At 33.9% G+C, this 124,884-nt stretch overlaps 8 protein-coding genes and 2 long non-coding RNA genes across 15 annotated transcripts; 5 read left to right on the forward strand and 5 right to left on the reverse strand.

Moving 5' to 3' along the window:
* The first annotated feature begins 31,733 nt into the window (after window positions 1-31,733).
* LOC107917433 (dof zinc finger protein DOF5.4) lies at window positions 31,734-32,591 on the forward strand. Its single transcript, XM_041096426.1, has one exon. The coding sequence runs from the start codon at window positions 31,734-31,736 to the stop codon at window positions 32,589-32,591; it is 858 nt and encodes a 285-aa protein (XP_040952360.1).
* A 1,634-nt stretch (window positions 32,592-34,225) lies between these two features.
* LOC107917432 (transcription factor E2FB-like) lies at window positions 34,226-35,333 on the reverse strand. Its single transcript, XM_041095145.1, has 4 exons — window positions 35,203-35,333; window positions 35,005-35,070; window positions 34,845-34,921; window positions 34,226-34,712 (listed from the first exon to the last, which is right to left on the reverse strand). Exons 1-4 carry the CDS (start codon window positions 35,266-35,268, stop codon window positions 34,418-34,420), a joined length of 504 nt encoding a protein of 167 aa, XP_040951079.1. The 5' UTR covers window positions 35,269-35,333; the 3' UTR covers window positions 34,226-34,417.
* Window positions 35,334-35,356: 23 nt separating this feature from the next.
* On the reverse strand, window positions 35,357-35,959 carry LOC121203287 (uncharacterized). The gene is made up of 3 exons (XR_005914432.1): window positions 35,909-35,959; window positions 35,767-35,821; window positions 35,357-35,506 (listed from the first exon to the last, which is right to left on the reverse strand). It is a non-coding gene; the product is annotated as an uncharacterized lncRNA (long non-coding RNA).
* A 14,570-nt stretch (window positions 35,960-50,529) lies between these two features.
* On the reverse strand, window positions 50,530-53,679 carry LOC107918194 (probable eukaryotic translation initiation factor 5-1). The gene is made up of 2 exons (XM_016847726.2): window positions 53,508-53,679; window positions 50,530-52,412 (listed from the first exon to the last, which is right to left on the reverse strand). The coding sequence occupies exon 2, from the start codon at window positions 52,090-52,092 to the stop codon at window positions 50,755-50,757; it is 1,338 nt and encodes a 445-aa protein (XP_016703215.2). The 5' UTR covers window positions 52,093-52,412; window positions 53,508-53,679; the 3' UTR covers window positions 50,530-50,754.
* An 8,533-nt stretch (window positions 53,680-62,212) lies between these two features.
* LOC107918193 (beta-1,3-galactosyltransferase 7) lies at window positions 62,213-66,019 on the forward strand. Of its 2 annotated transcripts, none has more exons than XM_016847724.2 (11): window positions 62,213-62,535; window positions 62,732-62,828; window positions 62,927-62,985; window positions 63,084-63,304; window positions 63,392-63,455; window positions 64,006-64,078; window positions 64,167-64,287; window positions 64,401-64,488; window positions 64,601-64,726; window positions 65,094-65,203; window positions 65,383-66,019. In XM_016847724.2, exons 1-11 carry the CDS (start codon window positions 62,441-62,443, stop codon window positions 65,529-65,531), a joined length of 1,203 nt encoding a protein of 400 aa, XP_016703213.1. In that variant the 5' UTR covers window positions 62,213-62,440; the 3' UTR covers window positions 65,532-66,019. The 2 variants fall into 2 exon arrangements, with proteins under 2 accessions (XP_016703213.1, XP_016703214.1); XM_016847725.2 differs by having other exon boundaries at window positions 63,093-63,304.
* Window positions 66,020-69,649: 3,630 nt separating this feature from the next.
* On the forward strand, window positions 69,650-74,183 carry LOC107918191 (vacuolar protein sorting-associated protein 9A). The gene is made up of 5 exons (XM_016847723.2): window positions 69,650-69,956; window positions 70,259-70,406; window positions 70,531-70,701; window positions 72,589-72,768; window positions 72,868-74,183. Exons 1-5 carry the CDS (start codon window positions 69,865-69,867, stop codon window positions 73,675-73,677), a joined length of 1,401 nt encoding a protein of 466 aa, XP_016703212.1. The 5' UTR covers window positions 69,650-69,864; the 3' UTR covers window positions 73,678-74,183.
* An 8,209-nt stretch (window positions 74,184-82,392) lies between these two features.
* LOC107917431 (uncharacterized) lies at window positions 82,393-83,007 on the forward strand. Its single transcript, XM_016846784.1, has one exon. It carries the CDS (start codon window positions 82,393-82,395, stop codon window positions 83,005-83,007), a length of 615 nt encoding a protein of 204 aa, XP_016702273.1.
* A 2,281-nt stretch (window positions 83,008-85,288) lies between these two features.
* LOC107918190 (putative MYST-like histone acetyltransferase 1) lies at window positions 85,289-90,022 on the reverse strand. Its single transcript, XM_016847722.2, has 9 exons — window positions 89,665-90,022; window positions 89,419-89,507; window positions 89,256-89,318; window positions 88,924-89,133; window positions 88,353-88,421; window positions 87,432-87,593; window positions 86,989-87,082; window positions 86,397-86,539; window positions 85,289-85,775 (listed from the first exon to the last, which is right to left on the reverse strand). The coding sequence occupies exons 1-9, from the start codon at window positions 89,960-89,962 to the stop codon at window positions 85,572-85,574; spliced, it is 1,332 nt and encodes a 443-aa protein (XP_016703211.2). The 5' UTR covers window positions 89,963-90,022; the 3' UTR covers window positions 85,289-85,571.
* A 1,982-nt stretch (window positions 90,023-92,004) lies between these two features.
* LOC121218251 (uncharacterized) lies at window positions 92,005-94,135 on the forward strand. 4 transcript variants are annotated; one of them, XR_005914435.1, is made up of 5 exons: window positions 92,005-92,590; window positions 92,880-92,972; window positions 93,057-93,213; window positions 93,328-93,514; window positions 93,624-94,135. It is a non-coding gene; the product is annotated as an uncharacterized lncRNA (long non-coding RNA). The 4 variants fall into 4 exon arrangements; XR_005914436.1 differs by having other exon boundaries at window positions 93,333-93,514; XR_005914434.1 differs by having other exon boundaries at window positions 93,453-93,514.
* Window positions 94,136-95,455: 1,320 nt separating this feature from the next.
* LOC107918189 (uncharacterized) lies at window positions 95,456-107,597 on the reverse strand. 2 transcript variants are annotated; one of them, XM_016847721.2, is made up of 19 exons: window positions 105,918-107,597; window positions 103,332-103,417; window positions 102,818-103,207; window positions 102,639-102,722; window positions 102,125-102,508; window positions 100,790-100,850; window positions 99,343-99,472; window positions 99,063-99,196; window positions 98,723-98,965; window positions 98,375-98,619; window positions 98,071-98,289; window positions 97,759-97,980; window positions 97,618-97,671; window positions 97,465-97,530; window positions 97,199-97,339; window positions 97,064-97,117; window positions 96,904-96,963; window positions 96,394-96,789; window positions 95,456-96,278 (listed from the first exon to the last, which is right to left on the reverse strand). In XM_016847721.2, exons 1-19 carry the CDS (start codon window positions 107,173-107,175, stop codon window positions 96,111-96,113), a joined length of 4,395 nt encoding a protein of 1,464 aa, XP_016703210.2. In that variant the 5' UTR covers window positions 107,176-107,597; the 3' UTR covers window positions 95,456-96,110. The 2 variants fall into 2 exon arrangements, with proteins under 2 accessions (XP_016703210.2, XP_040951080.1); XM_041095146.1 differs by having other exon boundaries at window positions 102,818-103,228.
* Between the last annotated feature and the right edge of the window lie 17,287 nt (window positions 107,598-124,884).

Below are 124,884 nucleotides of genomic sequence, written 5' to 3' on the forward strand. Positions count from 1 at the left end.
TAATGTTGCTAGCCATTTATAGGCCAGCACCTAAATTTTTTTTCGTGTATTAGTTTCTGAAAAAATTTCGTGTATTGGTACCGGCCATCCACAGGCCAGCAAAAAAAAAAGTTTTTTCCGTGTACTGGTGCTGACTTTAGAATATGTAATGTTAAATAAAATTTAGGGACTGTTGATGAACTTTACCTTAAATTAGTAATTTCAATTAAATCAGATTTTCTATTTTTAGTTCATATAGGTATGACAGTGAACAAAAAACACAGATAATGAGAGACACCCTTGCTCCAGGAAAGTTAGGATTATCTGAAACTGAAACTGAAACTGAAACTTCGATAACTTTGAGCTATGCTTTTGAGTGTTACAGGTTCTATATCTTTTGTTTACTAAGTTGGGAAAATATGATCATCCTTGTCTTTTTAGTCTTTCGAAACTCAAAACACTCCCAGTACCTACTCTTTCTTTGGCTCTTATATTTTCTTCTTTTTTCTACTCCTTAAAGCCTAAGAGTCTTACAAAAATGGCTTAAAACTGTAATAATAATAACCCGCCACCACCCAAAATTTTTTTTTCTTGTACTGGTGCTGGCCATTTACAAGCCAGCACCTAAACTTTTTTTTTCGTGTACTGGTTTCTGCAATTGATAGGTCAGCACTCAAAAAAAAATCATGTACTAGTGCAGGCCATCCACAGGCCAGCACAAAATAAAAGTTTTTTCCGTGTACTGGTGCTGGCTTTAGAATATATAATGTTAAATAAAATTTAGGGACTGTTGATGAACTTTACCTTAAATTAGTATTTCCAATTAAATTAGATTTTCTATTTTTAGTTCATACAGGTATTACAGTGAACAAAAAATAGAGACAATGACAGACACCCTTGCTCCGGGAAAGATTGGATTATCTGAAATTGAAACTTTGATACCCTTGAGCTTTGCTTTTGAGTGTTACGGGTTCTATATCTTTTGTTCACAAAGTTGGAAAAATATGATCATTCTTGCCTTTTTAATCTTTTGAAACTCAAAACACTCCTACTACCTACTCTTTCTTTGGCTTTTATATTTTGTTCTTTTTTTTTGCACCTTAAAGCCTAAGAGTATTACAAAAATGACTCAAAACTATAATAATAATAATAATAATGACATGCCAGCGCCAAATTTTTTTTTTCATGTACTAGTGCCGCCCATTGACAGGCTAGCACCTAAAATTTTTTTTTCGTGTACTGGTTTCTGCTATTGACAAGCCAGCCCTCAAAAAAAATTCTTTTTGTTTATTGGTGCCGGTTATTGACAGGCCAGCACCAACAAAAAAAATTTCGTGTACTGGTGCTGGCTTTAAAATATGTAATGTTAAAGAAAATTTAGGGACTGTAGATGAACTTTACCTTAAATTAGTAATTTCAATTAAATTAGATTTTCTATTTTTCGTTCATACAGGTATGACAGTGAACAAAAAACAGAGACAATGACAAACACCCTTGCTCCGGGAAAGTTAGGATTATCTGAAACTGAAACTGAAACTTTGATACCTTTGAGCTTTGCTTTTGAATGTTACGGGTTCTATATCTTTTGTTCACAAAGTTGGAAAAATATGATCATCCTTGCATTTTTAGTTTTTCAAAACTCAAAACCCTCCCACTACTTACTCTTTCTTTGGCTTTTATATTTTCTTCTTTTTTCTGCACCTTAAAGCCTAAAAGTCTTACAAAAATGACTCGAAACTGTAATAATAATGACACGCCAGCACCTAAATTTTTTTTTCATGTACTGGTTTCTACTATTGACAAGCCAGCACTCAAAAAAAAATTCTTTTCGTTTACTGGTGCCGGCCATTGAAATGCCATCTCCAAAAAAATATTTTTTTTTTCCGTGTACTGGTGCTGGCTTTAGAATATGTAATGTGAAATAAAATTTTGGGACTGTTGATGAGTTTTACCTTAAATTAGTAATTTCAATTAAATCAAATTTTCTATTTTTAGTTCATACAGGTATGACAGTGAACAAAAAACAGAGACAATGACAGACACCCTTGCTCCGGGAAAGTTAGGATTATCTGAAACTGAAACTTTGATACCTTTGAGCTTTGGTTTTTTGTGTTACGGGTTCTATATCTTTTGTTCACAAAGTTGGAAAAATATGATCATCCTTACCTTTTTAGTATTTCGAAACTCAAAACACTCCCACTACCTACTCTTTCTTTGGCTTTTATATTTTGTTCTTTTTTTGCACCTTAAAGCCTTAGAGTCTTACAAAAATGACTCAAAACTATAATAATAATGACATGCCAGCAACAATTTTTTGTTTCAAGTACTGGTGCCGCCCATTGATAGGCTAGCACCTAAAATTTTTTTTTCGTGTACTGGTTTCTGCAATTGATAGGCCAGCACTCAAAAAAAAATTCATGTACTAGTGCCGGCCATCCACAGGCCAACACAAAAAAAAAAAGTTTTTTCCGTGTACTGATGCTGGCTTTAGAATATGTAATATGAAATAAAATTTAGGAACTGTTGATGAACTTTACCTTAAATTAATAATTTCAATTAAATTAGATTTTCTATTTTTAGTTCATACAGGTTTGACAGTGAACAAAAAACAGAGACAATGATAGACACCTTTACTCGGGGAAAGTTAGGATTATCTGAAACTGAAACTTTGATACCTTTGAGCTTTGCTTTTGATTGTTATGGGTTCTATATCTTTTGTTCACAAAGTTGGAAAAATATGATCATCCTTGCCTTTTTAGTATTTCGAAACTCAAAACACTCCCACTACCTACTCTTTCTTTGGCTTTTATATTTTCTTCCTTTTTCTGCACCTTAAAGCCTAAGAGTCTTACAAAAATAACTCAAAACTGTAATAATAATAATGACACGCCAGCACCCAAAATTTTTTTTCATGTACTGGTGTCGCCCATTGACAGGCCAGTACCTAAAATTTTTTTTCTTCGTGTACTTGTTTCTGCTATTGACAAGGCAGCACTCAAAAAAAAATTTCGTTTACTGGTGCCGGCCATTAAAAGGCAAGCACCAAATTTTTTTTTCCGTGTATTGGTGCTAGCTTTAGAATATGTAATGTTAAATAAAATTTTGGGACTGTTGATGAACTTTACCTTAAATTAGTAATTTCAATTAAATCAGATTTTCTATTTTTAGTTCATACAGGTATGACAGTAAACAAAAAACAGAGGCAATGACAGACACCCTTGCTCCGGGAAAGTTAGGATTATCTGAAACTGAAACTTTGATACCCTTGAGCTTTACTTTTGAGTGTTACGGGTTCTATATCTTTTGTTCACAAAGTTGGAAAAATATGATAATCATTACCTTTTTAGTCTTTCGAATCTCAAAATACTCCCACTACCTACTCTTTCTTTGGCTTTTATATTTTTTTTCTTTTTTCTACACCTTAAAGCCTAAATGTCTTACAAAAATGACTCAAAACTGTAATAATAATGACACTCCACCCAAATTTTTTTTTCATGTACTGGTGCCGACCATTGACAGGCCAGCACCTAAATTTTTTTTTCGTGTACTGGTTTCTGCTATTGACAAACCAACACTCAAAAAAATTTTATTTTCGTTTACTGGTGCCGGCCATTGACAGGCCATCACCAAAAATTTTTTTTCCATGTACTGGTGCTAGCTTTAGAATATGTATTGTTAAATAAAATTTTGGGATTGTTGATGAACTTTACCTCAAATTAGTAATTTCAATTAAATCAGATTTTTTATTTTTAGTTCATACAAGTATGACAGTGAACAAAAAACAGAGACAATGACAGACACCTTTGCTCCGGGAAAGTTAGGATTATTCTGAAACTGAAACTTTAATACCTTTGAGTTTTGCTTTTGAGTGTTACGGGTTCTATATATTTTGTTTACAAAGTAAAGAAACTATCTTTCTAGCATTTATAGCATTTAGAATCAACTATATTTCTAGAAGGCTAATCAAGTAAAGAGAGAAAAAAAATTCCATAAAATGGAGAATCTTTCAGCACATTTTACTCAACCCGAACTCGTTGATCAACCTTCAGCACCAGTTGTTGCTTCTTCCAATGTGCCACCTTTAGCTTGTCGTTTACCTCATTCACTTCCTTCCACTAAGTACTAGATTTCAATTTTCTTTTTGTCAGTAGAAAGTGAATTTTTCCTTAATACGTACAATTATTTTTTAGGTGTGCTTTAGATGTAATTGCTTTCTCTTATATGCGTTTGAAAGGAATTTTTGATTGAATTTGATTTATGGTATTTTAGTGTTCTTATATGGTTTTGGGGGCCTCGAATTTTCTAGGGTTTTAGACTTAATGAGCTGTAAAGAAATGATAAAAATACGGAAAATGAAAAAAGAAAAAGAGGAAATTATTTTGAAATGTGTGTTTTACATTTCAAAGTCGCGTATTATTTAACTTAAGATAACACATTTTTTGCACCCTACGCCTGAGGCAATATAAGGTTTCTAGCTCCCAGAGTGTGCCTTGCACCCTTGACAACATTTATGTATGGTTGCCTAATGCCATGGAGGAACCTACTCATATAGTGCTTCTTACACTTGCCGCCACTGTAGTAGCGGCAGGAACTTTTCTTGTAGCCTGCCGTCTTCCTCGTTCCATAATCATACCTTCAATAATTTATCCAATATGTTTGAAATGTATAATGGCAGTATTATTAAGGGCTATTATAGCTCTAATGATATACGATAGTTCTAGTGTAGTCGGCAATGTCCTTTTGGAATATGATATTATGGCATTTCTCACATGGGATTATGGTTTTATTTCTATTATGATTGTTATTAAATGTATGCTTAAGAGCTTGACTATCATGTGAACTTTTGTCATGCACCTTTAATGTTTCTTGTGTGTTCATAATTTTTCTCTATGATCTTTCTATGGTTGAGATCATGTTACACAGATCAATTTTTTTTCTTTGGCTCGCTTGTAAGCTATATTTTTATCGTCTTTTTCTTTTTCTTTTTTTTCTTTATTTGAAAGTCGGCCTCCCTTACTAGTTCATGCTTGATTTTGTTTAAGACCTCCTGAATCCCTTATGCGTAAGAATAGGTTACAAGAGTTTGCTCAACGATCATCCATACAGCTTCCACTGTATCAAACTGTTAATGAAGGATCAGTGCATGCGCCCCAGTTTCGGTCAAGTGTGTTAGTTGATGGTGTAACCTATACTTCTAAGACCACCTTTTCTAATATAAAAGCAACCGAACAGGATGTTGCCAAACATGCACTGGAGTGTATATTGTAATCACTGAATTTTGCCCGGGTAGGGTTTCCGGCCGGGCTGGTCTCATATGGGCCCGATGATTGGGCCCATTAGGATTAAATTTTGGGTTTGTTTTAGCTCAATTTTAATTTTTTTTAAATAATTAATAAAATAGTAATAATAAAATTTTGAAAAAATGTAAAAATAAAAATTACATTTTAACCCTGTACTTTTTAAAATTTACATTTTGACCTTAAACTTTTCTAAAATTACATTTCAACCCCTAAACTTTCTAAAAATTGCACTTTGACCCCTAAACTTTCTAAAAATTACATTTGGCCCATATTTTCCTAAAATTGCATTTTTGCCCCAGAAACTTTGCACCTGTTACATTTTGGTCCTTCTGGGCATGACAAGATCGCCCCCAATCTGCGTTCTTGCGTGCACCGCCTTCCACGCCTGACACCCCCAATCACCCTTGCTCCCCTCCTCTGCTGCCAACTGAAAACAAGAAGGAAGAGGACAAAAATTGAGGCATTAAAAAGTAAAATTGAAGAGGAAAAATGGGGGGGGCAGCTAAAGAAAAAATAAAATCAACAGAAAAATTTCAAGAAAAAAACACTCAAATTCGGCCGATCCCACGCTCACTGCCACCGCGCCTACGGCCACCGCAATTGCTGCACCACCACCTATAAGCCCCAATCAACCAAAAAAGAAAAAAAATATAAAAAAAGAGGCAAACAAGACAGTAGCAAAATAAGGAAATAGGAAGAAATTTCTGCCCTTTACCATAGCCACCTAAGGCGGAGGAAGATTGAGCGACGAACAGCGGATTGGAAGGGGCGATGTCACCTCTAGCTTTTGAGCTTTCGAAAGAGAAAGAAAAGAAAAGGAAAGGGGAGAAGACAAGAAAAGATAGAAAGCGAAAGGGAGAAGAGAAAAATAGGAAGAGAAAGGAGGAGGGGAGAACGCCAGGACCACTGCGCCACCAAACAGAGGAGTTGACGGTGACAGTGGGCGAAAGGGGAGAAACGAGCCTCGGCTAAAGTTTTGAAGAAGAAGAAAAGCAGAAAAGAGAAAGAAAAAAGAAAGAAAAAAATAAAAATAAAAGGAAAAAAGCATGCCATTATAGCAAAAAAAAAGGAGAAGCAGGCCACAGCAGCCCAAGCAGCAGGCCCAAACCGCCAGACCCAGCAGCCCCAGTGCAGCAGGCCAGCCAACGGGCCCATTCTTGGTTGAACAGGTTGATTTGATGTTTCTCCTGGGCATTCAGGTTTTACATCATTAGTAGCTATGTTTTCGGTTTTATTACCAAAACCCCTAAATTTTTCATTATCAAATTCAAAGTCTTTATTAGAAAATCTAAGATAATCATCTGTTTGACTATCTGACTCTACTTTTCTTTTTCTATATGGATTTGGTGATTCAGTATCCATAGGTTCTGGAATATCTATATTTTCATCTTCAGACGAAGTGGTTTCTTCATCAGAATTATAAGTTGAGACTTTTATGTCTTAATCCTGATCTGTTGAAGTTTTTTCTTCATCAAATTGTTTCTTTAATAATTATGTTTGTTTAGAATTACTTGAACTACTACTATCATCATATTTTAACATATAATGATAATTAAACATACTGAAAAGATCTTTATGTTTTTCATAAAGTTCTTCTATTAATTTTGAATATTCAACTCTTTCTAGTTCATCATTACTTTTAGTAAATTTTTCTTTCCAATGTTCTATAAGGGTTTTAGAACAAATCGAGTGTCAGTTTAAAGATAAAACTTGTGATTATATTACGCATATAGACTCTAGAAATGAAAACAACATTTCATCTCTAAGTAAGGGTATTAATAGTCTTGTTGATATGACTTCTTTTTATTTCAGTAAATTATATATAGTAAAGTCAGTTCTGTAGAAGAAAAAGTAAATAACTTAGGTAATATAAAAGAATTAGACTTAAACCATGAGTCTAAAGAAATATTAACTAATGTTAATAAAAAATTAGATCAGGTTTTTAGTAATAATAATATCGAGTCCGAGGTAGATTTAGGTCCTTTATATTATGGTAATGGTAAAGATCATATTTTAGTTTTATCTGAAGAAGAAAACACTTCTTCTGATGAGTCAGCTATTATGTTAAAAAATTATAAAAAATATAAAAACGCAAAAAAGATGATAAACAAAAACAATATGATTTCCAGTCCTATAAAACCCTTAATAAAAAGTATATAATAAACAAGTCAAAAAGAAACTAGAAAATAAAAAATTTTCTGGATATATTATAAATCAGTTTTCTAGAAGAAAAACTTCTAAAGAACTTAAAGATATTTTAGATAATAAGATAGGATATATTGTCAAAAACTTTTCTAATAAAAGAAAAGAAATTGAAAAAAGAATTAAAAGTCTTGAAAAACAAGACTTACAGATAAGCTATAAAAAAGAAACAAATCCTTGTAAAATTAAATCTAATAAAAATGAAAAAATATTTTTATTAGAAAATTCTAAAATAAAGGTACAGACTATTATTCAACAAATGAAAATTGGAAAAAATGATATTATTACTTTTTCAAAATTTCAACCTAAAAAATATTATACTTATATTGAAATTAATTTTCAGTTTCGAGAATATAAAAAATATTCTTTACATGCTTTATTAGACACTGGAGCTACAACCAATAGTTGCAGAAAAAAATGCTATTCCTATAGAAAAATGGGAAGTTATGAATAATCCTATAAGAGCAATAGGAATAGATGGTAACGAAACCTTAATTCAATATAAGGCTAGAAATAAACAAATCTACATAAACAATGTTAGATTTGTTATTCCCAAGATTTTATGTTTTCCTGAAATGCATGGAGATATATTACTTGGTAATAATTTTATATATCAACACTTACCTTTTTTTATTGATAGAAATTTTGTCATTCTATCTGTAGAAAATTTCTCAGTGGAAATACCACTTGTAGAAAATCATAAGTTTGTGTGTGATCAGAATTTTATTCCAACAAGGAAAGAACAAATTAAACAACTAGAAACAAATCATTGGTTGTTTAAAATTCTTGAAAATAATTTTAGTGAAGAACCATTAAAATTATGGAAAAACAGTCAAAGATACTGTGAAATAAAATTAATTAATCCTAATAAAATCATTAGGGTTAAACCTATAATCTATACTAAACAAGATATAGATAAATTTGATGTTCAAATAAATGAACTTCTAGAAAAAGGATTAATAGAAAAAACTAATAGTCCTCATTCCAGTCCAGCTTTTATAGTAAGAAACCATGCTGAAATTAAAAGATTTATGGTAAATTTTTCTTTCCAATGTTCTATAAAGGTTTTATAGGACTGGAAATCATATTGTTTTTGTTTATCATCTTTTTTGCGTTTTTTATGTTTTTTATAATTTTTTAACATAGAAGCTGACTCATCAGAAGAAGTGTTTTCTTCTTCAGATAAAACTAAAATATGATCTTTACCATTACCATAATATAAAGGACCTAAATCTACCTCGGACTCGATATTATTATTACTAAAAACCTGATCTAATTTTTTATTAACATTAGTTAATATTTCTTTAGACTCATGGTTTAAGTCTAATTCTTTTATATTACCTAAGTTATTTACTTTTTCTTCTACAGAACTGACTTTACTATATATAATTTACTGAAATAAAAAGAAGTCATATCAACAAGACTATTAATACCCTTATTCAGAGATAAAATGTTGTTTTCATTTCTAGAGTCTATATGCGTAATATGATCATAAGTTTTATCTTTAAACTGACACTCGATTTGTTCCATAATGTTTGTCTCGGGTACCTAAGACTGGCCTGTTATCCTAACGTCTTCGACTGCAGCCCAGCAGTGCAGCAGGCCAGTCAGCAGAATCGACCCGCCTTACCTGACCCAGATCCAGCCCAGCAGCAGTAATCCAGGCCCAATTCGCAGCAGCCCTAAAAAAAAGAAAGGCCTAAATTTCAAGCCCATAAATTTGGGCTATTGGTAAATTCTTAATTTTTTTAAATTTAGCCCAATCATTTGAATATTATCCCATTTTAATTCAATTAGTATTTTTATGGCATTCATATTATTCTGTTCATTTTGTAATTTTAAATTTAAATAATTTCATTTTTAGAATAGAAAAATTATTTTAATGCATAAGGCAATGAACCGATTTAATATTAAGTCATCGAATTCATCGCTATGTTAGGTGAATATCGATGGCTCGTGTTAAATACGGGACGCCTTTTTAAAAAAATGAAAATATTCAAAAATTCTCATGTTTTTTTAAAAATAATAATAAATAAATTTTAATAAAAATTCTCGTGTTTTATTAGAATCCGATTAAATATTAAATTGGATTGATTTAACACTAATTCGATGGTTTCATCGCCATTTAGGGGTGAATATCATTGATTTGTGTCAAATACGGTACTTTTTTAAAAAAAATAATCGTGTTTCAAAAATTTTCATGTTCTCAAAATTTCTCGTGTTTCAAAAAGTAATAATAAAATTTCCTGTGTTTTATATTCAGTTTTTTTAAAAAAACTTCGTGCTTCAAAAATTTCCGTGTTTTTAAAAAAAATTTCTGTGTTTCAAAAAATCCTTTGTTTTCAAAAATTTTCGTGTTTTAGGAATTTTCGTGTTTTTTAAAAAAAACTTCGTGTTTCAAAAATTTCTGTGTTTTCAAAAAATTTCCGTGTTTCAAAAAAATCCTGTGTTTTAAAAAATTTTAGTGTCTTAGAAATTTTCGTGTTTTTAAAAAAAAATTCCTCATATTTCAAAATTTTGTGACTTTTAGCGTTTTCAAAATTTTACGTGTTTTAAAAAAATCCTCGTGTTTCACAAATTTTCGTATTATAAAAAAATTTCGTGTTTCAAGAATTTTCGTGTAAATTTTTCGTGTTTTAAAAAAATAAAAATTCTCGTGTTTCACAAATTTTCATATTTTCAAAAAAAATTCATGTTTCAAGAATTTCTGTGCTTCAAAATTCTCGTGTTTTAAAAAAATTCTCATGATTCAATGAGATCACGATTAAATGTTAATTTGAACTCGTATTTTTGAAAATTAAGACAACACACGTTTAATGAGATACCAATTTTGGGCGTCGCGAGGGTGGTAATACATTGCTCGCGCGTAACCGACTCCCGAACCCTAATTTTCTCTGGATTTTGACGTGGACCTAAAGTCGACTCTTTTTTTAAATTTGAAAAATAATTTTTCTTTAAAAAAAGAGAGAATTTATTAGGTGTCCGATCACACCTAGAAAAAAAGATCGGTGGCGACTCCCTTTTTAAATAAAATCGAAACTTCGTTTTCAAATTTGTAATAATTACTTCGACTAGCGCCCTTGCCCAAATTTTAGGTCGCTACAGCTGGCAACTCCACTGGGGACCTGTTTTTGAGAGTCGAGTCTGATATTAAACGCGTGTTGTCAAAATTTTCAAATTTTCTTGTTCAAATTAATTTTTAATCGTGATCCTTGAGTTCTATTTTTTTTAAAAAAAGTCATGCATCTGCATCAGGTTTTCAAATTAATATTTTTCTAACTCATTTTATTTTTCTGTTTTTTTCAGCTTTAAGTTTTATGGTTTTTTTAGTTTGTTTTTTTAGTAAGATTAAAAAATAAAAAGGTTTGTGAGTTTCTCCCCACACACCGTGCACTTGCATTCTAGCATAACATGAGCTCTCTACCCGGGCTCCGTCCGTTTAAGTGAAAGTAAATGCTACGCCTTCGTGAGTTAACTTGTCCCTCCGCATAGGCATAAGTAAATGTAATCCCTCGAATTAAGCTCGCAGGCCCATGACGGGCAATAACCGAGGCTCCGTGCTAACCTTAGTAGGTGACAGTATGGACAATTCGAGTACCTTTCTAGAACCAAAACCACATATAGTGAACCGTACGAGCCATACAATTAGAGCCATGTCGAACCTTTGTCCGTTGAATAGTCACCAAAATAAGTACATGGGAGAAACGTTTCTTACCTTGTATTTCTTTTACATTTAGATTTGTATTGAGTAAATTAATGAGCACGTGGGGTAAGTTTATTTTGTAAAGCATGATGGGGTAAACAAAAAAAAAGTAGGTCAGTTTGTTGGACTTTCCATAGTTTTTATTTTCTTTTTTCCTCTGTTTATATCTGTTGTGATAACTAACCAAGGTTATTTTTTGTTCATTCTATTTTTCATCATGCATCATAGACATCTCATTAGGAAGGTGTTGATTAGAGATTGGTTGCCAAAAACGGGTTTCTGATGGAGGAGTCAATTACACAAGTTACCGAGAAAAATGCTGTAGTCCGAGATTGGTCATTGAGGAATCAAAAAGCGAAAGGGGACAGTTTAAAGGAAGGATACACCTCTGATCTTCCCGAGCGTGTGATTTCGAATGCTCGTCAGAACGATCTCGACGACTTGACTGGGATTTGGAAGCAGTGGGACTCAAATACTAGAGGCATCTTCACTGAAAAGTACAGGGATATAGCTCACTTAATAGCAATCAATGTGAATGAGCAGTTGATCCAAGCCATGGTTCGATTCTGGGACCCAGCCTATCAGTGTTTCACTTTCAATCAGGAAGATATGACTCCGACCATAGTAGAGTATGCTGCCTTGCTTCGCATCGACAATGTGCAACTCAACAAGATATATGTGAAGGAGCCTAAACCAATGACCTTCAAAAAGAAGTTAATGAAGTTAACGGGGATGACTGATACATGGGCTGAAAAACAGATAAAGAAGAAGAATGAAGTCAGTTATGTTCCGTGGTTTTCTCTTCGGGAGTTAGTTCAGAATCATCCAGATGTTTTGAAAAGTGTAGATTTGTTTGCCTTGGCCGTTTACGGGCAGGTCGTCTTCCCGTTGAAGTTGTGGTTGTGGATTTCTTTGAAAAGTTGAGGCAAAGAATCAACCCGGTCCCAACCATCTTGGCTGTGACTTTTAGATCTCTAAATGCTTGTAGGAGAAAAGGGGAATGACGTTTTATCGGATGCGCTCAGTTACTGAATGTTTGGATCTTTAGCCACTTTTGGAAGGTGGAGCGCACGCCATTCCACATGTTTTCAAAGACATTCGCTCCGTTGGAAGCACACCTTGAAAAAGATTGGCCAAAGGATGTCACTAAACAACACTGGGACTCAGTTTTTTAGAACCTCCGTACCAAAGATATAACTTGGAGAGCATCTTGGATTCGTCCCTCTGTCTTGTTATACAAGTGTGGAAACCAAGACTAGGTGCCTTTACTAGGATTATAGGGAGGAGTTGGATATGCTCCATTGATGGTTCAAAGACAGTTTGCTTCACGACAGTTTGTACCAGTTATTGATGGATTGGCACAATCGGAGTTTGCCTTTACGGGTGAGGGTTGCATGAAAAGGGTGCGAGATACTGCGAATTCTTAGAGGAAAATCTACCTAATGGAGCTAGTTCTATATGCTGATACTATCACTATAGATTATGACATATGGAGGCAACGACGAGAGAAGAGCCAACTAACCCTGCCGATTGACGTTGCTTGCCAGAATCCGTTCTCAGAGGAAATACCGTCTGAACTAGAATTGGCAAGACATGAATTTGAACGTGAAAAAGTCAAACTGTTACGAGATATTAGTTCTCTTCAGGAGGAAAACTACCAGCTGAAGATTGAGGTTCAAATTGAAAAATCCAGAACCGAGAAAGTCCAAAAAGAAGTTGAGGTCACGAGAAATGATTTAAGGGACCTTCATTTGGAAAACAAGAAATTAAGAGGCACTATAAGGAATAGTGGTTTGGGCAAATCATCGGCAGAATGGAAAGAGGAACTAAGTAATATTAAAGGTGGGATGGAGTTCTGGAAAGCCAAAACGAATAAGGAGAAGGAAAGAGCCGCACGTGCTATGATAGAGTTGAGGAAGAAGAATGTTGAATACGAAACTGTGTCTGCAGAATTAACGGCTAGTCAGTCTGAGCATCAGGAGCTAAAAGGAAAAATTCGAAGTCTAGAAAGTACACTGCAAGCTCATCAGCAACATTTGGATGACCTTTTGATAGCTCTAAAGGAAAAGAATGGTCAACATGACAGAGACATTCGCGCATACGAGAGAGCCCTCCAAGAAAAAGACATGCATCTCGATAGTTTGATCAATGAAATTCGCAAGGCGGCTGCGCAAATAGTGCAATTATCTGATGAAGCTGAAGTTCTCAATTGCCAATACCCACCAAACCAAAGGTCAAGCATATCGGAGTTCCTAGAACGTATAAAGAAGCAAGGCGACGTGGCTAGGAAATTTGTGTAATTGCTGAACAAGGATGGCAAAACTTTTTGTAATAAACTCTTTTGATTAATGAAACGCCCAAATATAGGGCTATCTTCAAATCAACACCCCTTTTTTGCATATATATATTTTGTATAATTAACATTCATCCTTCATTATTCATTCATTCATTCATTGCATGTACATATCATCCTAATTGCTCGCTAAGGCTAAAACCGTCTATTTCACAGTTGTTACACTACGAGTCTGAAATCACGTCACTCTTATAGGACGTGCCTAAGAGCTAGAGCTATGGACGCTGAACTCAATGAAAGAATGGAAAGGATGGAAAGAACCCAGAAAGAGTTGCAGGAGCAACTGGCCAAGTCGCAGCAAGAGGCAAGAGATTTGATGGTAAGGTCTCGAGAGGAATCGCCTGAGCAAAGGGATCTAATGAATAAAATGATGGAAATGATGATGGCATTGGTCAAAGGAAATAGACCTATGCAGAGCCCTGATATCATAGAGCCGCCTCAGTCAAGAGCTAATCAAGATCCACTTTATGCTCCGGGATTCACTCCACCTCATGTACACGCAATACAAAGAGGATATCCCCAAAGGGAACCTACAGTCCTGGAGCCACATCCTGTTCCATCTGCTCATCTAGGGCAAGGAATGTTTGTATCGAACCCTGGGGCTAATCCCTCAGATCCAATCGTTCCAGACTTAGATGATCCTGCAGAAATAGCAAGGCTGAAAATTGATGACAATAATACCCAGGATAAATATAGGATCCTAGAAGAGAGGATCAAGGCGGTAGATGGTGTCGAAGTTTTCTCTGTTTTGAGTGCCAAAGAACTCAGTTTGGTACCCGATTTGGTTTTACCCCCAAAATTTAAGGCACCTGATTTTGAGAAGTATGATGGAACAAGATGTCCAAAGGCGCATCTGATTATGTTTTGTCGAAAGATGACTGGTTATGTGAACGATGATAAATTGTTGGTACACTACTTTCAAGATAGTTTGGTTGGTTCGACTCTTCAATGGTATAATCAACTCAGTAGAGAGAGAATCTGATCATGGAAGGATTTGGCGTCAGTATTCTGTGAGCTATATAGGCATGTATCGGATATGGTGCCTGATCGATTAACTTTACAAATGATGAAAAAGAAGCCGACAGAAACTTTTAGACAATATGCACAAAGATGGAGGGACATCTCGGCTCAGGTGGAACCCTCGTTAACCAAGACGGAGATAACGGTACTCTTCATCAACACTCTAAAAGTGCCATTTTACGATAAGTTGGTAGGAAGTGCCACAAAGGACTTTGCAGATATTGTAATATCTTGGGAGCTTATTGAAAACGCCGTCAAAAGTGGGAGAATGGAGGGCCCCGAGGGTACGAAGAGGGTAGTACCCGTAAAGAAAAAGGACGTCAAGGCATATATGGTTGGAGTCGAGAGTCAATGTACCCTCAATTCGTACCCTGCCCAATCACGACCTCATTATCGCGCACCTTCAAACTTCTACTTTCCTCCTCAAGATCCTTACTATCAAGCACCTCCGTCTTACCCCGTTTATGCTATGAATAACCAAAGACCATTCACCGTGTTCCCACCAGACACCGTGCCTACACAAAGGCAACCCAAAAATGAACAAAGACCAGCAAGACCCAATCCTGAAAGACCTCAGTTTACTCTAATTCCTATATCATATGGAGAATTATACCCGAAACTGTTGGAAAAACAATTAATATCCCCACATTACATGGCACCCCTGAAGCCTCCATACCCGAAGTGGTATGATCCTAACTCTAATTGCATGTATCACGCTGGAAATCAGGGGCATTCTACAGAAAATCGTCTTGCCTTTAAAAGGAGGGTTCAACGTCTCATCGATGCTGATATTCTGTGATTCGATGGTGTTAGCAATGTGACGGGAAATCCTCTTCCTAACCATACTAGCGGGAATGTAAATGCGGTGGCAAATGAAGACAATTGGTGAGCCAAATGTTATGTTGTCAAAGTAAGGACACCTTTGCGGAAGGTATGGGAGATGATGATTGAAAATGGCTTGCTCTGCCTGCCTAGTAGGTTCTCAAAGAAGAAAGTAAAAAAGACCAGAATTTCTGTGATTTTCATGGCATCAAAGGGCATGACATCCAATCTTGCAGAGAATTTAGAAAATTACTTCAGGACATGATGGATAACAAGGAGGTCAAAGTCTTTGATAGTGTGGAAGGGGCCGAGAAAGGAGAAATATGTGTCTTTGATAATCAATCGATGGCTTCCCCTTATAGCGTCGATAGACCTTTGGTGATTTATTACGAGGCAAAGAAGGAAGAAGTTAGTCGAGAAGTTAAACCAAGTTTGATAATCAAAGTACCTGCTCCTTTCTCTTACAAGGACAACAAGGCAGTGTCGTAGAAGTATGATGTCAATATCGTTGTGCCTGAAGGTGAAAAGTCAAAAGTTATGAATGGAGATGTAAGTGGAGTAGGACATTTCACTCGCAGCGGAAGGTGTTATTCTCCCGAGACGGTTGAACCAAAGAAGAAAGTTGTTGGCCCGAGTCAAAAAGGAAAAGCACCAATGTATGAGGTTGAGGATGATGTTGAAACACAGCTTGAGCAAGAAGTTAAAAAGGCTGTGAATGAGGAGGAAGCACATAAGTTCTTAAAGTTTATTAAGCACAGTGAATATAGCGTTGTAGAATAATTAAACAAGCAGTTGGCCCGAATCTCGATACTGTCTTTATTGTTGAGCTCGGAGCCACATCAAAATGCCTTGCTAAAAGTGTTAAATCAAGCTTATGTGGTGAACAATGTATCTGTGGAAAAGCTTGATAGGTGGGCAAATAATCTGAATACAGATAATTTCATCTCTTTTAGTGATGACGAAATACTGCCAAATGGTAGGGGCTCTATAAAAGTATTGCATATCATAACCAATTGCAAGGGCTACATAGTACCAAATGTGCTCATCGACAATGGATCTGCACTCAATGTTATGCCTTTGGCCACGCTTTCTAGGATGCCGGTTGATATGTCATATCTGAGGCCTTGTTATTCTGTAGTAAGGGCATTTGATGGGACGCGACGAGAGGTCATGGGAAAGATCGAAATTCCTCTAAAAGTGGGGCCATGTGCATATAATATCGAGTTCTAGGTCATGGATATCACGCCTTCATACAATTGCCTCTTAGGAAGACTTTGGATCCATTCTGCTGGGGCAATTCCTTCATCTCTCCATCAGAAAGTAAAGTTCATTATGGATAGCCGCTTGATCACTGTCGCTGGTGAGGAAGGCATCGTCGCATCTATCTCTGCTGATACACCCTACATCGAAATAAGTGAAGATGCTGTAAAATGTTCTTTTCGCTCCTTGAAATTTATTAATGCTGCATTTGTTGCTGAAGGGAATAAGATCCCCATTCCCAAACTATCGAGGAATACCAAGATGGGAATTAAGCTGACTGTGGGAAAAGGAGCTCGAGCGAGGAAAGGCTTGGGAAAATATCAACAAGGGATGGTTAGAGCTTTGAAACCAACGCACCACAAAGGTCGATACGGTTTGGGGTTCAAGCTAGATATACATCAAAGAAGAAAACAATTGCAAAAGGATCGAGAAAGAAGAATCGCTAGAGCTTCAGGCTGGGAATTAGAATGGGAGTCGTTGGTGTATCCTCATTTGTCAAGAACATCTACATCAGTAGGAGTGATGTACCCAGGGCAGGACAATCCGCAAGTCACATTATTGATTGAAAAGAGTCTTCAGAATATCAGCCTAAATGCTATTGACAATGAGAATAATGAAATTATGAATGCTTCAATGATACGCCCTTGTCCTCCTGGATTTGCTTTGAACAACTGGACTGCTGTGGACCTCCTTGTAGTTTTTAAGTCTCCTTCAGAGTAATGCCCAATGTTAACCCTTCATTTTGTGTGTCCTTAAACAGTAGGGTTCCTTTTGTAAGAGCTTATGTTTGCTCTTTATCATTTCAATGAACATTAATGAAGATGCATTTTGTTTTATATTGTTATGTTCTTTTCATTTCCATTAACTTCGCGACTACTCCTTCTATTCATATCCTTTTCCGGCATATGTCTCATATCATCTCATATCATTGTGTGTTGATTCCAATACCTCAATGCTCTTCTATAGCCTTTTTCCATTCACCTTTCAGGTGCTCAGATATCAATGGCATGAATAATCCCGTTATGAATCCTGAAATCAATTTTGAGAAAGCTGTTTGTTTAGGAGAATTCGAAGCTGACGAAAATGTTGAAGATTGTGTCTCGTCTCCTGACTTACTGAGAATAGTAGAACAAGAAGAGAAACAAATCCTACCCCATCAAGAACCCGTTGAGGTAGTGAACTTGAGGAATGAAGAAAAGAAACAAGAAGTGAAGATTGGGACTTCCATTTCAGAAAACACTAGGCGGGACTTGATCGCCTTGCTCCATGAGTACAAGGATGTGTTTGCCTGGTCTTACCAAGATATGCCAGGGTTGAAAATAGATATTGTGGTTCATAATCTCCCACTGTGACCAGAATGAAAGCCCGTTCAGCAGAAATTAAGAAGGATGAGACTCAAAATGCTGTTAAAGATAAAAGAAGAAGTCAAGAAACAATTTGACGCTGGCTTCCTACAAGTCTCCAAGTACCCATAATGGGTAGCTAATATAGTCCCAGTGCCGAAGAAAGATGGCAAGGTGCGAATGTGCGTGGATTATTGTGATTTGAATCAAGCAAGCCCTAAGGATAACTTTCCTTTACCACACATCGACATTTTGGTAGATAATACGACAAAGCATTCTCTGTTTTCTTTCATGGATGGCTTCTCAGGTTATAACCAGATAAAGATGGCTCTCGAGAACATGGAGAAAACTACATTCATAATAATGTGGGGAACCTTTTGCTATAAGGTAATGCCGTTCGGATTAAAGAATGCTGGGGCAACATATCAAAGAGTCATAGTGACGTTGTTCCATGATATGATGCACAAAGAAATAGAAGTTTATGTCGATGATATGATTTCAAAATCTCGAGAAGAAAAAGAGCATGTTGGGAATCTCCATAAGCTGTTAAAAAGGTTAAGAAAGTTTCAGTTGAAGCTTAATCCGGCCAAGTGTATGTTTAGGGCTACCTCGGGAAAACTGCTAGGTTTCATTGTCAGTGAGAGAGGTATTGAGGTTGATCCAGACAAGATAAAAGCTATACAAGAACTGCCTCCCCCGCGCACACAGAAAGAAGTCTGAGGATTTTTAGGAAGGTTGAATTACATTGCTCGATTTATTGCTCAACTTACCAATCAGTGCAACCCAATTTTTTGACTTCTTCAGAAACATAACCCGGGAGAATGGAACGAGGAGTGCCAAGTGGCCTTTGATAAGATAAAACAGTATCTATCTAATCCTCTGGTACTAGTACCGTCGACCCTTGGAAAACCATTAATATTGTACTTGACCGTGTTTGAAAACTCAATGGGTTGTGTACTGGGACAACATGATGAATCGGGGAAAAGAGAAAAGGTAATTTACTACCTTAGCAAAAAATTCACAGAATATGAAGCAAAGTACTCTTCAATTGAAAATTATTGTTGTGCGTTGATTTGGATGGTTCGAAGGCTCAGACAATACATGTTGTATCATACGACATGGTTAATTTCGAAATTGGACCCAATAAAGTACATGATGGAGTCACCTGCACTCTCAGGGAGAATGGCACGATGGCAGATCCTATTGACTGAGTATGACATTGTATATGTGAGCCAAAAGTCGATAAAGGGAAGCGCAATAGCTGACTTCTTGGCAAGTCGAACAACGGAGGAATACGAGCCTTTGAGATTTGATTTCCCAGATGAAGATTTGATGTGTATTTCAGAAAAAGAGGATGAGTCATCAAAAGAGAAGTCATGGAAGATGAGCTTTGATGGTGCATCAAATGCATTGGGGCATGAAATCGGAGCAGTCTTAGTGTCGCCTGAAGGGGACCATTACCCGCTTACTGCCAGATTGAATTTCTTCTGTACCAATAATATAACGGAGTATGAAGCTTGCATCATGGGACTCTGTGGATCTATTAGGAGGAAAATTGAAATTTTAGAGGTACACGGGGACTCAGCATTAGTCATTTATCAAATTCGTGGAGATTGGGAAGTGAGAGATCCAAAATTAGTCAGGTATCACGATCTCGTTGCGAAATTGGTCAAAGAATTCAAAGAAGTGACTTTTAACTACTTTCCACGAGAAGAGAATCAATTGTGTGATGCCCTGGCCACCTTGGCTTCGATGTTCAAAGCAAACAGAGAAACTGAGATAATGCCCATCCAAATGAGTATATATGAGACCCCCGCACACTGTTTTAGTATTGAGGATGAGTCAGATGAACGACCATGGTTCCATGATATCTTGGAGTATATCAAGAATCAAATGTACCCCGAGCAGGCAAATGAGAATGACAAAAGAACAATCAGAAGAATGGCTATTGGATTTGTTCTTGACGGGGATATTCTCTACAAAAGGGGAAAAGATCAAGTGCTCCTGAGATGCGTGGACACTGTTGAAGCTAGAAAGAAACTTGAGGAGGTTCATGAAGGAATTTGTGGAACGCATGCTAGTGGTTTCACCATGGCCAGACAGATTATGAGACTTGATTATTACTGGCTGACGATGGAAGCAGATTGCATTCGCTACGCACGAAAGTGCCACAAATGTCAAATTTATGGCGATAAAATTCATGCAGCTCTATCGCCCCTTCATGTCATGACTTCTCCGTGGCCTTTTTCTATGTGGGGTATGGATGTTATAAGGCCAATTTCCCCGAAAGCTTCCAATGGACATCGATTCATCTTTGTGGTTATAGACTACTTCACAAAATGGGTAGAAGCCACTTCGTTTGCTAATGTGATGAAGGTTGCAGTCTGTAGGTTCTTAAAAAAGGAGATCATATGTCGATACGGTCTACCTGAAAGAATCATTTCAAATAATGCTTTAAATTTGAACAACAAGATGATGAAAGAAGTATGCGAGCAATTTCAAATAAAGCATCATAATTCTTCACCCTATCACCTGAAGATGAATGGAGCAATAGAAGCGGCTAATAAGAACATTAAGAGGATTATCGGGAAGATGACTGAGACATATAAATACTGGCACGAGAAGCTACCATTTGCTTTGTACGCATACCGCACTTCTGTGCGAACATCTACGGGGGCAACTCCTTTTTCTTTAGTTTACGGAATGGAAGCTGTTCTGCCCATCGAAGTGGAGATTTCATCCCTACGTGTCTTGATGGAGTCAAAACTAGAAGAATCAGAGTGGGTTCGAGCTCGATACGATCAGCTAAACCTTATTGAAGGGAAACGCTTGAAGGCAATTTGTCACGGACAGATGTACCAGAAAAGAATGATCACGGCCCATGATAAAAAGGTGCGGCCAAGAGAATTCCGCAAAGGAGAACTGGTACTAAGAAAAATCCTCCCGATACAAAAAGACTTTCGAGGAAAATGGCCACCAAATTGGGAAGGGCCATATATTGTAAAAACGGCATTCTCAGGGGGGGCTCTAATTCTCACTGAGATGGATGGGAAAGAATTACCTAATCCAGTGAACTCAGATGCTGTGAAAAAATATTATGCCTAAAAAAACAAAAAAAACAAAAAAATAAAAAATAAAAAAGAAAGAAAAATAAAGATGAAAACCCGAAAAGGGCGTGTTGATAAACAAAAAGGATTAGGATGAAAACCCAAAAGGGCGTCCTAATGAAGTGGGCTCGGGCTTGAAGGAGCAAAGTGACTTGAAAAGGGAGTTGAATGATGAGGTTGCAATATTTGAAGCATTCTCAGAAGCTCGAAATCTTTTACACGAGAAGCTGTGCTCGGAAAAGATCCAGGACGAAGAAACGTGGAGAAGTTCATGCGTTGGATATCTAAAGCATTTGTAGCCATTGGATTCACTTTCTTTTCTTTGTGATGCTTTCTTTATTGAACTATTCCTTGTCAATTTTCTTTGTTGCTTTTGAAATAATTTGAATATGAGGTATTTATTTCATGTCTACTTTGCCATTTTTCATGCATCTCGTGTTTGATTCATTTAACTGATAAATGGTAAGATGACATACTCTAAACAAAAAGAATGTTGAGCATTACCTGGATGAGAATTTAATAAGTATGAGGGCCTCAAAGCAAGAAAAAGTTCAACAGGGGGCAAAAGAGTGATATACGAAGAAATGTGGATTACTCGCAAAACTTGAAGATGAGTACAAAACCTGAGAGAAAAGTCAAAGATTGAGGCAATGAATGCAGTCCCTCACGAAAATGGGGCATGTAACAAACGGCCCAGGGTACACAACATGATCATGTAGGCATAAAAGAATTTAGAACAAACACATGCATATCATGATAACATCATACATGACATATACAGGTATCCCAGCAGAGCCAGGAATTTTGGGAGAAAGTTGCACAGAATCAATGAAAAAGAAGGCTTTTAGTTTCACCCGATGTTTTTTGAAACCCTGTTTTTTTCAAGATTTATTTTTCAATTTCTATTTTTGCAAAAAAAATCAACTCATATTGCGAGAGGTGAGTTGAGCCTTGGGTCACATCCTGAGGTATTTTTCAATTTCTGGTTTTCAAAAAATCAACTCATAATGCGAGAGGTGAGTTGAGCCTTGGGTCACATCCTGAGGTATTTTTCAATTTCTGTTTTTCAAAAAAATCAACTTATATTGCGAGAGGTGAGTTGAGCCTCGAGTCACATCTTGAGGTATTTTTCAATTTCTGTTTTTCAAAAATCAACTCATAATGCGAGAGGTGAGTTGAGCATCGGGTCACATCCTGAGGTATTTTTCAATTTCTGTTTTTCAAAAAAATCAACTCATAATACGAGAGGTGAGTTGAGCCCCGGGTCACATCCTGAGGTATTTTTCAATTTCTATTTTTTAAAAAAAACCAACTCATAATGCGGGAGGTGAGTTGAGCCTCGGGTCATCCTGAGATAACTTTCAATTTTTATTTTTCAAAAAATCAACTCATAATGCGAGAGGTGAGTTGAGCCTCGGGTCATCCCGAGGTATTTTTCAATTTCTATTTTTCAAAAAAAAAAACTCAACTCATATTGCGAGAGGTGAGTTGAGCCTCCGGTCATCCCGAGGTATTTTTCAATTTTTACTTTTCAAAAAAAATCAACTCATATTGCGAGAGGTGAGTTGAGCCTCGGGTCACATGCCGAGATATATTTAATTCATGTTTTTTCAAACATCAACTCATAATGCGAGAGGTGAGTTGAGCCTCGGGTCACATGCTGAGGTATTTCTTTTAAATTTCTGTTTTTCAAAAAAAAAATAACTCATATTGCAAGAGGTGAGTTGAGCTTCGGGTCACATGCCGAGGTATTTATTTTAAATTTCTGTTTTTAAAAAAAAATCAACTCATAATGCGAGAGGCGAGTTGAGCCTCGAGTCATGCTGAGGTATTTTCAATATCTATTTTTCAAAGATCAACTCATAATCTGAGAAGTGAGTTGAACTTCGGATCGCACATCAAGCTATTTTCAATTTCAGGCTTTCAAAAAATATAGACAAAAAAAATTTTGGACAATCGAGCAAAATTCAGTGCTTTTAAATCTTTGCTCTATCCCTGTTTCACAGAGATGAGCAAAGAGGGGCAGCTGTAATAACTGAATTTTTCCCGGGTAGGGTTTCGGGTCGGGCTGGTCTCATATGGACCCGATGATTGGGCCCATTAGGATTAAATTTTGGGTTTGTTTTAGCTCAATTTTAATTTTTGTTTTAAATATTAATGAAATAGTAATAATAAAATTTTGAAAAAATGTAAAAATAAAAATTACATTTTAACCCTATACTTTTTGAAATTTACATTTTGACTCTAAACTTTTCTAAAATTACATTTCAACCCCTAAACTTTCTCAAAATTGCACTTTGACCCCTAAACTTTCTAAAAATTACATTTGGCCCCATATTTTCCTAAAATTGCATTTTTGCCTCAAAAACTTTGCACCCGTTACATTTTGGTCCTTCTGGGCATGACAAGACCGCCCCCAATCTGCGTTCTTGCGTGCACCGCCTTCCACGCCTGACACCCCCAATCGGCCTTACTCCCCCTCCTCTGCTGCCACCTGAAAACAAGAAGGAAGAGGACAAAAATTGAGGCATTAAAAAGTAAAATTGAAGAGGAAAAAAGGGGGGCAGCCAAAGAAAAAAAATAAAAACAGCAGGAAAATTTTAAGAAAAAAACACTCAAATTCGGCCGATCCCACGCTCACCGCCACTGCGCCTACGGCCACCGCAATTGCCGCACCACCACCTATAAGCCCCAATCAACCAAAAAAGAAAAGAAAATATAAAAAAGAGGCAAACAAGACAGTAGCAAAATAAGGAAATAGGAAGAAATTTCGGCCCTTTACCACGGCCACCTAAGGCGGAGGAAGATTGAGCGACGAGCGGCGGATTGGAAGGGGCGGTGTCGCCTCTAGCTTTCGAGCTTTCGAAAGAGAAAGAAAAGAAAAGGAAAGGGGAGAAGAGAAGAAAAGAGAGAAAGCGAAAGGGAGAAGAGAAAAATAGGAAGAGAAAGGAGGAGGGGAGAACGTCGGGACCACCGCGCCACCAAACAAAGGAGTCGACGGTGGCAGTGGGCGAAAGGGGAGAAATGAGCGGCGGCTAGGGTTTTGAATAAGAAGAAAAGTAGAAAAGAGAAAGAAAAAAGAAAGAAAAAAATAAAAATAAAAGGAAAAAAGTAGGCCATTATAACAAAAAAAAAGAAGCAGGCCACAGCAGCCCAAGCAGCAGGCCAGCCCGCTAGCTAGCAAGCCCAAACCGCCAGACCCAGTAGCCCGAGTGCAGCAGGCCAGCCAGCAGGCCCAGTCCGCCCAGCAGCCCGGCAGTACAGCAGGCCAGTCAGTAGAATCGACCCGCCTGACCCGACACGGATTTGGCCCAACAGCAGTAATCCAGGCCCAATTCGCAGCAGGCCTAAAAAAAGAAAGGCTCAAATTTCAAGCCCATAAATTTGGGCTATTGGTAAATTCTTAATTTTTTTAAATTTAGCCCAATAATTTGAATATTATCCCATTTTAATTCAATTAGTATTTTTATGGCATTCATATTATTCTGCTTATTTCATATTGTAATTTTAACTTTAAATAATTTCATTTTTAGAATAGAAAAATTATTTTAATGCATAAGGCAACGAATCGATTTAATATTAAGTCATCGAATTCATCGCTATGTTGGGTGAATATCGATGGCTCGTGTTAAATACGGGACGCCCTTTTTAAAAAAATGAAAATATTCAAAAATTCTCATTTTTTTAAAAAATAATAATAATAAATAAATTTTAATAAAAATTCTCGTGTTTTATTAGAATCCCGATTAAATATTAAATTGAATTGATTTAACACTAATTCGATGGTTTCATCGCCATGTAGGAGTGAATATCATTGATTCGTGTCAAATACGGTACTTTTAAAAAAAATAATAATCGTGTTTCAAAAATTTTCATGTTCTCAAAATTTCTCGTGTTTTATATTCGGTTTAAAAAAAACTTCGTGTTTCAAAAATTTCCGTGTTTTTAAAAAATAATTTGTGTTTCAAAAAATCCTGTGTTTTCAAAAATTTTCATGTTTTAGGAATTTTCGTGTTTTTTTAAAAAAAACTTTGTGTTTCAAAAATTTCCGTGTTTTCGAAAAATTTCTGTGTTTCAAAAAAATCCCGTGTTTTAAAAAATTTTAGTGTGTTAGAAATTTTCGTGTTTTTTTAAAAAAATTCCTCGTATTTCAAAAATTTTTGACTTTTCGCGTTTTCAAAATTTTTCGTGTTTTAAAAAAATAAAAAAATCTCATGTTTCACAAATTTTCGTATTTTCAAAAAAATTTCGTGTTTCAAGAATTTTCGTGCTTCAAAATTCTCGTGTTTAAAAAAATTCTCATGTTTCAATTAGATCACGATTAAATGTTAATTTGAACTCATATTTTTGAAAATTAAGACAACACACGTTTAACGAGATTCCAATTTTGGGCATCGCGAGGGTGGTAATACCTTCCTCGCGCGTAACCGACTCCCGAACCCTAATTTTCTCTGGATTTTGACGTGGACCTAAAGTCCACTCTTTTTTAAAATTTGAAAAATAATTTTTCTTTTAAAAAAAAAAGAGAGAGAATTTATTAGGTGTCCGATCACACCTAGAAAAAAAGATCGGTGGCGACTCCCTTTTTAAATAAAATCGAAACTTCGTTTTCAAATTTGCAATAATTACTTCGACTAGCGCCCGTGCCCAAATTTTAGGTCGCTACATATATCAAAAAAGTTAAAGGATGAAGGTTGTCCTCTCATTCGTGAGGTTGTTGCATTCTTACATCTTCATTTAAATGTTTTACGTTTATTCATAACTGTTTGCTTGTCTTGAAACTTACTAGTCAAATTAGTAGGTATTTGTTTTCCTTATATTATATATCTTAGCGAGGACACAGTTTAAATAGGTTTATTTATTTTGATATTATGCAATTTTTACCCTAATTATGCAAATTTTTTGGCCATGTAGTATTCTTTTGCTATTTAGTAGAAAATATATTGGAAATTTGTTTTTGAGTATACAAACTTGAAGATGACACTATGAAGAGTGCAAATAAGTAAAGATGTGCCCTATTGAAAGCCAAATAGAAGGAATGGAGAACAGAAAAAGCATCGTTTAGTTTTTAAAAATGTTTTCCATTTTTATCTCAATTATCAATTTAAAATTAGAAATCTTTGCTTTGCAATTTTCAATTGTATTGAACCACTACTAGAAATGACATAAACTTCTAACTAGTTTTTGGATTTTTAAATATATTTATCTCCCTTGATCTTTCTATTTTTTCTACATTTAGAAAAAAGTATTATTTTTTCAACATTTTTTGGTGCATGAGTTAGCAATAAATTAACTTTTCTCGGTAATCTTTAGCCACACTCATGACTTGTTTTGAGCGAAAGGAAGGAAATTCTTTTACTTATTTTGAAGTGATCTTTTTTTACAAGAGTTTTACTCACCCTTCTTATTTCTAGTATAAACTTATACTAATTATTCTTAATTTTTTGACTAACTATTTTAATACTTACGTGGTAATTAAGCGATTCGTTATGTTAAATACATTAGATAACCAAATGAGGCATTAAAGTGTAAATGAGAATAGGAAATGAAAAATGTTTTCTATAACTAAGGATTCTTAAATAGGTATATCAGACTTGCATATCAAATAGAAGTATGATAATTGCTTTGGGGTTTGCTAAACTTTTGGTTGCTCGTGCTCTAGGATACAGTATTTTGCAAGTCTGTCTTAAATGAATTTGTGGTGAAGATGAATCTAGAAATGCCAACATACAATACCATTCAGTCAGGAGGAGTGCTCCCCCTTTTTGTGTCTACTTTAGTTTTCAATGGTGCGACTTATAGAGGGGAAACTGGTAGAAACAAGAAGGAAGCTGAACAATTAGCTGCACGTGTCGTCATACAATCACTTCTTGGTATATTTCTTTTTCTATTTAAAAAATTCAAACATATATATGTGTATGCACGCGTGTAAACATACCCTGATTTCAAGCCACTTATTAGCTGGATAAATTCTCATCTCTTTGTTGGATCACTAATGCAGCTGATGATAGGTACAGGACTGTTGTTTTAGAGATCATAAAATCCAAAGCTAAACTTTATGATGCCTTGAATAAAGCCAAGGATTCCAATTTTGACACTACACTTGCTGGGGCAAACAGACTGAATCATAACAATACAGAGGTTGAAACTAATGCAGTCACTAACCATGTTCCAAATACTACCCACCCAAGCTCTGGAGCTAAAAATCCACGCCATGATTTCAAGATTCGCGTTGATCTTCCAATTTCTTTTGTGCTTGGCTCAGATGTTGGTGAAAGTTCTTCAAAAATAAAACGCAAGATGAAGAAAAGGGCTAAAGGGAATACTAATACTCAGTAAGCTTAGGTTTGTCATCTTCAATGTGGTGTCTGACCTTGTTTTGTGTCGTTCTTCTGAAAGAGTTTTCTGCGTGTCTAATGATGAGCTTTGGTGTCTTTTCATACACTAAGACAATTTATGAGACTGTTTTTGGTGCACTAGTAATGAATCTTTTTACTCCACAAGCAGTGTTAATTTGCAGATGTTTTAACATTTTCTTATCAATTTTTTTAGATTATTTCTTTTAATATACTCTAAATTATATATTTTAATATAAAAAATTGAGTTGCTCCTGTCAGATAGGCACGAATAAAGAAAACATATCATTTCCGTAAATAATCCAGCTGACAACCTATTTCAATATATAATTCTTTTTTTAATTTGTTTATGTAAAAAACCAGCTAATGTGCCACACACTCACAAACACACCGTCAGTTTACTTGTTCACTCAAGCAATAAATGCAAGATCAATTTCATCAGAGTTTCCACTTATTTCTGCAATGTCAATGTGTTCATACTGTATCGTAATTTATGTGATGACCTAAAATTCACGGGCACCGAAAAAGTGAGTTATAGGGCCTCCGTCTTAGTAAACGGAGTCATAAATAATTATTAGAAGTAATTATGAGCTTAGTTGAGTGCTTAATTAGGTTTTAATTAGGTGAATTTAGTCTAGTTAAGAATAATTAGGAAAAAGGACTAAATAGAATAAGGTGTAAAAGTTGAATTATAGATTAAAAGAAATCATAAAGGATCAAATGGGAAATTAAGCCATATTTGGAATATGAGGCGGCAAATATTAAAACAAAAATCTAAGATATAAATATATTATTTTAGTTATAAATTATATTAAATTAATTTAAAATAACTATATTATAAGATAAATAAGTTATGATTTTGACAAATTGATGGTGATAAAATAATACATGTGTAATTAAAATATGTATACAATTGTAGTTTATAGATTTAATTTTCTTATTAATTAAGTATAAGATATTTATTATCTATTATCTATTATTACTAAATTAAAAGATATTTAATAATTAAATAATTAGTATAAGATTTTTAGTTGATAATTAATTATGATTTTTCCAAGTGTATTAATTTAAGTATGTACATTTGTAATATTTTTATTTAATTAGTAAATAGATATTTATTATTATTAAATTAAATTAAAAAAATATTTATGAGATAAATAATTAAATTGTGAGATTTTTTGTATAATAAACAAATTAAGTAGTGACAATTGTAATAATGAGAATATATACATTTGTATTATATTTATTTATTTACTTGAAAATTAAGTAAAAGATAATTATTAATTAAATAATTATATTATGAGATTTTTATTTGATAAATAAGTTAAGTATATGACAATTGTATGGTATTGATGGTGTACAAATGTGAATATATAATTAAATATTTAATAGATATTAAATATATGTTAATATATGTTAAGCTAACAAATAAAATAAAGTAAATAAATTATAAAAGAAATAAAGAACAAACAGAGAAGCATTCGAACGGGGGAAAAGAAAAAGGGAAAGAAAAGAAGAAAGAGAAAATTAGGGATTTGAAGCTTGGAGTTTAATTTGGTAAGTCAATTAGGTCCCTTTTACTTAATTTTGATGTTTTAAAAGCTTTAGAACAAGGTTTTATTGAAATTAAGTTGATATTTTAAGAGTTCATAGGTTTTCAAGTATATTTATGTTGAACAAAAAGATGAATTAGGGATTTAATTGAATGAATTTCAAGTTAGAATTGATAAAAGGATTAAATTGTGAAGTAAGCTATAAGTTTTATGTTTTTGGGACTAAATTGAGGAAAATTCGAAATTAGGCAAATATGCTGAAATTTTAATAGTTAAATTTGAGTTTGGATGAAATTTGAATAGAAATAGAGTGTGAATTGAATTAGAAAAGTAAGTAAACTTAGTTAGAATTAAATTGGGAATAAGGTAGGAATTGATTAGAAATTCAATTATTTATTATAATTTGTGCTGTAATTAATAGTATAATTATTTTAATTTCCGTAGCTAGCAAAAAACCCGAGGCATCGGCACCGAAAGGAAAGGAAAAAGTTATCGAGGAGTAATCGAACAAATCCGGGTTTGTATTACTATAATTCAAGCTATTTATTATTAAATACTAATTTTAAATTTATTTATTTTATGGTAAGAAAATATTGAGGTAAGTAGCTTTATTGAATTGAATTTAGAAAATTGAATTGAATGAGAAATATGTGTTAGTATTGAATTGTATTTTGATTAGTGAATGGAAGAGTGAATTTGATATTGAAAGTGAATTTTGAATTGAGAATTGGAAACCCTATTAACTAGTCGGGCTGAGTTGGATATAGTTGGCATGCCATAGGATTGGAAGAGTTCAGGGATACTTCGACCTCGAGTCAATGAGACACTGGGTGTCGCTACATTTCTTCGGATAGTTTCGATGAGGTACTCGGTACCAACTTTCTTCGGCTTTGCCGATGAGACACTGGGTGTCAACTTTGCTTCTAACTATCCGATGAGGCACTGAGTGCCAATTTGGTGTATTTGGTTGGATCTGTGTATCCGCCAAAGTCCGAGTCTGTTAATAAGGGTAATTAAATGAAAAGTTGAATCGAACGAAATGAATCAGTTGAACCATTGGAAAAAAAAACGTGATAGTGGAATGTGAATTGAATATGAAAATGCGAATGGAAAGCATGAACTAAATATTCACGAGATAAATAATGGTTCAATGAGAAAGTATATGATGTTAACTAATGAAAAGCTAAATTGAATTGTAAATATTGAAAAATGGAAAGTTATATAAATGAATTAGTTTGGTAAATTTTAAAGTTATATGATTTAATTTACTTGGTTATTATATTATAATTTGAATTATGGTAATACCACTGAGTATATGTATACTCAGTGTACGGCTGTTTCCGTGCGCAGGTTAGTAGAAATTAAGGTTCCGGTTCAACATCCTGAGCGATCCCGACTCCAGCACAAAATTTAGTGATGTAATCTTTCTTTTGGTAAAGTGACATGTACTTAGGTGTTATATTGGTCACTTGAAAATGTCTTATGCTTTTGGTTGAAATTGATACTAAAATGATATTTTGATACTTGGTTTAATGAAATGGAAATAGAATTATCATAACATATTTGGTATATTTGGTAACAAGTTGAAATAGAATGAATGAAGTTTATTAATTTAAACAATATATGCGAATGTTTATTTAGTAAATTACTAAGTTGATGTTTAGGACATGTTTAGGTGTATTTGAATATGAAATTGTATGGATTGTGATATTGATTTTGAATTGGTTGCAATTTGAAATTGTAGGCAAGGTTAAATATTTATAAATGGGTCATATTGAATTTTTTTTAAAAAATGAATGAAGTCAATTAGCAAAAATTTATATGAATTTATGATTATATTATAATATGTTTGTTATTTATTTAAGAATTATTTGTAAATTATCCGTTGCCTCGTAACCCTATTTCGACGACGGTTTAACGTTAAGGGGTGTTACAATTTAATTGATTTGTGTGTGTGTGTTTAAAACTTTGACGTCTGAATACATTAAAGTGAGAAAATAATGCATGGTTAGGAAATGAGCCATTTATGAGCAGGCAATTTGGAAGTTGAAAAATGTCAACAAAGTAATTTTCCCATTCTTTAATGTGTCATTGACACAAAATACTTAACGTGAAAGCTGATACAGTGACTCGTTGCGATTGTTTTAATAAGTTAAATTATATATTTTTAAATAGTTTTTAATTTTTTTAAATGATGGATTCAACTAATTTCATGTTTGAATCAATATATTGGTTGATTTTTAAATTCAATTCAATTCAAATAGCTAATTAAATTTTGGATTTCACGCCCTAAAATATATATGCTAAGTAGCTGTTTTGATTTTTTATAAAGTACTTAAAATTACTCATAATTTTTCTTAATCTTCAAATAATATTAATACTAATCGAATTAAAATTCAATCAACATATTTTAATTATTAAATGAATTAATTTAATTTTACATTATTATAATGAATCAAATAATTTTTATTTAAAATATTTATAAAAAGAGTTTATTTAAAATATGATTTCACATGATTTATTTAGCTTGAATTTATGTAGTTAAAAATTAAGCCACGACCCTAAGCACGTATATGTAATTTCGTTTACGAAAGAGGGTTAATTTGGTAATTGTATACCGTTTTATTTCTAGAAGATATATGCAAAACAATATTTGCAAAGACAATAGCTCAAATTCTTCTGTGCTTTATTCAACAAATTGAGTTTTCATTTTTTTGGAGCGAAAGTTGTGAGCAATGCAAGACACCCACTCGATTGGAGGTGGCCATATATTCAGCGGCGGCGGAGGACTCTGTTACGGTAGGTTGCGGCCGCAGAACCACCAAGCACTCGAGTGTCCCCGCTGCGACTCTCTCAATACAAAATTCTGTTACTACAACAGCTACAACCTCTCTCGGCCACGTTATTTCTGTAAGAGCTGCCGTCGTTACTGGACGAAAGGTGGCGTACTTCGAAACGTCCCCGTCGTCGGCGGTTGTCGTAAAGCCAGGCACTCGAAAATCAAACCATCCGCAACCATCACAGTCGCCGCCACCGCTGTACAGCCACAGCTCCTCCAGCAGCAACACTGTAATCAACTTAAAGAGAATACTCATTCCAGCAGCGAGAGTTCCAGTTTTACCGCAACCAATTTTAACGTACCAGCGACGAATAATAATAATGACTCCGGCAGCAGCACCGCCGAAGCGGCTCCGGCGGTAACGTCTCATTCGAGCTTGATAAACGTAAGCGATTCGAAATTTTACGAAAGTCCTAATGATTTAGGGTTTACTGAGATGGAGAGTTTTACGAGCTTGATGACTTGGTCGAACAATAAAACGGTGCCGTTTGGTTTCGGTAATTTATTCAGTGAGCAAGGACAATGGCAGCAACTGCAACAGCAGCCAAAAATGGTGAGCACGGGAGTGGAGGAACTCACAATGGGATTGCTTGATCCAACGGTAGAGATTGAGTTAGCAAATTTGGATAATAGATCTAAGGGTGGAGATTGTGGAGGATTTGGACCGTTGGATTGGGAAGGGAGTGGAGATCAAGGGACGACGTTGCTTGATCTTTCTAATGGTGATCAGACGTATTGGGATCAAAATCAGTAGGCTGATCAAGATCCTCCTACATTCTATCTCCCGTAAATTATATCTTTTAATTAATAATTCTTTGACATAGTAAGGGTAGAATATTAAAATATATCTAAATAATAACAAAAGATAACATTAAAAGTAAAGGCATAATACGAATATACAAAACATATACCAAATTAGATAAAAGTACTATCAAGGTCCATGTTTTAGAAGTTGAATTGCATTTTGTTCCTTCTGCTCAAAAAATGGGCAAATTAGTTCCTCTATATTAAATAAAAGACAAACTGGTCCTTTTGTTAAAATTTTCATGAGCATTTCTACAGTTAAAAACTAATTCTTAGACATCCACATGAGGTATACACGGCATGTTATGTGTCAGTATCTGGTTATTCTATCAACCAAGTCAGTTTTTAAAAATACAAATGCATAAAATTTTTAACAGAAAAAACTAACTTATTCTTGATCTAATGTACATAGACTAATTTATCCATTTTTTGAGTAGATGGAACAAAATGAGTAACATTCTAATATTTTGCAAATTACTTAATTCTTTTCTTTAAATAGGTACTATAAGATTTTTTTTTTAACTTTGAAATGCATAAAATTCATTTTGAATAAAAAATTGTCGATTATCAAATTAAATAAATAAATATGATCAAAACTTTAAGTCTCGTTTCTTAAATGAACCAAACGTGATTTGTTCGATTATTATATATTAATAAAATTAAGGTAAACTACATTAATAGTCGTCCAACCATTAATAAATTTCATTTTTTACCATCCAGTTATGCAAAGTTTCAAAATAATCACTCAACTATCTAATTTTATTTTTTTATCACCTAATTATCTTGGATTTTTGAGTTCTGAATGTTTAGATTTTTATGTTAACCAATTTGTGACCAAAAAAGACAATTGAATAGTTAGATGACAAGAAAAAATACTTATAATTGGGTTTGTAATTTACCCATAAAATTATTATTTGTGTGCTTATTTTATTTGTAATATAATTATTAATATTTATATCTAAAATAATAAGATATATGTTTGTTTATTGTTCGTGTATGTTTATGAATATATTCGCGAACATTTCGTTTAACTTAAACAAATGAACATGAACATATACAAAATTTTGAAATTTTTAACGAACACGAACAAACATAAAAATAAACAAACATGAACAGATGTCCATTCATTCAAGCACGATTCACTTACGATCCTATCCAAAATCACCTCTAAAACTCGAATTTCAATATTTGCAAAACAAAAAGAAAAAAACTTTATAGCACAATACAGTAAAAACAAGGTACCATCAGATCATTTGTTTGACATCACATGATGTCTTTATGCCAGTGAAAATATTATGACCTTACCTATGTTAGATCATTTGTATTAACTGTACAATGATTGTGCTACCTACTTCCTATTCGAAGTATTCAAAGTATAAGGAACGATCTCAACGGGAAATATAAAGCCAAGGACTCTTTACCTGCCGGTTGAATTACCTGGAGGCGGTACTTCAGCCGCATTTAATGGAGGCGTTTGGGGCTGTGTCGTGCTACCAGCAGCCATGCCAGTGTATTGAAGTGTATCAAAATTGTTCAATTCGATGCCAGCTATATAGTCGAAAGAGTCGGGAATATGCAAAATAATGAGCTAAAGAAAATAGTTTAATGTATCTGAGTGTGTCTCCATAGAGAGGATATATACATTCGGTTCGCCATATGTCGGTGATGCTAACACTAGGATCCGATAAAAGGCAATAATCAGCATCATTCTGCGTAAAGAAATCAGGAATGAGTACTCGTTACCGATTTATTGGAAGAGTGTATGGATTAAAAACGTCATCGTATGAGTATTTTGAGACGATCAAAGGAATATGATATCTGAAAGGCAACGTGTTTGTTTTCTGATCTTACATCAAGATCTGAGGGAACAATCTTCATGATCCCGCTTACAAAGTCCTGTGAGACATGATGATCTGAGCACATTCCATTAATATATTGGCCCTGTGTTTCGACCTCTCTACTCTCTTCCGTTACCATACTTGCTGCTGGGTTCTCATCCAAGCCTGAAGTAGACGGTAAGTTTGATGGCAGACCAACACCTTGTATCTCTTCAAATTTCTCCTCAATTTCACTAGAATAGCACAGAGAGATAAGAGGAATTATCAGGAAAGTTTACCGCTTTAGTGCTAGGACGAACATTTATCATGCCATACGACAAGATTTATTTCATACCAAACTTTAATCGACAAGAAGCCGTGGTTACCTGACAAGGTAATCATCTATAGGACCCATTGAGCTTCTAAGGACAATCCGGTATCTCCTTTGGAGAGAATCATCATCCTGCTATAAAAAGAAGGGTTTGCAATTATGATCGAGCATGGACATGTAAACTGTACATTAATTCTTCAAGCCTTTGAGAATACTTCGTCAGGATCAGGGACTTCCAAAGTGGTTCCGTGCGGAGCTTTAATGGCAATCAACATTTCGTTCTAAACAAGGCAACAAAAACAAATAGTTAACAACCGAAAGTAGAAAGCATCCCTAGCAACGGCATTAGCAATGCCAGGCGACCTTATACCAACTCGAAAACATTAATGAAACATTCAAGCAATAAAAAAAACCTGGAAACAAGGTAAGCTCTTGATATCTTCCTTGGTAACAAAAAGGCAATACTCTTCTGAAATCATGCAAAAAATGTAAAAATAATATCTCGAGGGTAAGTAAAGATTTACTTGTTATTAATTTTTGTCTTCACTTAGGTCCCTCAATCTTTTTTGCATCTCTCTGTACGGTATAGAAAAATCGGTAATACTTTAGCAAACGAAATCGATTTAACTGAGGTAAGAATAACAGAAGCCGTAATCGCTTTAACCTTATTTGTCCATCTAATCTGTGTTCCTGATTATGAAGGTTTTCAACCTCTGCCTGCAAGGAATGTTACCATTATGAAGTCCCACTACAAACTTAACTGATACAAAACACAAGATGTTTAATCCGCCATGTTCATGTATTGTATTATTAGTCACGTAAATTAATATGACTCGACAAAGCTGTATTCCGATAAGCAAAATAGCACAAGGCTGCAAGGTGAAAACAGCACACAGATCAAACCATAACAGCTGAAGCACAATCATTAAAGGATCTGAATTTCATTAACAATTTGTTCCCAGTTTCACAAATCATACCTGCAAAGTAGCAACATTCTCATCAACCTCCCCTGGCCTCGAGACATCAAGCCCCCTGACATTAACTAAAAGATTTGAGTGTTTTCTTAAGTAGGAAACCGTTCAATGCCAATGAGTAGATTAGCAAGGATGCAGATCACACTTCCACTGAATTCTGTTCTTGAGTTTCTTTTCTATAAGACCAATTCCTTCAAGAACATTGGAAAGTTTGTCTCAAAGCTCCATAAGAATAAAAGAAAATTTCACACCAACAAACTTGTAATAGTTAAAAAGGTTTTAATAAAACTAATGGATGTGAAATAAATGTTCAATTATCACTAATTATTATAGCTGATTTAATTCTTGCTATCCCCCAATCATTGTTAAATGTCTTAATGTAGGATAGCATGACAGCAACAACTGCATTAACCATTGAAGTGTCACTCAGCACCTAGTAATGAGCATACATATTTTGAGCATTGTATTTGTTAGCACATAAAATATCTTTTCCTGGAGCACATATATTGAGCTGCGAAAATAGAAACCAAAATATCAATTGTATGAACACAATAAATTATGTATTCCACCAAGAGACAAAAAAAAATATATAATTAACTTTAGTACATACGGATCATATGGATTTGAGCCTTTTCCAGATATGAGGCCAACTTTACAAAGGTCTCCATCTTGCTCCTCATTAATAGTCTGGTAAATTTTTACTTTTTTTTTCTCTTGAAAAATAATATGATAAAAAAATATTAATATTTAATAGACATACATATAAATTATCCAAAATAATGAAACAATCTTAAAAAGTATACCTTCTGTTACTATTGTCTATATACTTCTGAATTTTAATGCCATCTTTTTCCGTCACGTAAACAACAGGTCTATGAAGCTCATATGATTGATAATCATGTATCTGAGATGAGCACAATATTCCAGCAACATTTGCATTGAAAAGCTCTTTTATTCTCCCTTTTATTTTCCTATCACCATAAATAATTTTCCCCTTCACATATTTTCGAATCTCCATTCTTTTCTTTTGTAGCTGAGATGTTTCAGCTTTGGATTCAACTTCTTTTCCTTTGCTTGTTCCTACAGCTTTAACAGCGCTTTTAACATATAAACAAATATTTTGTTAGCGTAATTGTTATATATCAATATTAAAATTACAATATAATCTAAATAGAAATTTATAGAGCACATACTCGGACCAATGAATTAGTTCACAATAATCCACATCTTTATCCATAAATGAACCGAACCCCTAAATTAAAAATATATAATAAGTTAGTACCTTATCATTAAGCTAGTAATTTAATTAGATAATGATGATGTACCTTGATTTGTGTTCCACCTCCTAGCTCAACTTGTGTTATAAATCTTCCACCAGAATTACATAATCCGACCTCAATAACCCAAGGAGCTAACCCTCCCGATAGAGTGTACTAATCGTGACCATGATTACACGAAGATGTACAAACAACTACATTTTCTTTCATTTCCAAATATCCTCCCATATTAACTAGATCACATAGATACGAAGAAATATTTGACAAATCATCAGTGTTCAAAGATACCATTATTACATCCACCTTATCCAAAGTAACTTTCTTCATAGCATCAAGCAAAGAATTTTTTAAAACTTCAACACTTTTATCAACTGTCACTTTATCACCAAAAACTTGGTAGTATGCTATTTTGGCAAATGTCCTTGTATTTTAGAATTGAAAATTCCAGAAATATCTTTGAGCCATTTTAGTTCTATTAAAGCTCCAGCAGCAATGGAAGCACATGCAGTGCCATGACCATTGAGGTCTTCCGGAAAATTGAAATCAACAAATCCTGACGCTTTAGTTATCTTTCTTTTGGTGTAATTTTCAATAGCCACAATCTTTTTGCATTAAATATCAATTTAATCATCATTTTTATTATAAAAATTAAATTAGTAATAACTGAATCAAAATACATACATTTTAAATGGAATATTCAAGTGGTTGGATTCCAAAATAGGAATATGTACTTATCTTCAAAACATTCATGATTCACATTTATACCCAAATCAATAATCGTAATTATTGATTTCGACTTTTCTTCCTCTGAAATTTTTTCTTTGTCTTCAAAGCAATTTTTTCTTCTTCATCCATGATAAATTTTTGGAATTTGAACATGCATGGTGTAACTGATATCATCTGCATTAATAGAATGGTTAGTGATCCTAACAAGTAATATAAACATAATTATTCAAATTTAATTCAATATTTAACACAATATTTTGAATTTTAATTCTAAAACTTGAAAAAACTATATTCAATATACTTTTCATTCCTATATTACTTTTCTTTCCTTTTTTGGTGAATTACAAAAGCAGACAGAGGCGAATTCAGGGATTGGCAGGGGCTCGGTCCCCTTTAAAATGAAAAATTCTCTATTTAAGCTTTTTAAAAATTTTAAATTAGTAAAAGTAAAATTACTCTTTGACCCCCTAAAAATGATAAAATTTTAATTTAATTTCAATCCCCTTACAACAAAATTTCAACTCCGCCCCTGGAAATAGGCCAAAGCTCAAACAAAGATATAATGTTATTTTTAAAAAATAACTACAATATTTACCTCATTTCCATAAATGTTTGTTGAGCTGCAACATGTTAAATTTTAGTTCCCTTTCTTATTGTCAATGGCTTTAGCCATGTTTGAGCTTGAACCAGCAACACCCACTTTGCACGTGTCAAACCTTGGGTTCCATGGCAACCTTGTATTTGATGTCTGGTTCGATAGGTGAAGATCATTTCTGGTTTTTTGGATTAACTCGAACCTGTTATAAGGCGGCCTGGTTCCAAGGTATTCATGCCATAGCTGAGTTTTTTGAATATCAGCTTCCATTATGGCCTATATACGATATAAATGTTACAATGATTATTATCGAGTAAATAATTTTTGAAGAAGATTTAAGATGTTTATATTACCTTTTCAGGATATTCGACACCCTCTAGAGGGCGTGGGATATGTAGTTTTTCGATAGGGATCTTGAACGGCAACGACCTGTGATGTAAAAAAAACGATATGAAATCCAACCTTTCCATGATTTCTGCATGCATAGTTTCGAACCGGCTTACATGATAGGTAACGATGATACATATCCTCTAACAACACCACTACATTAGGTATTATGAACGATCAGATAAATAATATAGCTAAAACATGAAATGAAACAATGTGATGGACCAACCTGATCAGTTCGGCTTCTTTATGCAGCTTTTGATTATCAGGCAAAAGTGTTAAAATCTTTGATCCTAAAGTGCTTGGTACAAAGAGTTGATCACTTTTCACTGCATTTCTTTCAGTTTCTTCCTGCTGAAGATATTGTAAAATGCCATCTCATTGAATGCATATAATATATATAAGTTCACGAACCGAGTTCTATAGATGAAATAAAGTCTCACCGTCAATTCCTTCTCAAGTCTTAGTGTCTCCGATAAAAGCCGTTCCTCATCAACAAAGGGAAACTTGCATATGCCCTTAACAAGAAGAGTTCATGCAAAAAATTCATGCATTAATAACTGATTCTATAATAATGGGAACCATATTGGCAAGGACATATGTTTTGAGCAACCAACCTGCTATGTATGGCACTTTCCATCCGTGTCGATTTCGAGATCTAAGAAAAATGTAGGGTAAGAAAAGAGAAAACATGTTGTGAATCTGTAATAGGAACATTTATACCATCACCACACGATCCATAACCCAGAAAACAAGACTAACCTGTAGGATAGAAGTCAATAATTTGGGAATCAGCATCGGTGATAAGTTTTGCATACAGTTTCGGAAGTGCATGAGCACTTGTTGGTGCTGTAACTGAAACTAACAGATTCAGTGCAGACTTGTTAAGCAAGTCTCAAGACTTGTTGAGCAAACAAAAGAATTCGAGCAAGAGAAAGGAAGAAAAGCTAAGAAAAATGAAGGGAGAAATTGATGAACAAACTAAAACTTCATTCATAGGTTGAACAATGGCATAATGCCAATACATAAACCAAGCAATTTGCTTGTCAAAATCTGCATAATGATACCTAATCATCACCTACTACCACTAATACATTGAAACTTGAAAAACTAAGCTTGCACACTTAAACAAAGCTGACTTAACAGCTCAATTGTCATCAAAATTACATCAATCATAAACCTAACATAGTTCTAAATGAACTAAAGTACATTACATTAACTTAAGATTACAAGATGAACAAAATAGAAATAGTTCAGCTCGTTCCAGCAGCTCCTGCATGACTTGGTCTTCATGGCCTGCATGCTGTCGAGTTTGCTGCATGCTGAACCAACTTCATCACTCCTCCTTGGTTTGCATGGAGCAAACACCTAGCTTCTTTCTTAGACATTCGAACCTTGTGACACTAAGGGCTTTGGTTAAAATGTCTGCAAGTTGATCCTCTGAATTACAGTGGATCAGCTTTACTTCCTGAGCTTGCTCCATTTCTCGAACAACATGCAACTTGATGCTGAAATGTTTTGTTCTTCCATGGAACACTGGATTTTTAGCAATTGCTACTGCAGATTGGTTGTCACAGAAGATCTCAGTAGCTTCCTCTTGATGCACATTCAAGTCAGCCAATATTTTCCTTAGCATATGGCTTGGTTGACAGCACTTGCTGTTGCTACATACTCTGCTTTTTTGAGCTCCAGCAAAACATGGCTGAACCAAGGTTAAAAGCATACCCTGAGATGCTTTTCATGTCATCTATCGAGCCAGCTCAGTCACTATCAGTGTAGCCAACCAGCTTCAGATTTCCTTCTTTGCTGTACTTCAAACCATAGTTTAAAGTGCCTTTAACATATCTCAGGACTCTCTTTGCAGCTTGAAAATGCCTCTCATTGCAGCAATGCAAGAACCTTGAGAGTAATCCTACAGCATACATGATGTCTGGTCTAGTGGCAGTCAAGTATAGCAAGCAACCAACTAGACTCCTGTAGGTTGTTTCACAAACTTTCTTAAAATTACCTTGGCTCGATAGTTTTTCTCCAACAGCAACAGGTGTTTTAGTTGCCTTGCTGTTTTGCATGGAGAACCTGGTCAGAATCTTTGTGGCAAAGCTTCTCTGGCTTAAAAATATCTCATTTTGTACTTGAGACACCTCCATTCCAAGAAAATATGACATCTCCCCAAGATCAGACATTTCAAACACTTCTTGCATCTTGGTCTTGAAATCAGCCAGCACTACTCGATCTCCTCCTGTCACTAGAAGATCATCAACATACAGGGACACAATGAGTTGTATTTGTGTCCCTTGTTTCTTGACATACAGTGTTGGCTCACTCTTGCTTCGATCGAATCCCAGATCAGTCAAGTAGCCATCGATTCTGCTATACCAAGCCCTTGGAGCCTGTTTTAATCCATATAGGGCCTTCTTCAGTTTGTAGACCATATGCTCTCTGCCAGCTATTTCAAACCCTTGTGGTTGTTCAACATAGATGTCTTCATCTAAGAAACCATTCAGAAAGGCTGATTTCACATCAAGTTGATGGATCTTTCATTCGAGCTGTGCTGCTAAGGCAATCAGCAGTCTGATGGTGTCGAGCCTGGCCACTGGTGCAAAGGTCTCCAGGTAGTCCAAGCCATATCTCTGACTGAACCCCTTGACAACTAGCCTTGCTTTCAGCTTGTTCAAGGTACCATCAGCATTCTGCTTGGCTTTGTACACCCATTTCACCCCAATCACCTTCCTTTTGACTGGCCTTTCAACCAATTCCCAGGTCTGGTTCTTCTCAATCATGCTGATCTCCTCAGCCATTGCCTGCTTCCACCCTTGCTGAGCCTCAGCCTCTTCAAAGTTGTTTGGTTCAACTATGGCTACATGAGCCCTTTCATAAATTTCAGCCAATGGCCTTGTTCCTCTGACTGGTTCATCATCAATATCCATTTCAGGGACATTTTGGTCTGGCTCAGCTTGGTCTATTGCAAGTTCTTCAGAAACTTCTTCAGGTTCATGTCTTTCCCAGTTCCAACATGACCTCTCATCAAATACCACATCCCTGCTTACTGACACTTTGTTTGTTGAAGGATCTAAAATCCTATAGCCCTTCTTAACAGTGCTATAGCCCACCAAAACACCAGGTCGAGCCCTTTCAGACAATTTGTCCCTTTTAACAGCAGGTACATGTGCATAACAAATGCATCCAAAGACCTTCAGATGAGCCAGTGATGGCTTGAAGCTAAACCAAGCCTCGAATGGGGTCTTTTGATCCAAAGCCTTGGTTGGAAGTCTATTTTGAATGTATGTTGCAGTGTTAACTGCTTCTGCCCATAGTGCTTTAGGCAGATTCTTCTGAATCATCAAGCACCTGGCCATATCCATCAAATTCCTATTCTTCCTTTCACTTACCCCATTCTGCTGAGGTGTATATGTGTTAGTAAGTTGATGTTTGATGCCTGCCTTATCACAAAAGGCTTGGAACTGAGCTGAGGTGTACTCAGTCCCATTATCAGACCTTATGGTCTTCAGCTTGCAGCCTGTTTCAGTCTCAGAAGCAGTCTTGAACTTCCAAAACACTGAGGCCACCTCTGATTTCTGTTTTAAAAAGTAAATCTAGTAATATCTCAAGAAATCATCAATGAACAGTATGAAATACCTGTTTCCACTTAATGACTCAGTCTTCATAGGGCCACATACATCAGTATGCACCAGTTGGAGTTTTTCAGAGGCTCTCCAGGCTTGATTCGAGGGAAATGGGAGTCTGGCTTGCTTTCCTAGCTGACATACTTCACATACATCATCATGGTCCACTGAGTTGATGAAGTTTTCAGCCAGGTCTTCTCTGATCATTCGGGCCATCGATCTGAAGTTGGCATGTCCCAGTCTTTGATGCCACAGCTTGGATTCATCTGAAGTGGCTGTGTAGGCAATGCCTGACTTTTTTGTCCAGTCAACCACAAAGCTCTTATCAGCCATAGGGACTGCCATCAGTTTGGATCCACTTGGATCACTGATTTGGCATTGGTGGTCTTTAAACACAACTGAGTAACCTTTTTCCAGCAACTGAGCTATGCTGAGCAGGTTTCTGTCAATTTCAGGCACCAACAGTACATTTGAAATCACTTTGGTACCTGTAAGGGTGCATATCAGCACATCACCCTTGCCTTCAGCTTGAATAAAATGACCATTTCCAATCTTTACTTTAGTTCTGCAGCTTCTGTCTAAAGACTTGAAGATTGCAGTATCAGGTGTCATGTGGTTGGTGCATCCACTGTCTAGGAGCCAACCAGATGAGGACCTTTCCTGAGCAGCTGAGCATGACACAGCAAAGACTTGCTCCTCTTGATCACTGTCCTCCTTAGCTACTCGAGCCTCAGTTTTCATCTGTTAAGACTGATTGCTCCTTGATTTGGCCTTGCTCTTACAGACTCTCTCAACATGACCCTTTTTCTTACAATGCTGACACACAGCATCTGGATTAAACCAGCATTTTTCTTCTGAATGACCAGCCTTTCTGCAGTGCTTGCAAGTCTGACCTTCTCTCCTTGCAGCATCATTCTTTGGCTTGTCTCTCCAGGCCTTCTTGCCTTTGTAGGCAGTATTTGTTCTTGCCTGAAAGGCACCTTCTTGGTGCTCCTCCAGTCTGCTTGCTCTCCTCTGCTCTTGAGCATATAGAGCATTGATCAACTCTGTCAGGGAGATGGTGGACAGGTCCCTTGAGTCCTCGAGAGATGAGATTTTTGCCTCATACCTCTCAGGCAGAGTTGCTATAACCTTCTCCACTATCCTAGCTTCATTGAACTGCTCTCCAAGGAGCCTGATGCTGTTAACCACAGCCATAATCCTGTCAGAATATTGCTTGACAGTTTCTTCTTCCTTCGTCTTTAAATTCTCGAAATCTCTCCTTAAGTTTAACAACTGTTGCTGCCTTGTCCTCTCTGTCCCTTGAAACTCTTCCTGCAACTTGTCCCAGGCCTGTTTTGGTGATTCACAGGCCATAATCCTTGTGAAAATCACATCAGACACTGAGTTTTGGATGCAAGACATAGCCTTGTGCCTCTTGGTCCTTTCATCAGCATGCTGCCTGATCTGAGCCACTGTTGGATTAGCTCTAAGTGGCTCTGGTTCAACATCAGTGTTGACCACCTCCCACAGATCGAAAGCCTGCAGGTAGGTCTTCATTTTGACCACCCATATGTGATAGCCTTCTCCATTGAAGACTTGAGGTGCAGCTGGTGAAAAGCTTGATGAAGCCATGGATTTGTGTAACAGATCCCTTAAGAAATAGGCTCTAGATACCAATTGTTGGTGCTGTAACTGAAACTAACAGATTCAGTGCAGACTTGTTAAGCAAGTCTCGAGACTTGTTGAGCAAACAAAAGAATTCGAGCAAGAGAAAGGAAGAAAAGCTAAGAAAAATGAAGGGAGAAATTGATGAACAAACTAAAACTTCATTCATAGGTTGAACAATGGCATAATGCCAATACATAAACCAAGCAATTTGCTTGTCAAAATCTGCATAATGATACCTAATCATTACCTACTACCACTAATACATTGAAACTTGAAAAACTAAGCTTGCACACTTAAACAAAGCTGACTTAACAGCTCAATTGTCATCAAAATTACATCAATCATAAACCTAACATAGTTCTAAATGAACTAAAGTACATTACATTAACTTAAGATTACAAGATGAACAAAATAGGAATAGTTCAGCTCGTTCCAGCAGCTCCTGCATGACTTGGTCTTCATGGCCTGCATGCTGTCGAGTTTGCTGCATGCTGAACCAACTTCATCAGCACTGCATAAAACCAATAACATATTACGAAAACTGAAACATCGGAAGTTAGTATCCAAATAAGAAGAGGTAATAGGGTATACCTTCTGGGTGGCAATACACTCATTAGTTGATCAAAGGGCTTAAAAGGCTGACCCTTCTAGAACTTTACACTCACTTGAGAAAGACCCTTCATGTATGATGAAAATGGAGCATAATAGTAGGGATAATACCTAACATTTTAATAGATCTCTCATCACGTAGCAATACTAATTCTAGAACATATGTATGTATGTATGTATGTATGTATGTATGTATGTATGTATGTATGTATGTATGTATGTATGTATGTATGTATGTATGTATGTATGTATGTATGTATGTATGTATGTATGTATGTATGTATGTATGTATGTATGTATGTATGTATGTATGTATGTATGTATGTATGTATGTATGTATGTGAAAGAGTACAGATAACTTTGAATTTTATTTACTAAGAAATTAACAAAGAATTACAATGTATTTTATCATTCCTAATCTGCTTCTGTACATTAAGCCTAAGGTATTTATAGAGTCATAGAAAATAACCGCTCCATAACAACTTACTAACTAACTCAGCTGACCCTTACTAACAAATACTTATCCTTAACATTCATCCATCTTCCCCATGGGTAAGACCCGAAGAAAATGTCGAAAACGAGTAAACAACGAGACTGAAAGCAGCTTGGTAAAAACATCAGCAACTTGATCATATGCAGGAACTTCACCAACTACAACTGAGCCATCAACAACCTTTTCACAAACAAAAAACAAATCAAGCTCGACATGTTTGAATTTTGAGTGTAACCCAGGATTAGCCGCAACGGCACTCGAACTGTCACACCAGATATTAGTAATATCAGTAGACACAATATGAAGCTCTTTAAGCAACGAAAGTAAACCAAATGACATCACTAGTAACCGCAGCAAGACTCCTATACTCGGCTTCAGCCGTGGATCGGGAAACCACTGGTTGTTTCTTGGAACACCACGACACAGGAGTGTGACCAAAATAGACACAGTATCCAGATGTGGATCACGGATCGTCAAAATCCAACCCCAGTTGGCATTAAATTCAAACTGGAATTCGCTTCCAGCGTGAATTACAAATTCAGTTCATTCATACGTACATACACACACATGCATGCATGAATGCAAGTAGGACTAGGACATTAAATTCAAACTGGATTCCCTTCCAGCTTGAATCACCATGCATTCGTGACTCAATATAATCTTCAGGCTTCTTAGACAACCTATACATAAACCCTATTCCTGGTGTAATGACATTTGAATAAAAAACTTCTCACTCCTCTTTCGAAAATACCAGTTTGCCTTCCATCTCAAATTGCTTCCGTAATCAATCCTCTTCAGCTTCCTACAATGAACACAAACTTGTAAACCACATCTAGATTCTATGAAATCAAACCATTATAAAAACAAACAAACCACAATCTCATCGTTGTTCGCTGCGCCAAACCGTCTTGATCTCTGTTGATTCATCTTAGCTCGTGGAGCTACACCATCTACAAAATCCAATAAGATCAACTTCTAATATACTATTTATCGGTAAAAGTACCATGGAGGCTCTATACTAGAAGTTAAATTGCATTTTGTCTTCTCTATCCGTAAAGAACTGAGGTAAAATTAATAAAACTGTATTGTGATTGAATGAATATTCTGAGTTACATCTCTTCTTTATTAACGGTATAGTACTTATAGAGTACCTTGAGTAATTGACTACTAACCTCATAACTGTTTTGCATAACAATTTACCAGATACTAAACTAACAGCTACTAACAGTGTAACAGACTCTTTGTCTATACTTAACACTATCAAAAAATTGAGCAAATTAGTCTCTGAATGTTAGATCAAAAGCAAATCAATCCTTACCACTAAAAATTTTATCCATTTTTACTATTAAAAATAGCTTTGCTGACAAAATAACCCGAAAGTAATAACAATGACGTGTTGTGTGTCGTGCTACCCTACTCTTTTATCTAAGGGACTAATTTACCTCATTTTTAGTAGAACGAGTAGGGCCTCCACGCTTTTACCACTATTTATCCAACTTTATTCAAAAATAAAAAAAGCTTTACCAATTGCCATATATAACAGCTTCCTCGGTCTAACAATGTATTCAAAGATACTGGTGAATACATCTTCATATGCACTTGGACGTATTACAGACTGCATTTAAACAAACACAAAGTAAACACTTTTTTTATATGTGCATGTATGTGAGATTTTGAGATATATACATGGATGATCATACCTGATCTTCAGGATGAATGATACCATTCATATCAAGATAAAGGTTATCAAACTCAATACCATTTAGATTTAAAGAGCTTGTATCGACACAATGACCATGTATATGTTCTTTAATGGCTTTTACCCTTATGTTAGGATATTTATTCACTAACCAACGATTCTTTTTTTTATTTTTTTTCTTTTTTGTGGATGACAACTGACAAGCTAAGGTGTCTGATAACAGGGAAGGGAAATGATAGTAGCTTGTTGCAGTTTTGCAGATGTTTAATGAAGGGAGAAGATTGAGGGTCACTGATAACATGGACTTGATTTGATTGAGGGTACAAAAAAATAATGTTTGTTTTTTTAATTTGTTGGTAAATATTTATTTTAATATTTTTAGTGTATTTAGTGTATTATATTTTTTAAAATTATTTTTATATAAAAATAAGTTTAAAAATTTATTACGATCGGGCCGAATCAAGCTCGAGTTTATCATTTTTAATATGGATCGAATTTGAATAAAATTATAAATTTATTTTTTCGGATCAAATTAAACCTGAAAAGCGAGCCTTAAATTTTGCATCGACTCGACGATGATCAAGTCTACTATTAAAGTAATCCGATGGCAGAATTAGAGTTTAGATGGCTTTAGTTTTGTGACAATTTAGCCATGGGATTTTTGGATGTGATGGGGTTAATTAAGTCATTTCCTCGCAAAATTAAAAGAAATAAAAAAGTTAATTTATATGGTTTATATATTAAATGGTTCCATAAAGTTTAATAGCTTATTCAAATAAGTCCTTATATTTTATATTCACCTATAGAAATTCCTATTCTTTATAAAAACTATTAGTTTTAATTAGTTTGCTATTTTTCATGACATGAACAATAAATTGACAAAATTACATATAAATAATTTGTTTAATTACACAAATACATAATATTTATATTTCTATAATTTTTAAAAGAAATTTCATGCAAAAATAAAATCTCTGTATTATATGACCAAGTGAACTCACTATAAAAATACTTTAAGATATATGTAAAGCCCAAGACTAAACAGCCTATGAGTGAAAGATAAGTGGAATAATATTCTGATTTACTTGTTTATTTTACTTCATTTCGATTATCCTTCAGTTATTACAAGTGCCATCTTCAATAATATCCAATTTAAATCATCAACTGATTTTCATTTGAAATTGCTTCATCAAGATGGTCATGTTGATATATAATTAATATTTGATTTCATCATATGAGATTTCATCATCTATTTTAAAGTATTTTTATAGTAAAATTATCATAAAATCTCACCTAAATTATATTTTGTCCCTTTACTTGTAAAATAGGTAAATTAATATCTATATATTAAATTAAAAGTAAATTGGTCTTTTGTGTTAAAGATTTTATCTATTTCTACTATTAAAAATTGACGTTAGACTTAATCATGGATCAGGTCATCCATCTAGGCTTGAAGGCCAACCCAAAAAGCAAGATGGTTGGACAAAAATATATGACTGAAAAATGGGCTTGGACCAAAAATAAGGTATGCTTTTCGAAACGGGCTGAGCATCAGGTAAGTTTTTTTTGGCCTGAGCCCGACTCGGTCCCAATCTGGCTAATTTTTTTTGCTATTGTTTTGCTGTCATTTTACTATTATATTACTACTATTTTGTTATTATTGTTTGGATATTGTATAACTCTTATTTTATTGTTAATTTTGCTACTATTTTGGAGGCATTGGCTTGCTAAGTTGCAACTATCTTAGTGATATTTAAGTATAATTTTTTTAATGTATTTTTAATTTGTTGGAGAATATTTATTTTAATATTTTTAGTGTGTTTGATGTATTATATTGTTAAATTTCTTTTCATTTAAAAAAATTAATGTGGGCTAGGTTCGAGTTCAGCATTTTTATCTAGGTTGAACTTGAGCAAAATTTTAGACCCATTTTTCAAGCTCGAGCTTACAGAATGGCCTAAAATTTTGCACCAGCCCAAGATCAAGTCTAACTGGTGTACGTCATGTATACCTTATGTTGATATACATGAACTAGTTTTTAATAGTCAAATGAATGGAATTGTTAACAGAAGGAACAATTTGTAATACCCCGAACATTACTACAGTAAGAAAGTAAGATATTATCCTTGATATAGTAAAACAAGGACATAAAGTGACAAAAAAGAAAATTTTGAGTTATGTCAACATTGGGAAGTATATTATGATATATTAATTCAAGAAAGGACAAAATTGTAAAAGTGAGAAAAGTTTTGTTGCCCTCAAAATTTGAGAGGTTAAAGTGTAAATATGAAAAGTTGAAAGACCAATAGTGCAAATATTTTAAGGGTATAATGATCTAAAAACTAAAGAAAATAGATAAATTAGGACCAAATTGAATAGGTGAAGAATTATGAGAAACTTAATCGCAAATTTCGCGTTTTCGAGTTTTTAAAGTAAAATGAATGCTAACTTGAAAGGACAATAATTAATATATTTTGGTTTTATTTTTATTTTTTCCATAATTAAAATTGGGTTTTCCAATTATAAAATGCCATGTCATGACAACACTATTCCACAAAATGCCGTCTGCTTAATTGATGTGATTTGTCCCTCGCATTTTCATTTTATATTTTCCACACTTTGGTATGTTTTTTTCTGACTCAATTATGAATCATTTCTTCATTTTTAAGTATGTAAATGATGCTTTGTTTGTATCAATAATGTTGGGGTTTTGGGATTTTGATGCACGAATTATTATGTTTTAAGTATTATGTGTAATTTCTCTTTTGAATTATTTCAAATTTAAATTTTATTATATGTAGATTGTGTTTAGAATTAATCTTAGTTTAAGTTCGAATACATTTTGATTTCAATCTTTTATACTTTATATTTAGTAAGTTTTAATTTTTTTTTTGTGAATTACAATAGGAAGAACTTAATTAGCGCGATCCAAATTTAGACCACACCTGAGGCATTGAACACCTAACTATTAGGCCAACACATGGGCTTAATAGATTTTAATTTTAGCTTATTGGAGATGAATTATTTATAGTTTTACTTATAAACTACTTTATCAAATCAAATATATTTTTAATAAAGTTAGGTAATTTGAAGTCTTTTCGGTGAATTAGAATAGGAGGGCAACTCAGACAACTAGCGTGACTCAAACTCAAGTCATACTTGGGGTGGTGAACATCTTGACCATCAGGTCAAGACACAAGGTAAAATTATATGACATGAATAATTATATTTTGGAAAAAAATTACTTCTTCCCTATGTATGCCTCACTTATTTGTATGTATACGAGGGTTTTGGACTTCCCAATCCTAAACAAGTACAACATCTAAAAAGAAAGAAAACTTGTAGGATGTTTTAAATTTGGTTTTACCTATTTATAAGTGAGAAAACATATTGTTGGTGAACCCCACCCATACCTTGTGTATGGTGCTTTGTTGTCTAACAAGGTTCATGGTCCAATGTACTTGTATGAAGAACCAACTTGAAAATCAACCAACAGAGGAGGCAAGTACATCAGGTTCCACATGAGTACCCCTTTTTTAGCTCCAATATATACGCTCGAGCGGCATACATTTCTCCCACTAAAAGACACTACTCGGTAAAGTTTCTAAATTTTGCTTTAATCAGGAAAAATTAATTAAAAAAATGAAAAGTTAAACCAGGCTTAATGACGGTTTAAGATCACATAAAAAAGAAAAAAAAACTAGAAAGAAATAAAACATAAACTCAATTAACACATTAGGGGAATAAACAATGACCAGTTCACAACATAATAAACCACAGAACAGCAGAGAGCACGTACGGGATGTAGCTCACTGTCTTTTATTCTAGGAAACACGACACGGTAAAGCCAAACACAAACATATAATAGAAGACGACGCCACTAGAAGTAGAGGCTTAACATAGTGAAGATACCATACGAAGAGCTTCGGGATTCACTCATCTTCCGATTCAGACTCGGCAGTCTGGAGCCACTCAATGAAGGGCTTGAGGTTCTTCCATATCTGAGAACCCTTATTGCTACCAGCTATACCCTTCTGGTACCACTCCATGATAAACTCTTCTTCCAAAATATCATCGTCATACAGCACTTTAAGAACCAACGCCACCTCCTTCGCTGCCTCGGGGCTGGCCTTGCTGCAAAAAGACTCGATAGAATTGAGGAGCACCAACTGAGATCGCTCTTCTTTGATTGCTGCTACTGCTGCTGCAATGTAGTTCTTCTTTTTGGTTACTTCTTTTGCAAACCCTTTCCCAACATCATTGAAGAGTGCTATAAATTGAGCATCCATGACTTCTTTGGAGGTTCCAGTGAGTGAACCTAGGAAGGATTTAAGCTGATTTGGTGACGATCCCTTCTTGAAGTATTCCTTTATCTCATCAACAAGTTTGTCATGAGCACCAACACCATTCTCATGAACCTTGGTCTCAGGCTCGGGAGACTTCTTAACCGACTTTTTCTTCTCTTCGTCGGTAGAAAGCATCACCATATCAGCAGTAACAGCACTCAACTGCTCTTGGATGCGTTGTTGGGCAGCCGCAAGTGAAGTATCAGTTTGCCACTGAACATCATCGTCGTCGTCATCACTGGCAACCCGTTCATTCTCATCAGCCTGGCTATGTTCAGGGGAGTGATCTTCATCAGAATGTTTACCTTTCTTCTTGGTCACTCCACCTTTGGCAGCAGCAACCTTAGTTGTAGTAGTGGAACCTTTCTTCTTCGTCTCTTTTTTGATCTTCTTCAGCTCTTCATCAGCAGCCTCACCCTCCTTGAGTCTTTCCTTTTCAGCCCTCCTCATCGCCTTCTTGTCTTTTGATGACTTCTTTGCCTCAGGTGGATTCTTAAGAATGAAAGTTGTAAGCTTATCTCTCATGTCGACATCAGAAATAAACCCACATGCAGCACATTTAAGAGTAATCATCTGCGTCTTCGTAATAACTATCTCAGTTTCTGGGTTCCCACAACCATAGCACTGAACATACTTCTTGATGAAGTTCTCAAGAAGCCCTGCAAGCTTGGCAGTTTCATGGGCACCATTTACCAGTGAAGTTCCAGTCTTCTCATCAAACTTGGATTGGGCTCCCAGTTCACAACCAAAATACTTTACAGGGTAAGAAGCAGGTCTAGCCAAAGCCTTCGCAATCTCAACCATGTTAACCACATTAGTCTTGATGCCATTTCCTCGTCCTTCAATCTTGGTTATCATTTTGGGCATCTTATACCTATAAAAGGCATCATCACTGTTGGAAGCACCAATATTCTGCAAAGCCATCTCGATCGAACTTGTGGAACAAACTCTTAATCACAAAGGAGGGATCAGATACTAGTGATTCCAATTGTGATAACAAATCCTTTACCAGACTGCTTTCTTGCACTTGGAATAGGTCGCATAAAATGGCAACCAAATTTTTCTGTATTACTGACCTCAATATGCATGCAGATACCTTCCTTTTTTCTAGAAGTGGGACAGTATTCACCGAGCAAACCAATTGATGATAAAAAGAGAGAGGCCCGTTCAGACATAAAAGACGATTCAAAATTAATGCCCTCCACTTTGACAAACTGTGGACACAGCAGAGCAAACTGCCAACTCTGATATTCAACAACAAAATTAATCCAGGCAAATGTTAAAACATATAAAAATCGATAAGTAGAAGTTCATCAACATTGTCACTTCCAATAAAATCAACAACTAAGAACGGCATTACAATTTCCAATATAAATTGTATACATCCAAAAGCATACAAACTCAATATATGCTTAAGTCTTAAAGGTCAAAACCCTATTTTGTTTCTTAAATGGCTTCAAATTCTAATATGTGATTAAGATGTTAAAAACATACAGTCAATCCAGGCAAATGTTAGAGCATACAGTCAATCTATAAGCAGTAGACAGCTCATCAACATAAAGTTAATTTCATTAAAATCAACACCTGAAAAGGGCATTACGTTTTCCAATATTGCATATATACATCCAAAAGTAGAAAAACTAAATATCTGCTAAAGGTCGAAAGCCTATGATTTCTAAATGCCTTCAGATTCCAATATCTGGTCCTCCAATTGGGGGATATACACAAAATATTAGTATAAGAAATGATACTATCAAAATTAAGATTAAAATGTTATTCTCAAGCTTCCTAACATCAATCAAACCGTTAAAACGTGGAAAGAAAAAAGGATTTGCCATATTAAGGGTAGACTAAAAGAAACAGAAAAAAGAGGAAACCGTAAACCTCCTAATCATATTAATGAGTGTTAAAGACGAGGTAAATTCAACAAAATATTAATGAAAAATTATTAAATATCACAAAATCAGAATAAATAACTTAAACATTTTATTCAACGTTAAATAATAAAAAAATAAATAGAAAAAAATCATAGGATTCAGCATCCGATTTACAATCATCTAAATAAAAAAATTAAAAAATCAAGTTCAGAAATAAGAATATAATGGCTCTGACAAGAACCAATCTACATAGATCCGATCATTCTAAATCAAAACAAATAGGAACTTAAAAAATATATATAGATCTACAACGATTCAAAAACAGAAAAAATAAGAAAATCCAGCTATAGAACAAAGACACAAGAGATTAAAATCAACAGATAGGAATAAAATATTCTATGAAATGGAACAGATTCATCGATAAGAAAAAATAAGAACAGTAATTAGAAACAGATATCATACCTTCTATGAGATGTGGAAAAAGAAGGGGAGGAAGAGATTAGATTGGGAATTTGTGAAGAAAAACAGAGGTTGGAACCTTATTTTAGATATAGCGGATTTTTGTTGTGGAGGAAAAGAGAGAGAAGCACGCAGCTTTATATGGTGACGCTTAGGGCAAACTCAGCATCTTTCAACTTTTATTTTTCGAATATATTAATTATATTCTGGAACCGACTTTCTTATTACATTATTGCCCCTACTTTTATTTTGTATTTACGGTTTTCTTTTTCTCTTTTATGCTTCCAATTTTTATAATTAATTAATTTTTTAATATTATTTTTATTAAAAAAAAAACCTAAAATATATAAGAGGAATTAATCCTATCTTTCATATTTTATAGTTAAATTAATAAAATTATTGTTCAAAAAATTTCCCATTATTTAAAGAACTAGATAACCTGCTTAAGTGAAAATGCGAACTTTGTATGTGTTTAATATTTCAAGAAAAATCATCTCATATATCGTTTGTGGAGATTTTTTAAACTTCACAAATGAGTTAATGATATGACAAGTGTCCTATAGAGTGTAGTAAAAAATATAAATATAAATCAATGTAATATTTGTTGCGTTCTCAATCCATTTGTGGAGTCTAAAAAACTCCACAGATAATGTATCAAATAATTATTCTTAATTTAAGCCGTATGTACTTTATTTAAAGTATATCTTGAAATTTTATGGATGACATTAATATTTTAGTAAGTTGAGCAAAACAGTACAATGTAATGTATAATTTAAACTTATCGAGAAGAGTCAATTTAGGACGTGATGTATTAGGAGAGTCTTGGAATAGTAGGGAAAATGATTGTTAAATCTTTAAGTAATTGGTTTAGTTAGATTTTGTTTTTAAAAAAATTATATAAGTAAATAAAGTGATAAAAATTATATGAAATTTGAATGAAAATTATAATATTTGTAGAAAGCTTGCCAACTGCTTTCATAATGGTATAGTTTGTCTTCTTTCCCTTTTTTTAATTTTAAATCCTTTTCTCTCATATAAAAAAAATTAAAAGGATTTACGTTAGAAATTTAAGTGCCAGTATCAGTACCAAACTTTTTTCTTTAATGTAACGGAATACTAAAGGGTGAAAATGGAAATTAAACAACAGAAAAAAAAACATCAAATATTCAAAATTAAAATTTAAAAAAAAAGGAAAATTACGTGGCACTCTACAGCGCAAGTAAAATCAAATTGAAGCTTTCAAATTTGCGTGTTTAATTATACTTCTTCTTCCTAAAATAAATCTGTAATTTTGACTCATTATCTCCTGGATGCACGCATTTAAAACTGCACCAGATTATTATTTTAGTTTTTTTAGTAAAATTTTACTCTCTTTTTTAAAATATCTTTATTTTATTTTTTATTCTTTAAGAAAAAATCATCAGATGATAAAGAATTTTTAGAAAAAGACAAATGCCAGCACATAAATTAGATAATTAAGTACGCTTAATTTTAAATTTTTAAACTTTAATATTATAGTTGAAAAAGTTTTGCTCCAAAAAAATATTATACCAGCTGAAATATGTTTGAAGTAAATTAAAATATTTAAAATATATATAATTACAAAAATTAAAATATTTTTTATATCTCAATGTACGGATTATGAAAAATATCGAAATATTTTTATTAGGGTAAACTGTCAAAATAGTCATTTTTGTTTATCTCGGGTTAGATTTTAGTCACTTCTGTTTGAAATGTTACGTTTTAGTCACTTTCATTAATGTGTTGTAACATTTTTGTCACTAAGCCATTAATTGCCGTTAGCGGTATAACAGTAAGCTGATGTGGCACGTTAAATCATCATTTCAAACAAAAAATTTAGGTTAAATTATACAATTAGTCCCCATATGTTTTCGTTTTGAGCAATTTAATTTTTTTCTTTTATGTTCTTTTTAACTTTTTTTTTCTTTATTTTTCATTCTCTTATGATTCTCCCTCTGTTTTCCTCCCTTCTCTGTCTCTTTTAACATAGTTTTTTTTATGTTTTTCATTTATTAAAACTTTTTTTATGTTGGTGAAAAAAGAAAAGGTGACAGTTGAAACCAAAATAAAACTTCTTTCTCATATTCTCACTCCACAATTACAAAACATCATCATCCATCATTGCTTTAACGAACCAGTTTATATCTCTCAATGACCTAGTCCTCAAGCTCGTCCCACTTGAAGTCCTCGCTAGTTGTGACTTATGGCAGTCAACCCTTAACAAAGTTTCTCGAGCCTGTTCCCTTAACCTCCTAACCAACCTCCACGACCACCTTATCTATCTTACTTACAACATTCTCGCCCTCTCGAAACTACGTTGTTTCATGGATTCTTCAAACAAGCTCTACACTCTCAATGACTAAAATGACCGCCATACAAAATTTACCCTCAACTTTACCCAAACCAGTTTGGTTTCATGCTCCCTTTCTCTCTTTGGTTCATCTATAATCAACTTTCAATCAAGCTTTCTTGGGAATATTCAACAAGGTTTAGATCAATTTTATCGTTTTGCTTACTTTTATTCATTAGAAAATAAAAGAAAGGGAAATAAATAATCTACACGATAATGTAAAAGTTTGGAAACGGGAAAAAGTTTTTTTGAATATAAAGAATTCAATTTATGAATCAAGTGAAAGAAACAAGGACTTGGCTTATTCGGTGGGCAAATATTATGTTTCTGCAATGAAGAATATGAGAAGAGAGAAAACTAGAGGGGAATAAGAAAAGGAAAATAAAGAATTAAAAATTAAATTGTTCAAAAAAATAAAAGCATAGGGACTAGTTTTAACAAATGGGAAGCATAGAATAATTACATTAAAAGAAATGGAGAAAGGAGAAAAACAGATGGAGAAGAGAATGAAAAAAAGAGAGGAAAGTTCAAAGAATATAAAAAAAATTAAATTGCTCAAAACGAAAAAATATAGGACCAATGGTATAATTTAACCTAAAATTTTCGTTTAAAATGATGATTTAACATGACACGTTAGCTTACCATTACACCGTTAACGGAAATTAACGCTCAGTGACTAAAATGTAACATTTCAAATATAAGTGACTAAAATATATCTTCAAACAAAAAAGTGACTATTTTGATAATTTATCTTTTTTATTATTAGTTAAGAATATTATAATAAAATACTTTGACTCGAAGAAAAGCTTTATTTGATGCTATATATATCTGAGGGTTTATTTTATTACGAGAGCTTTACTTTGATTACTTCGTCTTCAGGATAAACTTAGTTAAATTGAAAATTAAAATGGGAAATCCAACTTTGTTATACCAAATTCTTTAAAATGGGACAATCCTTTAGTACAAGATTTATGTTGGAAAGTTATGGCCCAAACTTTAGGAGTCTGATAGCCAGGCTAAGTCGGTATATTCATGGATTGCATCTAGATCTATTCACGGGTTAGGTTACTCAATTAGGTTCAAAAGTTCGTCCGAAATCTAGAGGTGTTTAGGTAAAAATATTAGGCCTGAAAAATAGGTATAGGCAAAAAAAGCAAGCCCGTTTAAATATTGGTCGGATTCAGGCTTGAACATTCAAGGACCGACCTGACTCGTTTTTAAGTTTATAATATTTTATATTTTGTTATTTTTATATATTATGTAATTTAGAATACACTAAAAAAAATAAACATATACAAAATATATAATACTACTCTAAAGTAAACATTAAAATAATGTTAAAATGATTATATAAAAAATATCAATAAATAAAAAATGTATAAAATTAGTCAATATTAAAATAAAATAATATAAATATTTAAAAAAATTAAAAAATAATATGGGCAGACCTAAAATAGACTTGAGTTAGTCTTTTGCATATGGGTTTGGCCGAAATTTTAAGTTCATATTTTAGACTAGGTCAATCTTAGACAAACATAAAATATTTTAATATAATACTTAGGCCTAACCCAAACCCAGTCCATGAACACCTTTAATTGCATCTAAAGGTTGTTTATAAGACTGGGCCAAGTTTATATATATATATATGATATTAATACATTATATATTTGCTTAAGTTTGATTTGATTTTACTTAAACTTGTCCATATTTATAAATGATTAATCTAATATTATTTTAGTTCTAACTCATATTATTTTTTAACACTTTTAAAAAATTATATTGTTTTTAATTTAATGTTTATTAACTTTATATGTTATTCTTTTATTATAATTTAATATTTTTTATTTTTTATTTTTCAGTATTGTGCATTTACTTTTTATATAAATTACGCCATTTTTTAAAATATATATTACAAATACCCAAATATAAATATATACTACAAAGTAGGCCAAAACATTATTTTTTAATGTTTTAACTTTATTTGTAAACCAACAAATTTTATAAAACTAAACTTCTCTAATAAATTGTACACGTTTTTTTAATATATTTAATGTACCTTAATTTATAGATACAATTAATTTGTGCGTGGCGGGATGATACAAACTAATATATATATTAGTTTGTATACTTGTGCGATGTATGGATCACTTGTATGCATTAAATAAAATACATTTAATTATTTTTACGAATCTATTTAATTTTTTATATTTCACTAATAATTTGATTGTGAAATTAAATCATGCTGTTGTGCTAGCGTGTAACAGGTGACATATATTTTAGAATATGCTTAAAATTAATTGTTATTAAAATTATTTTAAATTATAGTTTTTTATTGTATCTAATAAATAAAATAAAATAAGATTACTTATTTTTTCCATTTCTTGCGGAATGAATTGGATAAAAATAAACATTATATTTATATTTGCTTAAATTTGGTCCCTCTACTTTTACAACTTATTTCATTAACTCTGTTAAAAAAATTAAGTATAATCACAAATGTAGCCCTTCAATTTTTATAACTTTTGTCAATTTGACCCTACTCTTTTTATTTTTACTTTCATTATTAAAAAATTATAGGAAATTAAAAAAAACACTAAATTTTAATATTAATCACCATTAGATTAGAATTCATTAACTATTTAATTAATTATGAGTTTATTCTTTCAGGATTAAAACACTAATTTTCTCGATAATAAACTTTAGAAAAACCCCTCTCTTCTAACTCTTTTTACTTCTTTCATATTCCCTCAACTCTCATGGTTTCCCCTAATAAACAAAACTAACATCTCCTTTTTTTTTAAAACGATATATATCATGAAAGAAGAAAGGAAAGAAAGTCTTCATGTCTTTTTTTTTTGCATGGTTTCCTTTGATTTTCCAGATACTCACAACCTTCTTTGGTGCGAGAGTCTTGATTCTTAAAATTATTTAATATACACGATATTTATTGTCGCTAGATAAGAATTACAATTTAAAATCTTTAGTAGTAACGATTAATAGTAAATTTTATTTTATTTTTTCTATTTTTAATTAGTTGACACGTATCACGTATGAGAAAATTTTATAACTTTTTTAAAATTTCAATAATTAAAGAAGAAATAAAAAAGAGTAGAGATCAAACTGACAAAAGCTATAAAAGTTAAGAAGATAATTTTGTAACATAGTTAATGGAATAAGTTAACCGATCAACTAAAAATGAACAAATCGAAACATAAAGAGATTAATTTTGAGCAAATAAAAGTGGAGGGACTAAACCAACAGAAATAGATAAATACAAGGACTATTCTTAGAATTTAACAAAAAATAAAAGTAAATTCCATTCAAGTCAAGTCCATGAGTTGTGGCTTGAAGTGAGGAATTTTGACATGAAAAAAGTTTAATTCCTTTAACCAACCATGAAAATTGTTTTGACATGAACTTGACTTTTATCACAAATAAGGTTTAAAATTTGAAGGATGTCAAAATCATACTGGTATAGAAGAAAGAAGCAACACAATTAGGAGGATGTGACTCGAGTTTTTAATAGAATCTATTTTAAACTAGATTGAAGTTTGATTCGAAATTAGTAAACTTGAGAAGTTGGAAATATTATTGAGATTGGATTTGATATAATGGGTCGTGGCGAAGCTCTCTCTATGGCATAAAGTATCTAGAAGTGGGATCGAGTATTTGTAATCTTGCCAATTGAGTACCAATTTGTGGGGTGTACCTCACATTTATCGAACAGTTTGTAGGCACTTACTAAAGTCAGCCGGCGACGTCACAACGAGAAACTTCCCGATGTTGCAATGATGAACAACGTCGTGACAACACGCAGGGGTGAAGACAGAAATTTTTTTTAGGGTGCCAAAATTAAATTTTAATTTTTACAATAGTAAAAATGCAATTTCAACATTTGAATAATCTATATCTTTATAATTTTTAAATGATTAAATCAAAATTTTATCATTTTTAGGGGGCCAAAGTGTAATTTTATATTTACAAATTTAAAAGTTTTTAAAAAATTGGACTGGGCCCTTGCTAGCTAGAGGTGTCCATGGCCCGACCCGCCCGAAATATGGGAGGGTTCTGGTAAAAATATAGGCCCGAAATATGGGTTCGGGCAAAAAAAACGAGGCCATTTTAGAAAACGGGCCAGGCCTCGTGTACCACTTTTTTAGCCCGGTCTGAATATATAATAAATATTTATTTTTTATTTTATTTAATTTTAAAATATATATTTTTTATTTTTTTAATGTTTAAAATAATTTTTTGGTGTTTATTAAAAAATGGACCGGGCCAGGCCGGGCTCGGGTTTAGAATTTTTTCCCAGGTCAGGCTTGGATAAAATTTCAGGCTAATATTTCGGGCCGAGCCGGCTCATGGACACCTCTATTGCCAGCCCCTTTAGTTACACTCTTGATGACATGAATGAAAACGTTATGATGTGATAACATGCTTTCCACAAACACCAAGATTCATTTACAAAATTTTAGAAAATAAATTTAAAATCCGAACCCGACACATATTTTAAACGGACCTATTTATTGGATTTAACTCCAACTCTCTTAAATTTCGGATGGAAATTCGAATTCATCATAGGATATAGCAAATTGGTAAGTGGACAAAGTGTTTAAATTGCAAAGAAATTGCAAATGAATTCGTTGAAGGTAGGCGGGACTTTTGGGATGTAAGAAATTGCACAGAAAATATAATAGGCTATAATAAGTCTGACAAAGTCTTTAAACATCTCATTTTGCTCAAAGCTACTCATTGCTAGCTTATGCTATTTTTATTATGTTAAACGAAGTCTCGTTTCTATTAAAATTATTTTCATTCATTTCACGATTATAAATAAATAATCAATCTCCACATATCTCAAATTCCTTCTAGAACAAATTTTGGGTATTTTACTATTACGTTTAGTGATTAAAATAACAAATAATTTTGGGAAAAATTATTTTTTTATTGCAGAGATTGTTTTATTTTTTTAACTTTTTTTATTATTTATTTAATATTAATTTAATATTAAACGGTGGATTACCAACATTTTTATATTTTTTCTGTCAGTAAAAAGCAAATCCGTTAATTAGTAATGAAAGAAACAACGACGACAACTCTTGTCATTTCACATGATGGTGGCCCCACGTGGCTCTAATAATTTGTCGTAAAAGAAAAATGGAATTTTAAAACCCACCGTTAACGTAATAACTTTTTCAACAATAAAATAATATAAATTTCTTTTCTTATTTATATATATTTATATTTTAGTAAATCTAAAAAAATAAATATATAAGACGGAAATTATGAGTTTTTAATTGGAATCAAACAGTAACTCAATTGAGAAATAATAATAAAAATTTATTTTTTACAGAGTAATATATAAAAATTAATTTAAACTTAAAATAAATTTAAAATCATAGTAGCATTTGTTAAAATTTCAACTTGAAAATCATAAACTTGAAAGCATATTTTTTTATAAATATATGTTATACATAATATTTGAGAAAGTTGGAAAAAAATATTAGGTCAAAAATAAGTTTTGATAAAAAAAGTATAATGACGTTTTTTGCCCTTCAATTTTATAAAAATATCATTTTAATTCTCTATTTAATTTTTCGACTCTTTTAACTTTTGAACTTGTATTTTTTTATTAAATCACTCAAAATGGATGAAAAAATTAATATTTGTTAACTTTGCTGATGTGGCATACATGTGAATGATATAATTTTAAAATTTTAATTGAATGTTGACTTGTTATCCACGTGTATATCACATCAACAAAGTTAAAAAAAAATTAACTTTTCAATTTATTCTGGAGTGATTTGACTAAAAACACAAGTTTAAAAGTTAAAAAAATTAAAAATAAATGGAAAGTTAAAATAATTTTTTTATGAAATTGAAGAGTTAAATAAATCATTGTACAAAAAAAATTAAGCTCTTATAAAATATGAGATAAATTTAAGCTTTCAAACCCGAGTCCAATCAAACTATTTTTAATATTGTAATATATTTTATAATTTATATAACTTAATTTGTTTTATAAAATAAAAATGATTTGAAATTATTATTTACAAAAATCAGACAAAATTTGGAAATCAAATTAAATCATAAACAATAAATAAAGTGTCAGAAAAATTGGGAATTTTTTGCAAAAACTGTGGTGATGGATGAAAAGAAAAATCAACAGGATTCGGGTTAAAATCCAAGGAGAAAACAAGTCGGGCCATGTACAGTGTTTGATTGAAGACAGGTGGCGTGACTGGCGTGCACGTGAGTTCCACGGAGGGGGCCAAAGCACGACGGAAAGTTCAAAGTTGAAAACCTTAATAAATACTAATGCGGCAAGTTTCCCTTTGTTTAATGCCTAATTTTTGTTTTCCCTATCATTCTTTTTGACGGTCCAACGCGCGTAACAGTCTTACGATTTTCCATTCATCCAATCCAGTCACCCTTTATGAAATGAACTTTGACAAGCCTAACACAACTATAAAAGCTTTGAATCTTCTTCTTCGTTTCAAATATTGAATATCTCAGTTTCTTTTTTACATTATCTACAGCTCCGCCTCTCTCTCCCCTCTCGGCCATGAAGCCGCAACGTAGTCCCAAGAAGATCTCCCTTAATTGGATCCCATTCATCTGTCTCTCCTTCTTCACTCTTGGGATTCTCTTCAGTAACAGGTCTACCCCCCCTCTCTCTCTCTATATATATAAATTTTTTTGGTTTTTCAAATTTCATTTCATTTCTTGTGTTTTTCTTTTCTTTGGATAGATTGATGAACTGGGTCAGTGTTTGTTTTTCCTCTCTAATTGTTGGGACGGAGTTTTTCTCTTCTTCTTTTTTGATTTATTTCTAGCCATTGGATTTTGGTTACAGGTTGTGGGTACCACCTGAATCCAACGGTCAACTTTTATCACAACGCCGACGTGAGCAGGAGTTGCAGATTGTCTCCGGTGATTGCGATACTAAGAAAGTATGTGTTTCTTTTTCTTTTGGTTCTTGTTTACTTTTACTTTTTTGAAAACGAAATTTGTATTTCTAAAAGGAAGGTTTTTTACCATGTTTACACAGACGCCTGGACAAGATAATGATGTAATGGGTGAAGTTTTGAAAACCCATGAAGCAATTCAGTGAGTACAGAATTGGGTTCTTGTTATTTCAGTTAAGATTAACCTGTGTTTTTACTTTTTAGCTAATTTGTTTGTAAAAAATTATGATCTTTCATGAGGCCTTACAGATCTCTAGACAAGTCGGTTGCAATGCTAGAGATGCAGTTAGCTGCCTCTCGTAGTTCTCAGGAAATGGACAATGGGGAGGCATCTAAAGTTGTTTCAACCTTGACTCGTGATGGTCCACCTAGGAAGAAGGTGTTCATGGTCATTGGAATCAATACTGCTTTTAGTAGTAGGCGACGGCGCGATTCTGTCCGGGAGACTTGGATGCCACAAGGTTCCATACTTTTCCATAACCTTTTGAGGTTTTAATATCAATTAGTTTGCTAGTATTTAATGAATTCGTATGTTAATGTTTGAGTAGGGGAAAAGCTTATTAAATTGGAGCGTGAGAAGGGGATCATCATTCGTTTCATGATCGGCCATAGGTAAACCATTTCACGCAAGAGAAAGCTTGGTAAAAGTGACATGGAGGCCATTGTACTTAGAAGTCGGATTGTATTTTGACACTTATACTCAAAAAATGGGCAAATTAGTCCCTATACATTAAATCAAAGAGTAAATTGGTCATTGGTTAAAAATTTCCTCTAACTTTCCTGCTAAAAACTGGTCCCTTGTACCTTAGCATGAGGTCACCTGGCATGCCAGTTGTCATTTTTTGGTTATTCTATTAGTCACTCCGGTTTTTAATAGAACAAAAGATGAAATTTGTAACAGAAAATACCAGTTTTTTCTTTGATCTAAATATAGGGACTAATTTGCCATTTTTGAGTAGAGAGGGCAAAATGCATTCTAACTCCTAGTACAGGGACCTCCATGGTACTTTTTCCGATAAAACTTTAGTTCGAACTGAAATTTGTTTAACCAAAGAAATGGCAATGTTAAGCAAATGACATTTGTTACACTGTGATCAGCATGGGATAAATATAAAGTACATATTTGAACTAACATAAGTTGTATATACGTTGTTTGATCCAGTGCAACATCCAACAGCATTTTAGATCGAGCTATTGATTCGGAGGAGGCTCAGCATAAGGATTTTTTTAGACTGGTTAGAAAGCACCCCTATAATTTTTGGATATTCTTGCGAGATATTCAAGCATTTCTTACTGATATCTAGTTTCAATCTTAAAATGCAGGAGCATGTTGAAGGATATCACGAGTTATCAGCAAAAACAAAAATTTTCTTTTCTACTGCAGTTGCAAAATGGGATGCTGAGTTCTATGTCAAGGTGGATGATGATGTCCATGTTAATCTTGGTTGGTTTTCCTTCTCTTTTCTTTATCTTAAACATTTTATCACACCATCATAATAATGAAGAAAAAATTCGGTTGTTTTGTATGATGAATTTCTTATGCTTATTTTCTCATAGGTATGCTAGCTACTACCCTTGGCCGTCACCGTTCCAAGCCCCGAGTCTATATAGGGTGCATGAAATCTGGACCTGTTCTTTCTAGCAAGTAATTTTCCCCATGACCTTTTTATTGTTCATAATATTACTTTTTCAATTTGCTTTGCTCCCTCCTGCAAATTTGTGATATAACTTCTGTTCCTTTCCTTTATGTTCATTAGGAATGTTAAGTACCATGAACCAGAGTACTGGAAATTTGGAGAAGAGGGTAACAAATACTTCCGGCATGCAACTGGTCAGATATATGCAATTTCAAAGGAGCTAGCAACATACATCTCCATAAACCAGTAAGATCTTTGATTTTTGTCTTGGACTAGCCTGTTCTTTGTTTATATTTACTTTGCCAATTGAGGGTTCTGATTTAATTTTCATAGTCCTTTTATTTGTGCCCATTTGGCAATGCCTTGCAATCATCCCCTTGACTTCAGTTTTCTCTCTGTCTTCAATTTTTCTTTCAGTTTATTTAATTAGCCCTTGTTTATCACTTTAAGCATAGAGTTAATCTTTTGTAATCTTGCATAAGTCCATTAAAATTCCCAAGCTTATTAAAATGCTGGTCAAATTTATATCCTTTACTCTTCCGGTTTCTGTCCCTGATAATAATCTTTTAAAAGAGGTATCGCTAATATGCCGAGTGATTCTGAATGATTGCAGGCCTATATTGCATAAGTATGCTAATGAAGATGTGTCCCTCGGGGCATGGTTTATCGGCCTTGAGGTTGAGCACATAGATGATAGGAATATGTGCTGTGGGACTCCTCCAGGTAATGCTTTAAATCTTGTGTCAAACTACATATCTACATGCCAAAAACTCTTACCTCAATCCTAAATCTCAATTAATGCTTAATACGATAATTTCATTTGGATTTAGTCAAAGCTTAACGCTCTTTGCTATTTCGGTCTTCTTCCTGTTTTAACTCTTTGTTTGTTTCCTGTTCCACAGATTGTGAGTGGAAGGCACAAGCAGGTAATGTCTGTGTTGCATCTTTCGACTGGAGCTGCAGTGGAATCTGCAAATCTGTGGAGAAGCTCAAAACCGTTCACAAAAGGTGTGGTGAAGGAGATGATGCGGTTTGGAACACTTTACTCTAAATTAATTCGGATACTAAGCTTTTCTTGCGGTAAACAAGATCAAACATTCGTGGTTTGATGATCGAGAAAGCAGATTTCGTCCAGCGAAGTAGGAGAAAAACATTGCATCTGGTTTCAATACATATCTGCAAACCCATCTCCTACAACATTTGCAGGAAATCGTATTGGAAAGAAATGGAGATTAAAGATAGAAATCACTTTTTTTAATCAGAAAAGCATATTATGATAGTAGCATTTCAACGTATATTCCCATTCTTTTCATTTTTGGGTTTGATAGGAGAGATGATTGTATTTATACTTTAGAATTATTAAGGTAATGTTGTAATTTTAAGAGGTGCAAAAATGGTGGTCCAAACTCCAAAAGGAAAACCCTAATGTATGTGGTTATATTTATAGAGAGGTTTGTAAAATAGGCTGCAAGTGATATGCTGATCTTGCAATGTTACACGCTTGTTATTTATATGGAAGGCAGACAGTTGAGAACTTTACATCATTGTATCAATAATTTTTTTTCTAATTGTATGTGCCATTTTTTTGTGTGTGTTTAGTCCCATATAGGGTTTTTTCTAGGAGTTAAATTATTTGGTCTTTTCTATTAAAAATATAGATAAATTTTAGTCATATTATTGAAAACTGGTGTAGTTAATGGAATAACTAAATATAGACGTACCACGCATATGTTATGCTGATGTATAAAGACTAAATTTTAACAGAAAAATTGATTTCTCTTTGATCTAATATACAGAGATTAATTTGCTTATTTTTTTAGTAAAGAGAGTAAATGATAATCTAAACCTTACTACATGATTTTCGTATTTTTATCTTATTTTCTGTAAAAAGAGAAAAATTACAATTGAGAGCATCAAGAATACATCATACCTAATCATTCGAGATAATCCAAGTTTAATATTTAGAGCTTAAGTTATAAGTGCATTCAAATAATGTACTGTAAAAAAAATTGTTCTCTTTTTTTCTCCAAACCGTTTGTTTTTTTTTGTCTAGTGGTAGGGCCAGCCTCTAGTCGGGTGGCAGCTGCCTTTTTGTCCTTCCCACCAACGTCTCTCTCTCTCTTTTTGCAAGTTGTGATGGACAAATGATGGTGACTATCATCATTAGAATTTCATTGGCCACCAACAATTTCTCTTGAAAAGTGGGTGGTGCTTTATCGACTTCTTAATTTAATTTTGTTTTGAAAATATTTTAAAATAATAAATTATTTCACGAGTTGGTTTGGTCCCATTGTTGACACCATTTTTTTGATAAAACGAGGTCGACTTGAATTTTGAAAATAAAACGAAAATGGGAGTCACCACCAATCTTTTTTGATGAGGTGTGATCGGACCACCTCGTAAAACGATTGTTTTTAATAAACAGTTTAGATTTATTAAAACAATGCTTTTGGTCTGCAAAATTCAAAGAAACAGGTTCGGGAGTCGGTTACGTACGAAGAAGGATTAGCACCCTTATAATGCCCAAAAATTGGTACCTAGTTAATTAATTAGTGTCTTAATGTCGAAGATTGAAAACTTTGAAGAGTTTTAAAAAATACGATCCTTTAAAAAAATTTGAATAACATGGATTGAAATTTAAGATTCTCTTGTTCTGAAGGAATATCACATCCAGCACGTTAGGATACGATATTTTAAACCCTCGAAACCAAGGTCACCTTATGGTTTCAGAAACCCATACTTTGAAGTTTTAAGATGATATTTGGCTATTTGGTCAAACGAGAAATCGAAACCCAGCACGTTAGGGCACGTTTTCTTGAATTTCCAAACGCAAAATATTGCTTTATTTAGAAATTCTTTTTTGAAACTTTAAATGATATTTTGCTATTTAGGTTTAACGAGAAAATCGAAACCCCGTAAGTTAGAGTACGATTTCTCGAATATCCAAAACGCGAAATATTGCCTTAATTAAAAATTTCTTCTTTTTTTAAAAAGAATAATAACGAATACGATACCTAAACGATGTGTATTTTGTTTATTTAGGGGTAACATAAAACGGTTTATTATGGGTATATAAAATACATTAAGTGCCACTTTTGAAATGATGGAATGATCGGATGCTAATATAGAACATGGAATGACAATTTATGAATAAAATGTTACATTAATGATTGACAAATATACAAAAATACGAATGAACAAATTATAGTACCCACGATAATAAGCACACAACATATAATTTTAATACCAACATTAGTAATCAAAGGAAAACAAAAAGATAATGTATGAAACAATTTAAAGTGAATAATAAATTAAAATAAACTATTTATAAGAACAATAGATAATAAAAGTTCCAAATAATCAATATATAAGAAAAGTTAAAATAAATGATAATAAAACAGTCTAATATAAATAATAATAATAAAAATATGAAACATTTTAAAGAATATATGTGACCATTTGAAAGACATATTCATATATATGTATAATAGTTTACAATAAACAAAATATAAAACAAAAATTTGAAATAAATAATATGTAAAACAATTTAAAATAAATAACATATAAAACTTAAAATTAATGATGATAAAAGGGATTTTATTTTTTAAAATAAATTAATTAATTAATTAATTAAATGGGCCTAGGATGAAATCGAATTCAGATTAAAAAACTTAGGTCAAAATTGCAAATAAAATAAAGGTTGCCAGGGACCAAAATAGAGTGCGTTGAAAGTTCCAGAGAGCAGATGAGCAAATATCACAGGCCCCTTATGCGCAGCGTTTTAACCCAGGGTCAGCGTATGGTTCAAGGACAAAATTGAAACGCCAACAAAATTTGCAACCCAAATTAAAAAAACTAAAAAAAGGACCAGATTGCACCACGACACGTTGTAAAAGCGGAGGGGCTAAAAGCGCTATTTACCCCTCCGCATAAAAACACGCGGATCCCCCTGGAGCGGGTCGGGTTGAAATTCGGGTAAGGGCCAAAACGGCGCCGTTTTAGGGCTACTAAAGCCAACCCTAAACAACGCCGTTTAATGGGGTATAAAAGCCCAAGTTTTTTCAAAAAAAAATCATTCTCTTCCATTTCTAAAGAAAAAAACTGAAATACACTCTCAACCCACCCCTCTTCCTCCAAGCACCGGTCAAGGGTCCGGCCATTGGCCACTGTACTGGCCGTCGGTTGGCGGTGCTGTTTGGGCCTGTTGTATTTGGGCTACTAATTAGTTTGGGTTTTTTTTTTGTTTTGTTTGGGTCATACTGGGCTCCAGGCAAAATTTGGGCCCTACACCCATGTTGTTTAAATTTTATACGTTTTTTTGTTTGTTTTCTATTGTTCAATAAATATTCACTTTTAGAGTTTTTGTCTGCTCTTATAATACGTGTTTTAGTATTGCTTATGCATGTAGTCTTATTTTTGCAATTAGGGATGGTTTTGCCGATTTTGTCCACCGCTTTGAGTCATTCGGATTTGATTTCCATATCGTATTAAGTGCTTACTATCACTCTATATATATTGTACTTGAGTTGTAACAGTATCAATTGCCAACGTGCCATAATGTTCTATTAATGTTGAAACTGAAGCTTTTGTTGTGTTGATGGAGCTTGTCTTTTATTGCCTATGAAAGGTATTTGTTTTTTTTTCCCTCCATTTGTATGGTCATATTCTTGAAAAAAAAAGAAAGATAACATACCATATTGATGCCATCAATGACCCTTAATCAATTGAATATCAACTTAAGAAAATTATTAAAAATTATTATGATATTTTGAAATTTAAAATTTTAGTATTATAAAAAGACATTTAGAATTTTCGGTAATTAGATAAACAAATACAATTTGATATTTTTTTGTGTATTATTTTAGTTTTTATCATTTTTTTTACCCAGTCAATACTAAAAAAAAAATATTTTTTGGGTGACTAAAATAAAAGCGACCAATTAAATTAACTTTTATTAGAGATTTAACGCTTGAATGATTAAAATAAAAAGTCTAAAAATTACGTGACGAAATTGCAAAAATTTTATTTTACCAAAATAAATTTACTCAAAATTTAATATTTACCCTACGAAAAAATATATTTTTAATAAATTAATAAATTCGAGTGCGATGGAGAGAAAGGTAAATATTAGTATAGATTAAATATTAACGAGAGACCCAAAAGAACAGAGCCCAATTTCATATTATTTTTAATTTTCTAAAGTAAAAAAAAAAAATCACCAATAGCTGTAATTTTTTTTTGTCTGCAACTGCGTCTGCACCTTCAATCACGCATTCTTCTCATTCTAGAAGACTTCTCCCCTAAGCAAAAAGCCCTCTCTCTGTCTCCTCTCTAATCAACGTCAGCTAAGCGACTGTCAAACAATCAGACGGCGGTTACCGTAAATGGAGAACGCCGACGTTTTCTTAGGATTGCAAGATTTTCTAGAGCGTATGCGCCAGCCTTCCGCTGCTGATTTCGTGAAATCTATCAAAAGGTCGCTCCCTCTCTTTCTCATTTTAAATGTTCATCTTTAAATCTATGCGTAGACTTATGATTGAACGTGATTTGCGACTAATCGGAAGTGATTATTGATTGTTTATAAATTTATTTGGTCGGTGATTTAAATTTATTAGTTGATTGCTTCAAATTAAGTAAAAATCCCGATGTGGAAGCTGTTTTTTTTTGTCTAATTAATTGACAATCGAACTTAAGTTAAGAAGGATTGGGTTGTTCCATTTTAGGCAATCGTTTCAGGGTTTTGACTTTCTGAGTTTCGTTCGTGTCGCCATATTACAGTTTCATAGTTTCGTTCTCCAACAATGCTCCTGATCCCGAAAGGGACAGTGCGGCCGTACAGGCATTCTTTGCCAACATGGAAGCTGCTTTTCGAGCTCATCCGCTTTGGGCTGGATGTTCAGAGGAGGAGTTGGACAGTGCTGGTGAAGTAAGTCATTTTAACTGATTATCTTGCATTAGGTAATTTGTTTTAAGGGAAAAAAATAAAAAGGAAAAAAAAAAATTCACCTTGGGTTGATGTATTTACTTTTTTTTTTCTTTTCCTAATACAGGGATTGGAGAAGTATGTTATGACAAAGTTATTTACCCGTGTGTTTGCTTCACTTCCAGATGATGTAAAGCTTGATGAACAACTTTCTGAGAAGATGGCTCTTGTTCAGCAATTCGTTCGGCCTGAGAACTTGGATATTAAGCCGGCCTTTCAGAATGAGACATCATGGCTGGTAAATTGGGGAATTTCTGTTTCAAGTGGTTGCCTATTTTTTTTTGGGAGTATGGAGTTAGCTTACCTTTGGCATATGTTGTCTCTGTGAACTATATCTTTCCTTGTCATGTTTGGCTTTCTATTCTATTGAGAAGTGAGAACCCTTTTAACCTTTTTTTAAAAACCTTTGGTAGAGTATATTTTTGGATATCTTCTGTGCAAATAGTGAAACGATTATGGCTTTGGCTGGAGTAAAAAAACATTACAAGGTGTTTGCCTCCTTGAAGATAATAATCAATGACTTTATCTAGAAATCAGGAATAACAACTAGTTAATAAGAAGCTGCTAGGGATTCTCACAATTCATCATGGTGAAATAGACAAAAGTAGTAACATTTTTATTAGATGCTTCCAAGGATGTAATGCTGATAGGTGTCATGCTGTCTATAATTCATATAAGGGAGGCTAGAAAGATGGACCATAAAAGTGCAGAAATCCTTAGCTAGGTAGGAAAGTTAATTTCTTTGTTAGGAATATTGCTTCGTGGAGAATCTATTTTCCTCAATGCATCCCTGCTTGAGCTCTAAAGAGAACTTCTATTGAGGTCATCTTATGTGGTAGATTCTTCCGTGCCTTACTATGAGCGTAGCATAGGAGTCCAAATTTGATATGAACTCACTTTTATTGTTCTCATCCCATGGCATGACCGAATGAGGAATGTGCACTCGTTATGTGGTTTTCTAAAGTTAGGAGGCCCTGTGCAGTTATGCCTTGTTAACATGTCAAGACAATGCTGCATCAATCTATTTTTAGATGGCAGTTTATACATTTTGTCATCCTATTAAACATAGCTGATCTAGATTTTGGCTATCTACCATGAACGTTGATGCATATGTGGATGCTTGAAGCTGCACGCTCTGTAACCTTATAAATCTGTTTTTTTTTTATGTCTATTTTTCCTCCATATTTGTTCCATATTACATAAGATATTCCTTTTTTATAGGAGCTCCATGCTTAATGCCTTAATAATTTTTCAGTTTTCTACGAATTATTCATATTGTCTTAAGCAGCAGTGAAATCATTTGATCATTGAACTCAATTTGATACAGTGCTTGTACCCCCAGCGTTTGGTTATAAACTTATGGCTAATATCTTTGCTGTACTGAGAATTGACTAAACTGTTTTGAAGTAATGCACCAATTAAAAGCTGAAGTTCCAGTCCTTTTTCGCTGCTTTTAGAGAATGTCGTTCTCAGAAATATTTTCCACAAAGGAACAACTGGTCTTCAGTAGTTTTGGGTGTAAAATACTTGGGGATTTGGTCAATAAGTTTTTCTCCCCATCTCTAATTAGGTCTGCTAATTTTATGAGCAAGACAAGCTGATAGTAATGTAGGTAGAATTCTGTTTACATTAAATGAAAAGTCTTGGTCTTAAGCAGTTGAGTATTGCAAATTATCTACAAATGCTTTCCATCTAAAACAAAATTATCTACAAATGCTTTCCATCTGAAACAAGCTTGTCTTCATTATAATGTCTGAACTAGTTGTAATTATTGTTGCCTTTTTAATTTGATGATCTTATTTATCTGACTTTGTTATGCACATAAATTAAGGTCTAATAACCTTTGAGCAGTATATCTTTATTTATTTTTTGGATAAGTAACTATTGAGCAATATATCATACCATATTCACTGCCTCTACTTTTTGTTGTTTGAAGAAAATTTATTTATTGCGTGCAACAAATGTCTCAACACTTGAGTGCAGCTTGATTATGGTTCTAATTTATTTCAGAAAAAAATTTGGTCGATAAAGCTTGTGTGTGGATATGCTTGGGATTTTGGATTCCCAGTTATGATAGCTATTCCACCTTTCAGTCTCTCCCCTGAATCTGTACTTTATTTGGCAGCTTGCACAGAAAGAGTTGCAAAAAATTAATATGTACAAGGCTCCAAGAGACAAGCTTGTGTGTATCCTCAATTGTTGCAAGGTTATCAATAATTTATTGCTTAATGCTTCAATTGCTTCAAATGAGAATCCTCCTGGAGCTGATGATTTTCTTCCTGTGTTGATTTATGTTACCATAAAGGTAAGATCAGTAGTGTATGGATGCTTGGTTGTATAGTTCATCATCCCTCTGTTAAGAAATAATGAATAATGTATGATTCTCATGAAATCTGTTACGTAGGCAAATCCTCCACAGCTGCACTCGAATTTATTGTATATACAACGTTATAGACGTCAGTCTCGATTAGTTTCTGAAGCAGCCTACTTTTTTACGAACATGCTGTCTGCTGAGGCTTTCATCTCAAATATCGATGCAAAAGCCCTTTCATTGGAGGAAACCGAGTTTGAGAAAAACATGGAGTTTGCTCGAGCTCTTCTGTCAGGCCTTTCAACAGATTTGGATGGTCTGTCCAGTCAAATTAACCAACTTGCTGGACAAGATCAGAGAGAACCAACTGAATCCAGACATCACACTCTTAAGGAGGACCATGCTAATAGGCCTAAATCTTCTGATGGAAAATCTTCAAGTAAAGATCAGTCATCAATCTCTAAAGTTCCATCCATCTCAGAATTGGAGAATAGAGGGGCGACTATACTTCTGAAGGAGGATCAAGTGAGTAAAGTGTTTCAAGAGTACCCATACATGTTTGCTCATGCTGGTGATTTGACAGTAAAAGACGTTGAAGAGCTGCTAAATAACTATAAACAACTGGTGTTCAAGTATGTTTGCCTTTTGAAAGGATCAGATGGTGCTTCTGCATCTTTTCCTTTGTCTAAGTCACAAGCTCAAGCCCAGCAACATGTTGAAACAGTCAAGGAATCTCAAGATCATAGGGCAATAGCACAAAATATTGGGTTGCAAAGCAATACTGACAAGGAGGAGGATGGCCCAACTAGAACTTCTAATCAAGAAAATACAAACTCCGATTTACTAAAGGAAGAGGCTGTTGGATCCTCGGAATACAGCCATGATGACACCTCTAAACAATAGCCTAAGTTTGTTGCGGTAACTGAGTCACTATGGTTCTTTTGCTCCCTTTATGTGCTGAACAGAATTATGTCATATTACTCCAAATTAGAAGGCAATGGCAGACCATCATTTTAACTTTGAACTCAAAAAACCATTTTGCCATCTAGTGAGAGAGAACCTGAGACACTGGCGAAATTCGCTTTTGGTTCGTGAAGTGATCATGCCCAGCAAATGCAAGTTGTGCAGTAACTCCGATGATTCAATATTGCCAAACCTTGTTTACAGCACACATGATGATGATAGGTACGATTTTTTCTTGTGTTATCTTTTTGTGTACCATGAGTTTGGTTCATTCTAAAAAGTAGGAACATGTGAACTGTGGGCACTTATGTTTTGAAGCAAGGTGTGGCAACCTTTTGAATTATACACCAATGATGTCACGTTTCGATAATTGGCTCCAGGATTAGGTATATTGAACATCCCTGGTTTATTATATATATATATATTCTCGACTAATAATTTGACTTTGTTTTTTGGTTTATTTGCCTTTACTATAATTGTTCATGGTGTTTTTGTTTTTTGCTCAAAGAAGTTTTAATGGTTCAGGCTGCTCCTATTGCAGTCTATGCATGTACATAGCACATTTCATATTTGTTCAAGTTGGGTTTGGTCTAAAATATGGTTTTTAAATTTTGTCTAAACTCACTTATATTTGTAATTGACAATCCCAAATTTATTTTAAGTTCATCCATGTTATTTTTAAGTTTTTTAAACAGAGCAATTATGTTATTTTTTTAATTTAATATTTAAGATGCTTTTTTCATTAATTAAAATTTTAAATATAAACAATTTAGCATATCTTTTAATGTTTATCTTATAGTATTATATATAATTATAGGGTATGTATTATTAGAGTATGTGATGCAAATTACATAATATATTATATAATTAGAAAATGAGTCAGAGTCTGATTGAATTTGGGTTTTCAATGGAGTTCAACCCACATGGGGATTTTTGATTGTCAAATTCACTTTTGTTCAAGAATATTAAGCAGGATTTTGGAAAATTCATTGGATTGATTTTTTTCATTAACGCATTTGGTTCAATATTGGATGCATGCGAGTAGAATTTGAATCTTTTTTAGCTTCTGAATTAATATTATATATATATTGGCATTTGTCACTTGTCTTCTTGTTTTCATTCTCGAGCTTAGGGTAACATATAAAGATAAAAGAACTTTTACATTTATAGATATCATTTTCTAGCTCATATTTTATCATTTGCAAAAAAAAAAGAAAAAACAGTTCATTGATCAAACAATCTAAGCTACACCCAGTTTAAAAATTTTGCCAACCTTTTTATGCGAGTAATTTTTATTTAATTTGATTGTATTTTTTTTTGAATTAATGTATATATGTTGAGTAAATTGAAAGAGTCTAATAACTAATTAGAAAATTTTAGTATGATAATATAATTATATTACAAATTCATTGGTTAATTTGTTAAAAATAATTGAATCTAGTGAAACACTTAAAGCAAGTAGAATTGGTTGAATAAGAGTAAAATGTAGACAGATCTAATGAATTTGATGACACTGCAATGCTGCTGGTCACATCAGATATTAACCATCTATTGCAGAGTATGTTGGTCTAGTACCTAGCTATGTCAAATCCCTATTAATATAGGATTCGTTGTACCTAACTTCAGTTTTACCTATTTTGCTTTTTTATTAAAAAATATATGAATGTAAAACTAAAACTAAGTTATGTAACGTGGATTGAGTATTAGTTCAATGCGGAGAATATTAATTTAAGTGTATTATCTTCTTATTTATGTGTTAGGATGTGCTATGGATAGTTTAAAATATTGTGTCAGAAAGAACAAATATGATCAAAATTATGTAATATTTTGAGCAATCTTAATTTGGCCGTCTATTAGGCAGGCAGATAAGCTTCTCTTTCCCTACGCATCTTGAGCTATCTTTTTTGTGGTATACATGGGACATGGTAGAGGGATGGAGGGTATAGGAAAAGGAAGAAGTCTATTCTTTATCAAGACTTCTTTATTTACTTTATGGACACATTGAATCAAAAGAAAAGAAAAGAAAAGAAAATAAACTTTATGCCCACATGGATTAGGAGAAAATGTTAGGTCACACGTAAAGCATGTCTTTCAGGAACAAGACAAAGCATGTCCTTCCCTTGTAAGCCTAGCCTAGCCTAAGCTAACCCATAATCTAGTTTCATCTCTCATTTCAGTTTTTCTTTTACTTTAATAATAATAGTAATAATAATAAATCATAGTTTTTTTTTTATGAATAAAAGATCCATAGTTTGATTTGAGGACAGATATTAAAGTAAATTTAAAAACACAAAAACATGTCATGTCAAATTTTAGCATCCATTGTCTTGTTGCTTAAACTTAAATCATATACATATTATGGCAGAAAATGGAAATATTTTCCTTTATTCATTTTAAACCATTATTAATCAATACTTCTCTAAACATGATCCCCGTTAACACACAGTATGCTCTACACATGGAGTACCTTCACTCTACCTCATCAAGACATATGTCAAGCTTCCCTTTTGCATGGACGACATGTGTATCTTGATCAAGTTTGCACAAATCAAATCGTAACCTAATCGCTAGATACATCAATCCGTAGCCATTATGTCATATAAAGAGCAAAACCAAGACAAGACTTGTATGAACACATGTCAAGGCCCAAGGCACGTAGTGATCAGCCTTGTCTGTATATACTCCCCCTTCAACATTAGGGGTACCGCACTCACTTATATCAAACTCTGCCAAATCACCACCATAAATGGCTCTTTACACTGTACCACTGTGTGAACCATCACTTGCATCATCCTTCTTAGCTTTAGCCTCAACATTTTAGGGTGATAAGCGTGGAAGGATTTATATCATCCTAATGAGAACGTCCCCAAGAACCATGGTTCCATTGCTATTACTTTTACGTAGGCTTTTCAGAGTGACCAAAGTAGCAATCCTCAGCACGTGCACGTTAATACAATCCCTACAGTGATCCATATGAAAATTGATGCCGTCAGCATCAACTGCGGTAGCCTAGATACAACACTTATACAAACCAGCTATCATTCCCACCATCGACTAACATACACTCAATCCCCACTCCTAAAGAACAAACAGAATTATAGCTCCAATTTCTCTTCCCGACAATTCATGGAATTACAAGAGCAAATGAGGGCTTTAAAGGATCAAATGATGCAACAACTTAGGTACGACCAATAATACCACCAACATCAAGAACAACTTCATCAATACACTGAAGTTATTAGAGAATTGAGGGCAAGTCAAAACCCTCCTCAGTTCCAGTGGCAGCACAATGAAGCTGCCTCCCCACTTAACTTATAAAGGCAAGGGTGTCATATGTACCCAGATTACCAACCACAACTGGCTTTCCAACAACGGTAACTTCAGGCTTCTCATGGTGAGATGGAGGCCTTGACAAGAGAAAGTCAGGCTTTAAGACCTGATGTTGAAGACGTGGATAGAGTATCTTGTTCTAACAATCCCTTTTTCCCCTAAAATGGCAACTATAGGCGCACTCTTACGGCAAAACCAAAATTTTGATGAACGAGAAAACACACGTGCAGCACACTATCGTTGTTTCCTACACGTGGGAGTTCATCAAAATTGTACAAGTCTAGTTGCAGTTTTATCACCAGATACATCAATCTTATCCTGCTTAAGGAGTAGACTAGGACAAGACCCAAACGAACATGTGTCAATTCTACGAGTGTCCTAACTTGCCTATATATCCCCTCCTTCACCATTAGAGTAGATTTCGCTCTGTTATGCCAAAACCTTGCCAAATTACCACCCTAAATTGCTCTCTACACAGTATCATTGTGTGAACCGCCACTCTCATCTTCCTTGTGTAGTTTAATTCATCATTTATATTTATAATTTTTCGTATAAATTCGTTTAAACAAACTTTTATGATTCACATTAATATTATCGTAATTTTGAATGTAAAATAAAATGTAAATAGATATTAATTTATCGATTAGCTAATGTTTAATTAATATTAAATTATATTACGAGGTCGGATCATAACACGAGAAGATAACTTATATTAGTAAATAATTTAAAATGTTCATAGTCTAATTAATCGAAATGGAGCAAATCGATTAAAGGATTTTGATGCCGTCAATCAAAGTGGTTTGTTTTTAAAAATTGAGTGATCAATTGGATAATTTATCTTTTTCATAATAATTAGTATTTCTTAGAATTTAAAATTATATAATTTAACAATTACAATTTATATTATAAAAAATTATACAAAGAATTACGATATAATAATAAAACGTGTCTAGAAAATTAGAATACCTTATAATTATACGAGAGTTTTCATCTGATTAATAAAAATTTTAAATTTCATTATCACTTGTGAATCATAATTGATATTTAAAAGAATTAAATAAGGAATAAATTCAAAAAACTTTTGTAACGTATAATAATGTTCATGGTATTTTAACATTATCGTAGTTATAGTTAGGGTTAGGGACAAAGATACACCAAAACGAAAGGGCAAGAGAATCACGTGCCATGCACATGCGGGAACACATGGTGCTGTCGGCTGAGCTGTAAGCACCTCTCCCATATCTGGGACTCAGACCATCCTTTACTGTTTCCACCACGCTCCACTGTTCATCATCACAATTTTTTAATTGATGATGAGATTCAGATGTAAATCGACGCCTTCCATTACCTCTTTATGATCGACGGTGTTGATAAATATTCACACATGTTTGGCTGTGCTGGCACCGTCTCTCCGTAACCGCCGCCATTTTCACGGTTGACAGAAATTAATTAAGAAATAATAATTTTGAAACCGTCAGCCACCCTAAACGGAAGAGATAAAATCTCCCTCTTTTTTATATTTGTTTTTTCAGAAAGGTTTTTTAAAATAAAAATATTTTTTTTCCAAAAAGAAAATATAAATATGAGTAAAGATGGGATAAAAAAGACGTTAGGTGTTTGTTGTTTTCATTGGTGGAATTTTGTTATGCAATTTTTATATTTTCAAATTAATTAATTTTAGCTTTTTTTTTTAATTTTTGAATAATAAAATCCCAATTGTAATTTAAATAGTAAGCAGTTAAATTATGTTATTAGTTAGGTATTATACATAAAGCTGTAGATTTAGTCGATCATTTCTATTCCTTATATTTTTAAAAATTTTAATCTTGATAATTGAGTAATATGTATAAATAATAAACTAATATATCATTACATATGTGATAATATATTTAACAATTGGTTTATAAGCATAATAAATGGTTCTATTTTTTAAAATAATATAAATTAAAATATAGGATTGATTGAAAAGAAATATGTAAATATAGGGAGCTCGAAATAAACACAATATTCAACAAACATGTTGCCTGCTCTCATTGATTCAATTGTGATGTTGATTATCCAAAACAAACATCATATGTTATATATTTTTTTCAATTTAAATTACATATTATTATAATTATTTCCCTTGAAAAAATAAATATATAAATCTAAGGATTCAACGTTTGACATGAAATGTAACATAAACAAACATCTTGAGATGATGTAAGGAACATAGATCAAGCTTCTTGACTACCATTTTACTTCACCTCCTAATTAAAGTCAAATTTGGTTGCTTTTATTTATATTATCTCCTTTGAAAATATAATTATGATTTTGAAATCTTATTCTGTGTTATTAGAGTTGTGTAATTTAAATATCTGTTTAACAAAATAATATAGTGGTAAATTTAGGAGATCTGTGGTGGGGCTTAAGGTCGTACAGTACTACACTTCCTCTATTTGACTTTGATTAAAATAAGGTTTTTCAACTTTTAAATAGATGCAGTTGGAACTCCTCTTGTATCATTCTCGATTTTTAACATGAGTGAATTTTCTTCTCTTCTGCCTGTGATTTCTTTCCCAAAATGGTTTCTACGTAAAATCTGTGTGTTTTATTTTTTATTCTTATTGCTTTGCGATCTTTTTATATTGTCACTATTTCTTATTCTTATTGCTTTGCGATCCTTCTATATTATCATTATTTTTTATTCTTATTGCTTTGCTATCTTTCTAAATTGTCATTATTGACGTTTAGCTTTATCACGTGTGATGTACGGATTTAATATTTGTATTTTTTAATTTTAATTATAAATAATAACAGAGGAAAAATATTCGAGCGTATTTTAATATTTTTAATTAAAACAAAATTTAAATTCAATTATTATAATTTATTTTTTAATTCGATTAATTAAAAATGGTAAATTATTTTAATAAAGTTAATTTAGATATTTGTAAGGTGTGATTAGGTTTTTAAAGTACCCTCATTTTTCATGTAATATTAATTCCATTTGTGTTTTACTTTAGTTTTTATAACTTAATTGTAATTATAGTTTATAAAAATTAGTGGAATATTTTAAATATATTCAATTTAGTAGTAATTTTTAAAAATTATATATCAATTTTTTTATTTTTACATGTAAAACTTCACCTAAGAAAATGCTTACAAATAATTGAAACATTTATCAAATAAATATATTATATTATTTGGAAAAAATAAAAATAAATATTATAGTAGTAGATTGTCTTAATTCATATTTCTATGCATATTTTGTAAGCTAGTTTTAATTATTAATTAGTAAATGTAGATTTTTAAGTAAATTTAAAGAATATGAATTATAAATAATTTATTGTGAAATTATTTATGCTTTTATAAAATTAGTGATGAATTTAAAACATAACCTTTTTTTTTAAATGTTTATGGGCTTATTATATAAAAGTTTTAAATAATTTTTTTGATTTATCTATAAAACAAATTGAAAGGGCTATTTCTATAAATAAAAAATATGGTAGACCATTTAAAATAAGTAAAAAAAAAAAATTCCTATTTCATTTGGCCATGCTTTAAGAAAAAAACACTTTACCTTTGGATCAATACCAAGGGATTACTACTTTATTGTTGGCAGTAGTAAAATCAAAAAAAAAAAAAATAGGGGTCGAAATTAAATCGTAATTTTTACGATAGAAAAAATATAATTTTATCATTATAACCGTGTATATCATTTTGAGGGTCAGCACCACTACCACTCACGATTACTCGCCAGGATGTTGGAGACTTTGTAATCTCACATCTATAGTCAATATTGTAAAAACAAAATTAGTTTAACAATATAATATTAAATGTAGAACATATCGAAATATTTATTTTTAGTTTATTAGGAGTAACGCGAAAGATGATTTACTCAATATTGTTCTCTAAATTAAAAAATACAAAAAATGAATAAAATAGTAAAAATAATTAAAATACAAAAAAAAAAGAAGACGACTTAAAATAACACTAAAAGGAAAGAAAATCCTACCAATAAAGAATTTTGCATTGAATTTCTTCCATTGTGCAAATATCTTATTTATAGTGTGTGACTTCTCATATAATTAATGTTGTGCATTTTGATTGACATAATTGGCATATTTTTAATTGTCATATAAAATTTGTATTTTAGCTTTATTTTATAATTGAATTAAGTAATTAATGTGTTACCGGCTAAAGCCAACTTTGTTGTGAATTTATATTTTATTCCTTAAAAACCTCAAAACGGGATAATCTCATATTTAGTACATGTACTTTCATAAAATATCTAATGTAGTACTTATAGTTTTGAAATGTTGAATATAATATCCAAACCATCAATTTATGTATTCTTATGATAAATGAAGTTAACACTGATTAAAACTAAAAGAACACTAACCTTACATATGGGCTCTCAACTTCAAATGAAAATGGGTAACACAAAGGGACCCGAAAGGGGGGTCAGCCTATGATTTACAATCAGTAGGGTGAAAAATTGGTGGAATCTATTTGGTGAATTGGGGTGTGTGTGTGTGTTTTTTTTTCCTTCAAGAAGAAGAAAAAAAGATTGGGATTCAAAGTTTGGGGGCCTAAAATAATTGTGAACAGTCAGTTACTTTTCTTTAGTTTACAGCATGCTTAGCAGTCTCCAAGAAAACCAAAATAATGTTGCTCCTGTTCACGCCTATATGTTGTCTACTCATACTCTTTACTTCAATTTCATACATATATATATATATATATAATAACCCACTAAAAAATATCAAACTTGATTATTTCTGACCGATTAGGTTTTAGTTCGATTCATATGAATATTGTTGTCAATATAAGAGGATATAGATTCGAGTGTGTTGATGCGCATTACCCTCTTATTTATGAATTAAGAGAAACTATCACATCAAAAATAGTTAATATGATCATAATTGGGTGCAAAAGAACTAATATTTTATATATAAAAAATATGTTAGAAAAAAAAAGAAAAAAACCCCCCAAATTCAGCGGTAGTCATTAGATGACATGGAAGTCATCAACAAAAGGTAAGAAGTAACTCACTTCTATTTTGTCTTCTTCTTAGTTTCTTTAATTACCAATGTTTGAACAGTAAGACAACCAAAATCAATGGTATAATAATAACATGTAACCCTAAACCTTCCCACACCATAAATAAGTACAATACTTTGTTCATATATTTGACAATCTCAAAATCAATATCACTTTGCCTACAAAAGAGATTTTTTGGTACAAAAAACTCAACCACCGCCCCTTTTATAACCCCTCCCTTTTTTCTTCTTCTTCTCCATTCATCTCACTATCTCCCATTTTTCCTTTCTTTTCAAAATAGATATGGGAAATAGATACCATCAGCAGCAGCAGATTAATAGTAAAGGAATGTTTTTGCCATTGTTGTGTTCTAAACCTTCCATTAAAGATGTGGTTCTCCCCAAATGGAAAGTTGTTGACAGGTCGGCTTCCTTGTCTGAAGATCCATTGTCACCAAAGATCAGTTGCATGGGACAAGTGAAGAGGAACAACAAGATTGTTGGGTTCCCTGTTTCTTACAAGCTCAGTACTGTCACCCCCAAGAACAGCAGCAGCAGCAGCTTCAATAGTAGTACTGTCAAATATTTCAAGCTTAAGAAGCTGTTTTCTGGTAAGAATTTAACTGGCAGCCCCGCTACCTCCACGACCGCCGCCACCACCGGTTGTAGAAGAAAACAAGTGTTGATAAATGGGACAAGCAAGCCTAAGGGTGATGATGGGAAAGAGAATTCTGGTACAATCAACATTGAAACCATGGATCCACCTTTGCCTGTAATAAAAAAAGGGCCGAAACAAGGTGATGAAAGAGATGGATCCGATACTACACTTTGGCAGAGGAGATCACGTGGGGTTGCACTGGAAAGATTACAGCTTCAACAGATTCAACTTAACAGACATCAAGAACCAACCACTGTTTGATGGAAAAAAAAACAGATCCATACAATGTACTAGGTAATGTATATGATTTGTTCTTCAAAAAAGAAAAAAGAAAAAAAAAGAGGAGTTCAAATTTTGATGATTAATGTTTGTGTTCCACTTGTGTTAAGAGACATGAAATTATGGTGAAGGTAATGGGATTGTTGATAAAAATTTGAAAGAAATTTTAAGGATATTTTAATCTTAAAAGTTAATGATAGACAGACCCTACATGGTCACCACAAAGATTATTGCTGCCGGTTGGATAATGAGGGTGACAAAATGAACAGATAAGGGGGTGTCAGATCAAGGTTCTATTTTCAGATAATTTTTGGCACCCATTAAAAATCATTTATTTGGGAAGGGCTAATGACTTCTAAAGGATGACAGTTCCGGGGGTTTTCTTTTTGACTGGTGAATAAGATAGAGAAGGTATGACAGTGTGAAATAGAAATTGATTTGTCAACAGTGATGCGGGAGCCTGGAACTACAGTAACTTGAAAACAAACATACATTGTTTCACATGTTAACGGGTTGAAAGAATTAAAGCTTCTATCCCTATCCGTATCTTAAAAATAATATTGTTAAGAGAGAGTCGTGCGCATCGATAATACTATGTCGATAATACTATGAACTATATAACAGACATGAACTATATGAACTATATAACAGACATGAACTTAATGCTAAAATTATAACTAAATTGATAATACTATGTTAATGTTTATAAATTGCTATTATTAACGTGAGCAAAATTCAATTGAAATCTATTAAGTTTTATTGATGTTGAGTCAAAAGCTCAACCGAAATGATTAAGTTGGTTGCTTATTATTGATTGAAATTTATAATCAAAGCGAAGAATTCACTTATTATATATTATTTTTAATTTATTTTAAATATTTATAATATATAGTGAACATATGATTTATTCTAAACAAGAAAATTATTAATTTGACCAAAATCAAGTTGATTTGATTAAATTGGTTAAAACCAAAGCCGATGGATCAATTATTTCTGAATGTTGATCAATAGGTTGATTATGTATAAAAAACCGAATTAACCAGTTTCATTTAACATTGGTAAATGTGAACAAATATTGTAGTGGTTCCTTGCTCTTTCTGTAAAAGCCAGAACATGAGTTTGTAATGGTCTTAATCTTTTAGGTCTTAAGGTCCACCTTATATTAATTGTTGATATAACTAAGTTTGCATCTTTGTAATTTTGATTTTGTTATTAAAATAAATTTAGTGATAACCAATAAGTGGTTGAGTGTAGACTTAGATAATATTGTCGAAAGAAGTAACCACGAACCCCAAACATGGGCCGTAAAACAAACATTAAGTATACCAAAAAAAGAAAAAAATAAATTTAGTGATAATTATAAATTCATTTAATTTTTGAGGTTATGATTGAATTGATAAAAATTGATTCTACTAAAAATTCAACATTGTTATTAGGATACTAAAATGTGTATCAACTCAAAAACTCAAATTAAACATTAAAAAATTAGTTAAATCGATATCTAATGATATAATAAGCCTTTAATAAAATATACAAATGTATTTTTATTTAATAAAATATACAAATGTAATATATATATATACAGTAATAAAATATAATGAAGAACTGTTATTGAAGGTGATGGTTGTAAAGAGAGCCGCCTGTATCATTAGGCAGACATCAAACAGTAAAGTTAATGGCCAAGAGAAAGGGAATAAAACTGTGGTCAGCAGTGACTTTTAACAGATAAAATAATTTAGCATTAACCCCCCTATGCTAGTACTAGGATGCCTAACATCAACCCCTTTTCATTGTTGAAGCTTGCTTAGAGCCCCAGAAACAAAAACAAAGCATCAAATATGGAAGCTTGCATAAAGGTGGAAATGAAATATGATTTGTATATATGATTTAAAAATACATATATATACACCCATATCCAACGTATAATTTTATATATGATTTATAAAAGATATACTACCTTCCTTGGCATCAATTGTCAAATCTAATAGACAAACATAAAAGGGGACAAGACGGTGAAAGGTAGATTAAATGACAATCGTCTAAAGATAACCAACCAACTAACGGTAGAGAAAACTCTCAAAGATTGTCACCATTTATCTCCTCCACTATGTTTCCAACAACACTACCAAACCAAGGGTAGAGAAAAGTAGGACATGAAAAATGATTATAAAACCCATTCAGAAGCAATAAGGTTGCGAGCAACAACTTCCATTCAAACACAGGTGGAACTCAAATCAAATGTCAAACATAAGAGAGAGAGAGAGAGACGAAAGTCGTTATATTGTAACTCACGGTGTAATAAAACATATACAGGTTAGCTTGTCCCGACATGTCTCAGATGACACAGGTGATGGTGTGATGGCAATAAGTACATCTAGAATGTAAATGGCTCTTGAGTTGATCTAAGTTTGAGTTTCTAATCTCATAATCTAAGACCTCAGCTTTATACATAAAACACAAGAAGCTACAAATTCCTAACTAAACAGCTACTAAGTAGACAAACTCGTTAGTGTAATTCGAACCTGTTCTTTATATGAGTAGCATCATTAACTCTGTTCTTTATATGGTGTCCAGATTAATTTGCTAACATCAACCTCAAGACCACCACGGCCAGCTGCTTTTAGATGGCGATCCAAGACCTTGGGGTCTGCACAGATAACATGTTGACCTTTCCTGTACTGAATCAGTTCTAGACTCTGCAGGGTGGTCAATATATCCTCTGCTTTTATAGCTGTCATGTCGCTGAGCTCCTGCAGAAAATTAGATTCATGTAGAAAATTAGTATTTAAGAATTCAGTGACACCACAATGCAATGAATTTTGTACAACATGCATGAATCAATATTCTAGGAGAAATCGCATTAATAGATACAGCTATTCAGAGACATCAATATAACAAACAAGAATAAACAGTTTATCAGAAGCAGCATCAAACCTATCGAATCAGGCATGCTCCTTAACATCATTTTCAATTTTTTTTCTCTTATTTCTATGTGGAAGATAATATACCGACTTTTAGTTTCTAGGTAAGTGCCTCATCTGTTGCCATCAATCTAAGGTGAAAGCAAGCAACCCTAATCACAAGCTTGACTGAATCATACTCTGGTTCAATTTTTTGATGTCAGAATGAACCAAATGAACATTTTATTCTCAGCCCCAAAAGTTCCCAATACTATTTAATTGATATCTAATTAAGCAAGTCTTGCCATTCCAAATTAATCTAAATTGATGGCGCTGAGTCTCACTGCATTTCACAGTGTAGGCATTGACCACCCCCCAAGCAAGAACATAAATTTCCATTAGGACAAAGAAGAGGGGAATTGCATAGAACACAGCCCACTACATTTTTAATACAGCTTCATGTAGTGATACCTTGATGGAAATATTTCCCTTATGCTTTTTCAAGATGTCTAAAAGAACCCTCGTCCAGTACCCCCTGTAGCTCAACAGCCCTAGATCGGATAGTGGTCTTTCAGGTGTACCAACTTTACCTTCTTTCTTCGAAAGTTCATATGCTGGGTCCATAACAGAGACAAAATAAGCAATAAAGTTGAATTATAAAATACCGATGGGATCAAATGCAAAGTACAATACAACAAAATCAAGTATAACATCATTTATATTCAAGACTACGCAACTAGCATGAAGCAATAAAATTTAAGAACTTAGAAGATAGAGATTAAGTTTACTCCATGAAAATGTTATAAATTTGCAGCAGCTCATGATTCTAGTAAACTAACTTGAGAACAATTCCAGACAATCAACTTGGTGTTATATTGAGAGTCTAACTAGTAGGATAATGGTACATTCTCATTTAATGCCGAATGAATAATCATCATCATTTGGTGCTATCTGTCCCCGTCTCTCTTTCATTCAAACATATAAATAGCTCACTTATTCTGATCCATTAATGAAATAAGCCTTGAAAAAGAAAATCAAATATCAAGAGGGGCAGGGAGCTTACAAAAGGCGATCAAAAACTTTCCATAGCCTTTCCTTTGATACGGAGGAAGGGTAAGGATACATGCCAAATTATATGATTCCTCAGAATGCTTTTCCTGCATGATCAGACACAAACTACTAACTAAGATATTTGTTTGTGTTAGGAAGTACAGTCAAAAACACAAGTAAGAATGAAATGACAAAAAATAATCGGTAACAACAGAAAATTTTAGCAGACATGCTATGAAATGAATAAGCAATTGAAAGCCCCAAATACACACATATAAACAATAAATTCTACTACTTGAAAGCTCATAATTTGAGGCTACAGAGGCAAGAATTGTTGTATCCACTCCATGCCACATTACTAAATTCCAATTACAAATTATCAGAATGACCACAAACATATAGACACTAGTTATAAACCTCCACTGCATCAAGTAACAAAAACGCACTAGAAGTTACCTTAGAAAAGTATCCAACCATATGGCAACCTCGATCATCACATTCACATAAAACATAAAACAGAAACAGATCAACATCATAATAAAGGGTCTTGTGGTCAAGGAATAACTTTGCCAAATAACAAAGATTCTGCCCATAAACTTTATTCTTTTTGCCATCAACCTGTTACAAAATATTTGAGCAAACGAACATGAAAATTAACAACTGTAATTATGTAGCAGGAAAACACAGCATGGGAGCTAGAAAAAAAAGGGGGGGGTGGCGGTGACAAATATTTGAACAATTATAAGCCAAAAGAGGAAAAACTAGAACTCAAAGCATACTCTACTTTTCAAAGTTAAGCATGATTTCATGATTATTTGATTCATGGACAATCAAATAGTTTTGAAAATTTAATTGTTATGGACCAAAATGAAAGTCGAGCTTCGGTCAACGACGGTCTGTTTAAATTTCTGTTCATTTCAGTTTGTTTTTATTTTTGTTGTAAACGCTGCATTTTGGACTCTTTAAAATAATACAGTGCGTTTTGGGGGTCGGGTTGTCAGGGTAGAGGGACAGTTTAATGAAACGGTGACTTTTAAGCTTAGTTATGACAGCTGTTAATAATCCCTTTTTCTCCTTTTTAGCCACCAATCAGGCAATGGAGGTGGTTATGAAATTTGGAATTGGTTTTCTCACTCTCTCTTAGCTTTTCTCGTGCTCTCTTCTCTCTCTCTCTCTCCTTCTCTCTTTCTGGTAATTTTTTCTCAGATTTTTCAACCGTGTCATGAATTTCCAAGAGTTCGACAATGAAAACAATGGGGTAGAAGTGAAGAAAACCAGAACCATATGGATTTACTTAAAATGCACCAAGAAAGACCCTTTTCTTTTTCTTTGAGGCAGCAAGAAAGTAGCAGCACTAAAGGCTCATCAACAGCATACCTCAAACATTGACAGAGTACCACTTCTATATATTTCGTCACCAGGGGGATGCTTCAGATCACACTTTCTCTACACATTAATCATAAAACCAGAGTTAATATTATCTCGGCCCTGTTTGTGGCTTAAGGCAATTGCACGTCAACAAAGACATTTTTTTTCTTTCAACTGAGCAATATCTAACATCTATAACACATTCCATCTATCCCAGAGATGATAAAGAGAGTAGAGAACCCATAATATAAATGCAGGCATAAATAAAACCTTCTATATAAGCAAGTACACCACAGAGACGTGCAAATTAAGATGTTACTTCAAGATATAAAGAGAAAAAGACTATTGGCACCATATCTTGATCATAAAACACAATGGCCATAGACAAACAGATACATAGGCGACAATTAAAACTTTCTATATAAGCAATTACACTGCAGAGACATTCAAAGTTGCATTAGACTAGGTGCTTAGAAAGCTAGAAAGGAACTGGTAAATGGAGGACAATTAAAATTCTAAATGTATTCCAACATAAAGTACAGCAGGAGGAAAAGTATTGCCATACTAAGGGAATGCTCACCATATGCCTCTGAAGTTGCTCTTTGCGCTTCATGAAGTTGAGGCAAAACTCACAAAAGTACAACTTCAGCGAATCATTATATTCTGGCGGAAAGGGCGAGAAGTACCATGTCTCAATTTCATATCTTCCAAGTTCTATGGTCGCTATATTTTTCACCTTTGTGAATTCCTCATGTTCACGCAAGCTAGCAGCATCGAGCTCCTCATGGCCCTATTAGAAAACAACAGAGCAGACTATTATAGATTTACAGAAATACAAAGAGCAACCAAATTTACAACCATCACATGCCCCCATCTTTGACTCGAGTAACTGAAAGTTTTACATATACTCACTACTTCTACATGCGTCTCATCAATCTTCCGCTTCTGGTGGCGTGTCATTTTTAAGCTTGTTACCTGAAAACCTCATTGGCAAAGTTATTCAAAAGAACACACCCTCAAAGATAACGAGTGAGGGAAATGAAATGTAGAATTTGCATTAGAAAGGGATATCTACCTTGTCTTCAACCTTTTCATCGACAACAGTTTCGACAGAATCAAGATCAAGCTGTTCAAGCTTCACCCATTCGTCAAGCCTCCTATTAACTATAATTTCAATATCACTCTCATGGTTATGGAAAAAAAAACTTAATTTTCTAACATTTCTAGCATAATAATTCTAAAATTTAACTAAAATTTGAAAAACCCTAAAAATGAAAAATTAATTAAAAACCCTAAATCTAAAGGAGAAAAGAGAACTTACATTCGGTGTAATGAACGTAGTATTCGTAATCATAGGGCACAGCGTAGGGCATCTTACGGCGTTCGATAACTTTGACAGGATGATATTTGCCGTCCCTCCAGCGGCACATCACGCGAGTACCCACCTCCAGCGGTAGCATACTCGACCTCCTCTTTTTCGTTGCCTCAGGCTCCGGCGACACCTCCACTTGCGCTCCGTTAGCTGAGGCCGGAGGATTGTGGTCGCCGCCGGAAGGAGCGGCGGCTTGTAACTGGGTCGAACCGTTCTCTGTAATTGTCGGCGTGTCAATGGAACCCATTGGAAGAGTTTTCAGAATTGGAGTGGGCTGGAGATTTGGATGGTAAAAGATGGAAGATGATCAATCTTTTGGGCTTTGGCCCACAGGCTTTATATATTCTTCTATCTTCACCTTAATCCGTACTTGACCTTTATGTGAGTTAATTGCACCAAACATCCCCAAATTATGACCCTCATTTTAAATTGGTCCTCAAACATTAAAACATTCTAATTACAACATCAAGGTATCAATGTTATATCAATAAGGTCCTTACATTACTAAAATAATTAACTTAATTGTTAAATAAGATTTCAAATCTTATGTGACATAATTTAAAATGAAAATTTTAAAGAAAAATAGATCTTATAAAAATCTTAGTTTTGAGGTTTTCAACGCTTATTATTCACTTTCCTGAGGTTTTACTTTATTTTTAGTTTTAAATTTTAAAATTTATGAGATAATATTTTACTTTTCTTTAAATTTTTCATTTTAAATTATGTCATGTAAAATTTTACGTGTCATTTAATGGTTAAATTAACAATTTCAATAATAAAATATCCTTATTAGCAATAACATTGATAGTTTGAAAATGTAACTAAAATTTTTTGAAAATTGAAAATCAATTTAAAATGAAATTATAATTTAAAGATGTCCAGTTAACTCCATTTTTAATTTCTTTTTTACTTGTTGTCATCACTATGTGAAATTTTTATCACCTGATGATTAGTAATTTTTTTATCACTCAACTATAAAAAGTTATAAAATAGTGACTACCCAATCATGAAAGGTTACAAAATAACCACTCAACTATTCGATTTTATATTTTTTAATCACGAACTGGCTAACAGTGATAACTTTTAAAATTAACATAATAGCTTTGACCTTTAACATTTACAAATTACATCAATTTAGTCTTGATTCTAAAAAAAATTAACTTTCAACATTTACACAATATGTAACATGGTCACATGTTGGGGGTAATATGTAGTTTAGTTCCTGAACCATAACTCATTCCTCAAGGTGATACTTATGATTTTTTTATTCTCAAATTGATACCTATAAAATCATTTCGTTAACAGGCTTAACTCTAATCTGGAATTAAGCCTCCAGTGAGGTGAAATGCATTTTCAACGTACTGAACAATGCTTTCCAAACAGCCTTGCGTTTACTAACATTTCAGTTGCAATTTTTTTTAGCCTAAAAAAATCAACGCACTAAGAACTAGTTGCATCCAAAGGAAGCCTTACCCCATGTTGTGACGAAAAATAATATGACACTAATGTACCAATTTGCTATTGACATGTGGCATTTCTTATAAAAACTCATCCAATGACAAATTGACACATTCCAAAAAGTATAAAATACTATTTAAAAGGTGTGCTATAGATTCTCGCATGGAACCAGAGTTTAATCTATTTTTAAATCGAGGAAAAAAATTGTACATCAAAAAAAAAAATTCATTCTTGTGCTAATTTATCCAAGTAATTTAGAAAATCTAAACATTTACATTTAACATAACTTGATATTCACCATTAAATGCTCTATAATTACTTTAAAATAGTCTTATTTTATTTTAATTATTTTAAAATAAATTTTAATCTAATCACTTTAAATAAGAGAATTATGTGACTTAATTATGTATAAAATTTTTATTTTCTTTTAATGGATTACTGACATGACATATTAACCTATTTAGTGACTGATATGTAGTTTTTTTATTGACTTTTGACTTAAATTTAAAGACATCTATAGATGTTTTTAGAGGAAAAAAGTTTTTAACTAAATATAATGAAGTATCTAAACATTAGTCAAAAGTCATAAAAAAAATTTGACATGTATCAATCATTCACTATGCTAATACGCCACATCAATAAACCATTAAAAGAAAACAAAAAATTTAACCGCAATGACTAATCCGCACAATTATCTTGTTTAAAATGACTAAATTACAAAAAAATTAAATAATCAAAATAAAATGGACTCTACTTTAGAGTAACCACGAATATTGTTTACCCTTTACTTAAATACAACCATAAAAGCTAACTATTTAAACTCCTTAAAGAAAACATTACTCCACATATGTAAAAGAAGGCTCTCGTTTACCACCATGTTTGGTTGAGTGTATTGGCATAGCCAATACACCCCTAATCGATGGGCTCCACTTAAGCCCCCTTTATTCCGTTGTTTGGTTTATGGTAATGCTATTACGGGTGTAATACATTACTGATTTCTAATCCGTCCCTTTAGGTGCTGCTTCACTTTACCCTCCCTGTTTTACCTTCTGCCTCTTCTGTTCCCCTTTGCCTCTTCTGTTCCTTCCTTCTAGCTTCTGCCGATTTGCCCTAAGCATTTCGCCCGATTTGCTCCCTCTGTTTCTTTTCTTTTCTTTTCTGCCGATTTGCTCCCTTTGTTTCTCACAGTTTCTGCCGATTTGCTCCCTCTGTTTCTCATAGTTCTCCACACGCCCACATCTCTACAAAAATAACAGCCTTCAAAGTTGGCAGGATTTTACGGCATTTATTTGAGCCCTGTTCTTCTCCTTCTTCCTAGACGTGGGGTTTCCATTTCCCAGTTCTTCTCGTCCCTTTCTTAAAGTCGGCATCTGCCTTTGCTTTCTCCAGTTTTCTCCTACCCAGCACCTTCTTCAAGGTTTCAAGTTCTTTTTGTTTCTCCTTTAATTTCTGTTGTATTGAATTCCATGGATGTTATTTTAATTTGGATTTAATTATGCCTATTGAGGTTGTTTTTGCTCTTGAGAATCATAAAAAATAATTGGGTCATTTTTATTTCAGTTGCTTTTGTGTTCTTTTAGCCTCTATAGGGTTGTTAATTATTAATCCCTACATGTTCATTTGTTTTTCAATTTCTTTTGATGGGGTTTCATTATTTTAAACGTTGAAATATTATCTAATAATGCAATCTTTCGTATATTTTTCAGGGTTTGTTCTTATTTGAATAGCCTTTGTTGTAGCTATTTGCAAAATGCTGGCTGCTAGTGTTACTGCCCCCTTGCGGCCTTCATTATCTACTGGTATTTTTCTTGGAACTTTATTTTATTATTCATTCAATTTTTCTTAGATTAATGATGATAAAATTTGTTATTGGTTTTCGGCAGGACATCGATTAGAGTCACGAATTGAATGCAGTAGCCGTTGTGGCTTGGTTAGAATTCCGACTCGGATTAGCCATGGGAACCTGGCTTGCAATCATAACCTAGTGTAGGAAGAAGTAGAAAACAATCTTCATCCATTGCATGCACCGCAACTGCTTTGGTACGTTTTGTCACCATAACTAATCGCTTACTTTTATTTTTACAGAAGAAATTGAGAATTGTTGCTCATCTTTTTGTCAATTTAAACGGTATTGGTTTTTTTCTCTGACCTTAGCACAGTTGATGTGAGCTATGTTAGTAGCCGCTCATGGTATTGGTTTTTTTCTCTGAGCTCTTCTAATTTTTATAGACTTTCTTGGCTTAATACTACAGTTTATTCACAAATTCTTTCATTTGTAGGTATTTCCTCAATTTGTTTGGTTTGAGGGGTTTATTTAATCTGATTCTAGGAGAGGAAAATGGTTAGGATCATGAACTTCCTGTTACATTTTATTTTAGATTGTGTACTACACTTTCTCTGGTTGTGGACTCATTGTTTATCTCATCTAAAATTGTGATTTCTTTTGGCAGCAATGGATGATATACAGTGAATGATGCAGATGGTCTTGACATAGTCCAACAGGAATGGGCACTCCCTAAATTCGAGCATCCGGCCGAAGCAGTATTGAAAAACCTCGTCAGCTGAACATCGGGAGCGTATAAACAGCTGTCAAAAGGGGATAGTTCGATTGAAGTTTTCATCTTACAAGCTTTTCGATGGATATATGTGATTGAAGTTGTCAAAAGGGGGCGTATAAACAGCTGTCCTGTTTGTTTAATGATATACCTAAAGGGGGATGTATGATTTCAATTGCAAGGCTAACAATTGAAACAATTTTTCCATGCTTTGAACTTGATTGACTGTGATTCCTTTGCTGTTACTTTAACTTGATTTTTTTATGGATATATGTAAATGATAAATCATGATAATTATCATCTTACTGCACGACCATGAGCATGGAAAACTAGGAGATTGGTGGTTTAGGGAGAAAATGAGTTTGAGTAGATTTCTTTATGTTATTTTATGTATCTAGTTTGTGAAACTTTGGTGGTGTTTGAATTATTTTTTTGTATAGTGCTAAACTTGTTGAATTATAATTTAATTTCTTTTCATTTATATTTAATAATAATTTTATACAATGTTGAGCTTTTGATTCATGATATTGAACTTAATTTTAATTTTATAAAGTATCATATATTATGATTTTAGTAAATTCATATAAGAATATTGATTATTAAGAATTTTATTAAATCATATATTTTAATTAAAATATATTCAATAATAATTATTTCAAATTATATTTTATAGCATCATATATTATGATTTTAGTAAATTCATATAAGAATATTGATTATTAAGAATTTTATTAAATTATATATTTTAATTAAAATATATTTAATAATAATTATGTTAAATTATATTTTCTAGTTTCATATATTATGATTTAGCAAATTCATATAAGAATATTGATTATTAAGAATTTTATTAAATTATATATTTTAATTAAAATATATTTAATAATAATTATATTAAAATATGATTAAATTATTTATTATTGATATTAATAATCTTATTAAAATTTAATAACAATAACAATAATCATTTAACAAAACAAATTTCTGCTAAGGGCATTCTAGTCATTTTAATTTTTTCCCTTGTGCTATTACACCTCCATTCCATTCAACCAAACACAAGAATACTATTACGTCTCTATTCTATTACATTCAACCAAATAATTGAATTACTATTACGCCTCTATTCCATTACCCCTCTATTCCAATAGAGCGAACCAAACGTACTCTAAATGATTAGAAACATGGAATGGATGGAAAACAAAATTTCTATAATAATGACATTCAAATGTTAAAATTTTGATTAAATAGTAAAATAATCATAAAAACTTTAGTTCAAATTTTATATTTATATTTCTATTTTTATGAAAAAATATAAAATGACAAAAAAACTTTTAAAATAATATAATTTATTTAGTAAAGATCTTCGTCATTAACTAATTAAATTAGCGTCCGACACTAAACGAGAAAAGTTAAATATCAGTAAACAAACTTAAATAGAAAAAAGTCGCCACACAGTTTGATCAAACAACATAAAAGTAAAAATCCACGCAGGGTTGGAAGATTTGAAAATAGAGACTAATATAATTTCAAGAGATTCGACATGATTATAGTATACAAGGGAAAAAATTTCAAACATGATAAGAATACATACATACATACATACATACATACATATAAAATAATTATAACATGTCCATTATTTGTACATATAATATCATTAGTCTTTAACTATGATAATAACAAAAAAACCCTAACATAAACAAGAATACACAAATTACCATGTATCATTAGTTAACAAAAACAATTTCATATCAACTCTAAAGGAACAGCACAATTCCACCTCTGGTTCTGAAAAAATAGATATATAAATTTTGTACTTGTAAATTTTGGTTTTATTAGATTTTACCTTAACACTGATCAGCTAAAGACGACAAACCAAGAGCAGATGAAAATAATCATAAACCAAAGGAAAGAATCGGCATATCCCTGTATGGATCTCAAGTTGGGCACCATTTTCTTTGCAGGTTGACATTAAATACATATCTGAATACCTATACACAGCACGCATTGTGGGCAATACGTACCTTCGCCGTATTAAAAAGAGGTACAATAAACAAATCACCAATCTGCGATCCTCAATCCCTAAGACCCTGACCTTGAAGACTTGCCAAAACATGATATGATGGAATGAACGCTCATCCACTGTACGATTATAACTGTTTGTGAATATACAAAACTGAAGCCAGAACTCCTCGTATCCACCCCCATCACCAACCATACAATGCAGCTCCCCCACTCAACATCTCAGCACTGATTTTGCCACCTTAGTTACCGCCTTCATAATCTGATAAGCAAGTCACCTGCGTGGAATGCAGTTATAAAGTGGCATAGATGGTCATCACTCATCATAGGCAATCGAAACATCCAGGTATTGACTCAGCCTTATCCATTGTGCTCCAATTGTCCATCAGAACAAGCATCCTGTGCGTGCTGCTTCTCCTTAGGAAGACAATCAACGGGTACGTAACAATATCCTTTTGGTAACCGTGAATTCTTCATCGATGCTTCATCTGATGTCATTACCAACTCCTTTTCAAATGTTTCAATTGGCTGAGATTCACCACAAGGCAACCATCAGCCGAGATTTTTAGGTTGTGTGTGTACACACACGTGCGAGAGAAACAAATAACGACTCCAAAAAAAGGAAAGAAAGAAAGAACCATACCTTCCTTAGTTTTAAGTTCCTTTCAGCATTATCTAAACTGTCACGAGATGCAAGCGAATATCTATGAGGGATCTGCTTCCCAGAGAATCGAACCCTATCAATTGGCTTTGGGACAAAAAGGCTCTGTGATGTGGAACTATCATCAGTCCTTTGATCATTTTCCACGGACACAGGAATCTTTATTTGGTGTTTAACTGAAAGAGTACTGTCTACAGTTATATCATCTGATCTCATCGATTCACTGCATGATCTGTAACCATCTGTGTGACCTTTGAGGGAAGTTGTTGCAGATTCTGAGCTAACATCTGGATGAAAAGGACTATGAAAAAGCAGTGAACGAGTAACATGATCTCTTTTGCGTGCAAGTATTTCATGTGAGCAAACAACCAACTCCCGCTGCAAACATTCATAATCACATTCTCATATTTAGACGTACAAATAGAAAACCCCCTCTAAGCAGCAATCACATCAGCAAAACAAGAAAATAGCTTTACCATTTCTAACAACTACCTTCAATTTTTCACGTTTGATGATTCTATCACAAAGAAGGCGTAACCTCTCCAGTTTAACCTGTAGAGGAGAATCCACACAGATTCATACAATAATGTAAGTTGTAACACCAAAAGTAATGCAAGGCAAAAAAACTAAAACTAAACAAGAATGCCCTTACCCGAATTTGCTTCACGTTTTTCAACTCTTCAACTCCATGCTTCTGAGTTTCAGCCTACAGAAATTGTTCAACAGATAAGGAAAAATAAACAAAAACTACCGATTCAACAATTTTATACAAAAGTCAAATTTAGACCTTTGCTCTCTGTTCCACACTGTGCTTTTCACAAAAAGCATTGCGCTGGAATTTGCCACCAGCAAGCATAACATTCATACAGAAGCCTGCGCTTCTAGCACAGGAGGGATGAAAAGTGGTCTGACAGTGATTATAACTACACTGCAAAGAACAAAACCACACCTGCTTAGCTACAAAGTATCTTAGGCAACAACTTGTAGAAAATACCAAGTACAAAAAACAAATATCTTTTCAGAAAGAAGAAAGAAAATGTCCACAAAACTCACCTTTATGCATGCACCATGCTTTCGATGGCATATACAACAAATGTCAACCCCCCTTGAAGCCTTCTCCTGATATTCCATTTCCATATAAATTTAAATAAGATCTATTAAACTCTCAAATTAGTAAGTACCTAATGCCTTAACATGCATACATACCATTCCTTCTACAGGATTTACTTGTCCCCTTCTGAATGTTGACTCAAGAACCCACTACAAAATAGTAGGAAAAGTTTACTTCATTTCATTTGATTGAATAAGAGATGAAATGTTAATGACCAAGGGGCAAGGAAAAATCACCTCAGCACAGAAAGCATGTAGCCACTGGCCATCCACAGATTTCCTAAAAGCACCGGTAGTACCGCCACATAAACCACAATGAACAGCAGGATAAGATATCTCCCAAAAATTTAGAGATGTAGCTTCGAAGGATCTTGATGAGAACAATTCTTCACATAATTCACAACACCAAGGACCCAAAGGTTCCTTAACACTGCGATAGCAATCCAAGTGAACAGCAACCTGTAAGCAGAAGAAGTAACTCAAAAACCCTAACAGATGAAGAGAATTTCCATTTAGGAAAGAAAAAATAATGGTTCCAAGCTAGAAAACCTTGCATCCAGAACAGACTAAAATAGGATTTAGTACTGTCTCAGACCGTCTGCAGATGTCACATGACCTAGGATGTTCTTTAGAAAAATCTGACACCGACTGAACGATATCAGAGTACTTCTCAGATGAAATTCGTGGAACAGCATCCCAAGCATCTTTTGATCTTTGCAGCAAGCTAATGCCAGCTCTCCCAACACAAGCATTCAGCTTCAATATATTCTACAAAGGTAAATAAAGTAAAATTGCATGCTTATCTGGAGGTACGAGAAAATTTCATAGAAAGAAAAAAGATCATGAGAATAACCTCTTGCTGACTAGAATCTTCACCATCTTTCCTTGATAGTGAATTTCTGGAAGAAGCAGCTGCAGCAGCAGTTGCAGCAGCCAATACAGCTTGTGCCTCCTTATGCCTTCTCTCTTTACGGCCCTGCTTCTTTGCTTCTCTTAGATCATAAAGATATTGATTAGCAAGCACAGCATCCCATCTTTGTTCCCTTGCAGCTTCAACCTCAACCGGTAGACTTTTAGCAACTCTAGAAACCAGATTATCTGCAAGGAGAACATCGTACAAAATACAGGTTCTATTGTTATAAATCAGCGTGAAACAGCACAAACAGACACACTAAAGAACACTAGCGGAAAATGTGAATACCTGTAACACAATTTCTAGTAATTATTTTGTGCATTAATCTATCCTGATAATATATAATTTCCCCTTCCACTTCATCCTTTGGAGACAATTTGAGAGATCTCAATTTCCTAGCCTTAATAGAAAAATCTAAACCATCAGGTGTACTACTCTTCTCATTGCACTTGGGATGTTCACTTTCATGACTAGAATAAACACTGCCGGTAGAAGCAGCCACCAAGCAAGAGCGATCTCTCACCCTTTTACCTGGCAAAGTGCAGCTAGTCAGACCTGAGTCACGTGTCCAAAACAACTAGCACAAAGAAAGAAGAAACTGCAGACTAACTAATGACACGAAACTTACCATCCAACTCATTTAATGTGTTCATTCCGTCTTCAAACTTGCCTACTCTGTTGTTACAAATAAATTTATCGTGCATCTGAAGAAATTTCTTGCGTATATAGGGGTGGATATAAAAATTAGAAAACTCTTCACTTCTGCAATACAAAATTATCAAAGAATAAGAAAATATCTCATCAAAATAGAAAAAAAGCTCCTGTAAACGATAAACAAACATCAATTCGATTAAGAGAGAGAGACCTATAGCCTATAGATTTAACAAATGTCTTTTCACAAAGCTTACATGAGATTCACAATTGGGAAAATGGAACTTTCTTGTTCTGAAGTTGCTACTGTAATCTTCTCAGGAGTTGCTGGCATCTCTGATCGACTGCTTTCATAGAAGCCATCATTTAAGAGATCAGGTGAATTTCCTGTTCAATCATAAAATTTTAAGTTAGAGATGCAAATTATATCAAAATCATTAGAGACAAGAAATTATTTGATACACTATGCCCATTAGAAGAAAACATAATAACAGAAACTTCGGGGCAAAAAGAAGAGGAGATGCTGTCAAAGGTATTTCATATTGTACAAACAATCCTTTGACCATATTGCCTAATTATAATTTCCCCACATTTCTGAAAACATGAACTTGTTTCACCTTCAGAGCAAATGTCAAATATTACTTCCTAATTTCAGGAGGTAAACAACTATTTTTAAAACAAATTAAGGGAGAAACTAGAAAGTGTATAGTCTTACAAAATCCTTGGGAGGATATTTGTAAACATGCAAGAACAAATGCTAAGACTATAAGAAATGCTAAGATCTAGCCTTAATGTTAGTTATTACAAGAACGTTTTGTAATTTATCCTTCCAAAGTGATGTCAGAGTCATACTTCAACTAAAAGTTAGGACTATAAGAAATGCTAAGATCTAGCCTTAATGTTAGTTATCTAACAACTCATTGACTTACCAGCCTTAACATGTGAATCTGTTCTGCATAATGCATGAACACCACGACAATAATAACAATGGTCTATTTACACTGATCATGGCATATGAAGCCAACCGTGTAACAATCAGCTCAAACCAAATCACCAAGAAAGAAATTTACAAGGGAAGCCATATCTCTAGAATAAAGTAGCATGGCAACCAAAATAAAATCTGAACATACCAGATCAAGAAAATCAGAACCCGAAACAGTACAGAAAAAGTACAAAACCAAGCATTTCACAGACAAATAAGTACAAATCTAGAAAATAGACTTTCATCTGCCTAGCTTTTGGCAACATATGCAGGACAGAAGTAAATATTTCATAAAGCAAGCTAATAATACGCTACTTCAACATAAAAATCAGAAACATGTAAACCCACTTTGACTGACATAAAGTAAAAGAAAAAGGAAAACTTTTGGCCACTATAAACAGATTAGACACATAAACTCTCTCTTGGAACTCATCATGAACTTTAGCAGCAAAAGCACCGAAAAAAGGAAAAAGAAAATTAATCAATTTTCCTACAAGTATGTTCCTTGCAAACCAAAAATTTGAAAGACAAGCCCCCTGGAATTAAAATAGAGAGAATGAAAGAACAAATGCAAGAGTATACATGAAAAGGATTGAAATATCAAAATACCAGCACTTTGAACGAGAGTGCATTACTTAACCCACAATTGTGAACCAGATCAAGAATATGATTTTGACAAAGGGTATTACATACATAACAGAAAATAATTCAAAAATAAGTACCTTCAGATGCAGGCAAATGCCTGTCTGAGGAGTCCAGGGAATCATCAGGCTTGGCTGAATTCTACACAAATGGAAAAAAAAAACCCACTTAAGCAAAAGAAAACAAAAGGTAAGAGAGGAACTAAATAAGGAAAGGGCATAAAATAAAATAAAACCTATAAAAGCAGATATAGAAGGAACACATGACTAGATAAAGGCGCATAAACATACTATTTCCAAAGCAGTTTCTTCTATAAAACCTTGAGACATTGAAAGAAGAAATCAGTGAGAAATTAAAGCACTTGGGCACTATCTTAAACATTTCAAGTTCTTTTTTGCACTTTTTGATTCATTAAAAGAAACAAAGTGCACATCATTATTACATGAACACATCTTAAAAGGAAAAAAAACAGTTGCAATAAAAAGAAAAAGTAAGCATCAGCTTCACTTAAGATGAAATAAAACATAAAATTTTCTCAAAGTATATCCTCTGTAATTCATCATTCAATGTTCATATTAATATAATAGTTTTATACATCACAAGGAAACTCTTCACTTTCACAACTATTGCACTTTAACAGGTGGGGCAGACCAACTCTCTCTAAAACTCAAATTGATGGACAAAAAGGAATCACAGGGAGCAGAATAGATTTGTAAGCAGGAACGTATCTACTCAAAAGCAGCACCAGCAAGCAACTTTCTAGAATCATACTATAGACTACAACGTCCATCCGTACAATGGAAGACACAATTAGGACAAATTTGATTGGGGAGATCATATCATACATAAAGGGAATATCTAAACACTAAACAAATTCTAAGTCAAAGCAATAGGAAGAGAAGGGGCTCTATGTTACAAGGGGAGGAGCTAAAATAAACCAGACGACTAAAACAAAAACAAAGTATCCCTTGTGCACCCTCAACTAAACCAACTCCATAAAACTTATCCCCCCCCCCCAAACCTCCAAACAAACAAACAAAAAAAATAAAAAAGAGAAAGGATGCATAAGCATAAAGCAATATGCACAAAAGTTGTTTGAAGTATAATCAATGTCAATGACTAAAAACATCTAGTTAAATGGAAACAGCCCAACAGCACAGAAAATGGGCTCTAAAAGAAAAAAGCACCTAAAATGCTACTAGTCAGCAACCAATGTACATAATAAATGAGGAAAAGATACCAATCATGAAGAAAAACCCATGGAATTAATACACCCAGCAATTATTAGCAACAATAAGAAAACATAAGATGTAAATGTTGGTTCAAAGACAATTCTAACATTATAATCAATTAAAAGGATTAAAAGTTAACTTGTCAAAAGACCTTGGAGCTAATATTAAAAATTGATATCTAACCTTTCCAATGGCATCGAGAATGGATGCTTCACTTAAATCATATATTTCTTCCTTGGCAAGTCTATCAACCATAACTTTATCCATCACTAAACCATTGTCATTAATAATTTCATCTGATGAGCATATTACTTCATTGTCCCTCAAAATCCTCGCATTGCTCTTGGTTCTTCTCCGAGGAGGCACAGACTTAACAGCAACAGGATTTGGTATATCAGACATAAAGTCCATTATATCGTCATAACCATCAGTTGCTCCAGTCTCATCCTTGGATGACATCAAAGGCTTCATCTTAACTTTTAACTTTTTGGGGGAAGAGCCCATATAAGCATGATTTTTGAGCCATTTAATTAATTTGCCTTGCAAGTCGGGTGTCAAGCTATCACCCTGAAGAAAGAAGGACCAAAAGTAACATTAAAGAAAATTAAAGGAAGATAAAAGCACAAAATGATAGCTAAAACTGATTTGCAAAAAACAATTTGGGGATAAGGAAGCACATGATTGTAGGTATTATTACATCTAATGAAGCACTCAAAGAGTCATCCGAGAGTCCAATCTCCAATGCTAAATCTTTTACATTGACTTTTCCTCGGGCAATCAGCTGCATAAATTGTAGATTGTGAGTCAAATAATAATCTGTGGCTTTCCAAACATTGAGAAAAAAACTACAAATCCTTTGCGTACTGGACTAGCTACCTTCTTCAAAACCAGTGCAAAATTATGGGGGTCAGATGGGTCATGATCATTTATATTGCTCCTCTCCAGCAGCCCCATGTCAACAAGTTGCTGCAAGTCACCGTATTCTGACAAAACTCGGGCATCTAATCTGGTATCAAAGAAGCCTATCTCTTGCAATTCACCATCACCAGATTTATCAGAGTTGTCATCTGGATCATGTATGTCCACTGTAATTTTGTCTTCATCTTTATGGCCAATTTTTAAATTTTGAGATTTTTCCATAGATGTTGGAGAGAACTGGTTGGCTATAGAAAAGTCATTAGCAGCTGCACAAAGTTCTCCAAGTTGTGGGGAACTGCTGTTATTCCGGATTTCTGAATGCTTAGAACAAAATGCCCGCATCTCGATCTGTAAAAACACTAAGAATAGCTGAAGATTTATGATGAGAAAACCTAAAATAAGAGCAAAGTCACTGCTAATCAATAATAGCAAAACAACTCCACAAAAAAGAAGGGAAAAAAAAAAGAATTACATTATCACACCCGTATCTTGCCCAAACTTCCATTCTATGCCCGGCTTCTCTTGCACATAGAGGATGGAATGAGTTTCTGCAAGTGCCTGAAAAAAACACCCAAAAAAAGCATCCATCACAAGTCAAAGCATTATATACATGTTCAAAATAGAGGATTAATAAACAACAGAAAACAAACATGAAAGGACAGCAAATATTTCAGCCTTAAAGTGGCACACTAATTAAGTTAGCAAAAATTGTTCAATTGCAGCTAGGTCCCCAACATCATGAAAGATAAAATCTAGGTGATTGTTTACGTCAAGATCATTTTAGTTTTTTCTCAGAACTGCATTACTTGATAAACCATTAACTATGCTGCGGGATACATACATGATTAGTATAACAAAACAAAAAGAAAAACAGATATTAAGGACATGGGAGGTAAATATACCATGTAAATCTAATGTTTACATGACACATAATAACATAAAAACACATTGCAATCCGGAAAAGCATAAGCATGCTTTCCTTCAGGGAGTTCTTGCAGTGCTCTACAATAAGGAAAATTAATCCGTGACCTCAGTACAGTCCCTTTGAAACTCAGAAGCATCAGTTTCAGCTTCCAACAGAAAACAAAAATATAATGATTGGACTCAAACCAGAATGAGGGAATTTATCAAATGCTACTCACCCTTCAGTTCCTTAAATCCCTGACAACAGTTATTATACCCCAGAGAAAAGCAACTGTCAACGGGAATTCAAGGCACCAAAGCAGATTTCAGGGGCAAGAACCCACAAACAACGGTGGAAGTTTTGAGATCACAAACATTACACTTCCTAACTAGCTCAGGGTCGTGTATAGGTTTGGTGATACCCTTCCGATCCCGTGTAAACAAACCAAAAGATCTTCAGCAAAAACCTCAAAATATCAGCATAAGCAGTTCCTAAGGGTATGTATGTGTCTGAAATGTCAACTATTTGGAATCCCGGATAGAGTGATATGGTTATAAAGGATCTGCAATGAGGATAGAGGCAGAACAGAGGAATTCATCCAAATTACCCTTCCATTATTTGACATTTTTTATGAAAGGAACATGTATTATTAATGTTTTGGTTCTGAGTATTTAAAAGAAAGTAAAATCCTACAAATAATCAAGCAACTTGTTGGCCAATAAAAGTAGATAAACTGATGCCCAAGTATCCTAATTGATCTAAAATATGTAAAAATGAAACAAAATAAACCAAACCAGCAAAAGAAAAAGACAAAGTAGTTGACCAAAGAAACAAGGTGAAAGTAGTTGCATGATTGAATTTTCAACTTTTAACTCAACTTTTAAATATTTTATCTATTGTTTCTTATTAACATTCGAATTTTCTCCAATCCTCATCATGTTTGTTTCATTCTCTTTCTTGCATCTTTCTTCCTCATATGTCCAAGGCGGAATGCCAAATTACATTGCTTCCTTCTTCATAGTACTCTCAAAAACTACTCAAACCAAACAATACTTTACAGGAAGAGGGGAAGAGTTACAAAATTAACAATGGAAGATAATACCCAGAGAAGTTGGTGAATATTTTCCATCAAACATCCTACTTCTAGAAGCTCCATTCCAAGTAATTCACGTTATATGAGAATAAATTCTGCAATTGCACATCCAATAAGTGGCTTATCTGTTTCCCCACATTCAAAACACAAAAAGGAACGCAAACTTTCTATAAATAAAGATTCCAGAAACAGCGATTCTAATCAAGCTTTACCAAATTCTATACCACATGGGTGTAAACAATAAACCAAAAGCTGCCAAGAAGCATGGAAAGCCAGAAAGCTGGATATTTAAATACCACAGCTACTAAACAAGTCTCGCACCACAAGGCCTTAAGTTACCATTTTTCTTGTTTGTAAGCAAAACATTACAACCTCAAAATTAAACATCTAGCCTCACACCCACTCTTTTTATGAGAAATATCTAAGTTTATTTTCCAACTGCCACTGATAATATTCCTGACAATGAAAAAGCAACAAATGTTGTAGACAAGTATATCTTCTCTCTAGCAGAAATTCATCATGCAGATACTTTGATACAATTAAATGATGAGACTATTTCATAACTGTGGAACAAATTGCTGCATCAAAATATGGAACCAGAAGAACTCGCCAGGGGATGAAAAAGTGAGATCAATCTAGCACAAAAGGCAGCAAAGCAATCATTCACCCTTAACAGAAAGGGCAAATGTTTTAGATAGGCTCTTTAATTCGAATCATCCAACTTACTGTGTTTCAAACACACTATATCAATTTCTGTTAAAATACGGGAAAAGAGAGCATGCGGAAATTATTTGTATAAACAGTAAATACAGGAAACAAAGGCATTTTCTAATAACAAGAAGCATCTACTTAGGTGATACCATGGCAAAAAAAATCTTCTTTTATTTAAGCCATCATGCTTGATAGGAAGCACTTCAAAGAACATGTTTTACAATTGCAAATGTCTATACTAATGGATGTCAAAAGTAACCAAAGATTTGAATAAAAGGACGTTCTCGTTGTGCACCAACCAGAAAAAGAGAAGAAATGTGATCTAAAGGAAAAGGTAGCAACAAACATACCATGACTGCATGGGACACAAGCACCATACTTCACCCTGCACACATTACAGACTAATTTCTTTCTAGTTCCCTTTACTTCTCCCACATTAATAATTGGTTCCATCTTTGTCAAGTCTTCTACATAAACCTCAGGCATCCAGATCGAACAAAACATGTGAGCAAATTCCACAGACCCACTATTTTCATCACTCTTTTGGATGGGCTTTAAAGCACCGCCCAGCTTTGGACAAAGTGCACAGGGTTTCCCGGCATCATTGCTATCATTTTTCTGTTTACACCAAGAACATAACCAAGAACTATCAACGTCATTTTGGACACCATAACACTTTTGATGAACAGCAACCTTACAAGAACAGCAAACAACCAATCTGTTCGATTCTTTTCTGGTATCATCAGTGCAACAAAAATGACATAAAGATGAATTCCCATCACATTGACACGCGACTAATACCTTCTTCAGCCCGTCATCATCTCCAAGGAGCTTCCTCTTCTTAGAAGGCCGCTCTGATGTCAATCTCCTACTCCTAGACCCTAAAAGCCACCCTAAGCCACTAGATGAATCTGAAACAGAACATCCTCTTTCTTTCTTTAGTGAAAACTGAGCTTGCGTTTCCACACTATCAATTTCCATTAACTGCTCAGCCTCCTCCTCGACCACCACCTTCTCCTCTTCTATTCCAACACCGCCATTTTCATTCCTAACATTTAAATGCTCTCCACAACTCACGCTTGCCTTCTCGCTCACGTCGGCATCCAAATTCAAATTCACCCTCGGCTCATCGCCAACATACGGAATAATAAAACACTTCTTCCTGGCAGCTAAAGAGCTAGACGGTGTAATCTTAAACAAAGCGTCAATATCCTGTAATGCCAAGTCCCTAAAATACTCTTTTGTTTCAACCCAAATGCTTCCACCTTGCTTCTTTTCCTTTTGTTTCGAAGACTTCTTGTCCGCTACAGAATGCGACTTCTTATGCTTCTTCCTACTATCAGCCTGCTTTAACAAACTTGCCAATCCACTAGGCAGCGTAGGCACACTCAACTCGGAAACGGAGCCACCTTCAGGTATATCAAAAGGGGAACGTTCAGAAAGAACTTTACCTGCCTGAGAAAAGAAATCGACACCGACATCATCAAATGACAATCGCTTCAACGCATTCTCAGGTTTCCGCGCCGGACTCCGACCGGAAACACTAGAAATTGGGCGGCAAGGCCTCTCCTCAGTGCCGCAACCTCCGTCCGCACTCCTACCCATCATCTTCTTATGCCAGTGGCATAGGGCTCCCCAAATCCCCAACGCGCCCTTCGCATCCCATAACCGTCGAACCGGAGTCCTATCCTAAACCCTAATCTTAACCCTATCTCCGCCCCCTCGTAAACACAAAACCCTAACCCTAAAAATCAAGCTCCACTACCAGTCTTTTGCATGCAAAAGAAACAGAAGAATCAAAAAAGGAAAGTAACTAAAGAGTAGGGTTTTCAGTATATTGTGGTTCAGCTTTCAGATCTGTTTCAAAGTGTGCGTTGTTCTTCGTTTCTTTTTGGGAACTTTGGAAGAGATCGAAATAGAAATAGAAATAGAAATAGAAATGGGAAGATAAGGAAATGTTATTATGGTAATAAATAATAAGAGAGAGATTCGCGTTTTATGCGGGCAAGGAGGAGAGGACGGTTCATTTTAAGTGGGGTTTAGATAGGATGTGGGTGACGCAATACATATTTTCGTGTACTCACCTGATTTTACCACGTGGTATGTGGATATTGGTTTGAAAGGATGAGATACAACCCCCTTGCGTGTGTGTGTAGATATTATTATCTGGCCTGTATTTCTTTTTGTTTTCCTAGTCAGCGCTGACGTGTTTTCCAGCTTTGGAAAAATTCTAAGGTATCCTACGTGTAGATGGATTGAATTATTTGTTTTAAAAATTATTAAATTAGTTTTTAAACCGATGCACCAAAATATGTTTTTATTAATTAAATTCAAGAGTAACATTTTAATTTGATTAAAATATGTCATTAGTCCTTATAATCTTTACAAATTTCAAATTTAATCCCTATATTTTATTTTTAGAAATTTAATCTCTCGATTTTTCAATTTTCAATTTAGTTCAATTATTAATATTGCTAATTTTTTTCTAATTTTATTAGTATGACATTTTGAAATAAAAAATTACTCACATAATAGCAATGTAACTAAAAGAATAATGTTGTAATAAACATGAATTTAGACAAAAATAATTTTAATAATGTTAACAATTAGACCTGAATTTCGAATTATGAAAAGTAGAGAAACTAAATTCTTAAAAGTAAAAGTATAAAGACTAAATTCCAAATTTACAATATAAAGACTCGTGGCTTATTTTAAGCTTTCCATTTTTGTGTATTTGAAATATTTTAGTTTATGTGATTTTTAATGCAATCAGAAGATGGTGAGGAAACAGAAGACTTTTCAGAAATGGAGGATATTACCAGAATGTATTTCCTTAAGTTGTTCTCGGCTGGGAGAAGGGGGAATAATGATAGAATTTTGGCGGGAATTAAGCAATGCATCTTTGATGAGGATAATCTGAAATTGAAGGCAAGGTATTCAAAAGAAGAGATACGTGAGGCACTGGCTGAATTAGGCCCAACAAAAGCACCAGAGGAGGATGGATTTCTGGCTCTTTTCTATCAAAAGTGCTGGTCATTTATCGGAGAAGAAGTTACATCGTTTTGCCTTAATCTACTGAATGGAGGTATGGGTGTCAGTAAAATTAATAAAATGAATATAATTTTAATTCCTAAAATTTCAAATCCTTTGAATATTACCAATTTCAGACCAATTAGTTTATCTAATGTGCTTTATAAATTGGTGGCCAAAGTTATCGCGAATTGTCTCCGGCTTGTGATGAATAGATGTATTGATTTTAGCTCAAAGTGCTTTTGTTCCTGGGAGACTTATTAGCGATAATGTTCTATTAGCCTATGAATTTCTTCATTCTTTGAAGAATAAAAGGTTAGGAAAAAAAGGGCTTATGGCAGTGAAATTAGATATGAGTAAGGCATATTATAGGGTGGAATGGGGCTTTGTTGAAAAAATAATAAAGAAATTAGGGTTCGATACGGAGTGGGTTGACATGTTGAAGAAATGTGTTTCAACAGTATCATATTCAGTGGTTCTTAATGGTGTCATTGGAGAAAGATTTTTTTGTCTAGAGGTCTTAGACAATGAGATCCTTTGAGCCCATTTTTATTTTTATTTTTTTGTGAAGAAGGACTTTCTAGTCTCCTAAGGCAAGAAACGGAAGGAAACTCATTTCGATGAGTGAAGGTGAGTAGAAATGGTCCGCAGATTTCACATTTGTTATTTGCGGATGATTGTATTCTATTTGGAGAAGCTACAGAGAGAGGAGCTGCTGAATTGAAGAATATCTTAAAGGAATATGAGCTAAATTCGGGTCAATGTGTTAATTATAATAAATCCTCAATTTTTTCAGTACAAATACGCAGGAGGATGAAAGGAGGGTAATTACTTGGATGATTGGGGTTCGAAGCTCAAATAATCCAGAAAGGTATTTAGGACTTCCAAATTTAGTGGGTAGAGGAAAGAAAGTAGCTTTTCAAAATTTGAAGGACAAATTAAAACAAAGAATAGACAATTTGAGTGTTAAGTATCTTTCTCAGGGTGGAAAAGAGGTTTTTATTAAGGCAGTTTTACAATCCATTCCAACCTATTCTATGGCGTGTTTTCTACTTCCTAAATCTCTATGTAACGAACTGGAAGGAATAATAGCCAGATTCTAGTGGGGGAAAATTAGGGAACGAAGGGTATTCATTGGTGTACGTGGAAGGATGTGTGTGTTTTGAAAGAAGCAGGGGGCCTTGGTTTTAGAAAACTTGATAAATTTAATATTGCATTATTAGCTAAACAGGGTTGGCGTCTTATTAATTTTCCAGATTCTTTGTTAGCCCGAGTGTTGAAAGCTAAGTACTATCCGAATACGTGTTTTCTAAATGCTCAATTAGGTAATTTACCTTCGCTTACTTGGAAGAGTATCTGATCGGCAAAAGGTATTCTGGAAAAAGGTCTGTGCTGGAGGGTTGGCAAAGGGGATCGTATTTCTGTTTGGGAGGACCTCTGGATTTCGGGCAACGAAGAAGATAGATTGCAAAATCATCAAAGAAATGGGATTTTACATTAGTTTCGGATTTGATTGATTCAGTAAACAGAAAGTGGAAAGATGATATAATTTCTAATACCTTCAATGCGGAAGTTGCTAAGAAGATTTTGCAGATTCTATTGGCAATGTCAGCAAGTGAAGATTTCCAAGTCTGGAGAGGCGAGCCTTCTGGTAATTTTTCGGTTCGAAGTGCCTACACACTATTACAGGAGGGTATTCAAAATCCTATTAATTTACAGACCGAGACTAAAGCTTTTTACAAAAAATTATGGAATTTACAAATCCTCCCGAAAATTAAAATTACAATATTGGGAATCTCTTGGAATTATATTCCTAATTTTGCTAATCTAAAGATCAAAAGAACAGTTGCAGATGCTCGATGTCCTCGATGCAATCTGAAAGAGGAGGATTGTAACCATATTTTTTGTGGATGTCCTACAACAAAAGAAGTTTGGAGACTCATACAGTTATCGTGGATTCTCAATAATACTGAAGATACTTTTTGGAACTGGCTTACATGGGTTTTCTGTCGTGGATCAAATGAACAGTGTCGTCTTTTTTGTTACGAGCTTTGAATCATCTGGACAAGCAGGAACAGATTTGTTTATGAAAATAGACAATCAACAAGCAAAGACATCTCTTTTAAAATTTCAGACTTTATTTTCGAACTAAGAGGAGTGGAGGAAAAGAAACTTATATTGGCTGGAAATGGTGATTCAAGAACTGAAGTGAGTAGAATGAGCAGATCAGTTTACTTTAATGCGGCATTTGATCATCAACATGCAAGATCTGCTTCGAGATTGATTGTTCGAGGCGAGGGAGGGGAGATTTTGGTCTCAAAATCAGTTATTCATACCAACATAGCAACTCCATTCGCGGCAGAGGCACATGCAAGGTTACAAGCCTTAGAGTTAGGAAGGTCTATGGGGTTTAAGGATTTACAAATATTAGGTGATTCAAAAACGATCATCAAAAAGTGCCAAAGTTCAGAACAAGACAGATCGGTCATCGGAGCAATCATCAATGATATTCAAGAGATTAAAACTAGTTTTAACAGTATCGGTTTTAGTTTTATCTCTAGAACAGAAAATTTTTATGCTCATGCGGTTGCAACAGAAGCATTAAGGAAAGGAGAAGGACATTACCTGGAAGGGGCGATTCCGACTACCATTCGACGAGCAGGAGTAAGGGTGAGCCCAAGATTTCAAGATTGAGAGAAAAGATGTGACTTTTGGGTGGAGTAGCAGAAGGTAAAAAGATATGAGAAATCTGCTATTATAAAAGGCTGTGCCAGTTATGGGAAATGGAAAAATTAAAGAAGGCCAGCTGTTTCCTATTCAACTGAGATTTCTAGAAGCATTCTATTTTTCTTTTTCATTATTTTTTGGTTTTTTTTCCTTAGGGTTAAATTTATTTGATTACTTTTGAGTGTTTGGGCCACTTCGTTAAAGGTCTGTGATGTTTCTTTTCTTAGTTTTGCTGTAAGTTTGCTAATTCTGGACTACTAGCCTATTTGGCCATTTTATTTTATTAATCTCAGTTGAAATTTCAAAAAAAAAGTGTTAGAATAAATTCGGTGTAAAAATGAAGTGATTTTTAATGCCCATGTGGTTAGGACATGTGGTTCACATGACCAAGAGACACGCCCGTATCTTAGGCCATGTGCATATTTGAAATAGGGCACATGGCAGTGTCCCAACCCGTGTGCATACCCGTGTAACTCTTTAACTTGGGTCACACGGCCAAGCCACACGTACATGTGCTAGGCCATGTGAATATGAAAATTTGCATTAAATAGGTGCAAGGGTCACACGGCCAAGCCACACGCCTATGTGCCAAGTCGTGTGATCATTTTTTAGTATTTTGTTTTAAAATTTTTAAGATGCAGGGGACACACGGCCAAAACACATGCCCATGTGCTAAGCCGTATGTCAAACACGGCTGAGACACACGCCCGTGTCTCTACCCGTGTAGTCAAAATAAGGTCATTTCTAAGCCTTAATCCTCACCCAAATTTACCTTCCACCTACATAAAACACTTAAATATATTCTCAACTCAATACAATACATCCAAATCAAGCCAATATCAAGTCTTATGCATGACATTATCTCATATATATATATCAAAACACATTCATCACAAGTCATTCCAATGGCTATTTACATCAAAAACATTTATATGCCAACATTGGCCAAGTTAACCTATACATGCCATTATAACCAATGTTGATTTATTAAATATCCGAGATGAGCTGGTGGATAGTGTGATGATATCTCCACCAAGCTTCCAACCCAACGAGCTTCTGAATTACTATAGAACAAAGAAAAATAAAACAGAGTAAACATTTAATGCTTAGTATGTTCGTATAATAGGAAATAAACTTACTATTCATTTACATTTAAGGTAAACATACAAAAATGCATCCAAGCAATTTGGCTAATAGCCTAAACACACAACTTCAATCAACATGTTAGTCATGTATTTCGTAAGAATATCAAAATAATCAGGGATGAGCTTATCAAATATTAAATTTCCCCGTGTTTTCAGGTGTGTACAGGTAATATCTCATTCAGAATTCATCTTAACTTATATCAGAACTTTGTTCGTTGAATCATTTCAAATATCGATGGATACACGGTAATACACTCAAAGTGTATGAATCTGTAATCATTTAATTCATATTCGAGAGTGCTTGTTAAAGCATATAATCAAGAAGCCCTCTCTCGAGCCATATAACAGGAAGCTCGTGTGAACCATATAACGGGAAGCTTATCCAGGTTGTATAATAAGAAGCTCGTAAGAGCCATATCAGGAAGCTCATGCTAGCCAATAACGGGTAGCTCTAAAGAGCTATTAATCAGGAAGCTCCAAATAACCATATATTGGGAAGTTCAAGCGAGCCATATCGGGAAGCTCCATAGAGCAATTAATCAGGAAGCTCATAAAGAGCCTTTAATCAGGAAGCTCACGAAGAGCCATATATCAGAACGCTCATAAGAGTTGTGGTGTATCTACAACATATGTAGAATCACATCCAATCGAGATGCTCCGAAGAGCTATTAACCGGAAGCTCGTAGGAACCATATAGCGAGAAGCTCGAGAGGACTTATAACGGGATGCTCTTTCGAATTGTGGTGTGTCCATAACATATGAAGGACCACAACCAATTCGGGAACCCTGCTTCCAATTGAATTTCATATATTCAAATGGAACTTTATATTTATCGGTCACTATCGGATATGTGAATATTTTCATATACATGACAATAATACAATCACATACATACAATTCAATTTAACACATATAAATTCTCAATTTAGTTACATGAACTTACTTCGACAATCGTTCGTGTACTCAAAATCTACTAATCCGACACTTTTTCTTTTCCACGATCTAACTCCATTTTTTTATCTATCCGGATCTATACGAATGAATTTAACATCAATTCATAATCAATTCAGTCCATTTCACATCTTAGGCAAAAATATCATTTTGTCCATATACTTTTAATTAATTACGATTTCATCCCTAGGCTCGGAAAATGAAATTCATGCAATTTAATCCTTATTCCAAGCGTAATCGATTTTTATATGTAACATTTGCAGCCCATGTAATTCATAAAATTTAGAATTTTTCTATGAATTTTACATCTTTACAATGTAGTCCCTAAATTACAATTTCATCAAAATTCACTTTACAAAAGTTGTTCATCTATCAATAACCTTTCTTTTTCTACCATAAAACTTTAAAATTCATCATACTCATCCATGGAAAAACATTAATACCTTAATAACTTTGCAAATTAATCCCCGAAATAGTTAAATTAAGCTTTTACGATCTCGGAAGCATAAAAATTACTAAAAACGGGACTTGAATACTCACCTATTTGAGCCAAATAAGCTTGCTACCTTCAAGCTCTTCTAACCAGGGTTTCCATGTAAAATGATTTGGGAAAGATGATAATATGATGATATTTTTCATTACTTAAATACTTATAATCTTTTATTATTTTTACTTTCCAATTTAATCATTTTCTTTAATCAATTTTTCCATGGTTGAATCATCATACTTATCTATTAAATCATCTTAATGGTCTATTTATCATATAAGGACCTCTAATTTTGAATTCCATAGCTATTTGATACTTATAGCTACTAGAACTTAACTTTTGCATTTTATACGATTTGGTCATTTTATCAATTAAACATGTAAGCAGTAAAATTTTCATACGACATCCCTATCATAATGTAGACCATGTAATATTATTAAAATAATTTTCCTTTCCGACTCGGATTTGTGGTCCCGAAACTACTATTTCGATTTAACTGAAAACGAGTTGTTACATGAGTGATCACGTCAATCAACATTCTCTTCAGTCGCAAGTGGGAGTGTGCGAAACACATAAGAAAAATCATATGCCTCGAACGCTATCGATGAACTTGAGCTAGGAAGAGTGTTGTATTGCGGTGGATACAACTCGAAAAGAGTGGAGTAATGCGGTAGATACGGGCTAGGATGAGTGTTGTACTACTGTGGTACTAGACTTGAGATATCAAACCTGGAATAATGTCTGTGTCCTGACGAGCTCGAGAAATAGTCATTGACATGCAACTCCGGATGATAAGAACTATCCCCGGAATGTGTATGCAACCGCTCGGGCTCTGGCTCATATGCCCTAAGTCGATGCATGTGCGGGGGGACTCTAATCGACTACCCACCAAGTAAATATGGTTTTCTCGTACTAGAGTACCATTGTATGTACTCTAACGATGTTTGCAAATCGAAATAAATATTCATCTGAGGTCTCCGCGCCATCCAATTATCCCAGAATGTAATATATTTCTAGTGCACAACCCCCAATTATTTCAATGTTTTCCTCTTTTGTTAATCCCATGAATCTTCTCCAACTGTATTGGTGGAGCCGAGATATACTAGATGCAACCAAACTGCTGGAGTACTCGATCCCCGTTATACCACTCGGCTGTTTGGAAATTAATAATTTGTGCGTTAATACACCACAGGTGTGACTGAATGTGGGCAGATGAGGGTATAACAGTCGTAATTTTTTATCTTCAATATGGCATCCAGATGAACTGCACAATTAATAACATGGTTAAAATTTAACACGGTTCAAGTAGGATATAGTAATTACATGTCACGAATATTGAAATAACTTACCCCTTCCTCTGCATGTTGTTCAATCATCAGACGATATATCGGGACAGTGTATGACCTCCCAATACCAGGATTGCTACTCCATCTACGAAAACAAATTACATGTTAGAATAGTATCGTTAGAATAGTATCATTAGCAAAAAAAATGTCAATTAATTACTATAATAAGTAAAATTTTATCACCTGTTCACTAGTGGAAATACGTATGCTTGATGCCTAACCAATGCTAAGAATGACATCAAAAAGCCCATAATTGCAGCAACATGAGGCATCCGCCTATGTCTAAGGCATCAGGCTTTGTCGTCCGAAAAAGCTCACGATACAACATAGCCAGAACTGCGGAACCCCAACCATACGAGCGAACATTCTGCAAATCAGTTAATAGAGGTAAATACATCAAATGAACCCTGTTGTTGTTCACATCCGACATCAATACACCCTCTATAATATGCATAATGTACACTGGAGCTGGGCACATCACCTCCTACTTAGTGGCATTAATTGATAAATGCTCAAAATTAGCTTTCAGCTATGAAAATCTCAAACCCGTAAATTTGGACTCAGCATCATTAGGCGAGACTCCTAGTAGGCTATAACAAAGGACATCAGGCTCAGGTTTCGTACTTATGCCCGTTATGGCACTCCCGTCGATTGGGAGCCAATGCAACATCCTCTAGAGTGACAGTGTACTCCCCACACGACAAATGAAAAGTGTGGGTTTCCGAGCGCCAACACTCGATCAATGCGGATATTAAATCATACCACAAATCAAACGTTCAAATTAATGCTGCTGACCTGAATCTGGATAACTCCAAGTATGACATCAGTTGTTCATTTGAGTGATATCTTAAACCATTCACCCAAACCCTCAATGCGCGGTACGGGCCCTGACACTATTAAATTACAGAAAATAATTATTATAATATAATTTATTTCCGTAAATGACGTAGAACTTTTTTTAAGGGGACCTGTAATTAACAAATAACAATATATTACCATATTATTAGCTGTGTTTTATATGTGATAATCGTTCTTAATCAATAAACCCATTTCGATACCTACAATTTCAAAACAAATTTCGATAATTAATTTCTAAGTTTGATGCATTTTAAATATTTATCAAAATACCTAAATTTTATATATTGCTTTTAATTACAAAAAATATCAAACAGTTTTGCCCACATCATATTTTTTGCTATACTACATTAACAAAATAAATATATCTTATAAATTCGAATTCAAACTCCAACTCAATAGTCTCATTCACCAATTCCATCTCAATGGTCTAATCTTTTACCTACATAAAAAATAATAAAAATTATATTAAAATAATAAAAATAACATACCAATAAAAAATATAACAAAAATATAACATAAACTGTCTCAACATAATAAATACGAATATTGTTATTATTATTTTAAAATGATAATAAGTAAAGTGTATTGGTTTAAAATATAATATATATAATACATGCCAACTTAATTATTATCAAGAAAATATAATTTTTTTTCATAGAAGGATTCAAAAGAAATTTCATTTATAATATTTATAAAAAACATAAAATAAAATTTAAAAACATAAACTCTTATTTCCAATTATAAAATCTAAAAAAATTAGAACATGTAAATTATTATTCCTAATTTATCTCATAAATTTCAACTCAATGGTCCCATTCACAAATTACATCTCAATGGTCACATCTTTTACCTACATAAAAAAATAAAAAAAAAATTATATTAAAATAATAAAAATAACATGCCAAATAAATTATATAAAAAATAAATCTAATAAACCTAAAACACACATAACAAATAAATTACATAGAAAATAAAACATTCTTTATACATAACATAAATAGGCTTTTTTACTTCAATAAACATTAAAAATAACTTATGAATGAATAAAAATATAAAATAAATACAAACATACCTTAATAGCTCTTTTTAACCAAATAATACATTACAAAAATAAAATTAAAAATACAATTTCTATTTATTTATTTTTCCTTCTCTTTCTCTTTCTCATTCCCTCTCTCTATTCAGCTTCTATTTTTTTTTCTTTCTTTTTCCCTTTACCACTCTCTTCTTTTTATTATTCTCCTATTCAAATTTCTTTTTCCTTCTGGCCAAAATGAGACACTGGGGACCTTATAATGGTCCCCAAAACACAAGCCATGAGCATAGTCCTGTCCCATCGTTGCCACCGGTGCAAGAGTCAGAGGTGTGCCGCCTATGAGGTTGGCATCACCAACCTGATGCCGCCTATGAAATGGGCATGACCAGTGGGTGTGCCGCCTTTCTCTGAGGCTTCACTAGTCGTCCTGTCCCATCAATGACAGCATGTCGGCAGTGGGCTTGGGTGGGTCGGGTTTTGATCGTATACGGGTCGTAATTGACCCATATTCCTTTTAGCGCGGCCTATTTAGATGGCATTTCCAATTTATATATATATATTTTTGCAGTCAAACATGTTAGATTTTTAGGGTGGTGCCGCCTATGCACCACCTTCCACTTGCTTGGATGTACCATTTCAGTACATAATCTGTTTGATATACCATTTAAGTATTTTTTTTATTTTGTAATATACAAATAAAAAAAACCACTTGACATGGTTAACGAAAACCTTTTTCCCGTTAGTAAATAATAAATAATCCAGGTGGCAATAAACTATTGGGGGCACAAATAGGGGAAAGGAAATTTTATCTAAAGCATTCCGTATTTAGATAAACTTTATATGATATTGGGTTTGCAAGTAGAGACGATTATGAGTCAGGTCGGGTCATATTTGGGTCGAGCGTAAATATAATATTAATACATTTTATATTTGCCTAACTTGACCGACTCAAAATATGAACTTAAAATCTTGTTCAAATCCATCCATATTTATAAAAGGCTAATCTAAACCTATTTTAGGCTCGCCCATATTTTTTTTTTAAATTTTTTAAATATTTATATTATATTGTTTTAATATTTAATAATTTAATAATTTTTTATTTATTGAAACTTTTTATATAGTCATCTTAACATTATATTAATGTTTACATTAGATTAGTATTATATATTTTGTATATGTTTATTTTTTTAATATGTTCTAAATTACATGATATATAAAAATAGCATAATATAAAATATTATAAACTTAAAAATGGGCTAGGCCAAGCTCAGGCCTTGAATATTTAAGATCCAAGCCCAACCTGTATTTTAAACGAGCCTAATTTTTTTGTTCAAACTTATTTTTCGGACCTAACATTTTTATCCAAACACTCTACAATTTTGGATGGGCCTTCGAGCATATACAAATAACTTGACCCATAAACAAATCTATTTACAAGTATCTATTCTCGATTTGAAAATGAAATAAATGGTGTCTCTTATAACTTCGTAATATAATTAAGTATTTACTTCATATTTACATAGGCCAAAACATTAAGACTTATGTTGCATAAATATATAAACACGTGTATCTCTAGACTTGAAAATACTAGTAGTCACAACTTCTTCTAATATTGATCTTATAAAAATTAGGTTTTGGTATGATAGTTTGAGATTGCTAAAAAAGCGTTCGTAAAAGTTCATACCAATTTAAAATTTTGTTTTTGAATTTTTATAAGGGGAAATTACCAATAAAAGCCGTTTTTTACAAAATTTATCGAAATGAGCCGATTTTTTGATTATTTACCGGAATGGTCCATTTTTCGGGAAATCGCAATTTCCTTCCATGTCAGCAGGTCGCGCTGACGTGGACGCGATGTCCTCCGCGCGTGAACAGTACCCCAACGGTCAAAAAAAAAATATAAATACCCCCACCCTTTTTTTTCACAAACAAATCATATCTAATATTTCCTCTCTAATCCTCTCAATTCCCTTCCAAAATTCTCTCAAACCCATATTTAATTTCAATTTCCTCTCAATTTCCTTCCAAAATTCTCTCAAATCTATATTTAATTTCAATTTCCCATCAATTTCATTTTTTAAAATAATTTTAAATAATTTTATATTTTTTAAAAATAATTTTAAATTTTTTTATATTTTCATCAATGGCCGGATCATTAATTCGTCTTGATAGGAATCACATATCGGTGGAGCAAATGAAAATGGTAAGTATTAAATTTAATTTTTAAATATTATTTAAGATTTTTTATTTATGTATTTTTAGATAATTATTAATTTATTATTTGTTATAAAAGTCTGAAGATCGGCTATTGGAATGTAATATCCAGAATATGCATGCTCCTCCATCACCGTTAGTAGAGAACTACCTGCGGGAAGCGAGTTTTTGGCACATGGCGACGGTAGGCCGGGGATGCAAGTTGGACCCGAAACTGATCAGTGCGTTGATCGAGAGGTGGAGACCCTACACGCACACATTCCATCTTCCATGTGGAGAGTGCACTATCACTCTAGAAGATGTCCATCTGCAATTGGGATTGCCGGTGGACGGGCACCCAGTCACCGAGTCTGCCCAATCTAACAATTGGGAGGCGGTGTGCTACGAGCTTTTGGGCGCTATTCCGGATAAAATGGATGGAGGTAAGGTCGAGATGGGCTGGTTACGTGCCACCTTCCTCGATCTGAATGAAAATTCAACCGAAATTGAAAGAATCTGATATGCTCGATCATACATTCTTCAAATAATTAGAGGTTATCTAATGTCCGACATGTCACGGAGCTGTGTACATCTAAGGTGGCTACTAAAACTCGTTGATTTTAGAGGAGTCGATGAATTTAGTTGGGGGTCTGCCGTCTTGGCAATATTATATCGGGAGATGTGCGGGGCGACGCGACCGAGGAGAGCAAACATCAGAGGTTGCTTGTCACTACTGCAATCATGGGCACGGTTTTGCTTTCCATTTCTACGTCATCGAGTGAACCACCCATATACATTCCCACTCGTAACGAAGTAAATTTTATATTACATTTTGGAATTATTATGTAGATTTTTTAAAAATAAAAGTATGCTAAAAATTTATTTAATTAGGTGGAACCATCCGGCAAGTTATCGTGGATTACCGTCTGAACTTGAAGATATACGGCTTCTATAGGAGCAACGGTCGGAAGCAGAAGTAAGTATTATTGCAAATAGATATTTCCATACATTTGCTAGTCGATTGATATTTAGTATTTAGTATTTAGTATTATGTATATAACTAATATTTCTATCATGTACGGATAGTTTCAATGGACACCATACGAGGATCCGACAATTCGGGCAGTAATATCGGAAGAGTTTTTACAAAATCTGAACGCTTGGTACACGAAAGTGATGTTGATCAACTGTGCAACTGTGGAGCCCACCAGACAGACAGAGTGCTACGACAGTTTGGATGTAGACAACCGATTCCTGCGGACCCTGAGATGTTTGACGATCACCACAAAATCGACCTTCGGCTATTAGGTACGAATTGGCCTAGATACTGGTTCGAGTACACGGAAATGTGGGAAAATCGGCATGAATATCTACCTACTCGGGAACAAATCATCGTTCTAGAGTTAGCGTGCGTTCCAGAATACATGCCATGGTTTAGGATCCATGGCAAGTCGTATTTACTTACGCTAGAGGAGAGGCAGCGGTAAATACGTGTCGGAAGGGAAAGGCGCGGGCCTCTAAATCGAAGACGACAAGACTACAAAGGCAGCCCCTCAACGAGGCCCAGATAGTCACCCGGTTCATCATCAGCGGCCATGCAATCACCGTCCCCAACGAGAGCACCGACGCAGTCACCTGACGCAGTAATTCAACAGATGATACCCACACAACCGCCTTTCCCTATGATGCCAGGTGTGTTTCCTAGCCCTTATATGTACCCTAACCTTTACATGTATCCTTTTCCGAATCCTATGGCAGGTTGGAGCCAAATGCCCGGTTCAGCTCCATTTCCTATTATGCCGAGCGGACCACCGATATCTAGGCCAGCGGCGTAGGAGGGATCGCAAAAGGGGGCCGTCGGGGAGCTCTCCTTTTTACCAATCGCCACCAACGTATGGCTTTTAAACATCGTCGCCGTTCATGATGCAAACATCTCCACATACACTATTCTTTGAAGGTGGATCATCGTTCCAAGTCCAACAACCAGATGCCGAACCGGAAGAACCACAATCACCATCGGAGGAAGAACAACCGCCGCCGAAATCTAGAGGAAGTAAGAATCCAGCGCGTAACCGTCGACGACCGCCATGTGGAACCGAATCCCCCGGGCATAAACATTGATTGCCGTATTTAAATTTATTATTTTATATAATAAATTAGAAGTTTATTTGATGTAATACGCATAGAAATTTTTTCGAGTTATTTTGATATTATTTGATGTAATAAAATAGAAGTTTATTTGATATAATAGGCATAGAAATTTTTTCGAGTTATTTTGATATTATTTGATATAATAAAATAGAAGTTCTATTTGATGTAATAAAAACCCTAATTTAATTAAAAACCCTAACATAATTTAATTAAAAACCCTAATCCTAACCTAATTTAATTAGAAACCCTAACACTAACCTAATTTAATTAAAAAGCCTAACCCTAACCTAATTTAATTAAAAACCTTAACCCTAACCTAATTTAATTAAAAACCCATTGCCATAACCTAATTTAATTAAAAACCCTAACCCAAACCTAATTTAATTAAAAACCCTAACCCTAACCTAATTTAATTAAAAACCCTAGCCCTAACCTAATTTTACATAATTTGATAATTTTACTAATCATTAACACAATTTTTAGACTTAATAATTTTACATAATTTGATAATTTTACTAACCATTAACACAATTTTTGGACTTAATAATTTTACATAATTTTACATAATGTTAGATTTGGTAAAATGTTTTGACTGGTACTAACAATTAAGAAATTAAACTAATTTGATAATTTTACTAACAATTAATACAATTATCAATTAATAATTGAATAAAATATAATTTTTTTCTAAAATTACATTCAACTATTGCGATTAGGGTATGATCGACTTGTATGACCTGGGTTCCTACACATCCGCACAACTTCTGTTGACTGGCTGTTTCTCGAATATCCATATTGTTCCGTATTCTAGTGGAGCAAGGTCGACCATTCTCTATCCGGTAACAGCTTAAAAGGAGCAAGAGATAAGGGCGGTCACTTACGTTCATCTGAGACCGGTGGGAAAACATGTCTCCATACGTTGTACATGTTTTCTAATTTGTACACTTCATCCACATAACTCATCGGATCCAGACGGAGTTTCTGACAAGCTGCAATAATATGAGCGCATGGATAACGAAGTGCATCAAACTTCCCACAGTCACAAGTCCTGTTTCGCAATTGTACACGATATTGCCCGCCAACAACACCTTGGTGCCGCCTGTCAAACTTCGTCACGTGAAACCATAAATTGTCTCGATCGTGACACACTGTGTGCATGATGTTTGCCCTCGCCTTCGCCTTGTTAATTTCTTGAACTACCTTACTGCACCATATATGACCACCCTGCATCTGGCCTGCATAAGTTGCTGCTCGCTTTGGAAATAGCACCGCCAAACGAAAATATATCTCTCGCACAACAGATGTTATCGGTAGATGGCGCGTTCCTTTAAGAACAGAATTTATGCATTCTGCCAGGTTCGACGTCATATGGCCATATCGTAGGCCTCCGTCGTATGCTTGTGCCCACTGTTCGAAACGTATGTTACAAAGGTAGTCCACCCCTTCTCCATTTTGGGATCGTAAAATTGCCAACATCTAGTGAAAACGATCTTTATTTATTTCATACTCTGCCAATATAAGATCATAGCGAATCTTTTATACCACTTCTACCAATAAAACTAATTCAAATTGACAAATGAAATAATACAGTTATAGACTAAATACCCATGTTGGTCACTTGTCATCGTTCGCTCTTAGATAGATATTACCTGTAGTAGTTCGAAGCAACGTGTCTTAGGCAATATCTATAGTGTGTGCGCTGCCACAAGCTTCCCTCTCGATCAAATGCAGCTAGTATACCGGCGCCCCGATCTGAAATAACACAGATATCAGGTTGGAGGCACACATGCCTCCTTAACCTAGAGAGAAAGAAATTCTAGTCATTAGACGACTCCCCCGGTGTTATTGCAAATGCAATTGGAAGAATTCTCCCACCGCCGTCCTGTGCCACTGCAACCAATAGCCGATGAGTATACCTACCGAATATGAAGGACCGTCAATTTGTACCAACGGCTTGCAGTATGGAAATACGTCACAACATTGCTTAAAAGTCCAAAATAGACGTTTGAACACTTGACATCCACGTAGCAATCGGCCGTTGTAGTACGCATGTTTCGTTTCAAGGTCTGTGATGGCACCTGGGACGTATCTCTCTAACACCTGACACCACTGTCATATTTCATTATATGAGGTGTCCCACCCACTATGCATATTCTCCAACGCCTTTTGCTTAGCTATTCAAGCCTTACGGTAAGAGGACGTGTACCCCATTTGGCTACGGATATTGGCAATTATCACCGGCACTGAAGTCCTAGGATCTGCTTTTATCGTGGGCAGTATCAAGCTAGCTAACATAGCTGAATCCATTTTGGGATGATCTTGTGAAACACCTACAGAGGGAGTACATTAAATAATGCAACATTGCAAAATAAAATTATTATTCAGATACATTAAATACTGTACCTACAGCATATGTTTGTGGACCTTTGTACTTTTTTATCTCCCACAACCCTGTCATTTTCCTTAACGAGGTGATGATTTTCCATGAACATGTGTCATCTTGCATCGCACACTTCGCCTCAAACTTATCAGATTTTGATTTAACGACGTGGTAATTAACGCCGTTTTTGATGCTATGTTGTTTCAAAGCACTAATAAAACTATCCTTGTTGGTAAACTGATTACCAACTTCAAGTTCACCGAAATCTACCCCCGAACTTGTACGATCGCGCAACCGGTGTGGTAGATTTGGAAACTCTAACGCATCATCTGCTGATAGATCGACATTATGCATGTGGGTTGGAGGTGAGTATGCTCTGAATCGTGGATTTTCTTCATCATTTGAACTCCTTTCAGCATCTTCACCTTCTGTTGGAATAGGCTCCGGTTCAGAAAATAATCCCACTTCTGCACCATCCGGCCCTTGCTCTCGAGGTGGATCCACATCGGAGTCATCTTCTAACCCACAATCATCTGTAGCATACGACGTCCGCTCACCGGTTGACGTCGTAGGTATTACGTCATCCCTTATTATTGACATTTGATAACGTCCCTAATTGGATGTAGATTACCATCCACTAAAACTTGATGCAGTTCCCCAGTACGTATTTCCAGCATCAAACGTCGAGCCACCGACGTACATGTCCCATCCACCGACAGAGTGTCTTGCGGGGATGTGCATTCGACACTGCTACTGAACATGGGTTGTTCCGTATTTTGTAACCCACTAACCGAGTGTCGGCCAGGGGTCGTGTATACATCTCGAACACCGGATTGAAGTATATCAGTTGGCGACATAAATTGTACATAAAACTCAATATAAGATGCTCTACTAGCAAGATGAGTCTGCACCATTGCCTCCAAGCTATGAGCACCTTTTATGTCGAACGAGTCATATGTCACCGGATCAACACAAGAACAAAACCGATACGTGATTGACAAAACTTTCATTGG

The sequence above is a fragment of the Gossypium hirsutum genome, chromosome D06, assembly GCF_007990345.1.
Source record: "Gossypium hirsutum isolate 1008001.06 chromosome D06, Gossypium_hirsutum_v2.1, whole genome shotgun sequence".
NCBI classification, from domain to species: Eukaryota; Viridiplantae; Streptophyta; class Magnoliopsida; order Malvales; family Malvaceae; genus Gossypium; species Gossypium hirsutum.

Coding starts and splice junctions, on each gene's coding strand:
- LOC107918194 (XM_016847726.2), bottom strand. CDS start 52,092: ATGGCTTTGCAGAATATTGGTGCTTCCAACAGTGATGATGCCTTTTAT.
- LOC107918193 (XM_016847724.2), top strand. CDS start 62,441: ATGAAGCCGCAACGTAGTCCCAAGAAGATCTCCCTTAATTGGATCCCA. Junction 64,079..64,166: donor ATAAGGATTTTTTTAGACTG/GTTAGAAAGCAC, acceptor CTTAAAATGCAG/GAGCATGTTGAAGGATATCA. Junction 65,204..65,382: donor GTGCTGTGGGACTCCTCCAG/GTAATGCTTTAA, acceptor CCTGTTCCACAG/ATTGTGAGTGGAAGGCACAA.
- LOC107918189 (XM_041095146.1), bottom strand. CDS start 107,175: ATGATGGGTAGGAGTGCGGACGGAGGTTGCGGCACTGAGGAGAGGCCT. Junction 97,531..97,617: donor TAAATCCTGTAGAAGGAATG/GTATGTATGCAT, acceptor ATGGAATATCAG/GAGAAGGCTTCAAGGGGGGT. Junction 96,790..96,903: donor TCAAACGTGAAAAATTGAAG/GTAGTTGTTAGA, acceptor GAATGTTTGCAG/CGGGAGTTGGTTGTTTGCTC.
- LOC107917432 (XM_041095145.1), bottom strand. CDS start 35,268: ATGATTTCAGAAGAGTATTGCCTTTTTGTTACCAAGGAAGATATCAAG. Junction 34,922..35,004: donor AAGTCCCTGATCCTGACGAA/GTATTCTCAAAG, acceptor TTTTTATAGCAG/GATGATGATTCTCTCCAAAG. Junction 34,713..34,844: donor ATAGATGATTACCTTGTCAG/GTAACCACGGCT, acceptor GTGCTATTCTAG/TGAAATTGAGGAGAAATTTG.
- LOC107918191 (XM_016847723.2), top strand. CDS start 69,865: ATGGAGAACGCCGACGTTTTCTTAGGATTGCAAGATTTTCTAGAGCGT. Junction 69,957..70,258: donor TTCGTGAAATCTATCAAAAG/GTCGCTCCCTCT, acceptor GCCATATTACAG/TTTCATAGTTTCGTTCTCCA. Junction 70,407..70,530: donor AGTTGGACAGTGCTGGTGAA/GTAAGTCATTTT, acceptor TTCCTAATACAG/GGATTGGAGAAGTATGTTAT.
- LOC107917433 (XM_041096426.1), top strand. CDS start 31,734: ATGCAAGACACCCACTCGATTGGAGGTGGCCATATATTCAGCGGCGGC.
- LOC107918190 (XM_016847722.2), bottom strand. CDS start 89,962: ATGGGTTCCATTGACACGCCGACAATTACAGAGAACGGTTCGACCCAG. Junction 87,083..87,431: donor TGGTTGGATACTTTTCTAAG/GTAACTTCTAGT, acceptor CTGATCATGCAG/GAAAAGCATTCTGAGGAATC. Junction 85,776..86,396: donor AGGGAAATATTTCCATCAAG/GTATCACTACAT, acceptor AATTTTCTGCAG/GAGCTCAGCGACATGACAGC.
- LOC107917431 (XM_016846784.1), top strand. CDS start 82,393: ATGGGAAATAGATACCATCAGCAGCAGCAGATTAATAGTAAAGGAATG.